The sequence below is a fragment of the Pleurodeles waltl genome, chromosome 1_2 (genome assembly GCF_031143425.1).
Source record: "Pleurodeles waltl isolate 20211129_DDA chromosome 1_2, aPleWal1.hap1.20221129, whole genome shotgun sequence".
NCBI classification, from domain to species: domain Eukaryota; kingdom Metazoa; phylum Chordata; class Amphibia; order Caudata; family Salamandridae; genus Pleurodeles; species Pleurodeles waltl.
The window spans coordinates 1,261,396,744-1,261,540,922 of NC_090437.1; positions in this window are offsets into that span (position 1 = coordinate 1,261,396,744).

Genomic DNA, 144,179 nt, shown 5'->3' on the forward strand with positions numbered 1-144,179 from the left:
AGCAGGTTCCACACATATTTCCAGTGTGATCATATTCCTGCTGTGCAGCATTCTCCATGGAGACTTCCACACAGGAGGAATCAGATCCTCTCTGCAAATAGAAATTTTTTGCTTTTTTCCTGCATGGCGAATATATTTTGTTCTTTGCCTACACTCTCACCAATCCCCATGTGTCTCTGCCAAATGTACAGAGAGAGAGAGAGAGACAGAGACAGAGAGACAGAGAGAGACAGAGAAAGGGGGAGAAACAGAGGGCCTTATTTACAACTATTGAAACATTGCTGTGTTGCGGCAGAAATGTGTCAAAATCACTTACTCTGCATAAAGTCAGCTTGCAATGCCATGGATGAACTGTATTTACAATACGGTGCACCATAGCTTAGGGTGCCAAGGATGCGTCAGAAATACTGATGCATCCCAGGGAAGGATGCTACAATGCATCCTTCCAAAAAGTGATGCATTACTGAAGTTGGTCTTAGAACTAGTGCAACTTCAGCAGTGCATCAAAAACACATCGGTGATGCATCAGTTCTGGCTGTCACAAGTAGCCTTGTGTGTGGGGACTAATGGTATAGAGCATGAAATGGTAGAAAACTCACATGTTACTCTTCTACATTAGCTCTGGATTTACAGTATATGTGACAGATTGAGTCACACTGTCATGTGAGTGGATGCAAGTATGTAGTGTAATGTAAAGTGGCAAATAATGTGTTACCTACCTTATGTGTGTACTTATCTGTTGTGCTTTGTAGTACGCTTGGCTGGATTTGGGGACCAATTCCTACATGGAGATATGACAATCCTGGCCTGTCCCATTGCATTGCCGCAGTGGATGTTGATATCTCAGGTGCTATGGTCCTAGGTCGGTCAAGGGGGTTCTAGTACATGATTGTTACATGTGTAGGTCTACTACTGGTTGAGGGGACGTGATTTTGTAAGTAATTTCTGTGTTTAAAGTGTCTTCAGCTGGACAGATGCCTATTGAAAAGCCACTCTGTCATTTCCTATGCCTGTGATACAGAAGTGTAGGAATTTGTAAGCATTCCAGGCTAGAAGTGATGCATCTCAAAGATGTGTCACACATTGGAAAACTTGCAGACATCACTGCATCAGTCTCAAGTGAGTTTTTACGAAGGGACACCTACACTGCATACATTATACATTGTGTTGTGCATCCAGTTCCAGCGCAGGTATTTTTTGATGCAGGCCATCAAAAATTGACATGTTGGGCCCCATGGGGCGTTTTGTAAATATGGGGCGACATGAACCAGATAGTGCACCACCGATGATGCAACAGCGGAGCAGCATTAATTAATGCTGAAATATTTAACTTCAGTGGGAGTCATCTATATGATTTGCGAGAGCAAACAGCTCTGAGATCCTTAAAGGACAGCTTATACTTTTGAGAAGCCAGTGTATTCTCTAACTGCAGCTTTGATAGAAAGATTACTCATGATATAATGTTTATAAAAACCTTTGAAAAATATATCATTCTTACTATAAAAATACTACAATCCTTTCAAAATATGAAAATGAAAGCAGTCTATCAAACCTCATTATAATAATGAAGCACATTGTTATATCGAAAATACTTGTAGCTTAGATATACAAACAACACATGTATGCTTCAGAGGCCCTTCCCCACAATACCATGGGCATTAGCTCAAAACATTCTTGACATAAGTGCATTAGTTCCTACTTCTTGGGTAATCTAGAATCATGACAACGGATGTAGGAAACACCATAAACAGGTTGTGTGAGCCAAAAATATACAAATTGGCCTTGTTGATTTTCATTATCTCTTTATCATTGTCAAGTAGCTTGATGGACTGGGCGACAGATGTAAATTAAATGGGTGAATTTGTGATCTCTGAGTGTGCCATGACCGGGGAAGAATGCAGAGGCAGATGGATTCCCAGGAAGATAGACCAGATGTGCTGAAATGTGGGGTTTTTTTTCTGAGTCTTCTGATCTAGTGTTGTAGTAAGTATTTGTAATAATTATTTTTAATAACATTATTTAAAGATAGCAAACCATATAGACATATATTTGCAGAGCAAATCAAAACATACTTCTAAAAAGTAATGAATGTGCATGCAGGATATATTACCATATATTAAATCATTAAAAAAGTTGCAATAGTTTGAATAATAATGTAATTCTTAATTTTTTTTAAAGCACTCATAACATCTTCATATCCAGGGCAATGCAATATTCTACCGGAATGTGGCAATTGTTGTACTACTAATTTTACTGAAAGATTTACAATCCAAATATACACCAAAGATTCCAGGCCTGTGCCACTCAATTAGCAGTTGACAAATAAATCAGCATTATGCTGTAAGGTTTTGTTGTTACATTTTCTCTCTGAATAGAGGCAGATCTGCAGGAGAACAATAAGGAAGCCAGGGAACAGCTAGCTACCAATAAGCAACAAGTAGATAATGAAAGTTTGCTGGAGAGGAGAACTAAATCTGCAGGAAAGGGAGAAGAGGGCATTAGAGAAGCTGAGTGGAAACTTGCTGAGCCTTGATGTGTTAAATTTACTTTTGGACATTATTGCAACAGTCATTGTGGAGATGGCGCTGTCACTTCTCAGATAGCGCTGATCGATTTTGGAGCAAATGCATTATTACCGCTTCAAATCTGAATAAATTTGTATGCTTCTCTTATAAGATTAGTCCTTTGATAGCTTGCTGCTGTTGTATCCACATGTACATCAGGTTTTACTCTCACTTAGGGTCCGATTCACAAAGGTAAAGTTAGATCAAAAGTCTACCTTTAAACTTGAAGTGTAAGTTTGATCCTAAAGTTTAACTTTACACCTTAAGTCTAACTTTAGACCTAACTTCTAAGTTTTGACCTAAAGTCTAACTTTAGACCTGAAGTCTAAGTTTACCCTTCAGGTCTAAATTTAGACTTCAGGTCTAAGTTCAGGCTTCAGGTCTAAACTTAGTGCCTGATTCACAAAAGTAAAGTTAGACCAAAAGTCTAACTTTGCCAAAAAGTCTAACTTTACTACTTTTCGGTATTCACAAAGGAAAAATACTACTAATACATTTATTACTACTACATTTACTCATAGTAAAGATACTAGCAGTAAGGTACTAATAATACATTTACTAGTAGTAAAATTACTCATCGCAACTCACTTTTGTGAATACCAAAAATTGGTAAAGTTAGACTTTTGGTCTAAGTGAGACTTTTGATCTAACTTTACCTTTGTAAATCGGGCCCTCATTTTCTGTTCTTCATAGCAATGCCATCTGGAAAATGTTCAGAGTAATGCTGTCACCTTTCCCGCTTCTACCATTTCTTCAATTTCATTTTCAAACATTGGAAAATATAATTACCTTTTCAGTAAAGGAGTATTATACATCAAATGTAGTTTGATACTTTAGATATTGTTTAGACATTTTGTTTTGTTGTATCAATACCATCACTATCACTACATATCACTACATATATATATCTATATTTATATATATATCTATATATAGATAGATAGATAGATAGATAGATAGATAGATAGATAGATAGATAGATAGATAGATAGATAGATAGATAGATAGATAGATAGATAGATAGATAGATACGGGCATGTTTAAGATGATGCCCCTAGCATCACCTTGACAGTGGCATTTTCCTGGCACCATATTTACAAAGCGGGGCAATGCATGCATTGCGCCAATTTGCAAACCCTTGGAAGGAGGCTTTCTACCATTAGGGGGGCCGAAAAAATGGTGCAAGGAAATCTAAGAGATTTCCTTGCACCATTTTTCAGTCACTTTTAACACCTGCTCAGAGCAGGTGTTAAAAGGAGACACACTATTATTTAAAATGGTCCCCTATGTACTCTGCAGGAGTAGCACCAACATTTCGGTGCTACTCCTGCAGAGTAAATCAATACCATTAAAAAAACGTAATAAAAATTATGCTATTGCCCCCTACCCTGTGCCAAATACGGCACACACATAGTGGCGGTAGGCGGGGGCGCTAAGGTTCGCAAGGGAAGAGGAGCTACACCGGGTGCAGCGCCACTTTCCTTAAATGTGTCCCATTGTCTTTAAATCATCTGATATTATACAATAATAGATATATAAAACAGATTTATAAACAACATTGATATACCTAGAAGCCACTAAGTCGCAATACGAGGGACAGTAGCATAAAAAAACTCGATCTAGATCCTTCTTTAGTAACTAATGAGGAACCTGCACGTGCAGTAACAACTCCAAAGGTAAAAACTTGCGGAATTACGATTCCCGATGTAGCATTTATGGCATGCAATGCAAAAACTGCGTTTCAGTAGTGGAATGGCAGTTTTATACTGGATTACATATTTAACATTTGATACAACTAGATGTTTGTAATTATTTCTACATAAACAGTTAATTCACAATGTGTAGGTTTTTCTGGGGTTTAGAAGTATTTCAGTTGTCAACCCAAATAGACCAACTACAGGGTCTTAAATAAAATGGGGCAGACTCGTGTCACAGTCCTTCATGGGAACTTTGCTACTTCCTAAATACAAAAGACTGCACAGATAATGCTATCTCTGGTCAGAATCTTTGAAACAATTTTCATCTTTACATGGGCTATTATTGTTTTCCCAACTTCCTGGCCAGAGATGTAGCTAAATCAAATGCCATATTGCAGCAGACCCAGGGTCTCGCAGCAGGTGATGCGGAATCAATTTGTTCATCAAAATTGAACCCGTCTTGTCTGGCAACTTCTAATATTTACAGAAAATGTAATGCTAGTTTTTTCAATATAGTTTGTCATACTTCCGACAACCATGTTTCTTGCTACGATAACAGGTCAGAATCTCCTTTCAGAAAACCACAGGAGTTAACAAACGGGACCTGCGGAGAGGATTGCACGCGCAGTACAGCCGGTGGCAGCCAGGTTTATCTTATAATTGTGAAATAGAAAGTGTTTGGTCTCGATAAGAGACGCACAGATCCCGTCCGTATTACCAGCTCACTTTATTAGCCCAAAGGGATTGGAATCATCCAGTGCCTTTTGCCCCTAATTCATAAAGAGACTTTTATTATAAGGTGTTCTATTTCTAGCTTGGATCACCCGCCATAACACCTGCAGGATGAATTTATGTTAGTGAGAATGGATATTGGGCATAGCGCTGTAGGTTCAGAGCTGCATCCTGACAATTATTTCGTCACAAAAGTAGTCACCCCTAGTAAAAGGTTGTACTCATGCAACTTAAGTGCATCAACTTGTTTCAGCAGCCTAATTGATCTCTGTGCACAAATCTGTGCAGCAGAAAACTCATCCTCCTTCCTTTTATGTGGCATTACATGGCAACAATCCACTAGCATTTCTTGCTCTTCCCCATTATATGTCATCTAGGCCCAGATTTATGGTGGGCTAGTGCCATTCCAATGCCAATTTGCCTCATTTATTTTTACTCTAAAGTGGCGTTGGAAGCGTAAAAACACCACTTTGTAACCCCAGGCATAATATATGGTCGGTGGGGTGTTCCAGCACTAGGGGGGGCGTAAAAATGAATCTATGAGATTGCAGGCGTTAAAAAGAGGCTCCCATTGTGTTCAATGGGCCTCTGGGTGCGTTGCAGGATTAGTGTTAAAATATTTGACGCTAGTCCTGAAAAGTGCCGAGCTAGTGAAACAAATTATGATGCTAGTCATCCTGACTATGGTCATGGTGCACCGTATTTTAAATACAGCGCACACATGGTGGCGTTAGAGGGAGCGCTAAGGGGCGCTAGGTGCAGCGCCACTTTTCATAAATCTGGGCCCACATGTCTTTGGTGATATCTTTGCACTGGGACACTGCTGGCCAGGCCACAGTGTATGTTCTCTGACCCCTAAAACATGTAAAAATGGCCAAAAACATAATTGGCTCATTTACCTTTCCTGTGAGGCCATAGAATATGGTGCCTAACGTATAGTCATAGTACAGAAAGTTATATGCCACCATCGACAACAGCATTGCTATGCCATTCACCAATGTCAAGCATGACTCCAATCCAATCTACCACTGTAGCCTGCTTGCAGCAGTTTTTAACTGCAACCCAAACTGCCTAAATAAACCAGTATGACAGGAGACCACTTCCTTTTTAAATACGAATTAGTCACCCTTGTAGGAAAAGCCTATTTTTGCTTGTTCACCTCAATTTTTTGTTTGGGTGATGCTGCAAGTTTTTTGACTATGTGCACTGTGACTCTGCTAACCAGGTCCCAGCTAGGGGCAGCTGGATCTTGCAGAATTGTACTCAGTGGAATTCCATGGAGTTACATCAAAATTCTGTGTGATTCTATGGAGTTGCACAAATGGGGGGAAATACGCCCTTCGCAATGCTCATGCTGTTGTGAGCTAGTACCAGGGCTGGCCTCGTGTTGAACAATAATAGAGAACGGCACCACCTGGTGGTTGATTTTGCTGCTTCTCAAGTAGATTTTCTACTCGAGGGTCCAGCATTCTGACAACGAACCGTCACCACTACCAACCCGCCCGTGTTAGAAACATTGTGCCTGATGTCCTCCTAATGACTGGAAATCTTGCCAAATCTTGCTCGTGATTGCCACCTTACCATTCTGGAGCTACAGGCAAGAAATATTTCTGACACACAGTAATTGGTGACATTTGGGTAGAATAGAACAAGAGTAATGCGTATTTGTGTAAAGATTATTTCGCCCACCCATAGCCCCAGTACACTAGATGTAACCTCAGAAACGTGCCAAAATTAGATATATTCCTAATAGGCAAATTTAAATTACCTGTAAGTCCCTAGTGTATGATACAAAGGGCACTTAGGGCCTGTGAGTTAAATGTCAATAGAAGACTGCAGCCCCCAGTGTGCCACCTACTACAGTGGCAGTGCAAACATGACTGCATTGTACCATTGTACCTAGCTTTTCAGTTTTACAACTGAAAATTTGACCTGTCCAAATAGTCCCTTTTGACACACTTAAACCTTCCTTTCAAATATTAATGTCTCTCCTAAGTAGGCATTACTGCTGATAACATATGGTGCATGGTATTTAAAAGTAGTATATATTATGTTATTGGTAAACGTTTTTCAGATTTTCTCTTAGTTAGGATTGTTTGCTACCAGGGGTTGAGTTCAGGTTTAAATTACTGAAAGCTTACAAAATCGGGACCTAAAAAGATAGTACCTTTATTACTTGTGGTAAACCTTAATCCACATAATCTAATAAATCACTTTTGCATACTGTCCTTCAGCGAATTGAAATCTAAAGCCAGGTGGTTCTTCAGAGAAAAACACCTAGAAACAGTCGCAAAATACCAGTATATTGGAGTAGTTTTTGGCTGCAAATTTACATGGTGGTTACTATTACAACTCAAAAAACATCTTTTAACAATATGGCCCTCATTACAACCCTGGCGGTTGATGATAAAGCGGCGGTAATACCGCCAACAGGGCAGCGGTAATAAATATGAAATTATGACGTCGGAAACCGCTCAGACAGCCACTTTAACACACTGACCGCCAGGGCAAAATCAGCAGGCACCACGGCGTTAACCGCCTACAGCCAGGCAGAAGACAATGTTCTGCCCACTGTATTATGAGACACTAATCCACCACCTTTCCTGGGGCGGTACCAACGACATCAAAAGCCTGGCAGAAACACTGCACAGAAGGGAAACAACACCTCTGGAGACTCGAGGAAGAACCACGCCACCATAAAGCCCGAGTTGCATGTGTTTCCCATGATCTGCTGACGACCACGGTGAGTACTGCTGCCTAGCACACAGGGGAGGGGGAGAAAAAAGCGAGTGACACACACACACGCAACAACCCCGCCCCCAACACCATACACACAAGCAGATGCACAAACATTACATATTCATCTCGTACCACTCAGGAATAATACAAGGACAAAATTAATTGATTAAAGTGAGTGCAATAAGATAAATATAGTGGCAATATGTGCATCCAAATCAACAAGTATATACATATTTACAAATGTAGGGACACTGCCCAGTCATCAATGCCCGTGGGCCACAGGGCCACATCACATAGTCCAACACGGAGGGATCACTGCAGGGGCATCAGGTCGAAAATAGCCAGGCACCTCAGGGGGATGGGGAATGGGGGGGCACCTCAGCTGGAAGACGGTACCACGCCACTGGTCCTGGAGGGGGCAACATGGCCATCACCCTGTCCTGGGGAGTGCAAGGCTATAGTGTCTCAAGTAGGTGACTTGCTCACTGTCTCTGGAGGGGTCAACATGCCCTGTGCTTGGTCCTGGGGAGTGCAAGGCCACAGTCTCTCAAGTGGGTGACTTTCCCACTGGCTCTGGAGGGGGCAACATGCCCATTGCTCTTTGACCTGAGGCGTTCAAGGCCACAATCTCTCAAGTGGGTGACTTGCCCACTGACTCTGCAGGGGGCAACATGCCCTGTGCTTGGTCCTGGGGAGTGCAAGGCAGCAGTCTTTCAAGTGGGTGACTTGCCCACTGGTTCTGGAGGGGGCATTGTACCCAGTGAGCTTCAGCCTGTGGAGGATGAAGTGAGTGGATGGCTTCTCCACTGGTTCTGGAGGGGGCATTGTGCCCAGTGAGCTTTATCCTGGGGAGGATGGGGTGAGTGGATGGCTTCTCCACTGGTTCTGGAGGGTGCATTGTGCCCAGTGATCTTCATCCTGGGGAGGATGGGGTGAGTGGATGGCTTTTCCACTGGTTCTGGAGGGGGCATTGTGCCCAGTGAGCTTCATGCTGTGGAGGATGGGATGAGTGGGGGTGAGTGGATGGCTTCTTCCACTGGTTCTGGAGGGGGCACTGTGCCCAGTGATGCAGATCTTGGGGAGTGCAAGGTAACAGTCTCTCAGCTGGGTGTCAGACTCACAGGATTTGCTGGGGCCAGGACACACAACAGCCCATGGACGCAAGACTACACACTGTCCACCGGTTTTGACAGCTGCCCAGTGGTGGTAGTGGTGGTGCTACGGGTGGAGCTGTCAGTGATAGTGGGAGGCTACAGCCCTTCCCTGCAGCCTAGGATGGCTGCCCACTGGGGCTGCTGCTGTTGGCACTGGTGCTGGTGGCTGTGCTGGTGCCAATGCAGGTGGCAGTGCTGGCAGGTGTGGGGGGAGGCTCCGACCTTCCCCTGCAGCCTTGTATGGCTGCCCATTGGGGCTGCTGCTGGCAGTGGTGCTGGTGGCAGTGCTGGCAGTGGTGGGGGGAGGCTCCAGCCCTTCCCCTGCAGCCTTGGACGGCTGCACCACCATGGTTGGTGGTGGGGGCTCCGACTGGGACCCTGCACCAGGCCCCTTGTCCTTCCTGCCTTCTGTTGCAGGCCCCTTGCCCCTCCTTCCTGTAGCTGGGGCAGCCTCCTTGCCCTTCCTTCCTGCAGCTGGTGCTGCCTCCTTGCCCTTCCATCCTGCAGCTGGTGCTGCCTCCGTGCCCTTCTGTCCTGCAGCTGGGGCTGACTCCTTGTCCTTCCACGATGTACTTGGGGCTGGCACCCTGTCCGTCTGCCTGGCTAGTGGATGGGATCCCATGGTCACATTAGTTGGGGACACTACTGTGCCCGTGGACTGGGTGTCTGAGGTGCTTGCCTGGGTTTTGACAGCCCTGGCCTGATGTGAGGGACGGGGTGGAGGGTTAGGGAAGAGATCAATGGTGGTGAGGAAAAGCTTCTTAGGGACATTGGGGTGGGAAGAGGAAGATGGTTTGGAGGTGGAGGAAGAGGGAGTGGTGGTAGGAGGTGTCTGTCTGCTGTGTTTGAAAGCAAGTGCATGGGCTGGATGCTGTTGTGAGGTGGATGGCTGTTGAGTGTCTGAGTGCTTGCGTTTGTGTACTTCGGTATGAGGGGGCACAGACACAGTGGGAAAGGACACAGGGGATGTGTGCGTGGAAGTGGGGGTGGTAACTGCCAGTGAGGGGAGTGTGCTGTTTGGTGTGCTGGCGATGGGGGTAGTGGATGAGGATGTAGTGCATGCAGGTGTGAGTGGAGATGAAACTGGGAGGTAGGTGGACGACCAGGAGGAGGGGACCACAGTGGAGGCAGTGGATGTTGGAACGTCTGCATCTGGATGGTGTTTGTGTGAGTGCCTGTGGGATGAAGTGTGGTGCTTGTGTTTGCCATGTCCACTCTTGTGTGTTGTCCTGGGTGCATGCTGGTCTGCCTGTGTGCTTGGGATAGGTTGGGATTGAGGGGAATGGGAGTGGGTAGAGGAAGTTGGAGGGGGGAGCCTTGAAGCAGGGACAATGGCTACCATCAGAGAGGAGGCCAGAGCCTGGATTGATCTATGTTGGGCAGCCATGCTAATGTGAATGCCCTCCAGTAATGCATTTGTCTGTTGCATTTGGGCTGCTGGTCCCTGGATGGCATTCACAATGGTTGACTGTCCAACAGAGATCGATCCCAGGAGGTCAATATCCTCCTCACTCAGGGCAGCAGTGCTAACTGGGGCAGGGCCTGAGGTGCCTGGGACGAAGGAGATGCCCACCCTACTGGGTGAGCGGGCACGGGAAACTCGCTGAGGGGCTGCTGGGAGGGTGGTTCTGGTACGGGGGTGGCGGCTGTACCTGTAGCTGGGGTTGGCACAGAAGTGTCCGCCACCAGCAGGGAGCTCCCATCCCCCCCTCTTGTGCAAGTGCTATCAGTGCTCCATTTTCTGGCATCTGGCTACTTCCAAGTGACAGTTGGCTTGGCAGCAGGCATGTCTCAGCCAATGTCCTCAATAGTGCTGATCAGAGTGTTGTTTGCCCTGATTAAACATGTGTGCAGCTACATCCTTTTCCCCCAGGTGGAGGATTTGGCCACAGTGAAAGCTGATTTCTATGCAATGGGACATATCCCCAACATTATTGGGGCTATTGATGGAACATACATTGCATTTGTACCCCCCCCCCGGCGAAATGAACAGGTGTTCAGAAATCAAAAGTGCTTTCAATCCATGAATGTGCAGATGTTGTGCCTGGCAGACCAGTACATCTCCCACGTCAATGCAAAGTATCCTGGGTCTGTGCATGATGCCTTTATCCTGAGGGATAGCAGCATTGCAAACGTGATAGCCCAACTCCAGAGGCACAGGGTGTGGCTAATAGGCAAGCTCTGGTTCCCACCCAGTATATGTTGGTGTATGGGTATGGTGTGGGCCCTAAGGGTTAGTGTGTGGCTAACAGTTGTCCCGCGATATTTGCAGGTGACTCTGGTTACCCCAACCTCTCATGGCTACTGACCCCTGTGAGGAATCCCAGGACAAGGGCTGAGGAACATTACAATGAGTACATGGGTGAACAAGAAGAATTAGAGAGAGGATCTTTGCCCACCTGAAGGCCAGGTTTCGTTGCCTCCATCTAACAGGTGGATCACTGTGCTACTCACCCAAGAAGGTCTGCCAGATCATGGTGGCATGCTGTATGTTGCACAACCTTGCCTTGCGTCACCAGGTGCCTTTTCTGCAGGAGGAGGAGGCTGGAGATGGCCGTGTTGCAGCAGTGGACCCTGTGGACAGTGAAGATGAAGAGGCAGAGGATGAGGATGAGAACAACAGAAGTGCAATAATTCGTCAGTACTTCCAATGACACACAGGTAAGACAGTGTAACATCACATTTAATTGACAGTTTTGTGTTTGACATTGTCACTGGCAGGCTGTATTTCCCACTTCCATGGCCACTCACTGTACCCTTTGGCATCTCTATTTGCAGATATTTGTGCCCCACTATCGCTCCTGGTGTGTTGACTGCAGCCAACTACAGGTCTTTCCTATGTATACATTACTGTACAGTTGAATTTACAATGTTTAAACCTGGATAAATGAATACATACTTAAATCATTTGACATACTCCATATTTTTTCAAAGGGTGTTCATTTAAGTGCTTAGACATAGAGATGGTAGTGGAATGGACTGGGTTGATGATGGATGAAAGTCCAGGATAGAGTCCAGTCTATTTGTATCACATGTGCTTTGTCTAAGGGGGCATAGGAAGGAGAGCAATGGCAGTTCAAGGTGGACAGGGTGACAGAGTGGGACACAAGGGTGACAATCAGGAGAGTCTTATTTCCTGGTGGGAGTCTTGGCAATAGTCTCTGGCTTGTGCCTACATCACAGGGAACGTTTGTGGGGTGGTTCTCCTTCTGCAGGGAGAGGGGTGCTGGTGGACTGTTGGTCCTGTGGCTGTGCCTCCTATCCACTAGTGACAGCAGAGGTGGAGGGCTGTTTATCTGTTTGGCTAGTGTCAGGGGCCTGGTGGTGTGCCACTGCCTCCCTCATAGTGTTGACCATGTCTGCCAGCACCCCTGCAATGGAGACCAGGGTGGTGTTGATGTTCTTCAAGTCCTCCCTGATCCCCAGGTACTGTCCCTCCTGCAGCCGCATGTTCTCCTGCAACTTGTCCAGTATCTGGCCCAGCTTATCCTGGGAATGTTGGTATGCTCCCAGGATCGGGGTGAGTACCTCCTGGAGAGTCAATTCCCTGGGCCCTGTCCTCCCCCTGTCGCACAGCAGTCCTCCCAGCTTCCCTGTTGTCCTGTGCCTCTCTCCCCTGAACCGTGTGCCCACTGCCCCACGTCCCTGATCGTCCTGTGTTTGTGGGGTGGCCTGGGGTCCCTGTAGTGGTGGACACACTGCTGATTGACGTGTCCTGGGGACAGATGTATGGGCTCACTGGGTGGGTGCTGTGGTGCTGTTTCCTGAGAGGGGAGGCTCTGTGGTGGTGTGTGACTGTGCCTAGATAACCCACTGTCTGGAGATCCCTGATGGGTCAGGTTGGTCATCCAGGTCCAGGTGACCAGAGCTGCTGTCATCACTGTGGGCCTCTTCTGGGGAGAAGGGGGCTAGATGTTGCTGGAACCTATTCTCCGGGCTAGGGTACCTGTGGGGATGTGAATGCAGTGTTATTGTTTCTGAGTGTGACATATTCTGCATGGGTGTGTTGCCCTCCATGGTTGTTGTTGCCCTGGCATATTTGCCTTTTTGAGAGTTGCTATTTGGGCTAAGTGATTCTCTCCAGTGTGCACGCAGTGGTGATAGGTGTCCATGCAGGTCTTTGAGGGGTGTCCATGCATTGGTGTTGCATGCAGGGCTTGGTATTGGGATGAGTGGGTTTTGATGGTGGGTTATGTGGGAGGTGGTGAAGTGATGGGATTGAGGGTAAGGGTATGGGTTTGTGATGGCATACAGGTAGGGGGGGGGTGATAGTAATAGAGATTTGACTTACCAGAGTCCAGTCCTCCTCCTACTCCTGCCAGGCCCTCAGGATGCATGATTGCCAAGACTTGCTCCTCCCATGTTGTTAGTTGTGGGGGAGGAGGTGGGGGTCCACCGCCATTCCTCCGTACAGCTAGTTGGTGTCTTGCTGCCATGGAATGCACCTTCCCCCATAGGTCGTTCCACCTCTTCCTGATGTCATCCCTTGTTCTGGGGTGCTGTCCACGGCGTTGACCCTGTCCACGATCCTCCACTATAGCTCCATCTTCCTAGCAATGGATGTCTGCTGCACCTGTGATCCGAATAGCTGTGGCTCTACCTGGCTGATTTCCTCCACCATGACTCTTAGCTCCTCCTGTGAGAACCTGGGGTGTCGTTGTGGTACCATGGGTGTAGTGGGAGTGATGTGGGTGAGGGTGTGTTGCGGTGTGTGATGTAAGGTGCGTGGATGGTGTATAGGTGATGGTGTTATGTGGCCTGGTTGTGTGGGTGCTCTTGCTATATCTCTCTCTTGTGGCAATTATTTCTAGTCGTAAAGGGATGTGGGTAGTGTGGGTGGGTGTTTTATAGTGGTGTGGGTGTGGTGTGTGTATGGGTTTCAGGTGTGTGTAATTTGAATTGTCCAATGTGGCATAGTTTTGTTTGGGTGTCTGTATTTTGAGCGCGGTGGTATGTACCGCCAATGGTTTACCGCCCTTGAATGTCCGCCGCGGTGATTCATTGGTTATAATGTGATGGGCGTTGTTCTGTTGGCATAATAGTGTTGGTTTGGATACCACCAGTTTATCACTGACCTTTGGGCTGGCGGACTTGTGTGTGTGGCTGTATAGTGACAGATTGGTATGTGTGTGTCATAATATGGTTGACGGTTATCCACCGCGGCGGCATTATGTTGGTGACAGTCGGGATGGCGGTAAGTGGGATTTACCGCCAATGTCATAATGTGGGCCTATATCTAGTACTTTTTCAAAGATGCCACTGTCATTTCGGTAATACCTTACTTAAGGCCACTGAGTGAAAGTGACCTTCTCTCTAATTTCTGGCAGTCCAGTTTGATCCTCATAATCAATTGCCCCATCAATCGGATTTAAGAACCTATGTGTTGTAAGTTTCCAGGCATTAGCAATTTATTGCAGATGAATGTTCTTCTACCTGAGGCTCCTCTTATGCACTGCTGCTAAAGACAATTTTAAGCTGGGATTTTCACTTGCCTTTGCCACTCCAGCTGGTAATTCTGCCTTGATAGTTCCCGGTCAGATGAAGTCGTCTTATTTTAAATATCACATGGTTTACTCTCCTCCTGGAGTAATTGTATAGGAGTACTTGTTTGACATTATAAAATGATATGCTTATACTCATCCTATTCAGTCACCTATTTACTTTGGATATAATTAGTGAATTTGGGAACTAGTTCACGTGATTAGTTGGCTAACTTCTTCGAAAAGAAAAGCAACACAATCTATAAGAGCTTCCCTACTAATCATGAGCTGCTAGAGGAGGGAGTCCATTTCAACTTGCTGACTCTGCCTTCTCCTTCTTAGAGAGGTTTGAACCATGCACTCTTGAGCAAACACAGGGGTTCCAGCCTCACACCAAATCAGGCTCTTCGTTAGATATATGCCCTACTATTACTACTGCCTGCCCATCCAGCTCTATTACATCTTCCTTGATGGCCCTTTTCAACCTCTTCTTGGACTCAGCAAAAATTCTGGCAGCCTGGAAATCCACACAGGCTTCTCCAATTTTAAAGACACCAAACGCTGGCCCAGAAAACCTCTGCAATTACAGTCCATCGCTCTGCTTCCTCTTTAAGAAACAGCCTAAAAGCCTTATAAACAGCTACCTGCTTTTTTGAAAGAGCATGAGATTCTGGATCCTTCACAATCAGGATTCAGAGCATTACACACTACCAAGACTGCACTGGTTATAGTCACTGAGTCTTGTCCACAGCTTTTGACACCATCTTTCATGCTATACTTACTTGCAGGTTGTATGATGTGGGCATCGATGGCAAAGCGATATATTGGCTCCTGGATTTTCTGGAAAAGTTGTTAGACTCATTTAACATACATAAAATGACTGTCAATAAAGGGGTCGTGCAGGGCTCTTCTTTGACTCTCATCTTGTTCAATATTTTGTGCCCCCCTTGCGCACATTGTCAAATAATGCTGGTTCAAGATTAAATCCTACGCTGATGACGCCCAATTTGTCTTTTTTTGGGGGCATGACCCTGATTATCTTGATTTGTGGACTGCATGAGGAAATTGTGAACTGGATGAAAAGCAATTGTCAGACAAGACTGAGATACTCATATTTGGAAAGGCTCTGGAGCTCTTTTCCGCTGACTGGTGGCCTGCTGAACTAGTTTCACCCCCATCTCCTAGGGAGGAAGAAAAAAACCTTGGCATAAAATTGGACCAAACACTATCAATGAAGGAGCACGTCATTGCTACTTGTGGCTCATTGTTTGCTACTATGCACATGCTAAGGAAAGTTTTCTCTTGGCTTTCATCCAAGTCTTGATTATGAGTCAGCTGGACTACAGAAACATGCTGTTGGTTGCGGCTAATGACATGTTGATGTCCAAGCAACAGCTTGTAATGTACACAGCTAACTGAATGATCTACAATCTTCTCTCAGGCTCTCCTTCTGCACCTGTATTGAGTGCCTTGCATTGGTTATCAGTCAGGAAGAGTTATCTTCATGTTATTCTGTCTTCTTCACAAGGCGCTAACTAGCAAAGCCCCAATTGATCTACATAGTAGGCTCTCCTGTTATTGACACCTCAGACTGCTTAGCTCCAAAAACAGAGGTTTGTTACTAATTCCTCAATTTAACACCTCAAGACTTGGAGGCAGTTCTTTCTCTTACCTTGCCCCATTCTATTGGAACAAACTTTCCCTGCTAATTCACTTAGGAATGGAGCTGGGCAAGTTTAAAAGACCTTTGAAGACATGGATGTTTTAATGTATTTAGGTAGGCTTGAGTAAGTGAAACGCTGAGATACACCTCCGGGTGTAAGTCACTGCATTATAATAAGTGGTAATAACATAACATAAACATAACATAAAGATTGCTTCTGTCAATGTTAAAGATCAAATATTAGTTTACATTTTATTAGATTCCAATGAACGTACAGCTATATGTATTTCACATCTGACTACTGTTATTAATAGGCTGTCCATTCTTTAAGAACTAATGTTAGGAGCTATTTTTAATACTCTCTGGCCTGGATTTACTAGTTCTTTTTTCCCACTTTCCAGCCAGCATTGTACAGCACACATACAAAACAGGACAAGTACTAAATGGTAGTTTTTGCACTGAAATGGTGGCCTTCCAGTACAAAACAACTCCTTACAGAGCGCACACAGCCTTGCAGTATGGTACAATGGTGTGAGTGTGTTGGCATCAGTGGAGGAAGAGAGGAAAACAGCACCATATCTCAGAAGATATGGTGGTTTTCTGTTGTCTCCCTTTCACACAACACAGCGCAGCAACTTTATTTCCTGTTTACTTGAATTTTTCACAAGTCTGGGCCTCCATGTGTGATTATTTGAATTCCACATTTTTAGGAAGCATGATAAGCTTTGCAATTCTGGTTGATTATATTCTTGATTATTGATAGATACTCACTGTATTATTTATTATGGCTCTTGTATATAATCCAAATAAAAAAATGAATGTATTTCTGAATTCAATGACTACCTCTGCCATGATTTTGATTTCTTTACAGTGAAGGTACCTCCTGCCAAAAGGTGTAGCAGTCTATCCTGCAAAGTTGTTGCTGTGAGAAACACAATTTGCTTTTTCTCTCTTGTCTATGTGTTATGCTTTGCTTGGTAACTATGCAGTTTTGAATTTCCCAACACCTAAAATGGTACCATAGTGAAGGGTGTCCATGCTGCAGTCAGGATTGAGTTGTGCAGGAAAGGATGCCTTCTTTCACAAAACAATCCTTAGAGGTGTATCCCTCCTTCAGCAAACATGGAAAAAGGAAATAACGAGGACAAATAAAGATATTTCTCCTTGTTAAGCCTCTAACTGTAGATACACCATTTTGGCGTAAACACAAGTTTACCACTATTTGTAAATCTAAGTTTATGTCAAAATACATGGGTGCAAAGGAATGCCCATGCGCCATCAATGTAATGCCTACCTGAAAATGTAATGCAAGGATATGTTATGATCTGCATTGTGTTACTTTTTATTTACTAAACTATGAAAAGCCATGCAGTATGACTTTGCATGGCTTAGGAAATGCCAAAAATGATTTTGTGTCAGGGTTTCACCACAAAAGTGGCACAACCATGAAACGAAATCATTGTAAATCTTGGCCTAAGTCTTTTTTCCTCCTTTTGTGAATCAACACCATTAAATTAAAACTGCTATTTCTCCTACAAAATGTTGTGAATCTGTCCAAATTTTCTTAGGTAGAACAATGAGCACAACTGGACCGATTTACAAAAACATTTATGAGTTCTCTAAAGAGTGCTACAGAAGTATTATTTTACATAGTCTTAAGTGCTTTTGTGAATAGACCTCTAAGGTGCCTATTTACAAAGGTACTTTGAAACATTAAGGAGTGCTCCTGTAGTACTACTGTAATTCTCTTTAACCCCTTCGCTGCCAGGCCTTTTCCCCCTCATGTGCCGAGCCTTTTTTTGGCTATTTGAGGCAGTTCGCGCTTAGGCCCTCATAACTTTTTGTTCACATAAGCTACCCACGCCAAATTTGCGTCCTTTTTTTCCAACATCCTAGGGATTCTAGAGGTACCCAGACTTTCAAAAAAATGGGAAAAAGGGGCTGCAGAAGAAGGCTTGTGGTTTTTTCCCTGAAAATGGCATCAACAAAGGGTTTGCAGTGCTAAAATCACCAGCTTCCCAGCTTTCAGGAACAGGCCGACTTGAATCAGAAAACACAATTTTTCAACACAATTTTGGCATTTTACTGGGCATACCCCATTTTTACGATTTTTTGTGCTTTCAGCCTCCTTCCAGTAAGTGACAGAAATGGGCATTAAACCAATGCTGGATCTCAGAAACCGCAAAATTTCTGAAAAGTAGACCAAATTCTAAATTCAGCAAGGGGTAATTTTTGTAGATCCTACAAGGGTTTCCTACAGAAAATAACAACTGAAAAAGAAAAATATTGAAATTGAGGTGAAAAAAACATACATTTTACTCTATGTTTTACTCTGTAACTTTTTCCTGCAATGTCAGATGATTGAAAGCAATATACTGTTACGTCTGCTGGACTCCTCTGGTTGCAGGGATATATAGGGCTTGTAGGTTCATCAAGAACCCTAGGTACCCAGAGCCAATAAATGAGCTGCACCCTGCAGTGCGTTTTCATTCTATACCGGGTATACAGCAATTCATTTGCTGAAATATAAAGAGTGAAAAATAGCTATCAAGAAAACCTTTGTATTTCCGAAAAGGGCACAAGATAAGGTGTTGAGGAGCAGTGGTTATTTGCACATCTCTGAATTCCGGGGTGACCATACTAGCATGTGAATTACAGGGCATTTCTCAAATAGATGTCTTTTTTACACACTCTCATATATTTGGAAGGAAAATATGTAGAGAAAGACAAGGGGCAATAACACTTGTTTTGCTAATCTATGTTCCCCTAAGTCTCCTGATAAAAATGATACCTCACTTGTGTGGGTAGGCCTAGTGCCCACAATAGGAAACCGCCCCAAAACACAACGTGGACACATCACATTTTTTTAAAGAAAACAGAGGTGTTTTTTGCAAAGTGCCTACCTGTAGATTTTGGCCTCTAGCTCAGCCGGCACCTAGGGAAACCTACCAAACCTGTGCATTTTTTAAAACTGGAGACCTAGTGGAATCCAAGATGAGATGACTTGTGGGGCTCTGACCAGGTTCTGTTACCCAGAATCCTTTGCAAACCTCAAAATTTGGCTAAAAAAACACGTTTTCCTCACATTTCGGTGACAGAAAGTTCTGGAATCTGAGAGGAGCCACAAATTTCCTTCCACCCAGCGTTCCCCCAAGTCTCCCGATAAAAATGATACCTCACTTGTGTGGGTAGGCCTAGCGCCCATGACAGGAAACTCCCCAAAACACAACGTGGACACATCACATTTTTTGAAAGAAAACAGAGGTGTTTTTTCCAAAGTGCCTACCTGTTGATTTTGGACTCTAGCTCAGCCGGCACCTAGGGAAACCTACCAAACCTGTGCATTTTTGAAAACTAGAGACCTAAGGGAATCCAAGATGGGGTGACTTGTGGGGCTCTGACCAGGTTCTGTTACCCAGAATCCTTTGCAAACCTCAAAATTTGGCTAAAAAAGCACGTTTTCCTCACATTTCGGTGACAGAAAGTTCTGGAATCTGAGAGGAGCCACAAATTTCCTTCCATCCAGCGTTCCCCCAAGTCTCCCGATAAAAATGATACCTCACTTGTGTGGGTAGGCCTAGCGCCCATGACAGGAAACGCCCCAAAACACAACGTGGACACATCACATTTTTTTAAAGAAAACAGAGGTGTTTTTTGCAAAGTGCCTACCTGTAGATTTTGGACTCTAGCTCAGCCGGCACCTAGGGAAACCTACCAAACCTGTGCATTTTTAAAAACTAGAGACGTAAGGGAATCCAAGATGGGGTGACTTGTGGGGCTCTGACCAGGTTCTGTTACCCAGAATCCTTTGCAACTCTCAAAATTTGGCTAAAAAAACACATTTTCCTCACATTTTGGTGACAGAAAGTTCTGGAATCTGAGAGGAGCCACAAATTTCCTTCCACCCAGTGTTCCCCCAAGTCTCCCGATAAAAATGATACCTCACTTGTGTGGGTAGGCCTAGCGCCCGTGACAGGAAACGCCCCAAAACACAACGTGGACACACCACATTTTTTTAAAGAAAACAGAGGTGTTTTTTGCAAAGTGCCTACCTGTAGATTTTGGCCTCTAGCTCAGCCGGCAGCTAGGAAAACCTACCAAACCTGTGCATTTTTGAAAACTAGAGACCTAGGGGAATCCAAGATGGGGTGACTTGTGGGGCTCTGACCAGGTTCTGTTACCCAGAATCCTTTGCAAACCTCAAAATTTGGCTAAAAAACACGTTTTCCTCACATTTCGGTGACAGAAAGTTCTGGAATCTGAGAGGAGCTGCAGATTTCCTTCCACCCAGCGTTCCCCCAAGTCTCCCGATAAAAATGATACCTCACTTGTGTGGGTAGGCCTAGCGCCCGTGACAGGAAACGCCCCAAAACACAACGTGGACACATCACATTTTTTTAAAGAAAACAGAGGTGTTTTTTGCAAAGTGCCTACCTGTAGATTTTGGCCTCTAGCTCAGCCGGCACCTAGGGAAACCTACCAAACCTGTGCATTTTTTAAAACTAGAGACCTAGGGGAATCCAAGATGGGGTGACTTGTGGGGCTCTGACCAGGTTCTTTTACCCAGAATCCTTTGCAAACCTCAAAATTTGGCTAAAAAAACACGCTTTCCTCACATTTCGGTGACAGAAAGTTCTGGAATCTGAGAGGAGCCATAAATTTCCTTCCACCCAGCGTTCCCCCAAGTCTCCCGATAAAAATGATACCTCACTTGTGTGGGTAGGCCTAGCGCCCATGACAGGAAACGCCCCAAAACACAACGTGGACACATCAAATTATTTTAAAGAAAACAGAGGTGTTTTTTGCAAAGTGCCTACCTGTAGATTTTGGACTCTAGCTCAGCCGGCACCTAGGGAAACCTACCAAACCTGTGCATTTTTGAAAACTAGAGACCTAAGGGAATCCAAGATGGGGTGACTTGTGGGGCTCTGACCAGGTTCTGTTACCCAGAATCCTTTGCAAACCTCAAAATTTGGCTAAAAAAACACGCTTTCCTCACATTTCAGTGACAGAAAGTTCTGGAATCTGAGAGGAGCCATAAATTTCCTTCCACCCAGCGTTCCCCCAAGTCTCCCGATAAAAATGATACCTCACTTGTGTGGGTAGGCCTAGCGCCCATGACAGGAAACGCCCCAAAACACAACGTGGACACATCAAATTTTTTGAAAGAAAACAGAGGTGTTTTTTGCAAAGTGCCTACCTGTAGATTTTGGCCTCTAGCTCAGCCGGCACCTAGGGAAACCTACCAAACCTGTGCATTTTGAAAACTAGAGACCTAAGGGAATCCAAGATGGGGTGACTTGTGGGGCTCTGACCAGGTTCTGTTACCCAGAATCCTTTGCAACTCTCAAAATTTGGCTAAAAAAACACATTTTCCTCACATTTCGGTGACAGAAAGTTCTGGAATCTGAGAGGAGCCACAAATTTCCTTCCACCCAGCGTTCCCCCAAGTCTCCCGATAAAAATGATACCTCACTTGTGTGGGTAGGCCTAGCGCCCGTGACAGGAAACGCCCCAAAACACAACGTGGACACACCACATTTTTTTAAAGAAAACAGAGGTGTTTTTTGCAAAGTGCCTACCTGTAGATTTTGGCCTCTAGCTCAGCCGGCACCTAGGGAAACCTACCAAACCTGTGCATTTTTGAAAACTAGAGACCTGGGGGAATCAAGATGGGGTGACTTGTGGGGCTCTGACCAGGTTCTGTTACCCAGAATCCTTTGCAAACCTCAAAATTTGGCTAAAAAAACACGCTTTCCTCACATTTCAGTGACAGAAAGTTCTGGAATCTGAGAGGAGCCATAAATTTCCTTCCACCCAGCGTTCCCCCAAGTCTCCCGATAAAAATGATACCTCACTTGTGTGGGTAGGCCTAGCGCCCATGACAGGAAACGCCCCAAAACACAACGTGGACACATCAAATTTTTTGAAAGAAAACAGAGGTGTTTTTTGCAAAGTGCCTACCTGTAGATTTTGGCCTCTAGCTCAGCCGGCACCTAGGGAAACCTACCAAACCTGTGCATTTTGAAAACTAGAGACCTAAGGGAATCCAAGATGGGGTGACTTGTGGGGCTCTGACCAGGTTCTGTTACCCAGAATCCTTTGCAACTCTCAAAATTTGGCTAAAAAAACACATTTTCCTCACATTTCGGTGACAGAAAGTTCTGGAATCTGAGAGGAGCCACAAATTTCCTTCCACCCAGCGTTCCCCCAAGTCTCCCGATAAAAATGATACCTCACTTGTGTGGGTAGGCCTAGCGCCCGTGACAGGAAACGCCCCAAAACACAACGTGGACACACCACATTTTTTTAAAGAAAACAGAGGTGTTTTTTGCAAAGTGCCTACCTGTAGATTTTGGCCTCTAGCTCAGCCGGCACCTAGGGAAACCTACCAAACCTGTGCATTTTTGAAAACTAGAGACCTGGGGGAATCAAGATGGGGTGACTTGTGGGGCTCTGACCAGGTTCTGTTACCCAGAATCCTTTGCAAACCTCAAAATTTGGCCAAAAAAACACGTTTTCCTCACATTTCGGTGACAGAAAGATCTGGAATCTGAGAGGAGCCACAAATTTCCTTCCACCCAGCGTTTCCCCAAGTCTCCCGATAAAAATGATACCTCACTTGTGTGGGTAGGCCTAGGGCCCATGACAGGAAACGCCCCAAAACACAACGTGGACACATCACATTTTTTGAAAGAAAACAGAGGTGTTTTTTGCAAAGTGCCTACCTGTAGATTTTGGACTCTAGCTCAGCCGGCACCTATGGAAACCTACCAAACCTGTGCATTTTTGAAAACTAGAGACCTAAGGGAATCCAAGATGGGGTGACTTGTGGGGCTCTGACCAGGTTCTGTTAGCCAGAATCCTTTGCAAACCTCAAAATTTGGCTAAAAAAACACGTTTTCCTCACATTTCGGTGACAGAAAGTTCTGGAATCTGAGAGGAGCCACAAATTTCCTTCCACCCAGCGTTCCCCCAAGTCTCCCGATAAAAATGATACCTCACTTGTGTGGGTAGGCCTAGCGCCCGTGACAGGAAATGCCCCAAAACACAATGTGTACACATCACATTTTTTTAAAGAAAAGAGAGGTGTTTTTTGCAAAGTGCCTACCTGTAGATTTTGGCCTGTAGCTCAGCCGGCACCTGGGGAAACCTACCAAACCTGTGCATTTTTGAAAACTAGAGACCTAGGGGAATCCAAGATGGGGTGACTTGTGGGGCTCTGACCAGGTTCTGTTAGCCAGAATCCTTTGCAAACCTCAAAATTTGGCTAAAAAAACACGTTTTCCTCACATTTCGGTGACAGAAAGTTCTGGAATCTGAGAGGAGCCACAAATGTCCTTCCACCCAGCGTTCCCCCAAGTCTCCCGATAAAAATGATACCTCACTTGTGTGGGTAGGCCTAGCGCCCGTGACAGAAAATGCCCCAAAACACAATGTGGACACATCACATTTTTTTAAAGAAAAGAGAGGTGTTTTTTGCAAAGTGCCTACCTGTAGATTTTGGCCTGTAGCTCAGCCGTCACCTGGGGAAACCTAGCAAACCAGCGCATTTTTGAAAACTAGAAACCCAGGGTAATCCAAGATGGGGTGACTTGTGGGGCTCTGACCAGGTTCTGTTACCCAGAATCCTTTGCAAACCTCAAAATTTGGCTAAAAAAACACGTTTTCCTCACATTTCGGTGACAGAAAGTTCTGGAATCTGAGAGGAGCCACAAATTTCCTTCCACTCAGCGTTCCCCCGATAAAAACGATACCTCACTTGTGTGGGTAGGCCTAGCGCCCGCGACAGGAAATGGCCCAAAACACAACATATTTCGGACACATCATATTTTTTCATAGAAAACAGTGCCTACCTGTGGATTTTGGCCTCTAGCTCAGCCGGCCCCAGGGGGGGCAGAAATGGCCTAAAATAAATTTATCCCCCACCCCCCCAACCTCCCCTCCCCGTGAGAGACCCTTGCCCACGGGATCGCTCCCCCTGCGTGACATTGGCGCCAAAAAAAAAATCCCCGGTGCCTAGTGGTTTCTGCCCCCTTGGGAGCAGATTGACCTAACATCGGCCAATCTGCTCCGAAGGGGGGCAGAAATGGTCTAAATACAATTCGCCCCCCAGGGGAGCGACCCTTGCCTAATGGGTCGCTCCCCATCTCTAACAAAACAAACAAACACAAAAAAAACACAAAAAAACAATTTGCCCTGGCACCTAGAGGTTTCTGCCCCCCCCCTGGGGGCAATTCGGCCTAATAACAATAGGCCGATCTGCCCCTGGGGGGCAGAAATGGCCTAAAATAAATTTGCCCCCCAACCCCCCCTTGGAGCGACCCTTGCCTACGGGGTCGCTCCCCCTGCGTGACATTGGCGCCCCCAAAAAAATCCCCGGTGCCTAGTGGTTTCTGCCCCCTTTGGGGGCAGATTGACCTAAAATCGGCCAATCTGCCCCCAAGGAGGGCAGAAATGGTCTAAATACAATTTGCCCCCCAGGGGAAGCGACCCTTGCCTAATGGGTCTCTCCCCATCTCTAAAAAAAAATAACAAAAAAAAATAAAAAAAACACAAAAAAACAATTTGCCCTGGCGCCTAGAGGTTTCTGCCCCCGGGGGGCAGAAATGGCCTAAAATAAATTTTCCCCCCTCCCCCCAATCCCCCTGGGAGCGACCCTTGCCTACGGGGTCGCTCCCCCTGAGTGACATTGGCACCAAAAAAAAATCCCGGTGCCTAGTGGGTTTTTTTTTAGTCCAAGTTTGAGGTTTGCACGGGATTGTTGGTGAAACAAGCATATGGGAGCCACACTAGTCACGCAGCCCTCACTTTCCCTATGTCTCTATTTTCAAAATATTTATACGTTTGCTAGGTACCCACTTTGCAAAAAACTGGCCAGTTGTGCGTGGAAAAGTTTGGTGTATCTATGTTGCGCTTTGGGCGATTTCCTGTCGTACACACTAAGCCTACCCATGAAAAGTGAGGTACCATTTTCATCAGAAGATGTAGGAGAATGCTAGGTGGAAGGAAGTGTGTGGCTCTATGCAGATCCTAGATCTTTCCATCACAGAAATATGTAGCAAATGTTTTTTTTGGGTCAAAGTTTGAGGTTTGCAAGGGATTCTGGGTAGAAAAATGTGGTAAGAGCCATACAAGTCACCCCATCCTAGTTGCCCCTAGGTGCCTAGTTTTCAAAAATGTACAAGTTTGCTAGTTTTCCCTTGGTGCAGGCTTAGCTTGAGCCCAAAATCGACAGCTAAGCAGAATGCAATAAAGGGTCAGTTTCCAATGGAAAAATCTGATGTGTCAATGTTGCGTTTTGGGCTGCTTCCTGTTGCGGGCACTAGGCCTACACACAAGTGAGATGCTATTTTTATCAGGAGACTAAGGGGAACACAGAATATCAGAACACCATTTACCAATTGTCTTTCTCTGAATTTACACTTTCCAAATGTAATACAGTGTGTAAGAAGTAATTTTGAGAAATTCACATGCTAGTATGGGTACCCACAAATTCAGAGATGTGCAAAATGACCACTGCTTCTAAGCTCCTTATCTTGGGCCCATTTCAACACATAGGTGTCCTTGATACCTATTTTTCACTCTTTATATTTCACCAAATGAATTGCTGCATAGCTTATACACAATGAAAACCCATTGCAAGGTGCAGTTCATTTATTGGTTCTGGGTACCTTGAATTCTTGGTAAACCTACAAGCCCTATAAACCCCCACAACCAGAAGGGTGAAGCAAACATAACAGAATATTTCTTTTACAAATCTGACATAGCTGTCAAAAGTTACAGATGAAAATTTAGACCATAATGGCTGGGTTTTTTTCAACTCAATTTCAACATTTCAACTGTTACTTACTTTAGGAAATCCTTGAAGGATCTACACAAATCACTATTTGTTAAATTCAGAATTTTGTCTACTTTTTAGAAATATATAGCTTTCAGGGATTGGTTTCATACCCATTTCTGTCACTAACTGTAAAGAGGTTGAAAGCACAAAAAATAGGAAAAATTTGGTATGTCCCAGTAAAATGCCAAAACTGTACTGAAAAAATTGGTTTTCTGATTCAAGTCTGCCTGTTCCTGAAATCTGGGAAGATGGTGATTTTTTTTAGGGGGAATCTTTCTTAAACCATAGAGAAACAGGGTTCTCACTGTCATGTGTGTTGCACATTAACCATTCAAACATAAATTCCTTGGCATCATATACTTTACTGACGAATAACACCAGTGGCGCTTTTACGGCCATTTTGTTATTGAAAAGAAAACTCAGCCCAACCCTCAATCTCATCTCTCTTAGCTCCATCCTAGCTCCACCTCCATGTCCTAGTTTCTGACAGACGCTCATGTCCCCCACACTTTCTCCCATTTTTTGTGGCATCCTATCCCTGTGGCTCTTTGGCACCAATCCAGGTCAACCTGCCAATCCCCCAACCTGGGGGGGATTAGACTTCCCCAGGCTCCCGCTATATTGCGCTTTGCCACTCCCACCACCAGTCTCAACCAAATCTCCCTGGGCCCACTGACAGCTTACTCCCATTCATCGCCCCCCAGGGCTCCTGGGTCCTCCTCGAAGATGGTGATTTTAGTAATACAAACCCTTCATTGATGCCATTTGCAGGGAAAAAAACAGTTGCTTCCTTCTGCAGCACTATTTTCCCCCATTTTTCTCAAAAGAAACCAAAACCAAAAAACACACAATTTAGCTGTATTTCCGCTAAATAATCAAGGGGAATTCACAAACCTTAAGGACCTTTAGAATTCCCAAGATGTTGGAAAAAAGGGACACAAAGTAGGCATGGATAGCTTACGTGGACAAAAAGTCATGGGGGCCTAAGCACAAACTACCCCAAAGAGCCAAAAAAGGCTTTCCACAGGAGAGAAAAAAGGCTTAGCGGCAAAAGGGATGAATAGTTTCAATAAAGAATAATTAGAGTAAAGGGATAATTAGAGAGAATACAACACAGAACATAGGGGCATATTTATTAAACAGTTGAGTAGCCCTTGCACCACACAATAGGGCTTAAGTGCAATGCAAATACTAAGTTAGGTTTATCAATCCATGCAAGTCCACCTTGCACGGCCTTGCACAGCTTGATAAATCTGGAGTACCACAGTGCAAATCAATGTGTTGTGCTACTAATTCCATGAAGTTATTCAATAGGTGAAGCATGGTCGTTCTATGCTTCCACCCATGAATCTTGCTGTATTCCCAGATTTAACATTACTGGTAGATCTGGGAATGTGTCAAAATAGTACACCTCCCCAGGTGAGGTATTATGAGATGAACTATCTTTATTTCTCCTTGTTACTTCCTCTTTCTATGTGTGTTCCATTCTGCAGCATAAACAGAATGTGCAAAATGCCTCAGAGGACTGTTTTTTATGCAGGAAGGTGTGCCTAAACAATCCTGCTTGCAATGGGATGGTGCTAGGCAGCACACTGTGCACTGCACCAGCCCAGAGACATGACACAAATGTGCTCTTTCTCTAACGCACAGCACAGCAAGGTGACTTGGTGCGCTGCATGATTTTTTCATAAGTATGACACAGACTTTTTTACACATTTATTTCTAATAAGCAAGTATAAGTATAATCTAATCCAATATGACTATGTACAAGATAAACTATCAGCAAAATAATAGTAAAAGACAAGACATATTCAAACACATGATTGTTTTCTAGTGGCTAGGACATCTGCACCGAAAACCGGTGTCAGTGCAGCCTTTAAGTCAGATGGTGAGGCTCTGTGATACATGGGTGCCTGCTCACAATGAATATTATCAAATGCAAAACGATGAAGCCTTACAAAAATGAAAAACTGACAGCCATCCCCTTGAGAACCTTCTTGACCCGTTCCACACTTTCTCAAACCAATCTTGGAGGTGTTTTCCATAACTGTGAATACTTCAACTTTAATGAAATATGTTCATTTTGTATTTATGAATCCAGAGTACTTGTCAGCTTCTTTGGAACATCTTATCTAAGTTCACTAATAGGTCATAGCACTTACTAGGTTTCTATAATGTAATTATGCCTTAACTTGGGAATCCTGCACAGAGCTTAATTATACTTATGTGCCCCACAGCCATGAATTCTATTGAGATGGCTCGGGGAACTAGCTCTCCTATCCACTAGTGGCCCTTTTAGAAAAACCTCCATGAATTGCTCATGCACAATTAATGGCATGTTTATGAAACAAATCACACAGCGCACTGAGTGATAGGTTAAGGGCAGGACTGCACCGTATTTAACAAAATATGGTGCTTTCCTAAAAAATAAAGAGATTTCTTCTCATGACGGCTTACCTGGAGAGGGGAGGAGCAGCGTTTTGAATCATTCCCAGGCTTACCAGAAATAGGAAATCTGGGAATGCACCAAAATCCATAGGTAGATGTGTGGAAACACCCACAGTCCACTCATGGAACACCTTCCCAGTGCAGAGTAACACAACTCAGTGATTCACATTGCAGTGCTGTACTCTAGATTTATGAAGCCACGCGAGGCCATACAAGATGGCCTTTCATGGCTTGATAAATCTAACTTAAGAGCTGTATCGCCCTTGCAACCAATTGTGTGGCACAAGGGCAACACAACTCTTGAACAAATATGCCCCTTAATTCCTAGTTTTGGAATAGTGACCTCTGAAGCAGGGTCCAGACTTACCATACAATGTCTCAAATATGTCTATCCCACACCCAGGTCATGAAAGCTATGATTGGCCCTGCCAGACACATACACAGTAGCTTGCTTAAATGTCCTAGATTAAATTGCCTAGACTGCTTTATAGATATCCACTGATGATGGTAGGCCTTATGCCTCCCTGATGGCAATATAGACATCATGATCTATCAAGACCTTGAACCTGTAATCCAGTCATTTCTTTTCTTGACAGTGAGATGTTTCTCTGCTAGCTTTAGGGAACTAAGAGAGCTACATGGTGTGACAGTAAATATGAGACAAACAACCTTGAACTGTGACGAACTTTGGTGCCATCTGGAACTTCTGTTTTTTTTAATAAAGGTTGTTTATGACAAACTGTTCAAGACGCCTGCAGGCTTGCGGTTATCAGCTCCTCATCAAGATGGTAGAAAAAAGGCTGTTTCCGATCCGTTAGTTGACCACCCTGCCAACGTGAACTCTCAGCTCACAGAAGCAGGTGTGCTCCCAGTTAACTGTGTTAACGCGTCCTTCTATGTTAATTTATACATTTAGGACTCGTTTTAGGCCGATGAATCTTTGGACCCAGTGGTGAGACACCGTAAGACGAGGTAACTAATCTATATATCAAGCAATATATCAATAATATTGTCAATATATATCACCACAATATATTTCACTTTAGTCATTTGTTAAACCTTCGGCGCAACCATGACCTTTCAGTCATGAATAACCACACCTTATTAAGTTTTGTGAATTTTATTCCCTATTGATTACAATCTATTAATCTCAAACCAAGAAACAAAGAGCATAGTCACAATGCGGCAACTATGATAAGGTTTCAACAATGCAAAGATCACAAACATAAGATAGTAATATGAAGGTAAACAAATCAAAATGCATAGAACCTCATATATGTCTTAGTTCAGCATAGCACCACGTCAGTCACGTCAGTTACGTCAGTCAAGGTGAATGCCTCATCTAGCCACTAATCAGCATCAGCATGTTGGGCTTCATGCAAAACAATTTAGAACATCAATTTGGAAAACATCTAACTAAGGTCTCTAATCAAAAATATACAGCAGTTGGTACCTAGAAAGAAAAGGCAAATAAATGAATTTCAATAACATCCACATAATTACCCTCCTCGGAATAGGTCAGCATACAGGATCAGTCTTCGTATTCAGGACATCAGTTGAATCGCCGTCAGTCTATCTAGTCTAAGGGCAGGGGACACTTCCCTCATAAGGAAGAAAATGTATTGGGGCGACTAAGGGTGAGGATGGTTTTATTAATTCTCAAGTCACCGAACAAAGTGACAGAGTTTCTGGATGCAATCAATATCATTCCCTACCTAATGATCTCGAGTCTCCTGTGTCATGGGTTTTTATCCCTTTTTCATAATACATTCCCCCAAAATTCTATTGGATAGTCACTACACCCCACTATCTGTAACCTATCAAATTATGCATTAAGTAATGCACTTGTCATTTTATGATAGCTTATAACATTTTGATTGGTCTTCATAATTGACGTTTTTCGTAGGTGGCACATCCGGGGTTACTTCATTTTCTGGCACATTCTTCGGGTCAAGAGTTCTCTTTTCCGTGGTTCAATGTCCTTGAAAGTGTCCATATTATGTTGCAAAGCGTATAACTTTTATACTAAAGCAGCTAGCATGCGGATGAGAAAAACTAGCATTGTTGCAAATAAACGAAGAAAAGAACAATTGCTGGGTCATGGCCTTTTGCGAGTCAGCACACTGAAGAAACAGAAAAATATGCTTTAATATGAGAGCTACACAGCCAGTTCTCGACTCACGCTAACTTAAGACTTATGGATGCTAATAAATGCAATCTTCGTACGTGCTAACATATTCAATTAATCAAAATACAAATAATCATTTCTTCTTATTAATTTTAGTATATGCGTACACTAAGTCTCCATGTTTAAAATAAGTTTCAATTAAAAATATTATTAATGCAGCATTGTTAAATATAAGCATTTCACATCTAAAATAGGTAATGTTTAAACTACGCTCTCTCAACTGTTTTGCCTAGAATCCTTGACTAAGGTTGTAATACTGTATTGTTCTTAAAAATCTCTTTTTCTCTCTCTCTCACTTTCACTTTCCTTGCATTGGCATGGTTTTTAAAAACTTAGGGCCATATTTATACTTTTCGACGCACAACTGTGCCAACGCAGTTGTGCGTCAAAAAATCTAACGCCGGCTAACGCCATTCTGAAGCGCCATGCGGGCGCCGTATGTATTCAATGACGTTATCCGGCGTTAGCCGGCGTAGCTGCCTGGTGTGCGTGAAAAAAAATGACGTACACCAGGCAGCGCCGGCGTAGGGGAATATGGCGCTTGGGCGCCAAAAAATGGGGCAAGTCAGGCTGAGGCAAAATTTTCGCCTCAACCCAATTTGCGCCATTTCTTTTAACTCCCAACCCCCATTGAAATGACTCCTGTCTTAGCAAAGACAGGAGTCATGCCCCCTTGCCCAATGGCCATGCCCAGGGGACTTCTGTCCCCTGGGCATGGTCATTGGGCATAGTGGCATGTAGGGGGGCACAAATCAGGCCCCCCTATGCCACAAAAAAAAAAAAAAATACTTACCTGAACTTACCTTATGTTCCCTGGGATGGGTCCCTCCATCCTTAGGCGTCCTCCTGGGGTGGGCAAGGGTGACAGGGGGGGTCCCTGGGGGCATGGGAGGGCACCTCTGGGCTCCTTCCGAGCCCACAGGTCCCTTAACGCCTGCCCTGACCAGGCGCTAAAAAACTACGCGAAAGCGGCAGGACGTCATTTTTTTTGACCCGCCCACTCCCGGGCGTGATTTTTGCCCGGGAGTGTAAATACGGCGCACATGCCTCGGAGTCAATTTTTTAGACGGGAACTCCTACCTTGCATATCATTAACGCAAAGTAGGTGTCCACGCTAAAAAGTGACGCAAACTCCATGGACTTTGGCGCTAGACGCGTCTAACGCCAGAGTATAAATATGGAGTTAGTTTTGCGTCGAATTTGCGTAAAAAAAAACGACGCAAATCCGGCGCAAACGGAGTATAAATATGCCCCTTAGTATACTGGAAGTTTTTCTCTTAATCTCAAAGATGTTGTTTGAAACTTGTTGCTTATTAGATTGCTAAGCATTAAGGATTAATAAGAAATGTGTCTTTTATGACATCTATTGTTTGAATTATTTCTTTAATAAATTGTGTAATTCCGACTCAGTTCATGCATCTCTCACATGTATTCTTTTATTTTAGATAGCACATTTGTGCTGCAAATTATGTGGTAAATAATCACCCTCCAACATCTGGCAACCACGAAGGGATGTGCATAGGACTTTTCAGACTACAAGAAGAGGAAATCGTCCCCTGTGGCCATGCCTGCCGATTGCCTACGTTGCCTCTTTTCTGACTGAAGTACCGGATGCACACAGGTGAGCCAGAGAGTGTTTTTTGGTTTTCTCTCTTTGCTTTGCCCAGGTGTGTCGGTCAGTGGTCGGTTGAGAGCATCGAGGGGTAGCGCCGCCTAAAACCACGGCTCCTTGTACTTTGGTGTCTTGCCATAACAAACACCTTTTTTTAATTAAAACACATGAGCAGACACTGTGCCAGGATTTATTGTTTAATTTGTAGTTGTGGTTTGGTATTTTGGGTTCCCGTACATGGTCTTTTAAATAGTGTTTCCTTCATATCGCTTGTCTTATATAAGATAAGGATTGCTTGTTTCATTGGTCTGTCAGTGGGAATAAGGCATGTGAGGAGAAAGGGCTGAAACAGCAAATCCCTCATGCGTCTATAGACATGCCAGTATATCTTCTTAGATAACTGATGCGAAAACACCATGCACCTGTTTAATTAGTATAAATAGGCAAGGGGATTAGCAATAGTAAGATTTTCGACACCCAGCTATTTGCGGGTTCTGAAAGAGTCAGAACTCAGATTCCTTACAGGAGTTCGTCAAGTTTCGTCTTGTGACTGACAAGGAGGGCTAAGAAAACATTAGCCACTCAGCCTTAGCGTTAGGTCGTGGTTTCCTGTTTTCCCCAGGTGAAATACAAAAAAACGTTTCTATCTTTTTAACACTTTTTTCATAAATACATGCTTTCTCTTTTCTAGTTTCTTTTAAATTAGATATCTGAAGCACTTACTCAATGCTCTATTCTTGGGATACAATTTTTCCTCTATATTTTTTGTGAAAAATAATCCAGGTGTATAACTCTGTGTGGAGAATATATGTTGTATGTTTGCTGAGATATTGCATTCTGTTAAAATTAATGCATATTCTGTTAGTTTCTTGTTAGGCTGAGCTCACACCGCTCCCCAGTATTCACGGTGTCTTGATAGAATATAGATGCTTGAAAAAACAGTATATTGTTATATTTAACTCACAAAGTTGGTTTAATACTTCCTGTTAATACGTGGCAATAGAAGAATAACTTCAGGGGTGGGAGGAAATCGTTAACAGAGAATTCTAAGAACACACGTAATGAGTAATAATGTTAACGAAATAATAGAAGTGACCCTCCATTCACTCTACAATAGGCTGGTTGCTGTAGTTAACAATCAAAGAAATATAATAAGTCCTATAACTGAATATCAAAATGACCTACTGTCAATAGCTTGGAATATACTGGGGGTAAATTTAACTAAAGAAGTAAGGGTGTCTATACCAGCTTTGACAGAGCTATTACAACTGAATAGTGCTGATACACCATCCAGGTGCAGTCCTGTGGTACCAGATACGACACATTGTGATCTGGTTTGGCCAAACTACTCACAAGGGTCTGCTATGGAGGACGGCTTGGAGCACCTCACGCCTTCTATGTACTCCTCTATATCCCTGGTGTTAATTCACTTCCAGGGGGATTACTGCACTGGGTCTGATTAGTCTGTGGGGCCAATAGAGAGAGCTTACCAGGTGGATACCACCCCCTTGGCTTCACCAACATCTTGCACACATAACTCTGAGGCAGTGGTGGAACAAACCACTCATCAGGAATCACACTTAACAGGCTCAAGGGGCCAGCAACAATAAGTGGAGCATGCACCTGTTCCAAAAGTAAATTACACCTCTCTAGAATACGCTAGGGAATGCGCGCAGCACTAGCTGACTTCATAGGACCACAGACTGTCATATACCTTGTTGACGACCACGTTGTTGGGTTCTCCCAGGGGCACCCTTCCTCAGTTATCCTGGTAACGCCCTTGACTAGCTCTGTTCTCTTGACCGTATTCCACGTTTTAGGCATTGATATCACACACGAGCAACAGGTGCAACTGACAGTAGTCCCTACCTACGTTACACAGTTATATCCAAACACAGCTCTGTAGTAAAAACATCAGTATGGGCACTCCTCTGCAACAGGTACTCAAGAACTTCACGGGGCAAGAGCAGTGCATAATCAAACATTGCAGGGAGTTACACAAGCATACAAAGAACTTGACACACCCCTGGCCTCCTGAAGGCACCTTTCATTGTGCTACATTGGAACATGCCACCACATTCCTAGAGGCCAATTACTCAGACAGCAAGCTCCAAAAAAGCAAAGACACTTTAGCATTGTGGCGCATCTTTTAAAGAAGGCACCGACCATACATTGATGCCTACGGCCCCACCAGCATATCATGCAAGCGGTATGTACCCAAATATTACTGCACCCCTAGATTTGGCCCAGACCTCAAATGACAAGGCAGCTGCTGGCTTCATCAACATACCAGATGACCCTTCTCCTCCCCAGACTTACAACGACACAAGGGACACGATGCAAGTACAGCAGTCTTTTAGTGACTCCGGCCCAGGGACAGAAGCGATAGCTTCAGGCCTACCAGGGCAAATAGATGCACAATTCACTCTGAAACTCACACCAACACTGATTAATGTTACATCACAGCATGATGAGGATGAGGAGCGCGATAGCACCTCTGACATATCACAGGCAGGTTCTCACACCACGCTCCGCTCTGGTACCAATGTCTCCTTTGGAGGCAATCAGCCGCCCCTCTTAGACCTTCCCCACAACCTCCATGGGCAGGTGGAATCGACCAGTACCCCTCCCCTGTGTGAGGAAGGAGCGCATGTTTTGGCCTTCCTGCGACTGTGGAACTATGATGAGGAGTTCCCAGACCCCCTAAACCCTTAGATTCAAGCAAATGGGGATGCATGGCCGAGCTGAGGAGTGGTGTGGAGAATTTGACATGTGACGACATCAACATTAGTGAGTTTAAGATACAGACACCCAGTCCCGGGGATGATGGTGTGGCAGCCCTCAGACGAATGTCACAAACACCAGAGAATTTGAAAGACTCACGTAATGAAATGATTGGTGGAGCAGGCTCTCTCTGAAATAAAAAAGAGGCCATGCAAGACACCCCTCCACAAGCGCAAAGGACCCCGTACCATATTGAGATAAGAGACAGCGAGGTCATTCAACAAAACTATGAGCCCGCTCCCTGAGAGGCACATTGCACAGCCATCACGGGTAGTCACAATGGCATTTCGGCCCAAGAGCAGTCAACTGTGGCTCAAACAGTATTACCACTGAGGGGACACACTACAGGCTCCTTGCCTGATTCCACCTGTGATCCCATTTACACCAAACCTGACAGGGTTCACCCACACCAGGATGAACAGAAAATTATGAAGCAAGGAAAGACTGAAAGAGAACGACTGGCAGTATTGGGAACACATGGGTGACCTGATGACATGTTTTATGACGTCTCTGGAGTGGCCCTAATGCGTTCCACCAGGCAAAAAAATACTAGAACGTGATGCTCAGTAAACAGGCCGCATCACAAGACAATGGCCTAACACCAAATGAAACAGTCACTGTTAGAAATGGGGTCTTTGGTTGACAGTCAGGTTACCCCCTGTTCAAGCAAGGACCCTCACTCTAGTCAGGGTAAAAGAGAATCACCCTCAGCTAACCCCTGCTTACCCCCTTGGTAGCTTGGCAGAGCAGTAGGCTTAACTTCAGAGTGCTAGGTGTAAATTATTTGTACCAACACTCACAGCGACTTAATGAAAACACTATAAAATGACACAACACCAGTTTAGAACAATAGGAAATATTTATCTAAACAAAACAAGACCAGAGCGACAAAACTCAGACATACACAAGTCAAGTTATGAATTTTTAAAGATTAAACTCAAAAATAGCGCTTAGAAACACAAAATTCTTCGATGAGGTGTTAACACGGCGTCGTGACGGAGTCGTTCCCAACAAGCCGACACCAGCGGCACAGGACACGGAGTCATGTAGACCCCCAAGTATACAGTACCTTTGTTGAAGAGTGAAAACAAGTCGATGTGCGGAGTCGGGGATCCCGGTGTCTGTGTGAAACGTTGAATCCGCGCACTTCAAGCAGCATCGGTCACAATGTGGTGCGGCGACTTCCCCGGAGCCGCAGACTTTAGCGGGGCTGCAGCGGCGTCAGACCTGCGAAGGTCATTGCGTTCCATCGAGTCGGTTGCAGGCGGCGTCACCGGATTTAGCAGCGGCGGTGGTCCGAAGTCGATTTCCTTGGATTTCCACCAGCTTTCCTTTCAAGGGCCCAGGGACTGGATAGGGCACCACTTGTCAGAGCAGGTGTCTCTCCAGAGATTCCAGGTGGTGGCAGGGAAAAGTCTTTGCTGTCCCTGAGACTTTAAACAACAGGAGTCAAGCTCTAAAGCAAGCCCTTGGAGATTTCTTCACAAGATGGAAGGCACACAAAATCCAGTCTTTGCCCTCTTACTCTGGCAGAAGCAGCAACTGCAGGATAGCTCCACAAAGCACAGTCACAGGCAGGGCAGCACTTCTTCTCAGCTCTTCAGCCCTTCCCAAGGCAGAGGTTCCTCTTGTTTCCAGAAGTGTTCTAAAGTCTGTAGTTTTGGGTGCCCTTCTTATATGCAATTTCTCCTTTGAAGTAGGCCTACTTCAAAGTAATGTCTCTTTTGAATGTGAAATCCTGCCTTGCCCAGGCCAGGCCCCAGACACTCACCAGGGGATAAGAGACTGCATTGTGTGAGGACAGGCACCACTCCTCCCCTTCCTCCTAGCACAGATGGCTCATCAGGGAATGCAGACTACACCCCAACTCCCTTTGTGTCACTGTCTAGTGTGAGGTGCAACCAGCCCAACTGTCAAACTGACCCAGACAGGGAATCCACAAACAGGCAGCGTCACAGAAATGGTAAAAGCAAGAAAATGCTCACTTTCTAAAAGTGGCATTTTCAAACACACAATCTTAAAATCAACCTTACTAAAAGATGTATTTTTTAATTGTGAGCTCAGAGACCTCAAACTCCACATGTCCATCCGCTCCCAAAGGGAATCTACACTTTAATCATATTTAAAGGTAGCCCCCATGTTAACCTATGAGAGGGACAGGCCTAGCAACAGTGAAAAACTAATTTAGCAATATTTCACTGTCAGGACATATATAACACATTACTATATGTCCTACCTTAACCATACACTGCACCTAGGGCTACCTAGGGCCTACCTTAGGGGTGTCTGACATGTAAGAAAAGGGAAGGTTGAGGCCTGGCAAGTGGGTACACTTGCCAAGTTGAATTTACAGTTAAAACTGCAATCGCAGGTCTGAGACATGATTACAAAGCTACTTATGTGGGTGGCACAACCAGTGCTGCAGGTCCACTAGTAGTATTTGATTTACAGGCCCTGGCACCTCTAGTGCACCTTACTAGTAAATCAAATATGCCAATCATGGATAAACCAATCAACCATAGAATTTACACAGAGAGCATGTGCACTTTAGCACTGGTTAGCAGTGGTAAAGTGCTCCGAGTTCAAAAGCCAACACCAACAGGTCAGAAAAGATAGGAGGTAGGAGGCAAAAAGATTGGGGATGACCCTGCATAAGCAAAAAAGTCCAACAGTCACCCTCTGGAAAGGCAGTGACTTTTATGTCATTCCCTTCACCGACGATTTGGCAGGTTGGATGGAAGGTCTTGCACCACAAATGACCCAGTGGACATGAGATGGTTCCTTTGGCCCACAAGATATGGCCATAGCTGAAGACTGTATCTTACACAGGGTAGGCGACGAATAATAGGATTATCGTTAGATGAGGGCAGGTTTAAAGGTCTGGCAGAAATATGCTTGTAAATTTGACCACACACGACCAATAGTAGCAAGTACTGCGGTAACACACCAAGGGCCAGATGTAGCAAAGTTTTGCGAGTCGCAAATGGCCCGATTCGCAATTTGCGACCCCGCAAAATCGGAAATGGGATGCAAAAATCCCATTTCCGACTCGCAAAATGCGATGCAAGCCGTTACCGACTCGCAAAATTTGCTACCCGCAAATAGGAAAGTCGCAATTTGCGAGTCGCAAACAATATGCAATAGCAACTCGCAAATTGCGACTAGTCGCAAAAAGCCCATTTTGCACTTCCAATTTACCACTAACTCAGAGCAGGTGGTAACCATTACCAAAGTATAAAAGGAGACCCAGAAGGCATCTGGGTTACTCAAGATGACGGAGATATACCTGATAGCAGTGAGGAGGAGAGCCCACGCCGCCCAGCAGAGGAGGAGGAGGAGCCAGAGACAGGAGAAGATATACAGAACAAGGCAGACACTCTTCCAGCAAACTGAGGAGGAAATTTATGATAAATATAGACTTAGCAGCGCAGCTATACTAGATTTAATAGAATTACTCAAACCACAGCTAGAACGCCAGACTGTGCGCGGCTGCGCCATCCCTACGCATGTGCAACTGGTATGTTCACTGCACCTCTTGGCCTCGGGTAGCTATCAGGGGGTCATTGCTGTGGCAGGTGGGGTATCCCAAAGTGCACTGTCACGGTTCTTTAGGGCATTCCTAGACGCCTTACTCACACACATGTCCCGATACATATACCTACCCAGGAATGAGGCAGAAATCAACAGCACCAAGTTGGAATTTTACAGGATTGCCAACTTCCCCCATGTCATAGGGTGTGTAGACGGGACACATATACAAATATGCCCTCCTGCAAACCTGGAATATCTGTTCCGCAATAGGAAGTGTACCCACTCACTCAATATTCAGGTGGTATGTGACGCCCATTATATCATCACTGACATGGATGCCAAATTTCCAGGCAGTACTCATGACTCCTACATTTTTAGGCACAGTGGGATACACCAACGCCTGGAACGTGGGGAGTTTGGAGACGGATACCTCCTAGGTAGAGCTGAATACACCTTGAAGACATGCACACAGGTCAATGTGCAAACCACCCATGCCTTGCTAACATTGTACGTTTTGTGCCAAACAGGTGACAGTGCATATGCACTACGTCCACACCGTACTTAACACCCAGCAATGATTGCGAGAGGCGATACAACAGTGCACATAAGAGGACCAGGAACATGATAGAACGTACCTTCGGACTGCTGAAAGCAAGGTTCAGATGCCTCCACCGAAGTGGAGGTGCCCTCCAGTATACCCCAATTACAGCTTTCAACATAGTTGTTGCATGTGCTATACTGCACAACATTGCCACCCGACGTGGGCTACCTCTCACCCCTGAAGACCCAGATTCTGAGGATGAAGAGCAAGAGCAACCACATCGCCATCATGGGTATAGGAGCATCGCAAATCAAGGCAGACTGAGACGGGAACACATTGCAAACCAATACTTTTATCATACTCACCAATGTAACACACCAAGAGTCCATGTGTTAAGTGGAAAGAACAAGTGATTTAATAAGTGAAAATAACCAAACTATGTACAATAGGAACATTTCAGGGGCTTCAATAGTCCACCTGGCATGGGACACATTGACATCATGTGCCCCAAACCCAAGGGCAGTGTGGAGCTCACACCCTACGGCGGGCTTGGCCAGCCTGGCTGGTACTAGGGGGGTCAGCAGTGCTCTGCCTTGTGCTTCCACTACGTAGCACCCGGGTGTCACCGGCAGAGACATTGCTGACAGTGGAGCCCTCCTCACTGCCCTGTGGCGTGTCGCCTGTGCCCCTGGTCACCTGCCGTGCCTCCATGAGGTCCATTGCATGGCTGAGACGGCCCAGTCACCGTGCCACATCACCTGCAAAGTGGCCCATGTCCACCTGGAGGCTGACTGTGCGCCTAGACAGCCCTGTTGTGTTGACAGCCAGCCTAACTATAGAGGAGGCCATCCTGTCCAGGCGTTGCAGCAGCTGGCGGTCCCTGCGCCGTGCACTGTCACTCTGCGTTAGCAGTCCTGCCACTAGTTGGCGCATAGACAGTGCAAGGTCACCCGTGTTGTTACCGATCACCTGCAACTCCGAATGTACCTGCTGCATACTGATGTCATGATTGTGTTCAAAGCGCCGCAATACCCCACTAATCCTCCTTAATTGTTGGTTTTGCAGGCGCTGACCCCGTAGCAGTTGGGCCTCGGTTGGTGATGTGGAGGCATGCCCTGACTCTGCCTGCTGATATTCTACGTCGCCTGCGAAGCGGTGGAGGCCCTGTATTGTCTGCCGTGGCAGCCTGGCTCGTACCTGGTGCAGGCTCACACACCACTGTTGCAACAGGTGTTTCCTGAGAGGGCATGGTGTCGGTGGTGCAGGTAGCAGTGATGGCTGGTCCTGTTGTCTCCTGTGTGTGCTGGCTGACCATTGGCCCCTGGCTGCTTGGGCTGGTGGGGGTGTCTTGTGGGAGACCTGTGGGACATAGGGAACACACTGTCAGTGTCTCCTATCTGTTATCAACTTCCTAATAAACTATTTCCTATGAACTGACTACTTGACTACATTGCCCATAATGCATCATTCTGGTGTTTGCTACTCTGAAATGGAGCTATCTTGGTTGTGCATGCCCCTGTGTACAAGGTGGGTGGGGGTATGGCATTGATGTGGGTACATGCATGTCACATGGTACTCACCGGTTGATGGTCCTGGCTCAGAGGTGTCCAGATCTCCTATCCCACTTACAGCCTCAGGCTCTAGGGTCTCTTCTACCCTTTCCTCAAGGGGTGTGGGTGGTGGTACCGTCGATGGTCCCCCTCCTGTGCCTCTCATCTCCCAGAGCCGCTCTGCCACCCTCTCCTTGGTCCGGGAGCGCAGGTCATACCACCTTTTCTTCAGTTCTTCCACACTCTGGTGGCTGACCCCAGGGAGTTGACCTTGTCCTGGATCTCCTGCCAAATTATTTTCTTCTCTGTGACTGACACGGTGAGGGCTGCCCTGCCAAACAGCTCGTCATGGTGCTGACAGCACTCATCAGTCAGCACCTCCAACTCCTTTTCAGCAAACTTTAGCTTCCTTTTCCTAGGATTGTCAGACATGGTTGCAGGAGCTCTGTTTGTTAGCTGTGCTGAAGTTGAAATGGGTGTGGTCCTCCCTCCTCCCAGATGTATTTGTAAACTTCCTGGCTGTGATGTCATCATCATGTGCCAGGAAGTGTTTTCCTGAGTGTTCTGTAGTGTTTTCCAGAGTGTTCTGCAGCACCTGCATTCAATTTCCAGCACACTCGCTATTTGCGACACCCACTCGCAAATTGTTAGTCCGTTTTTTGCACGGTCGCAAAAAGCAACCTCGCAAACAGCGGACTCGCTATCTGTGGTGCGACTCCGTGTGCGAGTCGCAAATTGTCCTCGCACTTTCTACCTGCATTGCTGTTAGCGACTCGCAAATTGCGAGTCGCAATTACTCGCAATTTGCGAGTCGCTATTTTTTACCTACCTACATCTGGCCCCGATGACCCCCCAGTGCATGTCCCATGGCCACAAATGGACAAGGACAATTTGAAGAAACAACTCCTGCCACTAACAGAAGGTGCGGGCAAGTGGATTGCAACCTTAGAAAAACACACCGCTGGTGTGAACCTTGAGGTTGGTGACATCAAGAGCCTTCTTATCTCCCTGATCGTAGAGGAAGCAGAAGAAATATTAACAAAAATAAACAATAAGCTTGCGCTTGCTGATTCGCAATGCAATGGTGCTCCATTCAATAAAATACGATCCAGCAGTGTACAACAGTACATCTCTAAGCTCAGACAGAAATGGCATCGTGAGTTGGGGGAAAAGTGGCATGCAACAGGAGGGAACTGTAGGTTTTTCTATCACACAGTGAAGAAGGGATTGCCCACTGATGTGCAGGAGAAAGTAGATGGGATAGTAGCAGTAGAAAGTAAACCATGGCCCGAAATACAAGATCTCATCATTAATTTCTGTAAGAAAAAGTATGAACAGGACAGAAACAGACAGTTAACAATTAAAAATGCACCTGCCAAGCTAGTCCAGCAGAAATTAAATAAGAAAAAAGACGCACCAGATACAGTCATGCTAGCAACACCAGTTAATCATTTGACTGCACTTTGTGGGTTCCCTCAGAATGCCTGAAATGCACTGGCGGGCAACGCACAGGGAGTCATACCATACATGCAGCCACAGCCCACTTATAACAATGAGTCACAGCAGACACACTATGGTGGCCAGCAAAATAGGGCAGGATACCCAGGAGCGCAAGGCAGAGGAAGAGGGCAAGGTAAGCAAAGAAATAGAGAACAACCAGGACTCCCAGTATGCTATTATTGTCAGAAGGTTGGCACTTCCAAAGAAATTGTTGTACCAAAATGCAAAATGAAGAGAGAGCGGCGGGTACGGGGCATCTACGGACCCCTGCCCAGTCCACTCAGACGCAGCCAATCCATCCCCAAATAATATATTCCTACCTCCAACCAGTTCAGCAACAACCTATGCAACAACAACCACACCATCAGACACCTGCAGTGGCCAAACAGGTGCAAGTACAGTAGATGCAAGCACCAGTGCAGCAACAACAGAAACATATTCCAGATGATGCCCTAAGCACTGCCACCACAAACGACGACGCACCTACTTGCGCCTCAAGGGGGCACGGTGGTGCCTTCAAATAATCTGTTTGCCCAGGTCATCATTCAGGAATACTAGACAGGAGGATATAATTGTTAAGACAGCCCACAGACAACTCTTGTGTGCTAAGCTTTGTTATGTACAACAAATCTTGAGGAGTACCCCATTGTCTTTGTCACGATAAACAACAAAACGTACAGCTTCCTCATTGACACACACACACTACTTACTCCTGTATCACAGGAGGAACACTGCCCATTTCAGATCAGATGGCAGACACACAGGGGTTTTCTGGGGCAATAGCTAGGGTCCCTCTCACTAAGCCAGCACCAATTGAGATAGGTGTTTGCTTTCTGGAGCAACCTTTACTCTACTCACCACAATCACCTGTAAACTTTCTGGGACGTGATCTTATGGCAAAACTCAACATGACTGTCCACTTCGATGAGGACGGTACCACGACCTGCTCCCATCCTGGCATGCCTTGGGCCAGAATAATGGCGTTTACAGTGGACTCCTCCTTGACAGATCAGATAAGGGCCCACCCGGTGGATGAACAAGCGTTCTCTGCTGCGGGACACATTATTGTTGTAACCACACCAGAACTCAAAGGCCATACTGAACAACTGCCAAAAGAGTTCCTCTTTGGGCAACAGTCACTGATTCCCCAAATACAAGAGAAACAGATGGTTTTAGACATACACTGCCTAAAAAAACACCTACATACGGAGCCTTTTATGCATTTGACGACAGCACCGGTACGTGGGCCTGCATTATGTTCATTCAACCAGGGGGGTTAGTGAGGGACATTCTAGGTGACCAACTGTTTGAACCTCCGGAACGTTATTCCAAAAGTGAGATTGTTTATCAAAATTAAGTATCCCTCTCAGTGACAGTGGAAATAAGAACACCCACTCCTGCCACACAATTTGATTCCGTATGTGACGCTGACTTAGCTCAAGTACCTAGCAATCTTTGGACCACTGGTCCGACTGATGTCAGCCTCATTCACTCTGCTACCCCATTCAGAATAATACTCAAGCCAGGTGCCTTTCTTCCCAGAGTACGCCAGTATCCCTTGTCCAAAGAAGCAGTGGAAGGTATTGTCCCCACCATACAAGCATTACTGAATCAGGGACTCATCTATCCCTGCACCTCTCCATGCAACACCTGTCTGTTCCCCGTGCGCAAAGCAAAGACTAACCAATAGTGTTTGGTTCATGCTCTCCGCCCCCTTAATAATATAGTGGTACCAGTATTTCCAATGGTTCCAGACCCTTTTGTGATTCTTACGAATATTTCCCCGGATACAGAATACTTCTCTGTCATCGACCTAAAAAATGCTCTCTTCAGTGTTCCATTGCATTTTGAGAGTCAGTATTTGACATCCTACACATTTTGAAATACCAAAATGAGCTGCACACGTCTACCACAAGGGTATTGTGAATCCCCCAGCGTCTTTAACTGAGTTGTGAAAGATGAATTATCCAATTTCCAATGTGAAAGCACCTTTTTGCAGAATGTCGACGACATTCTGCTATGTAGCCCTATGGAGAAAGAATGTAGGAAAGACACCGTCGCCCTACTAACAACGCTAGCTCAGAGAGGTTACAAGATAGACAAAGACAAACTTAAGTACTGTCAGAAAGAAGTACAGTACCTTGGCCAATTGCTCTCAGCATCAGGAAGAACAGTAACCCCAGACAGAGTTGAGACCATAAAAGGAACTACTGAACCACAGACAGTCAAAGAGATGCAAAAATTCCTCAGGTTGGTCAATTATGTTCGTCAGTGGGTCATTGATTTTTCCACCATCACTGCCCCACTACTGAAAGCTATGAAATTAGCCATTGACAAACACGACAAAATAGACTGGATACCAGGCATGAGGACCGATAAAGACTGAAATAACAAATGCACCGTGTTAGGGTCCCTGAACTACTCAAAAGAATTCTACCTGTTCACTCATTGCGACGGTCAGGTCATTATAGCAGTCCCTACACATAAATACCCCATGGGGCACCAGTCCATTGCTTATTACAGTGGCATGCTAGACTCCGTGATGAAAGGACACTACCCTTGTGAACAAGCCCTGGCAACAGCAGCATTCGCTGTTGAGAAAAGCGCCCCCATAGTCATGGGTTCCTCACTGACACTGTATACTGAGCATGCTGTGTTTGCAATAATACAGAAAGCTAAGACAACTCTTACCACACAAAGAGTCTCAGGTTACGAAGTCATACTATGATTGCCATCCCTGAAGGTTGTCGAATGTCACGCAGTGAATCCAACAACTTTTTTTGCCCAGCCAATTGGCACAGCAGAAGATGACACTCATGATTGTGCTACATACTCACCAGATGAGTCAGGAGCAGCAAAAGAAGACCCATTGCCAGACAGTACTACATACTTTGTTGATGGGTCTTCTACCATTGATCAATAGACAGGGATCAGATATACAGGAGCAGCAGTAGTTTGAGTACGACAGAATGACTCCTCTGATTCCCTGGACATTGTACAGCACATTACATTGCCTTCACATTCTTCAGCACAAGCAGCAGAGCTGGTGGCGTTAATTTCCGCCTCAAACAGTGGGGCTGAGGATCGCATCACTATTCATTCAGACTTTGCATATGTCACAAAAACAACACATTCCACCATTTTACGCTGGAAAAGGAGGGGCTTCCTGAAATCGGACTGCACACCAGTTACTTGAGGAATTGACTTTCAACAGAGGTAGCTGTAGTTAAATGCACAGCCCACACGAATGGCCAAGACTTTGGCCCTCATTATGACACTTGCGATAAACTCCACTTACCGCCACACTGACAGCCACCAACTTGCCACCGCCATGGCAGATATCCATTCACCATATTATGACACACACACCAGTCAGACAGAATACAGCCCCATACACAAATCCCCCAGACCAAAGGTCAGTGCAAAAGTGGCCGTCCCAAAACCCACAGTGTTACGCCAACAGAACAACGCCCATCACATTATGACCCACGAATCACCAGAGCGGACATTCAACGGAGGTAAACTATTGGCGGTACATGACTCTGCACTCACATTGGACACCTAAAGACAAAACAATACCACATTGGACAAATCAAACAACACATACCTGACACCCATACACACATCACACCCACACACCCACACCAATATAAAACACACACCCACATTACCCACAACCCCTTATGAATACAAATCATTGGCACAAGACTAACACCAAGACAACTGTGACAACTAGAGCCACATACCACTCACACCCATACACCCCTCAACCACTCCACATTACACACCCCATTCACATTACCCAATACACCCTCACCAACACACATCACACAACACCCATGACACCACAAAGGCACCCCTGTTTCACTGAGGAGGATTTAAGGGTCATGGTGGAGGAAATCGTCACCATCGTCACAGCTATTTGGAGCACAAGTGCAGCAAATATCAATAGCTAGGAAGATGTAGCTATGGTAAAGAATCATGGACAGGGTCAACGCCATGGGACAGCACCCAAGAACAAAGGACAACATCAGGAAGAGGTGGAACAACCTACGGGGGATGGTACGTTCCATACCATCAAGACACCAGCTCGCTGTATAGAGGACTGTCAGTGGACCCCCACCTCCTCCCCCACAACTCACAGAGTGGGAGGAGCAAGTCTTGGCAATACTGCATCCTGAGGGCCTGGCCGGAGTCGGAGGAGGACTGGACTCTGGTAAGTCAACTTTCAACAATTATCACCCCCATACCTGCATGCCATCACATACCCTCACCCTCACTCCCATCACTCCACTCTATCCCACACACCCCACCATCACATCGCACTAATCCCAATACCAAGCCCTACATGCTGTACCAATGCATGGACACCCCTCACAGCCCTTGGGCACTCATTACTAAAGCATGCACAGCATAGGGAAACTAACAATCCCACCATGCACCAACATACACAAATAAAAGCTGGCAGGGCAACATCAACTATAAAGGGGAAGCCAGGGATGTACAATATGTCATACACATGAAGCATAATACATAATTTACATCCCCACAGGTACCCCTGCCAATTTCACTGGAGAGGAGGTGCCATCACTATCCAGCCCCCCAACAGAAGAGGCCCACAGTGATGACAGTAACTCTGGTCTTCAGGATCTGGACGATCTACCTGGCCCATCAGGGACCACTGGACAGACGGTCGCCCAAGCCCAGTCACAGACCACCACAGAGCCTCCCCCATCAGGAACCAACATCACAGCACCCACCCAGCATACCAAAACCTCTGTCCCCAAGACATGTCAATCAGCAGTGTGCCCACCTGTACAGGGACCCCAGGTTCCACCTGACACACAAGACAATCAGAGACCTGGGGTCAGTAGCAATGGTCACACGGTTCAGGGGACAGAGGTACAGGCCACCAGAGATACTGGGAGGACTGCTGTGTGCCAGGGGGAGGACAGGACCAGGGAACTAACTCTTCAGGAGGCGCTCTCCGAGATCCTGAGAGCCTATCAACATTCCCAGGACACGATGGGCCAGATCCTGTATATCGTGCAGGAGAACAGGTGGCTGCAGGAGGGACAGTATCTGGGCATCAGGGAGGGGGAGGCCATCAACAACACCCTGATCTCCATAGCAGGGGTGCTGGCAGGCATGGCCAATATTCTGAGGGAGGAAGTGTCACACCAGTGGGCCCTTGTCACTAGCCAGTCATCTGAACAGCCAACTACTTCTGCTGCCGCTAGTGGCCAGGGGGACCCGCCACAGGACCAACAGGCCACCAGCAACCCTCCCCCTGCAGAAGGTGAACCACCCCGCAAACGTTACCTGTGATACAGACAGAAGCCAGAGACACTTGCCAAGTCCACCACGAAGAAATGAGACTCTCCTGATTGTCCCCCTTGGGTGCCACTCAGGCACATTGTCCACCTCGAACTGCGATAGCTCCTCTTCCTATGTCCCCTTGGGCAATGCACCTGTGCTATGAACAGACAGGAACAATACCCTGGACTTTCCTCCATCATCACACCATCCCATTGCACTTTCCCCTCTATATATTAGCACTACAATAAACACCCTTGGGTAAGAATCGACTTTGAGTATGTCATGTATTTCAAATATATATTGATTGAAACAGCTACAACCATTGCAAATGAATTGTACATAGAATGAGCATAGAATTAATGACCTGCAGCTCGCTGTTGTGATCACACCAGGAGTATTTGTCAAATCACCAACATCTGGAAAATGCATATCCAGAGGTAATAGTAAGTGGGCAAAGAAGTGGGAAATACCAGCATGCCAATGTCACACACAATACAACCAAAGTAATTGAAATATAAAGTTGCACTGTCTCACCTGTGTGTCATTGGAAGTACTGGCGGATCACAGATGTTCTGTTGTCCACATCCTCATCCTCTGCCTCCTCATTCTCACTGTCCACGGGGTCCACTTCTACCACAGGGGCATGTTCAGTCTCCTCCTCCTGCAGAAAAGGTACCTGGCGTCTGAGGGTCACGTTGTGCAACATGCAGCATGCCACTACTACCTGCCAGACCTTCTTGGATGAGCAGCACAGGGATCCACCTGTCAGATGGAGGCACCGGAACCTGGCCTTCAGGAGGCCAAAGGTCCTTTCAATGATCCTTCTGGTTCACCTATGTGCCTCATTATAACGTTCTTCTGTCCTTGTCCTAGCATTCCTCACAGAGGTCAGCAGCCATGATTGGTTTGGGTAACCAAAGTCACCTGCAAATATTGCAGGACAACATTTAGCCATGCACTATCCTATATGGCCAACACCATAGGCATACACCAACATATACTGGGTGGGAACCAGGGCTCACCTGTTAGCCACACCCTGTGCCTCTGTAGTTGGGCCATCTCATTTGGGATGTTGCTATTCCTCAGGACAAAGGCATCATGCACCAACCCAGGATACTTAGCATTGATGTGGGAGATGTACTGGTCCGCCAAGCCCACCATCTGCAAATTCATAGAGTGGGAACTCTTACGATTCCTGAACACCTGTTCATTCTGGCGGGGGGGCAAATGCAATATGTGTTCAGTCAATCGCACCAATTATATTGGGGATATGTCCCATTGCATAGAATCCGGCCTTCATAGTGGCCAAATCCTCAACCTGGGGGAATGCAATGTAGCTTCACATGTGTTTTATCAGGGCAGACAACTCTCTTGTCAGCAATATTGAGAACGTTGGCTGTGACATTCCTGCTGCCAAGCCCACTGTCACTTGGAAAGAACCAGTTGCCAGGAAATGGAGAAATGATAGCACTTGCACAAGAGGGGGGATCCCAGTGGGGTGACGGTAGCAGATATCAGGCCAGGATCCAATTGGGCACACAGCTCTGTAATTGTGGCCCTGTCCAGTCTATAGGTGAGGATAATTTGCCTGTCCTCCAGTGCAGCCAACTCCACCAGTGGTCTGTACCGGGTGTATGTCTCCATCTCCTGGTCATCCGCAGTGGTAGGGACAAAAGAGTGAGGAGGCTGTCACAAACTGAACAATTGAGCCACAACAGCAGTCTGCAATCTGCAAACATCTTATGGGACAGTGTAATGTGTCAAGTATGTGTCTATTTATCCAGTGACGCAGCATTAATCCATAGGCCTGTTCCCCCTCCTGAAATGGCATCTGTCTGTCCTGTGTGGAGGGACAGGTGGAAGTGAGGTAGTGCCGCTAACGTTGTGTGCCGTGGCGGTAGGCGGTCGCGAACTGCCATTCAACTCCTCATTGGTTACAATTGGGCCCTATGGGATACAGCGGCCAATGGTGATCTACGCCGGCAGTGACAGTATGCACCGCCGGGATGTGACCGCCATTTTATATCATATTCATCACTTGTATCCTGACCTTCCATAGGAGAGGACCTATACTGCATGTGCTGCTGTGACCTGTGTCTGGAACCTACCATGGCCCATTTGATCAGGAAAAGGGCCCCAGCCTTCACTTCTGAGGAGTTGGAGTGACTGGTGGATGGGGTCCTACCCCAGTACGGACTGTTGTGTGGGCCTCCAGACCAACAGGTGAGTACCCTGTGGGCACGATGCATGTGGCATGAATGCATGGAGTTGTGTGTGAAGCCATAGTGTAAGAAGGGTGGGTGGATGTCCTCTTGGCGGGGTGCACATTGTGTGCTGGGCTATGTGTGTGCCAATGGTGACAGAAACAGGTATGGTGGGCCATTTGTGTTACTGGCTGGACTGTTTGTCTAATGGTGTTCTCTTGTCTGTATTGCCTCTGCAGGCCAACACCCATCAAAAGAAGGATATATGGTGTGCCATCGCCAAGGAGGTGCGGACCCGGGGGTTGAATGGCAGATGGAGCAGCCACTGTCCCAAACGGTGGGAGGACGTGAGACGCTGGGCACAGAAGACCATGGAAGTCCAGCTGGGGATGGCCTCCCAACAGGAGGGGTACCGGTCAGGTCCTGACCCCCCCTGATGGCCCGCATACTGGCGGGGCCTACCCTGAGCTGGATGGGCACTTGAAGGCATCACAGCAGCCACAAGGGGGTGAGTACAGATTCTGAACCAAGACTTTGCATGCTTTAGGAACTAGCTGGGTGGGGGATATAGGCTGTGAGTGCGCCTAGGCCAGGGCGATCATGGCAGGGTAGGTCCCTTGTGTGCAGGCTCTGAAGCACTCCTACCCCAATGGTACTGTGGGTGTCAGGTGTGCAGATGCTGGCGTTAAGCATTGAACCCCATGGGCTGGTGACTACCGTAGTGACTGTTTTGGCACGGCCTAGTGCATAGGGCAGCTCAGTGTGTGTTGTGTACGCCAACAGTAATGGTGTTGCTGCCATTGACCAAGTGTATCCTCTGTCTCTCCCCACCTTTTTGTTTTGTCACCCTGTCCTTCTGTGCATTAGAATCATCTGGCAGAGGAGCAGAGGCACCGGTGACAGAGGGAGCTGCATCCCACATGGCCCATGAGGGCGAATCTACTGAGGGTGAAGGCACCAGTGGGACGGAGGGCGAGGGGAGCTCCATGACGGGGACAGGAGGGGATACCAGTGACAGCAATTCCTCCTCCGATGGAAGCTCCCTGTTGTTGGGGGACACCTCTGTGCCCACCCCAACAACAGGTACAGCCTCCACCCTCCGTAGGAAGGTAGCCTCTTTCTAGCATTGTTACCCCCACTTTTGGCCTGTTTGTGAGTATATGTCAGGGTGATTTTACTGTCTCACTGGGATCCTGCTATCCAGGACCCCAGTGCTCATAATGAAAACCCTATTTGTCAGTGTGTTTTATATGTCTCACTGGGGCCCTGCTAGCCAGGACCCCAGTGCTCATAGTTGGAGCCTGAATGTGTTCCCTGTGTGGTGCCTAACTGTTTCACTGAGGCTCTGCTAATCAGAACCTCAGTGCTTATGCTCTGTCTGCCTTTAAAATTGTCACTGCAGGCTAGTGACCCTTCGTACCAATTCTTATTGGCACACTGGAATACCCTTATAATTCCCTAGTATATGGTACCTAGGTACCCAGGGTGTTAGGGTTCCAGGAGATCCCTGTGGGCTGCAGCATTTCTTTTTCCACCCCTAGTGAGCTCAGACAATTCTTACACAGGACTGCCACTGCAGCGTAAGTGAAATAACATCCACGTTATTTCACAGCCATTTTACTCTGCACTTAAGTAACTTCTAAGTCACCTATATGTCTAACCCTCACCTAGTGAAGGTTAGGTGCAAAGTTGCTAAGTGTGAGGGCACCCTGGCACTAGCCAAGGTTCCCCCACATAGTTCAGGGCAATTTCCCCAGACTTTGTGAATGCAGGGACACCATTACACACGTGCACTACATACAGGTCAATACCTATATGTAGCTTCACAATGGTAACTCCGAATATGGCCATGTAACATGCCTAAGATCATGGAATTGTCCCTCCCTGCCAAATCTGATATTGGGGTGCCAATCCCATGCATCCCTGGGGCTCCAACATAGACCCCGGGTACTGCCAAACCAGCTCTCTGGGGTTTTCACTGCAGCTACCGCTGCTGCCAACCCACTGACAGGCTTCTGCCCTCCTGGGGTCTGGGCAGCCCAGTCCCAGGAAGGCAGAACAAAGGATTTCCTCTGAGAGAGGGTGTTACACCCTCTCCCTTTTGGAAATAGGTGTTAAGGGCTGGGGAGGAGTAGCCTCCCCCAGCCTCTGGAAATGCTTTGAATGGCACATATGGTGCCCTCCTTGCATAAGCCAGTCTACACCGGTTCAGGGATCCCCCAGCCCCTGCTCTGGCGAGAAACTGGACAAAGGAAAGGGGAGTGACCACTCCCCTGTCCATCACCACCCTAGGGGTGGTGCCCAGAGCTCCTCCAGTGTGTCCCAGACCTCTGCCATCTTGAATACAGAGGTGTGAGGGACAATGGAGGCATCTGAGTGTCCAGTGCCAGCAGGTGACGTCAGAGACCCCTCCTGATAGGTGCATACCTGACTATGGGGGTTATTCCAACTTTGGAGGAGGTGGTAATCCGTCCCAAATGTGACGGATTTACCACCAGCCGTATTACGAGTTCCATAGGATATAATGGAGTCGTAATACGGCTGGTGGTATATCCGTCACTTTACCGTCACTTTTGGGACGGATTACCACTTCCTCCAAAGTTGGAATAACCCCCTATGTGGCTAATCCTCCTCTGAGGGCTATTTAGGGTCTCTCCTGTGGGCTTTTCTTCAGATAACGAATGCAAGAGCTCACCAGAGTTCCTCTGCATCTCCCTCTTCAACTTGTGCCAAGGATCGACCGCTGACTGCTCCAGGACGCCTGCAAAACCGCAATAAAGTAGCAAGAAGACTACCAGCAACATTACAGCGCCTAATCCTGCTGACTTTCTCGACTGTTTCCTGGTGGTGCATGCTCTGAGGTCTGTCTGCCTTCACTCTGCACTGGAAGCCAAGAAGAACTCTCCCATGGGTCGACGGAATCTTCCCCCTGCTAACGCAGGCACCAAACTTCTGCTTCACTGGTCCTCTGGGTCCCCTCTCATTGTGACAAGCATGGTCCCTAGAACACAGGAGCTGGATCCAAGTGACCCTGACAGTCCAGTGGTCCATCTGTCTAAATTTGGTGGAGGTAAGTCCTTGCCCCCCCCTGCCAGACAGTAATCCTGTGTACTGCTTGAACTGCAGCTGCTCTGGCTTCTGTGCACTTTTTCAAGGAATCCTTTGTGCACAGCATAGCCCAGGTCCTCAGCACTCCGTCCTGCATTGCTCAACTCGCTGAGCTTACCACCGGCTTTGTGGGACCCTCCTTTGTAGTGTTGAGATGACCACCATGCTCAGTTCTCTTGAACCTGTGTTCAAGTGCTTCTGTGGGTGCTGCCTGCTTCTGCATGGGCTCTCTGTTTTGCCGAGTGCCCCCTCTGTCTCCTCCTCCAAGGGGCGACCTCCTGGTCCATCCTGGGCCCAGGCAGCACCCATTTTCTTTAACCTCGACCTTTGCAGCTAGCAAGGCTTGTTTGTGGTCTTTCAGCTCTGTATCCTCCACCACGTCATGGGACATCTTCTGTGCAAAGGAGAAGTTCCTGGCATCCTCCGTTGTTGTAGAATCTTCAGCTTTTTCCACCCAGAGGCAGCCATTTTGTACCTTCATCCGGGGTTTAGTGGGCTCCTGCCCCCCCTGGACACTTTTGTGACTCTTGGACTTGTCCCCTTCCTTTACAGGTCCTCAGGTCCAGGAATCCATCATCAGTGCTTTGCAGTCAGTTGTTTTCAGAATGCAGAATCTCCTATCACGACTTTAGTGTGTTTCTGGGGAAGTAAGGTAACTTTACGCCTACTTTTCAGGGTCTTGGGGTGGGGTATCTTGGACACCCTTAGTGTTTTCTTACACTCCCAGTGACCCTCTACACACTACACTAGGCCTGGGGTCCCTAAGTGGTTCGCATTCCCCTTTATTTGTATATGGTTTGTGTTGCCCGTAGGCCTATTGCATCCTATTGTATTCTACAGTGTTTGCACTACTTTTCCAACTGTTTACTTACCTGAGTTTGGCTTGTGTGTATATTTTGTGTATTTACTTACCTCCTAAGGGAGTATATCCTCTGAGATGTTTTTGGCACACTGTCACTAAAATAAAGTACCTTTATTTTTAGTAACACTGAGTATTTTGAGTCTTATGATATAGTGCTATATGATATAAGTGGTATAGAGGGAGCTTTGCATGTCTCCTAGTTCAGACCAAGCTTCTCTGCTATAGCTATCTCTATCAGCCTAAGCTGCTAGAACAATACTAATCTACTAATAAGGGATAACTGGACCTGGCACAATGTAAGTACCATCAGGTACCCACTATAAGCCAGGCCAGCCTCCTACACCCCCTACCAGTACCGCCATCCCAGCAGCCCCTCAGCGTGTTTCCCGGGCCCGCTCACCAAGGAGGATGGGCATCTCCTTTGCCCCAGGCACCTCAGACCCTGCCCCAGTCAGCCCTGCTGCCCTCAGTGAGGAGGCTATTGACCTCCTGAGATCCCTCACTGTTGGGCAGTCAACCATTCTGAGGGACTGGTGACAACCATTTGTCCTGACAGGCCAGCAACCTGTACCACAGTAAGTACCACAGAAACCACTGCCACCTGCACTGCCACCTGCACTGCCATATGCACTGCCCCCTGCACTGCTGCTGCCACAACGACAGTCACCAGCATCATTCCCAGTGGGCAGCCATCCGAGGCTGTTGGAGAAGGCCACGTGTCTCCCTCCACTACTACCAGCACCAGCACCAGGGGCAGCACCGGCAGCATCTCCGCCGCAGACACTGCCTCAGGCACAGCCACCTGCACCGTCACATGCCCAGCTGGTGCCACTACATAGGACATCAGCAGCATCTCCAGTGGGCAGCCGTCCGAGGCTGCAGGAAACGTTTGGACCCTGCACCCACCCCTTGAGGCACCACCAACAGCACTGGCACTACCAGCAGTTTGCAGCCTAAGTCACCGCAGGATGGAGTGTGGCTCTGCCTCCATGGAGTATCATGCTACCTGTTCCCTGCACATCTCATGCCTCAGACACCCAGGTAAGGGAATGTGTACTGCCACACCCCAGGTGCAGTATCACTTGCCACACAGCCCCCTGCAGAACCAGTGGAGAGATGCATCCACTCACCCTATCCTTGGCAGGATGAAGCAGACTGGGCACAAGGCCCCCTCCAGAACCAGTGAAGACATTCATCCACTCACCCTATCCTAGGTAAGATGAAGCAGACTGGGCACAAGGCCCCCTCCAGAACCAGTGGAGATATGCATCCACTCACCCTATCCTTGGCAGGATGAAGCAGACTGGGCACAAGGCCCCATCCAGAACCAGTGGAGAGATTCATCCACTCACCCTATCCTAGGTAAGATGAAGCAGACTGGGCACAAGGCCCCATCCAGAACCAGTGGAGGGATGCATCCACTCACCCTATCCTTGGCAGGATAAAGCAGACTGGGCACAAGGCCCCTTCCAGAACCAGTGAAACATGTCACCCACTTGTGAGACTGTGGTTTTGTACACCCCAGAACCAAGCAGTGGGCAAACCACCCACTTGAGAGACTTGAGAGACTGTGGCTTTGCACTCCCCAGGACCAAGCAGTGGGCAAAACACCCACTTTAGAGACATGAGAGACTGTGGCTTTGCACTCCCCAGGACCCAGCAGTGAGCAAACCACCCACTTGAGAGACTTGAGAGTCTGTGGCTTTGCACTCCCTAGGACATCGCTGTGGGCATGTAGCCCCCTCCAGGAGCAGTGGCTTAGTACAATCTTCCAGCTGAGGTGCCCCACCCTTCCCTTCCCCCTGAGGTGCCTGTGTTTTTTCGACCTCATGCCCCTGCAGTGTTCTCTCCGTTTTGAGGCAGGAGTCAAGTGTTGGCTTCACCACTGGCCCTCTGTACATATTGTAATTATTTGTTAAATGTTGTTTACAATCGTTAACTTTATATGCATTTTCTAAATAACACAGATTTGACTCAATTCCTTTTGTGCTTGTGTTCTTCCAGGGGGTTATGGGGTGTATCTGTAATGTTGTTGGATCTGTTGGTGTGTATGGTGTTGTGGGCGAGGGTGGGGGCGGGGGCGGGGGCGTTGCGTGTTGCATGTGCGTGTCACTCTCTTTTTCCTCCCCTCCCCCTTGTGTGCTACATGCTGTACTCACCGTGGTCGTCGCACCGCCTTCTTTGAAATTCCTGGTGTATTAGCAGATACACCAGCATGGGGAGGACCTGCAGTTCGGGCTCCATGGCGTCCTGGTTCTTCGTTGAGTGTTGAAAGATGAGTGGTTCCCCTTCAGTGTACTGTTTCTGCCGTGCTTTTGATGTTGTTGGTACTGCCCCGGAAAAGCTGGCGGATTGGTACCTTGTAATACGTTGGGTGGTACATTGTCTTCCGCCTGTCTGTTGGCGGTGACCACTGCGGTGTTTGTTGCTACCGCCCTGGCGGTCGGAGTGTTAAAGTGGCCCTCTATGTTGGTGGTTTCCGCCTTGGTCGTGATCTCATTTTTTGGACCGTCAGCCTGTTGGCGGTATTACCGCCGCTTTATCACCCACCGCCAGGGTTGTAATGAGGGTCTGTCCCGCACCCAGAGCATGAAAGCTATGATTCGCCCTGCCAGATACATACAAAGTAGCTTGCTTAAATTGCCTAGATTAAATTGCCTAGACTGTTTTAAAGATATCCACTGACGATGGTAGGCCTTATGCCTCCCTGATAGCATTATAGAAATCATGATCTCTTAAGACCATGAACCTGTAATCCGGTCATTTCTTTTCTTGTCAGCGAGATGTTTCTCTGCTAGCTTCACGGAACTAAGACAGTTACATGGCATGACAGTAAAAATTAGACAAACTTCTGCTTTTTTTATAAAAGTTGTTTACGACAAAATGTTCAAGATACCTGCAGGCTTGCGGTTAGCAGCTCCTCATCGAGATGGTATAAAAAAGGCTGTTTCGGATCTATTAGTTGACCACCCTGCAGACGTGAACTCTCAGCTCACAGAATTGGGCATGCTACCAGTTAACTGTTTTGCCTAGAGCTTTTGCATTGCTGTGGTTTTTAAGAACTTAGGGGGTTATTCTAACTTTGGAGGAGGTGTTAATCCGTCCCAAAAGTGACGGAAAAGTGACGGATTTACCACCAGACGTATTACGAGTCCATTATATCCTATGAAACTCGTAATACGGCTGGTGGTATATCCGTCACTTTACCGTCACTTTTGGGACGGATTAACACTCCTCCAAAGTTAGAATAACCCCCTTAGTATATTGGAGGTTTTTCTCTTCATCTCAAAGGTGTCATTTGACACTTGTTGCTTATTAAATTGCTAAGCGTGAAGGATTAACGAGAAATGTGTCTTTTATGACATTAAATTATTTCTTGAATAAATTGTGACATTCTGACTCAGTTCCTGCATCTCTCATGTGTCTTCTTTTATTTTAGATAGCACATTTGTGCAGCAAATTATGTGGTAAAAAATCACCCTCCAACACCTCCAGTATCTTGAACTGCAATTGATTAGTATTCCATCAGCTTTTCTGAAACTTACTGCTACTGCGGACATCCATTATTTTGCTTTGTGATTGTTCAATACTTATTTAATTTTCTTTCTATTCTAACAATGGGAATTTAAAGCACATACTCAGAAGTGAAAATCACAGTAGAGCACTAAATTGCACATCTTAGCTATTTAGAAAAAAAAATCCCTTTTCCCCCCTTTTGCTTGGTCACCCCTACTTTTTGTTAGATTTTATTGCTAGGTTTCAGATTCTGCACACACAGACACTGGTCTGCAGTTTTCAGTGTATGGAAAACGACCCCTAAAAACATGCTGAATTTGCATACACTCAATTGGCATATTTAATTTAGCTATAAGTCCCTTGTTAATGGTTTGAAGTGTATGCCCTGCTTGCAACTTAAATGTCACTAGTGGACAGCAACATGTATTGTGCCACCAGTAAAGTGACAAAAAAACATGCCTGTAGGTGTTAGACCTGTCAGATTTGGGATGGTCTTCCTCCCAACTTTTTTCCTTCCTCCTTCATTTTTTAGTCTCGCTTTTGCTGGTATAGGACTCTGCTCACTTTACCACTGCTAACCACTGCCAAAGTGGTTGTGCTCTCTACTCTAAACATGGTAATGTTGGCTTATCCCCAATTGGCATATTCATTTTACCTTTGAGTCCCTCGTTAAGTGCACTACATGTGCACAGGGACCCATAAATGAAACGTCTGCAATGCTGATTTCTTGAACTCAGAACCTAGAGTAACTACAAGGGCTAGGTTGCTAACTTTCTGATCTGAAGCCTCAGGAACATAACAGGCTTCCAACAATATCGCATTTGCGCCCATACTCTGCCACCTGAGTTTATCCCGCTAAGTGGTGCCATCCCACTTTTGGGACTTGGAAGTAGGTTTGAAGGTCCTTTTGCCAAGCCCAGCTGTAGTCATTTTAAGAGCCATTGTAAAGCCCTGCAAAACCTTGCCGCACAATCTAACGGGGAGGCTTATGCAGGAACGCTGTGTTCTATATTTTTTTACAAAGATGTCACAATGAATTTCATACTTTGAGTTGATTTTACTGGTTTTGGGATATACTTAATCCAAAGGTGACTTACAGTATGTGTGCATTCTCAGAAGTGAGAGAATCAAGAGGACATTATTCGTATTTGAACCTTGCATTTGGCTTTGCTCTGAAGAAGCAGATATTCCATGAAACACGTATTGGCCACTTCAGTGCTAGGATCACAGACTATTACGGTGCTAGGTTGGCGACTGTAATTGGAAGCTGATGGAATTCTATTTGTAGAGATATTTCATCAGTCTAGCATGTATGAACTGCAACACTGTGTTAATCATGAAGGAAACTGGGTTCTAGAATTTGAAACATTTTCTACGATCTGATGTACTCTGAATTGTATCAGTTATGTAAATTTATATCACCAGAATTATACAGAAACTAGATATTCTCTCTTTAGGGAATTCTGTTCTATATATTTTATCTATTTATTGATCTTTACTCCCCACAACCTCTTTTTGAAACAGATTACATTTTTGTCAGCAGGATAAACATACTTCTGTGGGTGAGAGGGCAGAGACATTTCTCAGTGTATCCATATCTTATGTATTGAGCCAGACAAAGCCTTCCCTTACAGCTGCTGGCTCGGCATGGAACCGATGTAAAGAGGCGTGAGCTTCACCTCACAGCTCACCAAACTGATGTAAAGTGACACCAAATCCCACAAACCCTTGCTGTACAGCTTCCTAGGAACTGATGCCCCACGATACTAGGTCTTGCAAAACAACACCGCGCAAACCTAAAACCAGACTTTGTCCCAATCCAGTGCGACCAAATATCCACAGTTGCCACTTTACACCTTTTTCCTGCTACTTTTTTTAAATCTTTAAAATTCAATATCTCTGGTTCTACTGATTAGATCTTTGTTGTGTTGGGCTTTTTGTATTCATTAACAATTCCTCCAGTTGTCTTATTCTTTTGTGGGCTCCTTTTGTGGTATATTTTCCCTGTGTTACTGTTTGAAATGTTGCACAAATACTTTACATATTGCCCCTGTGTTGAGCCTCACTGCTCTGTGCTAAGCTACCCGAGGGTTGAGTAGAGGTTAATTTGGGGTTTACTTGTGCCTTCACCCTGATAAAAATTGTGGTTGCTACTTGAGGAGCGTTTCACCACACTTAATCAGTAACCAAATTTCCTAAACTGGTGCTCAGGTGTGAGGATTTGGACTTATGCTTGTAAAGTGCTTTACGCTAATTTTGTGTTACACTACTACCCCACATAAATAGTCTGAGACCAATATGACTTTAAACTTCTCCTGATTGGACTCTTCTTAATTTTCTATATTTCTCTCTGACAATTGTGCCTGAATCCACATCTCCAAGTATGGAGTTTGAGCTGGCAAAAATGGAGTCCTCCACTGTGGCCCAGTTCAAGGAGTTCTGTAAGGAGAGGGGATTTCCAGCAAAGAGCACCACCAGGAAGATGGAACTTCAGAAGGTTTGAGGGCCTAGGCAGAAGTCCATATGTCACTGGTTACAGCAGATGTAGGGGGATGATGAGATGATCAGGCAAGGAGAGGGTTTAAATAACAAATCTGAGGGGCAGCAGCCCACTGAGAGGGTGACTTGACCCCTGAGTTTAACCCTCCTACCACATCCTGCCCCAGAGGAGCTCATGGAAAGGAGGGAGGAGAGAGAGTTCAGTCTGTAGATGGCCAAGCTTAAAATGGAGAAGAAACTGACCATGGAGGAGAAGAAGCTAGCTTTGGAGTGCCTGGCTCATTAGAGGAGCCTTAAGGAGCTCAAACTGAAAGCGAAGCAAGCAGATTTCAGCAGCATTGTTGGCAGCATAATTACAGTGTCTGAAGGAGACAAAAAGGTCCATATTGCCAAGAATCTGGTGCCCAGTTATGTGGTGGGAGAGGATATTTACAAATCATGTTTGGCTTACGAGGTAGCCCTGATGCTTCACAAATTTCCAGAAGTGCACTGAGGAGGGTGAAGGGGCTGTGTTTTGTTGAACTAAATGCCTACAGTGGGTCGGACACACTTCTTACTTTAGAGGTTGGGGGCCACACCAGGTAGTCCCCCATGGAAGCCATCTTGCTCACTAAGTGTAGGCTGACCCCTGAAAAGTACCACTAGAGTTTTGGAGACAGCCAGAAGCTCTCCAGCCAGTTCTGGGTGGATTCCATGGACTCCTCTAGAAAGGCACTGAAAAGTTAATGACTACAGTGGGTTGTACCATTTATTTTTGAGAGAGCACATGCTCAGTATTTGTTTTGCAGAGCTGTGCCAACACCTAGTACAAAATAAGCTAACTTATCCCAAAAGGCTCCTGAAGTGGCAGACCACAGGACCAGCACCAGAGTGTCCAAAACGTTACCTGGGGACATTTCCACAAGGGAAGAAAGAAGGGGGTGAACAACTTAAAAGTAAGGAGTTATCAATAGACCCAAGAGGCACAGCGCCACACTGGTGGACTGGCACCTTTGTTCGCAAGAGTAACACACGGGAAGAAGATGGTCCCAGTTAGATTTGGAGAACAAACAGTGGTGCCCATGGATTCCCAAGGGGGTAAGGATATAGTGCTAAAAGCCCATATTCTTGGAAGACTTCTAAGTAAAGGCAGGATGTCACAATCAATGGACAATGGGCAAAGGCTTTGTGAGACACAGGATCCAGGATGACTGCTGTAGATTATCTTTTCGGCAATGACGTGGAGCACACTATCTAGAAGGAAAGTAGAGTTCAGGTCACACTTGGAGTTGCTGGGATTGCTTGAAAGGATCTGTATGACCATGAGGTCCATGGCTAACCTGGAAAGTAGTCAAGGGAACCTGGAGCCTGAAACAATTGCACAGGCAGCTGTCAAGTAGCATCGGAGCGAGGGGCATGGGGAACCAGGCCCTGAGTTCCCACAGTCCATGTTGATGCCCCTGAGCACACCGATAAAGACATTGCCACCCTGGGTGACCTACTGAGATTGCTTGTTGGCAAGTTGAGGGTCGGCCCACATGGAGGAATTCTGCACATTGCAGAAATAATGTCATACTATAGGGGGCTTCAGACGACAAGCTGAGGCCCAGGCAGCAGGTGAAACACCTGATGATCATCTGATCTGTTGGGAGAATGACCTCCTAAATACTGAACCTGAGGCTTATGCTCATGGACCTGGAGCAGCCCATGTTCTAGTGCCCCTCAGTGATACAGGGCATTCCTTCTGGGGTTGGCTCATAACATATCTCTGGCAGAACATTTGGGACAAGACAAGACTTTCTCCAGCCTTGTTGTCCACTTCTATTGTGCCCGGATGAAGATGGCCTCAGATGCGTTCTGTATGTCTTGTCCCACCTAGCAGGCCAGTGAGAAGTCTTGGTAAAAGATTGAGACTCCCCTGACACCATTACTTGTCATTGACACTCCCTTTGACAGGGTAGACATCAACATTGTTGGACCCCTAGACCCCAAGATAGCTTTAGGCAACAGGTTCATCCTGGTCTTGGTGAACCATGCCATTTGCTACCCAGAAGCCATCCCTTTGAGATCAGTGAGTGCACCTGTAGTGGCTACGGCTCTGATGAGGTTCTTTACCCATGTGGGGTTCCCCATAAAGGAGTGTCTGATAGAGGCAGTAACTTCATTTCAGCATACACAAAGTGTATGTGGGATGAATGTGGAGCAATTAATAAGTCCTTTACACCCTATCACCTCCAAACCAACTGTCTTGTGAAGATAATCAACAAGACTCTGAAAGGAATGATGACGGGCTGTATTGTCATCCCTTTCAAGGGACCTGAGCCCATGGGCTGCAAATGGGACTTCCTTCTGCCATGCCTTCCCTTTGCCTACAGGTAGGTGCCATAGAAGGGAGTTGGATATAGCCCCTGTGAACTCCCATATAGCCACCCTGTTAGGGGATCTCTTAGCTTTGTGAGGGAAGGCTAGAAGCAAGCCTTCAGGAAAATCCCTCAGGATGTGGTCAGCTACATGTCAACCTTCGGCAACCCGATGCATCACTTCTGTGAGAAGTCAAAAAGCAATCTTGAAGAGAGTCAAGAAGTTATGAAACTCTGGTACAACAAGAAGGCCACTCTGGTAGAGTTTCAACCTGGCCAGAAAGTACGAGTTATGGAGTATGTGAAACCAAGAGCTCTCCATGAGTTCTGGACAAGCGCATATGAGGTGAAGGATTGGGAGGAGAGTCCATCTGCTTGTTGAATCTCACAACCACTAAGAACTCCTTAAGGGTGCTCCACTTGAATCTCAAACCACACTTCAAGAGGTCCAGACGAAGCATGCTCCTGGTGACAGATGAGAGGGTGGAAGATGAGAGCGAACGTCTCCCTGACTTCCTATCTGCCAAAGAGCATGATGGGCCAGTGCAGGGTGCTTTCCTCTCCCCTAGAGTGACTCCAGAACAGTAGAGTGACTGTAGCTTGCTACTGGGGCAGTTCACAACTCTTCTTCCTCACCCCTGGATTCACATGCATGTGCATCCAGGGCATTGACACTGGAGACAATCCACATGTTAAAAATAGGATTAACAGGTTGCCAGATAAGGTGAGGGCCAGTATCAATAAGGAGGTTTCGAAGATGCTGGCTTTAGGGGCGATTGAGCTCTTTACAAGTCCCTGGTCCAGCCCCATGGTGCTGCTACCCAAGGATGCCTCACTGGGCACCGTTCCAGAACTTAGATTCAATGAGGACTACAGGGGCCTCAATTCCTTTATGAGGATTGACGTGAACCCCATCCCAAGAGCTGATGAGCTTATAGAGAGGGTGGGAGCTCTCAAGTTTCTCAGCCCTTTTGATCTGACACCATGGTACTGGCAGATTGCTCTGACGGAGGTGGCAAAAGATAGGTCTGCATTCTCAACCCCGGAGGCCACTTTCACTTTAGGGTGACCTGTGAGTGGGTGTCGCTCTGTGGGTATGTGAGTAGATGTGTGAGTGGGTGTGTAAGTGTCACAACTCCCTCCTGTGCTCTTGGTGCTGTGGTCTTTACACAACGGGCTCATGTAACCCTTCCCTTGTGGCACCTCTTTGTCTCACGCAATCCATGGTCCCCCTCCCTGAGCTCTTGAACCATTGAACCTCTTGTACTGTTGATAGTTTAGTCTTGACCCTGCAGTAAGAACCATGTGCTTCCTGGGCAAATAATGGTATCCGCCCTGACCTGTTGACTGTTATTAAAATGCTCTTGGGTTTGGTTAATCATCATTATGGGGGTCATTGTGTCCCCGGTTGTCGGCGTTAATATGGAGGAAAGTACTGCAACAGGCTTGATGTACTTTCCTCCATATTATGACATTGGCAGTTTGGCTGAAACCAAACCGCCAATGTACCACTCCGATGGCGGTAACAACCACCGGGCTGGTGACTTCAATCTCCACCCCGGCGGCTGTCACTTGCCCGCCTGTGGGATTATCACCCCACCTACCGCCATGGTTTTCGTGGGATCCTTACCGCCACGAAAAGCATGGCAGTAGTCACTATGAGTGACAGGGAATCCCTTCCCTGTCACTGATAGGGGTCTACCCTGCCCCCCTCCCCAGGCTTCCCCCACTCCCCCTTCCTTTCCAAACCCCACCTTCATACACGCCCCTCCCTTCACACACGCACACATGCATACACACACCCAACATTCATCCACGGATGCATACATTCATTCACACACACATCCACACACTTACATACACACTGACACTCATTCACACAACTCAACATACACGCACTCACACCCCCAAACATGCACACACATACAAAACGCAACACCCCCCCTCATACATGCACTCACAAACATTGACACACACACCCCCCACACACACAACACCACCTACCTCCCTACCCTGAAAGAGCACTCACTCACCTGGATCCAGGGGGTCCTCCGTCAGGAGACGGGACATAACACCACCAGGCCATATTAATTCTCATTATATGGCTGGAGGCCATCCTTATAGCAGAAATCCAGCTGTGGTCATGATACGGCAGATGGCTGGTAGCTTCTGGCGACGGTCTTTTGGCGGCCATCGCCGCAGAGGTAGGTGGTATATACCACCACGTCCTAATGAGGGCCAATATGTTTCCAACTTCAGCTTCCATCTGTCACCTGCAAGGGGTCATTTCTGTTTTATGCAACACATAATTTCACATGTTTCCCAGACTTCCTTGGAACTTTCCACTTTTCCACATGAGACACGTGGCTTTCAGGAACAGTCTCTCCCGTGCAACATAATAGCTCCATCTGAACCTGAATCCGCACCTGGCCTCATTCCAGTCCTGCAGAAGCACCTTCCCTGTGCTCACCTCCTGAATTGCCCAAAACTTTCAGCACTCTAGTCTCCCAAGCCTTCCTGCTGATCCTGCCTCCTGCAATGTTCCCAGTGTCTTCATTCATGGGCTATAATTCTGCCTCTGCTTGGGTTTCTTGCACCACAGCCTCCTGTCTTCCTTCAGATTCTAGTTAAAGAACTAATTCACAGCTAAGTACTTGATCCTCAGGTTAGTGTGCACTAATCCTTAGTTAAGTTCTTGAAGGGTTAATTTCCTCCATGGAATTCTGACCTTCAATGATTCCTTAGGGCCCAGAGTGGCAAAGCGCTTTAGACTCTTTTCTTGGATGCACTCCAAACTTTACTGTTCCTGAACGGAAGGTATTTTCTAATGTATTCCTTGACTAGCTGTATCAAGTATTTGGAGAAGCTTCAAGCTCACAAACTTGCATTTGAGTTTTGATCTGAACTTTATATGTTTTGACTTTCTAAGGAGCGTCAGAAAACTCCAGTTGATTTCTTAAATTGTTCTTGGTCTCTCATGCAATACTCATTGCTAATATTGAAAAAGTCAATGTTGATGTGTACAGTGATACATCTACATATAATAGTGTAATCGCATCTCTGTGAGCAAATTCAACTGTCATGTACACTCCATCAACCTTGACACCAAAGTACATGGTCAGGTAGGCTCTAAGACCTCAGCCTGAGGTCACTGACTGACAAGTCACAAGTGCAGCACCACATGGCCAAAAAACAATGGTGCAAATAGGAAACTCAATAGCCGTCCTCCAGATAGGCAGCAACACCTCAATGGTCTCAGGAATTTCACCCCAATAAAGCAAACATGGCCATTGGGGTGCATGCATTCCCAAGTCAGATGCCACATGTAAACACTCAGCAAATCAGAGTACAGCACACACAGTAACACACTGCGATCATGCACCTCTCAGGCTGGACACCTCAACACATTATCCATGGTCCTCACTGTGTCCACACACAAGGAAGGCCAAGTCCAACCTTCATTTACTATCAGGACCTTATTTATGACTCCAAGACAACTGTTCACATTCTTCCCCCTAAAAGGAATGCCATAATTGTTTTATGGTACTCAGAGAAATGTATAGAACATCACTTAGGACAACTGTACCTTAAGACAGTCCTCATACATGGCTCTGTAACTATTCTCCCAGCCGTAATGTTTAATTAAACAAGAAAACATCTTGTCTTTTGTTTTTGCAAGGTAAAATCACATTCGAGCAGCATTAAAATGAACCTGTTTGTATACAATTTGCTAAAACATTATGAGCTGAAATCTGATGGTAATGTTTCTAGTGCTCCACACCTGCAGCAACACTAAAGAGGTCCAGGGAGTTCAGACCCTACTAGCTGTATTGCAAGGCTGCAGAGCAGACACCAGTGGTGTAAGTTCACCTTTTCTTGTTTTATCCCAGCCCCCTTCCCCTCAGGGGCAGTTTGTGAAATTGGATTGTTGCTTTTTTCACATTGCTGCCTCAGCTGGGATTAGAGGTCCTGCATTTTGTTCTGGGGCTGGAGCCAGGTGAGTGCGTGACAGTGAGTGGTTTTGTGGGTCTGTGAGTCAGTGTGTGAGTGGATGTAGGGCTCTGTGAGTGTGTGTGTGAGTGGTTGTGTGGGTGTGTGGGTGTGTGGGTGTGGGAGTAGGTATGGGAGTGGCTGTATGGGTCTGTGAGTGGATGTGTGAGTAGTTTTGTAAGCCTGCGAGTGGGTGTGTGAGTGTCTGTATGGGTGTGTGATTGGGTGTCTGTGGTTCTGCATGTATGTAAGTGTGTTGATGTATTAATGGGTGAGTGAGTGAATATGTGAGTGGCTGTGTGGGTCTGTGAGTTGGTGTGTGAGTGGTTTTGTGGGTCTGTGAGTGGGTGTGTAAGTGGCTGTATAGGTGTGTGAGTGTGTGTGGGTCTGTGACTGGGTATAGTAAAGTGGGTCTGTGAGTGGATACATGATTTTTAATTCGGTTTAGATTGCGCATCCATTGTAGGGTCACACTTGTGCCACAACACCAATGCAACCCTGACTGAATATCGATTCAGGGTAAAGGGTCCAAGGCAATGCAGTAAATCATCATTTTAATTGTCACAGAGACAGAGTTAACGGGCTTGTGAAGGTGTTATTTTGAACAACGTGCCTGAACGCTTTACTGAAATGTTTGAACACACGTTCTGTTAAGAAAGTAACTCTATGTGAATGTCGTCTCTATTAATCAAAGTATGAATATAAGAGCACTGAGCATAAATGATACAGAGACTTTTACAACCTCTCATAGTGTGTGTGTTTTTGATATTAGCAGAACTCAAAAGCCACAGTGAAATAAGGAATCTGGGAGCAGCACTTTGAACTACAACTCCCAGGATGCACCTGTGACTATATAAGGCAGGCAAATGAGAATCATGTGTGCCTTCGAACGGAAACCACCTGAGGAAGACATGATGTTGAAACGCGTTGTGGTGTTTAATGAGTTACTCTGTGAGTAAATGGAATTTGCTATTTTGTACCTCTGGGAGTGCAGCATGCTTTTGTGGAAAATCTTATGAGGGTCGTGGTCTTAACCTAATACTGGCACCGGCAGTCAGCATGCGCCACTTTTTCAGACGATTTGTGTTGCAATCAAAATATAAGTGGAGGCACACTGTTTTGTGGAATGGAAACATCTTGGAAGGACACAGGTGGCTAGGAAATACCAATTTCCTGCGTGTGTACTACACACTTGGAGACAGATAAATATGATACTTCAAATGCGCCTTGCGCCATCCTGTAACTAGTGGGACATCCTTATCAAGAGGTTTGGTGAGTTGACGTCCTGCAAGTTTCATGCCACAACACCGATGCAGTCCTGACTGAATATCGATTCAGGGTAAAGGGCCCGGGGCAATGCACTAAATCTGAATTTCAATTGTCACAGAGACAGAGTTAAGGGGCTTGTGAAGGTGATATTTTGAACAACGTGCCTGAACGCTTTACTGAAATGTTTGAACACATGTTCTGTTAAGAAAGTAACTCTATGTGAATGTCATCTCTATTAATCAAAGTATGAATATAAGAGCACTGAGCATAAATGATACAGAGACTTTTATGACCTCTCATAGTGTGTGTGTTTTTGATATTAGCAGAATGCAAAAGCCACAGTGAAATAAGGACTCTGAGAGCGGCACTTTGGAATACAACTCCCAGAATGCCCCTGTGACTATATAAGGCAGGCAAATGAGAATCATGTGTGCCTTCAAATGGAAACCACTTGAGGAAGACATGATGTTGAAACGCGTTGTGGTGTTTGATAAGTTACTCTGTGAATAAATGGAATCTGCTATTTCGTACCTCTGGGAGTGAAGCAATCTTTTGTGGAAAATATATATATATACATATAGCAGAACAATTCGTCGGAAACGTGGCACGCTCTGACGGCAGGTGCCAGCATAGTGTTGATACCAGGACCCTCGAAAAATAAGCCAACAAGAATTGCTGCACTCCCAGAGGTAAGATTAGCAGATTCCATTTATTCACAGAGCAGCACTTCAAACGACACTACGCATTTCAACATTTCATCTTCCTCAGGTGGTATTAGATTGTAGGCACACTTGGTTCTCATTTACCTGCCTTATATGGACACAGGGGCATTCTGAGAGTTATAGTTCAAAGTGCCATTTTCAGAGTCCTTCTTAAAAGGTAGCTAATTAATATTTGCGTTCTGCTTATTTCACAAGTAAACAAACTACGAGAAGTCATAACAGTCTCTGTGTAGTTTATGCTCAGTGCTTTTATACTTGTACTTCCATTAATAAAGACAACATTCACATAGAGTTAATTCATTAGCAGAACCTGTGTTTAAACATTTCAGTAAAGCATTCTCTGCAGGCATACTGTTCAAAATAAGTATTTCCAGAATAATTCTTTGCCAGCCTCTTTGACCTCTGTATGTGTAATAATTAAAATTGTGATTTACTGCATTGCCTCAGGCCCTTTTCCCCATAATACTTATTCAGTTAGGGCTGCATCTGTGTTGTGGCACGATAATTGTAGGACTTAAACTCACCAAACATCTTGTGAAAAATGTTGCTGAGATGTTTGTATCCTCCATGATTATCATGGCAAAAAAAAATGCTTTTTGGTCTGACGGGCTTCCTTGGAGGACCCCACCACCAGGCTTAGGGGATCAGGGTTCTCCCACTCATCTCTTTTCCTTTTTTCATCTGAGTTTGAGTCCCAAAATGCTTGCCAACACTTCCTGGTTGAAGTGTTGTCAGCCAATTAAATCTCAACATGAGATCTGGTGGGCCCACAAAGGATCTGTATCCCTACATATCTATAATTCTTTTTCCTTAACTTAAATATTTCAAAACCTACTGATATAATGTGCACCAAATTACAAAAAGAGACTTTTCAGGTCCATGTTCTACCAAAGTTTGTGTAATTCCATTCAGTGGTTCAGAATGTGGTAGTGCCTAAAATCTCTGTGGGAAATAACATTTGAAATGCACTTTTTTGACTCCTCCCCCTTTCACTCAGTCCCTGCTTGATGTATCACCCCAAAACGTTCCACGCACAACTAGTCACAGGAGGGCACTTTTTTTGGAAAATGTCATTAAGATTTGTCAAATGGAGCCAAAGGTTTAAGCAAACCAAATAAACAATCGGACAATGGATGGCAAGGAGGAATGTCTTAGAGGGTCTGTGAGTGCTTGCATGAATGCCTGAGTGGTCTGTGAGGACATGCATGAGTGTTTAAGTGGGTCTGTGAGTGGTTGCATGAGTGTCTGAGTCTGTCTGTGAGTGAGCCCATAAGTCTCAAAGTGGGTCTGCAAGCTGGTGCATGAGTGTCTGAGTGAGTGTCAGAATTTGTCTTTGAATGGGTGTGTGAGTGTCTGAGTGGGTCTGTGAGTGAATGCATGAATGTCTAAGTGGGTCTGTGAGTGGGTGCATGAGTGTCTGAGTGGGTCTGTGAGTGAGTACATGAGCCACATGCGCCCACTCCTTTTTAGAAAAAATGCCTCCGCGCCCTGGCCCACCCAGGAGCTCTATTCACAACAGGCGCGGAAGCCCACGCTTGTTTTTTTTTTTTTTTTGTGGCAGATTTGTGGATCCGAAGCAAATTTTGGCAAAATAATTTTAAATATATATATATATTTTGCCCTGGGATCCTCCTGGGAGCCCAACACCACAGTTAAGGGGTCAGTGTTTCCCTACCTTGCCTCTGTCATGTTGCCCATTCATGGCGTCACTATAGCTATGCCTCATTTTTTAGCATTCTTGTAAATATGATGTTTCTGCCCTGCACTGTCATACACTGCACATTTTTCTTTTGTGTCATTGTATTGAAACATATTTTAATGTCACTTGTTGTGCTGCCACTTTCCTGGGATTGTGTCTGTACATTATCCAAATGCTCAGCCGGCACAACAAGTACCAGGTGCTGTTTTCTGTCCGCTCAGCAATCACTCCCAGGCTACAATATACATAACACAGTAGCTTTTCACTCCATCATGCTAATGTCATAAATTAGGTACCGTTATGTTTAGCTTTAGAGAGTAGGATTCTAGCAGAGCTGACCCGTGTGTGGAACAGATGCCCTCCGGGACATGCAGCATGTGTAAACTGGGTTTACACTTTCCTATGAGGACCAATTGACTACGCAGCCAGAGGTGTGGGGTTCACTGCTCCCAGAGATCAATAATAATAATAGTACTTCTGTGCATTCCATAATTAATGCCAGTATTTTAATCACATGTAATTTGCTTCGTAGTAGACTACATTAGTTGCAATAAATATATTGTGGACTTTCCTTATGTGCTTTTTGCTTGCCACTCTGTGAGGTTAGGATTGCAAGTAAGGCACTGTGAGTTAGCTAGGTATTTTGGTATGACAGTACTGATTTGGCACAAGTAGCACAGCCCTCGTATTCTGACATTCTTTTGTCCCATGGCACAGTCCTGCAATGAAGAATCCCTGTGATACCCCTTCTTTTTTTTCAATTTTTCTGGTCCCAAGATGGCTGCCAACACTTCCTGGTTGAAGTGTTGCCAGCCAATCAGATCTCAGCACAAGATCGGGAGGGTTTGTGGAGCCTTCGCCTCCCTTTATATGCAAATTTGATTTTTTCTTTAATATCTCCCAAACTACTGAATCGAATTAAACCAAATAACAAAAAGGATTCTTTCTGGACCAAGCTCTACCTTTATGCCATAGACATTTAATTGTTATAGTTAGGGTTATCTCAAATAACCATGGGACAGATTTCTACCTTTTGACGCAAAACTGCGCTAACGCAGTTTTGCGTCATGTTAGAAATGGCTAGCGCCATTTCTCAACGCCACCCGTGCATCAAATCTATACTTTGACGCTGGGTGGCACTTAGAACCGGTTAGAGTCACTTTTCCTGACGCTAACCATTGCACCTTGTCATAAGGCAAAATTACATTAACGCAGGAAAAATGACTCTAATCCAGTTTGCGACATGGAAAAACATCGCAAAATGGATATGCGCCATTTTTCACCGCAATAGCGTCAAAAAGAGACGCAAACGCAGCTAACAGTGCTAAGGAGCCCCAAAATGGATCCCAGAAGCCAGGAGAGACCCCAGGGAGATCCCACACAACCAGGAACCAGCCAGGAGGACACAGCCAAGACCCAGGGGAGAGATAGGAAGAAGAGGAAGTGTCGCTTCAGCACAGAGGAGCATGAAATTCTGGTCAGAGAGGTGACAGAGCACCAGCATCAACTATTCATCACCTCCAAACTGCCAACTGGGAGGAGAGAGGCAATTTGGCAACAGATTGTGGACAAGATTAGCAATGTGGCAGAGGTCAGGAGAACTGTCAAGGAGTGCAAGAAACGCTGGCATGACTGCAAGCGCATGACAAATGAGGAAATGGCAAGGAACAGGAAAGCAGCACTGCATACCAGAGGTGGGAGTCCAGCACCGCAAGAGGACCTGGACGAGATGAAGCAGATGGTTGCAGCCGTCATCTTGGAGGAAATCATCACAGGAATCACAGGACAGGACAGAACAGACTACCAGGAAACAACACATATGCAGGGTAAGTTGCATGGGGGCCAAAAATGCCTAAATTTCAAGTGCAAGAAGGGGGGGGGGCACATACATACTACACAATGCATGTCAGCCCTGAAAACCAGGCAGTGGAAAGGGCAAAGGAGCATGGCACATGACTTCCTGCACTGCCCATGCCAGGTGCATGGGCTGTGCAGGGGCATCCAGGGGCACAACACAAACAACACCAACAACCTTTGCATGGGGATACATCGCCATGTCAAGGGTGCTGGAAATGCTGAAGCAGACCAAGAGGGTAGGGTAGAACTTAAAACTGGTCTGCTGTCACAAGATAGCTGGTATTGTCAGAACGTAAACTAGAGGACAATGCTCAGTCTCAGGCCATTGGCTCAAGTGGCATTTACCATTGACAACTCTTGCCACTACTACCTGTGCAGTGTGTGCTGGTCAATTAGGAAATGGCCATGGTACAAACACACTCAAAATGAGGTTCAGTATGACTACGTGATCAATCCCTATCCAAGTGCAACTCATGCCAAATGCTCATGTCCATAGACTCAATAACCATCAGGCACTCTCACATTATGATGTACACAGCAGTAATCTCATACCTATGCTGCCCATTCCAGGGTTTATCCCTGTGCCTGTGTCACAATAGCTGCAATGCCACCATGCAACATCTCAGGTGTCATAGTGCTAAGACAACAACATTGAGGGGGGGAGGACATATGTGTGTAGGCAGGAAAGCACACCCGCATAGTCATGAGAGGAAATGGAACTCAGCCAGGCCCATCAGTGCAATGTAATGTAGCTCACATACGCAAACATGAACATGAGAAACTACCAATGGTGACACGTGTATCGTTTCATGGAAATGCAAGACATGATATGGTTCTAGGTCTCAGCACCGCATTGGTGTATGTGAAAAATGATAGACTAGGACAGGGTCATATTGTTATGTGTGGTGCATGTGGCATTAGCACACCAACAATCATTGCAAGTCCTCACCATGCTAATGGAAGCAGAGGGAGGGTCGATGAGGACAAGAAGGTGGCAAGACACAATTTGGACTGAACCCACACCTAGAAGATGTGACGCAGACATTTCCCCAAACTGCCCACACTACATGTGTCATTTATGTGTGGCATAGGGCTGAGAGACTACAAACATTAATGACAGTAACAATGCATGGGGACCAAGATAACAGTGTACCACCAATAGGAAGTCAGTGATGTCACATTACAACTGGCACAACACAGACACACTAATTGTACAATATCTCATTGCAGAGGACGATGGCTCTCCAGTGGATGTGTCTGTCCTGGACTACCCTGATGACCTGGATGACCAGCTGACAACCATCAGCCAGGAAACCCTCCAAACACCAGCTCCAGTCACAAGGAAGAACACACATGTACCAGCCATCCCATACGACCCACCCACCACCCCAACAGTACGACCTGCCAGATCAAACACTGTTGAGGACTCTGATGGCACTGGGACCACCTTGGAGAGGTCAGTAGTGGGAGAACAGCGGGAGCTGGCCAAGGAGGTGCAGGTGGGGTTGCAAACTATGGCAGCCAGCCTTGAGGGGATGCGCATGTGCATGATGATGTCCACACAACAGTCAGCAGACATACAAGTCACACAATCCCTAGTGCAAGGAGTCCAACAGTGTGTGAGGGACCTCACCACTGCTGTGAGCGAGTTGCCACAACACCTGCCCTCCCAATCTTGCAGCTGCATGCATGACAACAAGCTGAACTCCATGCACTGGGAACTGGTCTCCCTCAGGGCAGACATGGCTGCCTACCACAGGGATGTTGCTGTCATACTCAATAATCAGCAGCTCCTCCTTTCTGCAGGTATGCCATATATAGTTTCACAGATGGCAGCTGCTGGGAATTTGGTGTCCACTTCTCCAACCACTGAAGTGTGTGTTGCCCGCTCAAACCCACCAGCACCACCATCAAGGGCAGAGGAGACCACACACACATCAGAAGATGAAGATGCGGAACAGATCATCTTCACACCTAGGAGTACCTAGTAGCATCAGCCAATGCCACATGGACACTGATTTTCCTTTGTACTGTGCTTGACAACATGCCCATGTTGCTACAGTTGGTGATATGCACTCCTCACCGACACACTGTTAACCTTAACACGATGGACTGCAATTGTCTCTCACTACTCAATTGGCAAATCATGTTCCTCTGCACTGAACAACACTTCATCTCAGCATGTCAAATGACATGTCCCTCAACCTTGCACTTGTGTTGCATCACAATAGAATGCTTCACACTAATGGGGTCACAGACCTGGACTATGTAAATATTGCACTACAGCACTTTAAAATAAACAGCACGTACACACCCACTTTGTCTCTGTGTAATGTGACACATCTACTTTGTTGGTGATTTTTGATGCATGTCACATGTCTATGGTCACAGAGTGTCAATACCAGAGTGCAGAAATAATGTGGGCAGATATCTATGCACAAAGGTCCTTATTTTTACTTACAAATTATCATTGTATATTGTAAGTTTGTGCAGGATCTGCGTCAAAAAATGAGGCAAATGCAGTGCAATAATAGTAGAATTCAGGGCCAAGGAGTCTACAAACTGAAAGTCAATGCTGGTCACATCCCCAAAAAGCAAGTCATTGTGTATGTGACATTTGCCTTAAAATATACATGCCTCACCCACAACATACAGCAGGAATGGCTGTGTAAGGGTGTTTGGGCAATAACGTCAGCTGTGACTACAAGTAAAACACATAGGTGTGAAATGTGTATACTTGACCTCATCTGAAATTGACACTGCTCAGTTTAGTAGTGTTGACATGAACTTCAGGCAGCAGGCAGACATCCCACAGTGCCCAACACTCCGACACAAGGCCCAAACAATGACAGCTTTAAAACCACACCTACCTGCCCAATACATGGGAAGCATAATCACGTTGAGTGGGGGGTACAATGGATTGCAGATGCATTGAGATTTAGATTTGTTGTACCTGCCAATGTGACAGCTCAGTTGGAATTGGGAATTACCATGTCAAGAGAGGGATGTGCTTTCAGGACCGAATGCACAGGTCAACAGACAATTGGCACTGTACTCTCATGCAAATACCCAAGCCCCAAGCATATGACACATGCAGTAAGGGAGTACCTAGATATTTAATAACTATGTGAAAACCAGAATTTAAAACTATGTAACACACCTCTACTAACCTAATCTATCCTAACTATACATTACCCACAACTGGCCCTACCTACCCTAAGCTAAGCTTACTTACCACATTTAACAGCACATTCTAAACATTTGCCCCCAACCCCCTTTACATGACGCGACATATGTAGGACAACATATACTAACCTAAACATATACTAACTAATACTAAACAATGATATATTTTTTTGTATTTATTTAAAAATTTTAATGTTTTATTATTTATTTATTTTTTATTAAAATACACAAAAGCCCCAACATTAACCCCCGCCCACACACTCACAAGCCAACATGTAAAAATGTGAACCCCCATCTACTTATCCTAGCTAAACTACTACCCTACTCTAACCTATCACTAAACCCCCTAAACGCACTAAAAAAATGGATAAGGAATGAGGAGGGAGGGGACGGAATTAGGGGTGAGAGGAGGCAGAAGTTCAGAGGTTTGCTCTCCTTAGAGTCTTCTTTATAGATTTGAGCCTCCTGGTATTTTTGTCCACGTCCCGCTGTAGAGTGTCAAGCTTTTTCAAAACTTTTTGCATGTCACTCTGGAGATGGGAAATGGCGGCCATGTCCAATGCAGCAGATGTGGTGCTCCTGCAGGTGTGGTGGTCGGTGGTGCTGAAGTGGAAGGTGCAGCAGGTATGATGGTTGTTGGTCCGGAGGTAGACGGTGCAGCAGTTGGGGCTGATGTGATGGTGGCCGCTGTTCTACTGGGTGCAGTAGTGGTGGTGGCTCCAACCATTGTGGACAATTCCAGTCCCTTTGGCTGAAAGCCAGCCATTCTCCTGTGGCTCTCTCTCTCTGATAGCGTCTTGCCATCCTCCGGTACCCAGTCTCGACATCCAAGATGTGTCTGTACCTCACTGCCCACTTCTGGAAATCCCTGACCTCCGCTACATTCATGTTGGCAGCTGTAAAAATTAGACAGGCAACCGTCAGTGTCATCATTGTGTGATGCATGTACAGATGATAATTTAACACTCTCCCTCAATTTGCACATGCAGTCCAAATCACAGTACAGATGATCTAATTTCCTTGACGAATGAAATGGCAACGCTACCTACCCATCAAGTATTTAACAGCACAGCAAAGGACAACAAGAGGTGTACCAAATAAAGTGATCTGTGCATTGATGTAGTGCAATGTGTCACAATGCAAATGCAGCAAGTACTTCACATGGGCCAAGCCGACTAATATTTATCATCTGAGCCAACTTCAAGGCACCCGAGACCAGTGATTTGTAGATGTAATTGGCAGGATGGTATGCAGTTGCTAATCATAAGGGGTCAGTGTTGTTTGGGACACATTCATGCTTGAATGAGATGACTGTCATCTACACTGTGACCATCACATCTACCCACATATATGTTCTTCCCCTGCTCCTGTGCCTCAGGGGGGATGGGCATGCAATACATCATCGCAACTGTCAAGGACAAGCACAAAGCCATGTCCACTTGTACATGGATTTAGTGAGTGAACACATGTGAGGAAGGCTGCCACCTAGGAATGAGGTATCCATAGGTCAATCACATCTACATTCATGTGTCCAGTTGTGGACAACCATCAACACCTGATCTGCCAACACAATTCCAAAATCACCCACAATAATGCCAGCACACATCTTGCCTTGACCAGCATGCATGCCTATTACATACCACATGAGTGTCACGTAAATGGAGTACAACTTATGGAGATAGATGCTGGGGGACAGTTACCCATACAGTCCTACATGTACATTACAATTCAGGGATGCACAATTTTGTGCGGAAAACTGATGCATAAGTATCTTGTGAAAATGAGGGTATGACTCGGTGACAATATTCTGACACTGGAGCACTTCCAAGTCACATGTGGGCCTACATGTGGCTACTAACACCTTGTTCACATGCTGCTGCCTATTGCACAGCCAAGACTCCCAAGATATGACTCTCTGACTGTGAATGTCAAAACCTTGCATGGAACACTATGTCAACATCCAGTCAAGTAATATATCAGATCAGGTGCCAGATCATCATATCTTGCAATGAGTGCAACACACAAGAGCCACTCACAGAACAGCTGCAGTCACTACCCAGGACAGACATTATCACACTTACTGGATGCATCTGGGTCCTGAAATCGAACCACTTCCCCGATAGTATAGGGGGCCGGTCCACCTGTAAGACAGGGAAAGGAAATATATGCTCAATGTCACAACACTGTACAAACGTGTGGACAATGTATCACAGTGTGTAACATTTTATATAAGTGAGCTGCTGGTCCTGCATGTAGACCCTCCAACAGACATACTACTGCAAACGCACACTGACACTGACACACCAGTGAGTGATGGACACACATCTGCACACATGCACTGAGCCTAACAATCATGTGGTGCTAAACCTGACTTCAAACATTTGAGGCTAATCCATTTCAGATGGTACTCCATGTCATGATTTGTAATTGGGTGACAATTTCAATGGCACTTCCCGGGTGCACTGCAATACAAGTGACTCAGGTGTTGTGGCTTGTGCATCAAGGGCCACTGTGTTACTGTGTGATGGACATGGGGCTCAATTTTCAGTCAGCAGTTATCATGCATTCAGTGGCCCATAACAGATTTGGCACAGTTATATGTAGGTAACAAATGCCCCATTGGCAGTGTCCCCTAAGCCGTATATGCCCCCTTTGCCAACATGATGGCAAGGATCATGTGTGTGTGTGTAAGGATGACAATGTAGCACTAAACATGGATTGCCCACTTTGCTGTCACAATACAGTGAAATGTGCTATGCTGACAGTGCCTTACCTGATCATCATTGACAGAATGCATGGGCACAGCTGTTGTCATTGCACCTGAAATGTGTTACTCAGGGCCACATGTACCAAGATCAGGTTTTGTGAGTCACACATTGCAAGACTTTGCAACTTGCAATTTGCAAGTAGGATGATCTGAGGAACAACACTGTCAATGGCAATGTTTGCAAATCACAAAGGGGGTAGCAAATGACCTACTCCATGAATTTTGATGAGGTAGGTCTCATTTTGCAAACTCCTTGGGAATGGCGGCACTCACAGGGATGCTGGCCTGCTGGGCTCAGCAGACCACCACGTCTGTGACTGCTTTCGAATAGAGATGTATATTTTCGTTTAAATGCTGCCTTATTTCATCAAGGGTGGTCAGAAAGCATTTAAAAAAACAATATTATGACTCAAATAATTTTTATGAAGCAGTCAGTGGTCCGTTGGACAACTTCCTGCTCAGAAACGATTTTTGAGCATGCATTCACAAAGGGGAAGGGATCTGAGAAAATGTATATAAACTTAATCATACACCATAGCTGCTAGGCATCTGTTTATCTTTATTATGTTGTCATGTGCTCGACAAACCTCCTGAACTTTGATGATTGACCTTGTGTTCACAGCCTTGGGCTGCAATCTGCTTATCGCTGTAATGTACTTGTTCTAACCGTAGCTCCAAGAATGTTTGTGCTTAATCAGTAACTGCCATAACAGGTTCGTACAGGTCGTTGCCACCTCCTGCCAGATGCATCTGTACCTTCTCCCACCACACGTGTATCCCTGAAGTATTCTGAAGGCTGCAGAGGACCTTGAATACGCTAGGGGTGGAGTTGTCCTCTGACTCAGCAGTTTTGTGTGTATATAAGGTTGGGTGCCACAGAGTGAAGGGGCAGCCGCCGTAGGATAGTCACTTGACTGTCCTGTGACTCTGTATTAGCTCGAGCTATAATCCATGTAATAAACTTCTCTTTATTCCTCCAGTTGGTGACTCCGCTTGATTTGTGTACTCTCTGCTAAACGGACCCTGAGGACTAGGGTGTCCCTCCACCGCTGGGAAGGAGACCCCGGGTGGGGATTCTATCTTTCCTGGTTCCTCAGATCCCATGGGGACCCCACCCCTTATGCAAATTGGTTAGCACCAACTTGAAACGGCTGGTAACTGCAATTGTTTAGTGCCAGCATTTGCAGTCAACAAAGAATCAATCAGCGGACTGCGACTCGCTAATAGGAAAGGAACGCCCCTTCCTATATGCCACTAGCAAACCCTGTTTTGTGATTGGACAATATGATAGCAGAATGGCAGAATTGGGGGGTGCATTTGAATGAACATTTTTCCTGACCTAAGCACACTAAGGCCCTCATTACAACCCTGGTGGTCGGTGTAAAAGCAGCGGTAATACCGCCAACAGGCCGGCGGTAAAAAAAATGGAATCACGACTACGGCAAAAACCGCCAACACATACAGCCACTTTAACACTCCGACCGCCACGGCAGTAGCAACAAACACCGCAGCAGTAACCGCCAACAGCCAGACGGAAGACAATGTACCGCCCACTCCATTACAACCCGCCCATCCGCCAGCTTTTCCGGGGCGGTACCAACGCCATCAAAAGCACAGCAGAAACAGTACACAGAAGGGAAACTACTCACCTCTCGACACCCAAGGAAGAACCAGGACGCCATGGAGCCTGAACTACAGGTGTTACCCATGTTGGTGTGTCTTCTCATCTACCAGGAGTACGAATGGCGTCAGCGACGACCACGGTAAGTACTGCACCTAGCACACAGGGGAGGGAGGGAGGAAAAGAGAGTGACACACACACGCAACACGCAACACCCCCACCCTGACTCCCAACACCACACACACAAACACATGCATCAACATCACATATACACCCCATAACCCTCTGGAAGAACGCAAGGACAAAAGGACTGGAGTCAAATGAGTGTCATATTAGAAATGGTCAGATATACGTTACAAATTCAAAAACGGTATTTACAATATATACAATATGTACATAAGGTGATACATTGTCCACTCAAAACAACCGTGGCCCACTGGGCCAAAATGCATAGACCAAGCCCACACTTGACTCCTGCCTCAATATGGAGAGAACACTGCAGGGGCATTAGGTCGAAAACACACAGGCACCTCAGGGGGACGGCGAAAGGGGGGGCACACAAGCCGGAAGATGGGACAACACCACTGCTTGGTCCTGGGTAGTGCAAAGCCACAGTCTCTCAAGTCTCTCAAGTGGGTGGTTTTTCCCACTGCTTGGTCCTGGGGAGTGCAAAGCCACAGTCTCTCAAGTCTCTCAAGTGGGTGGTTTGTCCACTGCTTGGTCCTGGGGAGTGCAAATCCACAGTCTCTCAAGTGGATGCCTTTCTCCACTGGTTCTGGAGGTGGCTTTGTGCCCAGTGTGCTTCATCCTGCCAAGGATAGGGTGAGTGGATGCCTTTCTCCACTGGTTCTGGAGGGGGCTTTGTGCCCAGTCTGCTTCATACTGCCAAGGATAGGGTGACTGGATGCATTTCTCCACTGGCTCTGGAGGGGGCTCTCTGCCCAGAGATGCAACACTTGGTGGGAGGCAGTTCACAGTCCCTCACCTGGGTGTCTGAGCCACGAGATCTGCAGTGACCAGGATGCATGATAGTCCATGGAGGCAGGGCTAGAGTCCATCTGGCGGCGGCTGTGGCTGCACAGTGGTGGTAGTGCCGGTGCTGGTGTGGGTGGCGGTGCTGCCAGTGGTGGAGGGAGGCACCAGCCCATCTCCTACAGCCTCGGACGGCTGCCCACTCGGGCTGCCGCTGCTGGCAGTGGTGCTACTGTCAGCGGTGCTTGAGGCCACGCTGGCCGCGGTGCAGGTGTCGGTGCTGCCAGTGGTGGGGGGAGGCTCCAGCCCTTCACCTGCAGCCTCGGACGGCTGCCCACTGGGGCTGCTGCTGCTGACAGTAGTGTTGCTTGCAGCGGTTCATGTGGCGGTGCAGGTGGCAGTGCTTGCGCTGGTGCTATCGACGGGGCTGCTGGCGGTGCTGGCCACAGTGCAGGTGGCGGTGCTGGTGGTTGTGCTGGTAGCCACCAGGCCTTCACCTGCAGCCTCAGACAGCTGAAGTGCCTTGTCTGGTGTTTTGTGCCCCTTTCTGACCTTGGCAGATGGTGGTGTCACCTTGGGTCTGCCAGCTGAAGTCTTTGAGGTGGCCTTGCTGGATGGTTGTGGCTCCTTCCCCTTGCTGGATGCTGTCCCCATCTTCACCTTGCCAGGTGGTGGAATGTTTTTGCTTGGCAGGGGTTGGTGGCACACTGGCTGGGCTGACGGGTGCCCCCTTTGAGCCTCTGACAGCTGCAGGAACCACAGTAGACGTGGACTTGGTGGCTGAGGTGCTTGGCTGGGTTTTGGCCACCCTGGGCCGAGCGGAAGGACGGGGAGGAGGGTAGAGAAGAGGTCAATGGTTGCCAGGAAAAGCTTCTTAGGGACACTAGGTCAGGAAGAGGGAGAAGGTTTGGAAGTGGAGGAAGACGGAGTGGTTGTAGGAGGTGTCTCTCTGCTGAGTTTGGGTGCAGGTGCATGGGCTGGATGCTGTTGTGAGGTCGATGGCTGTTAGGTGGGTGGGTGCTTGCATTTGTGTACTTTTGGAGGAGGGGTCACAGACATACTGGGACAGGACACAGAGGATGTATGCATGGATGTGGGGGTGGTGACTGCCAGTGAGGGGTGTGTAGTGATGGGTGTGCTGGTGATGGAGGATGAGGATGTAGTGCATGTAGGTGTGAGTCGAGATGAGTCAATCAATCAATCAATCAGAACATTTATAGAGCGCGCTACTCACCCAAGAGGGTCTCAAGATGCTGGAGAGGGGGGGTGTTACTGCTGCTCGAAAAGCCATGTTTTGAGGAGTTTCCTGAAGTCGAAATGGTCCAGGGTAGTTCTTAGGTGTGCAGGGAGGGAGTTCCATGCTTTAGCTGCCAGGTAGGTGAAAGATCTTCTTCCGGCGGTGGTCCTGCGGATCCGTGGGACGGTGGCGAGGGCGAGGCTGGCTGAGCGGAGCTGACGGGTGGGCGTGTAGAACGAGAGGCGGCCTTTGAGGTATTCGGGGCCCATGTTGTGGAGTGCTTTGTGTGCGTGGGTGAGGAGCCTGAAGGTGATCCTCTTGTTGATGGGGAGCCAGTGCAGGTGTTTCAGGTGGGCGGATATGTGGCTGTGGCAAGGGATGTCGTGGATGAGGCGTACAGAGGCATTCTATATGCGTTGTAGACGTTTCTGAAGCTTTGCGGTGGTACCTACGTATAGGGTGTTTCCGTAGTCCAGACGGCTTGTGACAAGGGCATGGGTAACTGTCTTTCTGGTTTCGGCGGGGATCCATCTGAAGATTTTTCGGAGCATGCGTAGGGTGTTGAAGCATGATGACGAGACGGCGTTGACTTGCTTGGTCATTGTGAGGAGGGGGTCCAGGATGAAACCGAGGTTACGTACGTGATCCGAGGGGGTTGGTGCGGTGCCCAGCGCCGTGGGCCACCAGGAGTCGTCCCAGGCGGATGGGGATTGTCCGAGGATGAGGACCTCCATCTTGTCTGAGTTCAGTTTAAGGCGGCTGAGCTTCATCCATTCCGCGACGCCTTTCATTCCTTCCTGTAGGTTGGTTTTGGGAGTGATGAGGAGGAGGGGGACACAGTGGAGGCAGTGGATGTTGGTGTGTCTGCATGGGGATGGTGCTTGTGTGAGTGCCTGTGAGATGAAGTGTGGTGCTTGTGTTTGCCTGAGCCACTTTTGTGTTGATTCGGGTGAATGCTGGTCTGAAGGTGTGCATGGGATAGGCTAGGGTTGAGGGGATTGGGACTGGGTAGAGGAAGTTGGATGGGGGAGGCTAGAGACAGGGACAATCGCTGCCATCAGTGCGGAGGCCAGAGCCTGAAATGCTCTCTGTTGGGCCGCCACGCCAGAGTAAATGCCCTCCAGGTATGCATTTGTTTGTTGCAAATGCCTCTTGACACCCTGGATGGCATTCACAATGGTTGACTGCCCAACAGTGAGGGATCTCGGAGGTCAATAGTCTCCTCACTGAGGGCAGCAGGGCTGACTGGGGCAGGGCCTGAGGTGCCTGGGGCGAAGGAGATGCCCACCCTCCTGGGTGAGCAGGCACGGGAAACACTCTGAGGGGCTGCTGGGAGGGCGGTGCTGGTAGGGGAGGTGGCAGCTGTATTTGTTGTTGGGGTGGGCACAGAGGTGTCTGCCACTGCCTAGGAGCTTCCGTCGAAGTAGGAGTCACTGTCTGTGGTGTCCCCTCCTGTCCCTGTCGTGGTGCACCCCTTGCCCTCTGTCTGTGGATTCGGCCTCAAGGCTCACGTGGATGCAGCTCCCTCCGTCGCCGGTGCCTCTGCTCCTCTGCAAGATGATGCTAATGCACACAAGGACAGGGTGACAAAACAAAAAGGGGGGGAGAGATAGAGGATACACTTGGTCAATGCCAGCAACACCACTACCGTTGGCGTACACAACTCACAGGGAACAGCCCTATGCACTATTCCATGCACTACCAGTTACAATGCTTGTCATCAGCCCATGGGGTACAATGCCTAATGCCATCAGCTGCACTCCTGAAACAAACCAGTATTAGATACCCACTAACACTATAGGGGTTGGAGTGCTTCAGACCCTGCCCAACAAGGGACCTATCCTGCCATGTTCGCACTGGCCTAGGGGCACCAACAGTCCGCATCCCCACCCAGGTAAAACCTTAACGCGCGCAAAGTAATGAATCTGAATTTGCATTCTTGTGGCTGCTGTGATGCCCTCAAGCGCCCATCCAACTCTGGATAGGCCACCACCAGGATGCGGAAGATCAGGGGGATCAGAGTATGATGGGCACCCCTTCCTCGTTGGGAGGCCAGCCCCAGCTGGGCCTCTGCCGTCTTCCTTGCCCAGCGGCACAGGTCCTCCCACTGTTTCTGGCAATGGGATGCTTCGCCTGTCAAAGACCCCCAGGGTCCACATCTCTTTGGCGATGGCACGCCAAATACCCTCTTTCTGATGGGCGCTGACCCGCAGGAAAAAGACAGCAGAAAAGGGAATTAGTTAACCGTCAGGACCGTCACACTCATGGCCCACCACATCCCTCCCATCCCCTGACACACATACATTAGCCACCATACATGCAGCACTCTGGCCAGAACGTCTCAGCCCCCCCACATGTGGCTTACAGACACAGCAATCCATACATTCATGGCCCTCGCATCATGCTCACAGTGTACTCACCTGTTTGTCTGGAGGACCATAGAGTAAAGTGTACTGGGGTAGGACCCCATCCACCAGTCTCTCCAACTCCTCCGCAGTGAAGGCAGGGGCCCTTTCCCCAGACACATGAGCCACTGTCGCTTCCAGACACAGGTCACAGCAACACTTGCAGTGTAGGTCCTCTCCTGTTGAAGGTCAGGTAACAAGTGAGTATGCAGATAGAAAATGGCGGTCACGTCCGTGGCAGTGCGTACCGTCACCACCGGCGTACATCGCCATTGGCTCCTGGAACCCATGGGGCCCAATGATAATGAATGCGAAGTTGCGAGGCGGTCATCGACCATCTACTGCAATGGTGCACAACGCCAGAGTAATTACCTCACTTCCACTTGTCCCTCCTCAAAGGTAAGGCAGCCGTCATTTCAGGGGGGCACAGGCCATGGCACCTAACCGCGTCACAGCAGACATTGGCACAGCAACTGACTCTCAGATTCACATACTGGTTCTGTAAATGTAGAAATGCCTCATTATTGAAATAGATGTGTGATTATGACCCTCTGCTCACCGTTTTCCTCCATAGGCTTCAACCGCTGAGGATGAATATGAGATGGAGACATCCTCCAGTGTACAGACCCCTGGTGGACCTTGCGACAATGGAAGACAGACACATTATACTAACATACAGACTTGATCTGGCCACAATCCAAGAACTGTGTGCCCAATTAGAGCTAGACCTGATGTCAGCTATCCGCCAGCCCACAGGTATCTCCCCCTCTAGTGCAGGTCCTGTCAGTGCTCCATTTCCTGGCAAGTGGTTCCTTCCAAACAACAGTGGCCATGGCATCAGGGATGTCTCAGCCAATGTTCTCTAACGTGTTGACCAGAGTGTTGTCAGCCCTGCTGAAACATATGCGCAGCTACATTGTATTTCCCCAGGTGGAGGATTTGGCCACAGTGAAGGCTGACTTTTATGCCGTGGTCCTTTCTACAATGGTGCGTGTCCTCTGATGTGCCTCATTATAGGCACACTCAGATGCTGTGCTTGGGTTGGGGAATTGGGACATGATCCATGGCTGGATCCTGTAATCCTGATCAGCTGAAAAAGAAAATAGGAGTGAGTATTTTGTTAGTGCTTGCAACAGGAATGTCATGTAGCATGGCAGTTGATATCTTGTGTCGTCTGTGACTCATTTGTGTTTGTGGTATCGTGTGAGATCCTGGGCTTCTGTGAGGTTTTTCCTGCAGTGGGTTGTTTGACTTGACTATTTGTGTTTGGCTCATTGACCTGGGATCTGTGAATTTGTTTCCGAACTGCCGGTCAGTAAGTATGTACCATGCATGGTGTAGTGGGCAACATGAGTTAGTGTGCTTTCACTGGAGGGGACATGATACTTCCACACACACAATAGATTCCGATGTGGTGGTAACATGTTTGCTCTACATGGCCTGGACAACCCATCCAATTAGACATATGTCATTGCAGATGAAATGCAACAGTGAGGCCCTTGGATTTGGCTTGGTGACAATGCACAACACATCTCCATAGGTTTGCAGCACTGAGGTGTTCAGTATTGACAAAGCACAAATGTCCCATGTGTGTCTTCATTCTAGGCAAACCTTTGTAGTTCCCTCTGCCAGTGGCTCATGTGCAACCGTGCACCTAAACTACCAAACCTGCTCTAGGCAACCTGGTGTAGGAGGCTGGCCTGGCTTATAGTGGGTACCTGACGGTACTTACACCTTGTGCCAGGTCCAGTTATCCCGTATTAGTAGATTAGTAGTGTTCTAGCAGCTTAGGCTGATGGATGTAGCTATAGCAGAGCAGCTTAGGCTAAACTAGGAGACATGCAAAGCTCCTACTATACCACTTATATCATATAGCACTATATCATAAGAATCACAATACTCAGAGTTACTAAACACAAAAGGTACTTTATTTTAGTGACAATGTGCCAAAAATATCTCAGAGGATATACTCCCTTAGGAGGTAAGTAAAATACACAAAATATACATACAAACCAAAATCAGGTAAGTAAACAGTTAGAAAAGTAGTGCAAACACTAGAATACAATAGGATGCAAACCATATACTAAGAAAGTGGAATGCAAACCACTTAGGGACCCCAGGCATAGTGTAGTGTGTAGAGGGTCACTGGGAGTGTAAGAAAACACTGAGGGGCATATTTATACTCCGTCTGCGCCGACTGTGCGTCAAACATTTTGACGCACAATCAGCGCAAACGTTGCCCCGTATTTAAACTTTGACGCCCGAGCCCGCGGACGTCAAAATTCCACTGTGTGCGTCATTTTTTGGATGCGGCAACCCGCCTTGCGTTAATTATATGCAAGGTAGGCGTTCCCGTCCAAAAAATGGCTTAAACGGACGTATGTCGTATTTATGCTTTCGGGCAAAAATGACGCACGGCCGGGAGGCGGAGCCAGAAAATGACGCACAGTCCGATTTGCGTCAAAATTTTACGCCTGGGTTAGGGCAGGCGTTAAAATGGGGCAAACACACCTGTATTTAATCAGAACACACAGAACAAACAGCAGAGCAGCAGAGCAGCAACAGGGAGCCATGGAGGTGATTCTAATCCAGCGTGCACGCAGACGCAGAGCCCAGCAACAACAACAGCAGCTACAACAACACCAGCAGGGACCCCAAAGGCAGTGCAGAAGGCAGGAGAAGATATTCCGCCCAAGAACAACCCTTCAGGGCCTCAGGGAACACAACATCATACAGAGGTACCGGTTGAACTGGCAGGCCATTCAGCAGCTGCTGCGAAACATTGAACAGCAGTTGGCCCCCACTTTGGTGACACCCCGCACCATCCCAACAGAAACAAAGCTGCTTGCCGTGCTTCATATGCTGGCAAGTGGCTCTTTTCAAACAACTGGTGCACTGGTAGGCCGAATATCACAACCATCATTCTCCGCCTTTTTGCCCAAAGTTCTGGACGCCATCATTCGACTGACACCCCATCACATCTGCTTCCCTAACACACAGCAGAAGCAGCAGGAAACTAAACAGGGGTTCTACGCAATCAGTGGCTTCCCACACATCCTTGGTGCAATCGACTGCACACATGTACGCCTTGTGCCACCTGCTGCAACTGAACACCTCTACCGCAACAGGAAGCACACACATTCCATCAACGGGCAGGCCATTGTCGATCACCAAGGAATGTTCACCAACATCGTGGCTAAATATCCTGGGAGTGTACATGACTCCTTCATCTTTCGTCACTGCACCATCAATCAACACTTCCAGGATGGACGGTATGGCAATGGACTACTTGTTGGTAAGTACAAAAACCTACATATATATACACTGCACAGCAACCCTCTAGGACACACAACACATATACCACAACAGCAACATGTCAACAGGAACACACTGAGGTCCTGACATCACTAGCCATGTTTTTTAAATCACTATTGAACCTGTCACACATCGGATTTTACTGTACAGCCTAATGTTAAGACATTAATGAGTGTGGTTGCCTAAATGTCACCTTGCAAATTGTAAGTGTCCCAAAGACCTTTACATTAATACATTGCAGAAGTCTAAAGGTATGGGATGTCCAGGGTACTTTGATATGAACGTGTTAACAACACTTTCAATTTTAACTCTGCATGGAACTATCATCTCACCCCCAGTGAAGACACACGGACACCTGTATCACAAGTCACAATGCTAGGGAGGGCACACTGTACTGAAAATCCCAAAACATACTGCTGACAAACGGTTAGCAGACAAACACTTGCTCAGCCAAGGAAACAACACAATGCAGATGGTATAGCCTACAAGCATAGGATGTCACATTAGTACACAAAGGAGACACAGACAACACAAGGCAACTACTGCCATCAAAGGTCTTTTCAATAGTGCCATCTACATCAACATGATCCCATTCATTTTCTCTTGCAGCTGATCAGGGGTATGGCATCCAGCCATGGATTATGACACCATTTGGCAACCCGAGTACAGCTGCAGAGCGTGCATACAACGAGGCCCATAGGAGGACTCGCAGCATTGTCGAGCGGACCTTCGGCATCCTCAAGTCAAGGTTCCGCTGCCTCGACATCACTGGTGGTAGCCTCCTATATTCCCCTGAGATGGTATGTAAGATCATACTAACATGTTCCATCCTGCACAACATTTGCGTAAGAAGGAACATTCCCCTCCTGGAACCAGACCCATACATGCCTGAAGACGAGGAAGAGGAGGATGCTGCCCTGCAACATGAGGGGGAACAACCAAACACGGCTGCTGGAGTGCGTAGGCGCCAACACATTGTGAACAATTTCTTTTAAATATAATCACCATCACCACTTTATGAACTATTGTAAAACTGTAAATAAACACGGATAAGAAACACCACATCATGGTCTGGCTAATAATTTCTGCACACCTTTAGCTCTAACTATCAGAAGAAGAGTGTCGCCTCATGGAGCATTGATGATATAACAATCAGGACACAGAAAATCCCACTACAAATGTGATGCCTATCATACAACGGTCACATACACACACAACGTAAATGACCGACATCCTGTACAGTTCACCTTTGAAGGGCAATAGCTGAGGACCACACCTATTACACACATATATGTTGGAAACATGGTTCATCGCAGCATATGGCACACAACTAAAACACCATCACTCAAGTAGGGGAAAACAGGCCTCATACATCAGGCAGTTCACATGCTTTTACTTCAGGAACAGGAATGTATGATCAGACCCTTGACAACAGTAAGTCCAACTACATACAATCTTTGCAAAGACTATCTGTCACTAGAGTTACACATAAGCAGAACATACACACCACAAGTGCCACACATATGTCAAGCATCCAGCACATTACATCCCATCTACATGTCAGCCCTTTTCTAAAATCCTGACACACCCATGCGCCTGGTCACACCCCACCTGTCTGAAGAGGTGCCTGGAATCCAAATATGTGTACCCTGATATTCCCTCATCTACACACACACACTAACAAGAGTCATCCAGTGTGCCACACCCTTTCCTATGGTATACCATTGTCATAGTACTATCTGACTGCATGGACGTCAGCTCAAATAATACACTGCCTTGGAGTTTATAAGGCCTGGTATCACCTGTAGATTGCTTCCTGTGTGAAAGGTACTGTAGGCCATTTGAAAGCAAATCTCATCCGACAGGACTTGTGAGACACTGATGGAGGCCACACCAGTGATCACGTCCATGCACACCACCCAAATTTACATGCACCGTCCCTGCTGATGCCTCCAACAGCATAGATGTTGACATTTTGGCAAATACACTGTTAAGCATTGCTACGAATGTAGCCGTGTAACACTGTATCTGGGTTCATGTGTCACCTTCAAAACAACACAGGACATACACAGTTTGACATGTCAACTGTCTACTGCTCCCTCCAACCAGTCTTAGTCAGACCACTGATCATGTCAATTGTGAAAGAGCTGGATCCTGATTGACCCTGCATCCTGTCAGCCTGACTGGCACCTGTCCGTGGGTCACCCTAAAGATTCCCGGTGGCCACATATGGACCACACTTGCTGTTCAAAACCTCTCATTCCTCAGAGGCTAATTTGTCATTTGCCTCATCAATGTATACTCAAATACATTGTATTGCATCATCTGACTTTTATTTGTACCATATTTGTTACAGTGCCCTTGAATAGCTAAATCATGCCCCATCCCTTGTCTGGGCCTCATTAATGCCTAAACTACAAAGTGTGACAGTGTACCTCGCCCATAGCCTGGGAAGGTGTACGTGGCCTCCAGCAGAACCAGGAACCTCAGATAATGTCCATGAAAAGCCTACACATTTTAGGACCCTGACAGTTCACACGCTGAGTAACATTGTCCAAATAATAGAGATGGCCCGTGTGTGGTGAATAGCAGCCATATTATTCTGCACAGAGGCTATGATGTTCCCAGATGCAGTTGCATCCACAGAGGCCAACCTGAGTACAAATGTTGCAATGACACATGCCGGATCCTGACACCTGAGACATTCTCTCACTCAGCACACCAAGGTTGCCCAGTTGAAAGTCTCATTACACGTCTTCAGTGACAGGGTGGGACCATCCACGTGTAGGTTACCATGTCATCAATGACTTTACTCACATTTATCTCCCAAGGATACTCATTAGATACACGATTAGCTGCCACTAACTCATGATGAGACCTGGACATAACAGTGACAACATACACCTTAACAGTTGATACAGGATCAACATTGGACCACACACATGAACATGACACCTCTGTGCAATTGATCACAGGAAATATGTGGACACGGGCTTCCTCGGATGCTGATACACCACATCCACTGGAGAGGTGTGGCTCAGTTATATGTCATCAACTGTGACCTCATAATACATATATGCTCCACCTTTGGCTCTCTGGCACAATTACAAGGTACCCACTTCGTCAAGGCTTTTTCCTGACTCACTGACAGAGTCACCAACAAGTGCCCTAGAAGCAGTTTACAAATATCCAGGACAATAGGAAGGTCCGACTGTGGCCAATTCTCATTACCAAATGTCAGCCATCCATCTGGTGCATGTTTTTCCATTTGTGGTGTCTACCTTACCCAAAACCTTGGTAGGCCACACAATGGATGTTGCCACATGTATGACTCACACATGTCCTAACGCATTTCCACATTGACTTGCATCTATGGTATGGACACATTGACTACACATACTACAAGCAAATTTGCTATATTGCATCTTGTGATGCACACACACTGGGCCTACAACTACATTAGTGGCCACTGCACACACAGTGTGCCATAGGCATTGAGGTATCGTACCCATGTACGTTACACTGCTATCTTCTCCTGATGGCAAACATGGCCAAATTCTGCAAGACATATATGTAGCCCAGACATTTGGTCAACTAGTGTGTCAGCCAACCGTCAAACTCCAGCTAAGGAAGTAGTGGTGCATTGTCAGCTGCAGTATGATGTCTCACATATGGACATACACCACCAATCACCAAAGTGGTTGCAAGCAGCCTATCACAGTAGTGTCCCAATTGTAACCTAGCATGAAGATTGAAACATGCCACTAAAGCAGGCAATGCATTAAGGGCCACATGCATCAAAAACCTAATTGCTATTATAATATATGGAACTTTAAGAATTTGCTATTAAATCAATGCTAAATGGTATGTCAGATTTTTCTAAAGCAGTAATATGGAAAAGTTCAAATGGGCAAATGGTATTACTGATTTGCAAAAAGAGAATCATATTCAATTTGCATCTATGGGCCTGCTGCCAATGGTTTAGCAGTACAGAAATTGCGAAAACCGTTGATTAATTAGCAAGTCAGGAACAGCAAATCCCAGGGTGCTGGGGGCATAAGTCCCCCTCTGCTGCAGCCCAATTAAAAACTTTTTACGGGCACGTTAGGCACACACATGCTTAAGGGGCATGTGTGCGCTACATGTCTATAGTAAAACATTTTTTTTTCTAAATAATCTGGTAATTAGCACATGGTTACCACCAAAAATTGTTTAGGTGTCAATTGCTTTACCTAAATGGCCATTTTGCAATTAGGAAAAGCTTGATACATGTGCTCACAAATTAGCTAATAAGGACACCCTGTTGGCTCTTTCATATTTGGAGAGTCGCAATTTGCAATTATCTACATGCGTGTGCAATTATAAGTAATCTCCATTTTGGCCAATCCTTACTATTGCACTGTGAATGCCTTCCATACATCCTGAAAGGCACATTTGCTTTCGCTAAGCTCAGTATTTTGCATTTAGCACCGTTAGGTAAAGCAAATTTGCATTAATCATCTGGACATAAAAAATACATATTTAGCATTATGCGTCATATTTACACGCATACAGCTTGTGCGTCATATTTTTTGACGCACAGGAGTGAACATAATGCTGCATCCAAATATTATTAATAATTGGTAAATAATATTTGGATGCAGCATATTTTTCACCTCTGGAAGTGAAAATTATGCTGCATCCAAAATATATTTACCATTTATTAATAATATTTGGAGGCGGCATTAATTTCACTCCTGTGCGTCAAAAAATATGACGCACAAGCTGTATGCATGAAAATATGACGCATAATTGAAAAAAACGGCGGCCATGTTATGCAGAATGTGATGTAATAGGATATCCTGTTTACAGAATCTGTACAGTGGGTGTACTTTCACTTTCACTTTGCAGTCTGTGATTCTTCTAGACTGTGTGGCTGTGTGCAGAGTGTTGTCCTGTGATTTTGTGCTTTTGTGTCCTGAGTGCTATCTTACTTGTTGTTTTGTCATTTAAATATTGTTGTATAATACTGTCTGAGTGTGTGTTGTTTACATTTGTCCAGTCCAGTGGTGTATTTATTGTCTATGGGAGTCTGTTGTGGGTACTGTTATATAGGGGATAGTTGAGCTCTTCTAATTGTTAAGTTTACTTTGTATTTCCTTACTCCTACCTTCCCCCTTTTCACCTGTCTTCTTTTTTTCCACTACATTTTCCCCTTTTCTGTGCTGAGATGTCGGGTAGGCCACGTCTTGCCAGGATGGGTGAGGAGGAATTGGGGGGGGTTCATATAGCTGGTGTGCCATTTCCTCCCACTGATGCTCGAGGCTGGGGGTAGGGTGATACAGGGGTATCACACTGAGGCCCGAAAAGTCCGGTGGGGGAAGGTGCGGCATCATTTGGTGCGTGTGTATGGGAGCCTACGCAATGACCACCAGCTGAAGCACCGCTGGGCTGACCTGATCTCCAGGAAGCAAGATCTACTGGACCACCTGGGAATCATGATTGGTGGCCCTGTTGGTGAGTACAGATCGTGTAAATGTGCACAATTAAAAGCTGGGTAGTGACATGAGATGATTGGTACACAATCTGCCAGATAAGTTGCTGACTGTGTGTAATGCTGAGGAAACATACAGGGTAATTGTTGCACTATGTGAAGGATGACAAATGCTAGCAGTCAGGCAGCTCATGCTCTGCAAATTTCTAGGATGCTTGTTGCTTAATGTAAATTAGTGCTGCCTTTGTGTCAGACAAGCTAAACATTAATGCAGCAATCATGACTCTACAGGTCACAATTGCCAGTGAAGTAGACTGACATTGGAAACCCTACATGATGCTGAAAATGAGTGCTGCCTTCACGTCAATTGATGAAAGCAATGTGGCCCAGACATATGTCTCATGTGTGTCTGGTGAGTGTGTAAGGAAAGTGTTCACGGAAGTGCTATGCCTGTTAGGGATTAATGTGCTCCTTCATATTTTATTGATACATGCCAGATCTGGACATGAACCATTTTTGGAAAGGAGTCAGGTGCCCTCAGCTAACATCTTAGACAGGTATTTGTTGTTTCTTGTGCCAAAATCCGATTAGGGATGGCAGTCCAAAGGTATGGACTAGGGTACAAATATCTATGTTTGGTGCCAATCATCATTGTTGGGACACATCAATTTATGAAAATGTAACTACATGAGGTATTGCCAAAGTCCCTGCCCCTCTGTACAATGTACCTATCTGTCACAAATGTGTCATGACCACATAGGCTGTTTGACAGGTCATGCAGTCCTCAAGTAACCAGCCTTTGGATGTCTCTCTTGGATGCACATGATGAGACGAATACACACCAATATTGTTGCTGCTCACTAATGGAGGTGCATGTTTGCTACCACATGACAGTCAGGGCCACTGCATGTGTGTAGAAGTGTGTATAACTGTAGCAGGAGACCCATCCTATGTAAATGTTGGCCGTGAGATATTCCATGCAGTATGAGCATGTCTGAAAGGGTTTCATTACTTATGTCAGCTTACACATTGTTTTTGTTATTGAAATTGTTTGTCAGTGCACTGATTCTGAGCACATTCTTCCTTCCATGCTTTACAGGTGGACCTGCACCGTACACAGTTGGAGAGGTGGCTTGGTTTGAGGACCCCGACACCTACAGTGAGTGTTGACATGTGTGTTATGTTTTGTGTTTTCTGGTGATGTGTGATGGACTCCTGTGTGTTGAACACATTGCAAGGTGTGATGAGCTGCCCAATCATAAGTCTTGTTCCATTAGTGGGATTTCAGTTCTTATAAAATTTTGAGTTGACCAATGCTTATCCAATTGTCTGATCTAGGGTTTGTAGACCATTCCTGTAGGCCCCGCTATGAGAACTGGGGTGAGTCATGTGGAATACACTAGTTACAATAAGAGTTGCACTGGGACTCGTCTCAGACTGAGTCTGCCTGTCAAACTCACATTCTCCCAGATAGCTTCTGCAAATTGCTTTTCTGAAGACTTCTGCTTCCCTATTCACCGATGTACTGAGTACACTGTAGGTTGAACCTTCTGGGAGCATGTACTTCCACATGTTGTACTACAAGTGTGTGGAACTAGAGTGCAAAGGCCTAGGTGTGCATGCTAATCATGATCATGGGTGTTCTTGCTACTCTGTGTCTGTTGAAAATAATGCCTCACTGGAAGTATGTGATGTTGACCTAGGTCAGTACATTCTGACACGTATGGGCCTTGGATGGGTCAAGGTTTAGCTGACTCCGATTTGTTAATAGCCCTTACTGGTGGTGTGTGTGTAGAGCCAAACACATGTTGAGCTTTCTATACACTCCTGGGTGTGCATGTAGTTTGGAATTGTTTGTTGTTCTCCCACCCCCTCCCCCCTCAAACACAGGCATGGGTTTGTGACAAGGGTACCTAGGACAGAAGCAACTAGTATGTTACACATACTTGTGACTATTTCAAAGTTTGTTTTGAACCTAGTGTACACACTCAGGTATGGCACATGAGTACTGTACTAGCAAATCCTACTACAAATAGCAGACCTTGTGGTTTGTGTTTGTCATCACATACACTGACATATGTAGTCCAAGCAATAGGCGGAGGATGTGCTGCATGATTGTTAGCTGACAACTGTCAGTACTTTGATGGCAAGTTATTGCCAGTTGTTACCCATCATGTGGGTTTTGGATGTGCTATGTGTGAGATGACCATGTACTTCCTCTGAGACTTTCAATGATCTGTATGGTGATATGAGCTGTTACAAGTACAGTAGATGTATTGTCAGATTGACCACTTGTGCTATTTCACACAATGCAGTTCCTATGGTAAATAGTTGCCCTTTGTCTTCAGAGCTGCAAACATGACACCCACCCAGAAGCATGAATTTGAGAGGCGGGCCATGAGGTACAGACACATCCTGCAGGTGCAGTCGGGGTTCCGAAGGATGGCCCGTACATACCAGTCAGATCGGGTCTCCGGAGCATGGTGGGCTTCACCTCAGGGTGGCCCAACTTTGCCCACCACAGCCACCACCACCACAACCACCGGTTCTCCCCAGGTGGCCCCACCCACAGCGGGGACAGTTGTCCCTACATCTGCAGCACACCCAGGCCCCAGCAGTGTGACAGCTGCAGGACAATTCAGTGGGCTAGGCTCCACACGGCCACAGAGCACCTCGGCCGGGACACAAACGACACCAGCACCAACAGTAGACCCAGCGGCATTCCTGGCTTTGGAACATAAGATGGACAGAGTTTTGAAGAGGGTGAACAATCTTACCCAGGATGTCAGCTACATTAAGAGGCGGGTCAAATCGATCAGGCGGACCCTCCGGAGGGCCAACCTCTAGAAATATCTTTTTGCAATGGACATGATTCCCTCCCATCCCTCCTCTTTCCTTGTTCTCATGATTAGTGGGCTTGGGGACTAGTGTTAGGTTAGTATAGGCTGTTAGTTTAGTTTGTGGTAGGGAGGGGGGTGTGGGGTCCTGATTCTTTCTACTTTTACTTATTAAGTGTGTGGGTGGGTGGGTGGGGGGCAATGTTGGGGTTCCTGTGTGTTTCATTAAAAAACAAAAAATTACAAAATATGAAAAAAACAAAAAACAAAAAATATATGATTGTTTAGGATAGTATAGTATGTGTGTAGGTTAGTATGTGTTGTCCTCCATGTGTTCTGTCTCATAATGGGGGTGGGGGGGTTGATGTTTAGAACGATTCGTTACATGTGATGAGTAAGTTTAGCTTAGGTTAGTTAGGGACAGTTGTGGGTAATGAGTAGTCAGGTTAGATTAGGGTAGGTATGACCTTTCCCTTAGTTTCCTCTTGTGTGATTATTTTTTTTATATAAATATATAGATAACCCTTTACATTATGTGTTAACTGCTATTTGATCATGGCCTTGGCATCAGTGTAGATGATTGTTGTTCTATGACATTTGTGTCCTATGCTACAAACAAATACAAACTGAGGTGTAAAATGGCAGCTACCCCAGAGCTACCTTGGTAAGAATCCACCATTTGTTTGAACCACCAATCAGAGTTGACATGGATCACAAAGGATTTTTGTTGATGAGTATGTTTTCTATGTCACAAAGTGTGCTTCCAGACTTGGTATTGGGGGGACAGTTTTAGGTCTGACTGCAGTGTGATGTTCAGGGACCCCTTCTAAGATGAGTTCTTGTAAACACTCTTGTCTTCTTGTCTTCATGACTCACATAGATCATTTGTGTCACTATTCAGCATGATTACCTATTTGGATGTTAACTCAGAAAGATTAATTCATGCAGTGTTTTGTAGTGTTTGCTTAGATTAGACTGCACAGTTCCATGTGTTAGTATTGCATGGTAACATCATTTATCAGCCACTATTAGTTGACTTTGATATCCCTTGAGGAAGCATTATTCTGTCCAACACAGCATGATGGTGTGTGGTTTTTCACTTCATCAGTTATTCACCTCAGGATGGGCAGGCTATGATGCAATCCTGGCCACTGTGCAGATGTATCTGACTAAAGGATGTCAGGACAGTTGTATTGACAAGCTACATGATTAGAACACAGGCACATTTGTGTTATCTCCTGCACAGTTGATATGTCAAAAATACACAGAGACATATTTGTTGTGCAAGTGCTATTTATTGAAAAGTGCTGTAGTGCAATATGTACATTGTACATGTTTGATGAGTCCGTTCTAGTGAAATCTTACATTGTGATCCTACAGAAGGGGTGTAGGTAATGCTACTGACATGCTGGGGTGATGTTACAGACAGTGCAGAGGGACAGGATTTGCCGATTAGTAGGAGAGAGACATTCACTGGGCATGCTGACAAGATATACAGTGGTTAGCAGAACAGTCATTGAGTAGAGTTGTTGTAAGACTGGCATTTGACAAAACGTAGGACCTTGGTAAAAGTTCACCATGGTGCAAGAACTAGTGCTTCCGGGTACCCTTCCATGTGAATGTGATCTGTTCCATGTCTTCTTCTTCTGATGTGTGTGTTGCCTGCTTTGTCCTTGTTGTTGTTGGTTGTGAAGGGGCAACACACACCTCAGTGTTAGAAGACGTGGAGTCAGACATCCCGGTCGATGCTCCCTGTGAAGGTCTCAAGGGCAGTACTGCAGCAAGGAGGATCTGCTGGTTCTTGAGAATAGCAGCCACATCACGATGGTAGGCAGCCAGGTCGGCCCTGAGGGATACCGGGGTGTGTGGAACCGGCATAGGTTAACCGGCATTGATCGTACCTTAAGAAAATCAGAGTTGATTTATGTAGCCTGTACTCCCCCGATGTGGCCCTACCATGAATTTTTGGAGGGTTTTTGACTTTCATATTTGTGGATATTTCCACCATTTAAAGGATTAGGTATGTTAATAGGTCCTGATGAATCGCATAAGGTAATTCTTCTGTAATAAGCGAGAAACATGTTGACCGACTACATAGAGTAACACAGGGGATCCTGTGTGCTCTGTCTCTTGTATACTATTTTCCTCCAAGAGACACAACGACTACTACTATACCTACCTACACTTCTATGGGGTTTGTGGACATTATCCCACTAACTCCCCGTGTTTTGTTTTTTAATCTTGCCAGAGGCATGAGCACGAGAATTAAAATTACTAGTTGTTACCTCTAGGCATTTTTAATTTTTCTATTTACCAATCCTTCACTTCATTGTTTTTGACCGGCTCTCTTGATTCTCAAAAAGATCTCCGGCAAAGAGCCCCCCTGCGGGGCCCGTCAGGCATTGCAGCGCCGGCCTGACGAGGAGCTGGCCCTATGATGAAGCACGTCACCGGATGGTGAGTGAGGGCTCTTGCTTCGAAAAGCTTCGGTTCTCAGCTAACGACCGAACTATTTACTTGATAGAAACCCACAGTACTAGGTGGAACCGTGTGTAACCTTTTTTGATTTACGGCCCTGAGGGAGTCATGATTGCATTCGTGCATGCAGTGGAATGTTTGGGGTGCGAGGTGTTGTGGCAACTCCCTTACTGCAGTGGTGAGTTCCTTGACAGTTTCTTGTAGTCCTTGCAGAATGGATGTTAGGGCTTGAATAGCTGCTGCCTGATCTGCAGATGACATAATGCACGAACGCACCCCCTCAAGGATGGCTGCCATATTTTGCATCCCCACCCGCACCTCCTTGGCCAGCTCCCGCTGTACTCCAACTACAGTTCTCTCAAAGCTGGTGCCAGTGTCGTCTGAGTCCTCAGCTGTATTGGAGCTGGCAGGTCTTACAATTGGGGTGGTGGGTGGATCCTCTGCAATGGCTGCTTGTTCTGTGCTCCTCCTTGTGACTGAAGGTGGGGTCCTGAGGGTTTCAAGGACCTTTTGGATGGTCTCCTGGGGAATGTTTATCTGCTCGTCATCCATGTCATCAGGGAAATCTGGGTCAGGCATATCGGCAGGAGATCCATCTTCCTCTGCAATGAAACAGGGTACAATTAGTGTGTCTGTGTTGTAACAATTTTGACGTAACGTGCCTGCCTTTTGATGAATTCACTTTGGGATCTTGTTTTGTATTATTATCTGCAGTCCTTCAGATGGGCATTGTTTCAGGCCTATGGCCCACCTGTGTGTTACATGTATGTTATTGAGTTATCAGACTTTGTCAGCCTCATTGCCTCTAGGTGTTGCTTTATGCCAAATAGAGAATAGCCACCTTTTTGTCCTACTCGACCCTCCGTGTATATCCATTCTCATGGTGAGACCTTTCACTGGCTGTGGGTGTTCTGATGGCCCTGGCAGCACACTTAACTATCATGACCTGCCCCAATCCCTGATCTTTCACATCAACTTAATTGTAATTGACATGTAGCATATCCTATGCATGGCAATGTTATGATGTGATATGGATGTTGACATTGTTGATGTGTCCTGCTGATGTTGGGTAATGTGTGTTACATTGGATTGCCCTGATAATCATATCAGTGTCCTATTTCCCCCTCTGACTGTGCAGGTGTATTTCAGTGACCAGTTACATGTGTCCCCTCCTCAATGCTGTTGTCTGAGCAGTATGACATTTGTGATGTTGCCTTGTTAGCCAGTCACAGGATGGACCCTGACATATGCAGCATGGGTGTGTCCTTAATGCTGTGTCACTCCTATTGTTGTTTACATTGGCTGATGTTTGTGGCAACTATGGGCATTGACATTGGAGTGTACTGGGGCCTTTGTCTTGTTTCTGGAGATTGTTGCAGTTGTCATCCTCGCCCCCTAATTTAGGTATGTATGTTCCATGGGGAGGTTACTGCCATTGGCTACTTGAGCTGCACACATATCAGAGGTGGTAGTGGCAACTGTTGTTGCAGTTACATTGCAGTTGTCGGTTTGGCTAGAGGATTGCTAATAGGGCCCTAGTTAATGTAGGAGGTATGTTGACTGACGAGTGCCAGGATGTAAGTTTGACATAGTGGCCTTCCCTCCTGTCGTGGCTTTCCCTTTGCTCCATCGTTGGCATGACAGCATGCCCCCATGGGACTGTTGTTGGTGTAGTAATGGTGTGCCCCAGCTTATGTTTGTGCAGGCCATGCCCCCCTGCTGTGCCCCTTTACCCATGCCACTCCATGTATATGATGACTTACATGCAATGTGTAGTAGGTATTCCCCCCCCTGCTCACAGTTGACATTCTTGCATTATAATTCCCCATGCGACTTACCCTGCATGTGCGTTGTCTCTTGGTAGTCTGCGCTGTCCTGTCCTTGAATCCCGGTGACGATCTCCTCAGGGATGACGGCTGCGACCATCTCCTCCATGTGGTACAGGGCCTCCTGCGGTGCTGGACTCCCACCTCCAGTCTGCAGTGCTGCGTTCCTGTTCCTGGCCATCTTTTCCTTGGTCCTGCGCTTGCAGTCATGCCAGCGTTTCTTGCACTCGATGACTGTTCTGCGTACTTCAGCCACACTGTTAATCTTGTCAACAATTTGTTGCCATATAGCCTCTCTCCTACTGATTGGCAACTTTGAGGTGACAAACAATTGGTGCTGGTGTTCCGTCATCTCTTTAACCAGGATTTCCTGCTCCTCTGCACTGAAGCAACACTTTCTTTTCTTTCTATAAGTGTCCTGGTTCTTGTATGGATCCTCCTGGCTGGTTCCTGGTCTGCTGTCATCTTCCTGGGGTCTGTAGTGGCATCTGGGATCCATTTTGGCTCTCCTCTGGTGAACTGGCAGTGTTCGTGTTTTTTTTTTACTCTATTGCGTAAAAAAAAACAGTGCATATACGGTTTGCGGTGTCGTAAATCGACCCACAGTCATTTCCGCCGCATTAACGTCGTTTTCCTTTACGACTTGACGACGCGGTGTGCGTCAAAAATAATGACTCCCACCTGTTGTTTGCGCCGCCGTGCGGCAAAGTATAAATATGACGCCCGCACGGCGCACCAAAATGGCGTTAGCCGGCGGTAATATTTTTGACGCAAAACTGCGCCGGTGCAGTTTTGCGTCAAAAAGTATAAATATGGGCCTAAGGGTGCCCAAGATACCCCACCCCAAGACCCTGAAAAGTAGGAGTAAAGTTACCCTACTTCCCCAGAAACACACTAAAGTTGTGATAGGAGATTCTGCAAAGACCACAACTGACTGCAAAGCGCTGAAGACATATTCCTGGACCTGAGGACCTGCAAAGGAAGGGGACCAAGTCAAAGAGTCATGAAAGTGTCCAGGGAGTGCAGAGCCCACTAAACCCTGGATGAAGGTGCAAAATGGCTGTCTCCGGGTAGAAGAAGCTGAAGATTCTGCAACAACGGAAGATGCCAGGAATTTCTCCTTTGCACAGAAGATGTCCCATGGAATGCTGGAGGATGCAGAGACGTTTCCATGCAGAAAGACCACAAACAAGCCTTGCTAGCTGCAGAGGTTGTGGTTGAGGAAAAAGGGTGCTGCCCGGGCCCAGGAAGTACCAGGAGGTCGCCACTTGGGTGAGGAGAAAGAGGGGACACTCATCAATACAAAAAGCCCAAGCAGAAGCAGGTAGAACCCGCTGAAGTACTTGAACATGGGTTCAAGAAAACTAAGCACAATGGTCATCTCAACAATACAAAAGAGGCTCCCACGAAGCCGGTGGTCAACTCAGCGAGTTGAACAATGCAGGACGGAGTGCTGGGGACCTGGGCTGTGCTTTGTATGAAGGATTCCTTGCAAAAGTGCACAGAAGCCCTAGCAGCTGCAGTGCATGCAGTGCACAGGATTACTGTCAGGCATGGGGAGGCAAGGACTTACCTCCACCAAATTTGGACAGATGGACCACTGGACTGTTGGGGTTACTTGAATCCAGCTGTTGTGTTCCAGGGACCACGCTCATCACGATGAGTGGGGACCCAGAGGACCGGTGAAGCAGAAGTTTGGTGCCTGAGTTGGCAGTGGGAATATTCAGTCAACCCATGGGAGATTTCTTCTTGGCTTCCAGTGCAGGGTGAAGGCAGACAGCCCTCAGAGCTTGCACCACCAGGAAACAGTCGAGAAAGCCGGCAGGATTAGGTGCTACAATGTCGCTGGTAGTCTTCTTGCTACTTTTTTGCAGTTTTGCAGGCGTCCTGGAGCAGTCAGCAGTCAATCCTTGGCAGAAGTCAAAGAGGGAGATGCAGAGGAACTCTGGTGAGCTCTTGCATTCGTTATCTGACGAGAAGCCCACTGGAGAGACCCTAAATAGCCCTCAGAGGAGGATTGGCCACCTTGTCAGGTAAGCACCTATCAGGAGGGGTCTCTGACGTCACCTGCTGGCACTGGCCACTCAGAGGCCTCCATTGTGCCCTCACACCTCTGCATTCAAGATGGCAGAAGTCTGGGACACACTGGAGGAGCTCTGGGCACCACCCCTAGGGTGGTGATGGACAGGGGAGTGGTCACTCCCCTTTCCTTTGTCCAGTTATGCGCCAGAGCAGGGGCTGGGGGATCACTGAACCAGTGTAGACTGGCTTATGCAAGGAGGGCACCATTTGTGCCCTTCAAAGCATTTCCAGAGGCTGGGGGAGGCAGCTCCTCCCCAGCCCTTAACACCTATTTCCAAAGGGAGGACATTCTTTTTTTTTCCTTCCTGGGACTGGGCTGCCCAGACCCCATGAGGGAAGAAGCCTGTCTGTGGGTTGGCAGCAGCGGTAGCTGCAGTGAAAACCCCAGAGAGCTGGTTTGGCTGTTCCTGGGGTCCATGCTGGAGCCCAGGGATGCATGGGATTGGCACCCCAATACCAGATTTGGCATGGGGGATAATTTCATGATCTTAGAAATGTTACATAGCCATATTCGGAGTTACCATTGTGAAGCTACATATAGGTATTGACCTAAATGTAGTGCACGTGTGTAATGGTGTCCCCCACTCACAAAGCCCGGGGAAATTGCCCTGAACTATGTGGGGGTACCTTGGCTAGTGCCAGGGTGTCCTCACACTTAGTAACTTTGCACCTAACCTTTACCAAGTGAGGGTTAGACACATAGGTGACTTATAAGTTACTTAAGTGCAGTGTAAAATGGCTTTGAAATAACGTGGACGTTATTTCACTCAGGCTGCAGTGGCAGTCCTGTGTAAGAATTGTCGGAGCTCCCTATGGGTGGCAAAGGAAATGCTGCAGCCCTTAGGGATCTCCTGGAACCCCAATATCCTGGGCACCTGGGTACCATATACTAGGGAATCATAAGGGTGTTCCAGTGTGCCAATCAGAATTGGTAAGAATGGTCACTAGCCTGCAGTGACAATTTTAAAAGCAGAGAGAGCATAAGCACTGAGGTTCTGATTAGCAGAGCCTCAGTGACACAGTTAGACACTACACAGGGAATACACATTCAGGTCACAACTATGAGCACTGGGGTCCTGGATAGCAGAATCCCAGTGAGACTGGCAAAAACAAACTGACCCACAAGTAAAAATGGGGGTAACATGCCAGGCAAGATAGCACTTACCTGGCTAACTGCCTTGTGGAGGTGGATGTATCTGTGCAGGAAGGACCATCTCCCTGTAGATCTGTTATTTTGATGGACCATTAGCTCTTTTAGTGTGTGCAGCAGTGTGCAGTTTCCATTAGTGGCACATCAATATGTGTTCATAGCACAGTCCACTTCCTTGTTGCTACCTGGCAAAGGCACCCCAGGAGTGATGTATGATATTGGAACTGTCAGTATTTCCGTGTCACCTACATGTGAGTCTGCATCATCATGCTATGTGTCTCATGATGTTAGACCTGCAGCAACACACATTGCACACCCCTTCCACGCTACATCTTGCTTGGGAGGGTGTCGGATTGACTATGTGGCCTAATGTAATAGTAAATGGTTCATCTTCCAAGTTGTACTTCCAGTGCAGGCCATGTCATTGTCACTGTGTGCTTTGCCAGTGGTCCCTTGTAGCTCTAAAATGGCAGCTGATGTTATTGTCAGCCGTCATTTGTCCATAGGTGCGTATCCCATTGTGTCAGGGTATACAGCATTACTATCTGTGTCACACCTCAATGTCTTCCTGCCCACGTGTCAATGTAGTGGTGTATGTATTGTGTGTCCTACAGGGTTGCTGTGCCGTGTGTATATTGCTAGGTTTATGGACTTACTGACAAGAAGGCCATTGCCAAATTGTCCGTCCTGAAAGTGCTGATTAATCGTGCTGTGGCAGAAGATGAAAGAATCATGTACACTCCCAGGATACTTGGCCAAGATGTTGGTAAACAATCCCAGGTGGTCCTGCACATTTATGGAGTGGGTGTGCTTTCTGTTCCGGAATAGATACTCTGTTGCTACAGGTGGTACGATCTGGACATGGGTGCAGTCAATTGCACCAAGCACATGCGGGAAGCCAAGTATTTGATAAAACCCCTGTTTTATCTCCTGCTGCTTCTGCTGGGTGTTGGGGAAGCTGATGTGGTGGGGTGTAAGGGAGATGATGGCATCTAGGACCTTGGGCAGGAAGGTGGAGAATGAGGGCTGTGATTCCCCAGCGACCAGGTCACCGGTTGTTTGGAAGGAGCCACTTGCCAACATATGCAGGACAGCTAGCAGCTTGGTCATCTGTGGTGTATTGTGTGGTGTCTGCAGGCTGGCTGTTAGCTGCTAGATGGCTTGCCAGTTGGGTGTTGTCCTGGCCCTGAAGACCCTATCCTTCCTTTTGTGTTTTCTTTGGGGGCCACGTTGGGGTGGTGGTGGTGGCTGCTGTTGGTCCTGTTCTTTGCGTCGTGCAGCATGCTGCATCAGTGTCCTGTTGAGCTATGATGTTGCTTGTGTGTTTTTTCCTTATGTAGTGGTGTGTTTGCCTCATTTTAATGCCTGCCCTGACCACGGTGTTAAAATTTGACCCAAATCGGGCTTAGAGTCATTTTTTGGGTCTGCGTCCCACCCATGAGTCATTTTTGCCCTGTTGGATGAATATGGCGCTAAGGTGTTTGAGTCATTTTGTGAAAGGGAACGCCTACCTTGCATCTCATTGATGCAAGGCGGTTTCACGCTTTTTTTAAATGACGCAAAGTCCATATTTTTGACGCTAGACTGGTCTAGTATCAAAATATAAATATGGTGATAAGCTTGCTCTGGGTTTGCGTCAAAGAAATTGATGAAAATCCGTAAGGTAACTATAACTCACACCCCCCACCATGCAGTTTTTTGTCAAAAATTTTACAGCAAATAATACATTGACATTAACAATGATGTTATAAAAAATGTCATGAGTGCAATAATTTGTGGGACAATTAGCAGTGCATTGGGAGAGTGCGCGTTATAGTTACCTCATGGCACTAGTTATAGTTACTTATTATAACTCTAAATTTAACAGGTTCCTTTCTGTGGTTTTGCATGTTCTATTTCCTATTTCAGTGAATTTCTATGTTTTGGGAAGTGGTTATTGGTAAGGGCAGGTAAGCACCTACACTTAGCAATAGGCCACTAACTCCCAGAAGGTCCAGTCAGGTCTCAATAAATTAATCCCAGCTCAACCTTTGGTAGCTTGGTAACGAGAAGTTAGGCTTAACTTCGGAGATAGGTGTGTAAAGCATTTAAAAATCACAAAACAGCAAATAAGTAAAACACAAAACAATAAAAATCCAACAGCAATTTATATTTTTGTCTTTAAAATGACTATAAAATGACAAAAATCCAATAAAGGGAACTGGAAATATAAATATTTCAAGATTAAGGCCTATACTTCTACTTTTTTAGCACCGCATTTGCGCCACTTTTTGACACAAAAGCGGCGCAAACTTACAAAATATAATTGTATTTTGAAAAAATCCGCCGCTTTTGCATAAAAAATGACGCAAATGTGGCACTAAAAAAGTAGAAATATGGGCCTAAATGTTTTTTAGCACATAGAACCCTGAAAGCGCCAATCTGGACATCTGGTCGCACTCGACTGGGGCTAAGTCAAAATTTGAGTCTGACTGTGAGAGAGCCCTACTCGGCTACAGTGCGTAGGAGGCCCCATCAAAGTTTTACCTTCGAACTTAGTCTTTTTCTTGAACATTTTCTTCAACTGGATGAAGTTGCAAGTCAGATCGGAACTCCCTTGAGCCCTATTCGGACATGCGTTGCAGGAAGCCTCGGTGAAGGATTCTGCTTGCGGAATTAGACATTTTTTTGTGATGAAAATCTTCATCTGGGACCAACATGAAACTGAAGGCGACCTCCTTGGGGCCCTCCTTAGATACACTGCGCGGGAATCCTGGGTCAACTCTTTAAATTCTGGCTTAGGAACGTTTTTGGAACTTTTTCCCTCTGATGTCGGATTACCCTCCACAGCAAGCCAATTTCAAGTCAACGTCATCTGATTGCCTTTCCATGAGCTCCAGGGGAAATCCTTGAAGTCTGAGGCCCCGGAGCTCTTCAGTAGGATGAGCCTGGAAATCAGGTCAGATCGTGGTCAACGTAAGCCGGTGTGACTCATGACCCCGGGTCGATCCACTTACAGAGCTTTTTTCAAAAGTTGCTCCAAACTTCTGGATCTTCTTCCAGAAGGTCTTTGAAGGTCCTTCTGGAGACCACAACTCACCCCAAGGTTCCAGAAGCTCTGAGTTGCACATTGAGGGGTTAGGACTCCAATTCCCAGAATGCACCTGGCTCAAATCTAAAAATGACCACTAGTCAGCTGGTTAGTTTCTTCAGGGCTTGATGCAGAGGACTCTGGTGAGGTACCTAAAGTAGTTGAAGACAGGCAAAGTCCTTTTAGTGGTGAAGCTGGTGCAGTCCTTTAGAGTGAGGTGTCCAGGTGTAGGTCAGAGGTCCAGCAGGGCAGTCCGTCTTCTTCTTTGTCTTGTTCCTTGTAGGGATCCGAGTTGAGGGTGCAGCTCTGCCAATGTTATCCTTGCTCCTGGGGTGGAAAGCAAGGGGAGCTCTTGAACAATCACATGCAGGCCACCACCCTCTTGAGTGACCACTTCCTGAGATGTGTGGCAAAAATCGATTCCAGGGAGTAACATTCTCACAAAATCCAAGATGGCAAAAATTCAATCTCAGGGGTAAGGTCTAGCTGAGCCCACCCACTGTTGTGGCTGAGTTTCCCTTAAAACACCCCTTTCCATCCCTCTCTTAATCTAATCAGGGGTCACCTGGCTGTCTGGTGTTGCAGGAAATGGGAGGGGCCAACTTGTTGGCCCAAATGTCCTTCCCTCCTTTAAAGTACAGTTTGGCTGCTCTCCCCATCCTGTTTCACCATCTGTTGAGGCAATTCTCTTCCCCAAAGCACTTTCATTGTGTTCAGCTCAGGATACTTCACACCTCATCAAGGCGGCCTGGACAGGCTGCTAGAGGCTGTCCAATCAGAGAAGGGCACTACAGAGATGAAACTGGCAACAGTGGCAAGTTGTTAGATTTATTATAACTTTTAATTTGGTAATTTGGCCATTTGGCATATTTCACTCCTTTCTATGGAAAATGTTTTAACATAATGTATCCCCATGTTAGCCTATGGAGCCCGTTCACTACAATGGGTGAAAATGAATTTAGCTATTTGGCCCACACCAGGGCTTATAAAACATCTTTTATAAAGTCCCTGCTTATAGTTATACTACAACCAACCCTGAGGACACTTAGGGGCATATTTATACTCTGTTTGCGCCGAATGTGCGTCAAAAAATTTGACGCACAATCGGCGCAAACCCTGCCCCATATTTATACTTTGACGTCCGACCCCGCGGGCGTCAAAATTCCACCATGTGCGTCATTTTTTGGAAGGGGGAACCAGCCTTGCGTTAATTATATGCAAGGTAGGCGTTCCCTTCCAAAAAATGACTTTAAGGCCTGTGCCCCATATTTATACTCTGACGTCATTTTGACGCACAGGAGGGGGTGGGCCTTAAAAAACGATGCACAGCCTGATGGGCGCCGTTTTTTAACGCCTGGGTCAGGGCAGGCGTTAAGGGACCTGTGGGCTCGGAAGGAGCCCAGAGGTGCCCTCCCCTGCCCCCAGGGACACCCCCTGCCACCCTTGCCCACCCCAGGAGGGCACCCAAGGATGGAGGGACCCATCCCAGGGAAGTAAAGGTAAGTTCGGGTAAGTATTTTTTTCAGATTTTGTTTGTGGAATAGGGGGGCCTGATATGGGCCCCCCTACATGCCACTATGCCCAATGACCATGCACAGGAGACATAAGTCCCCTGGGCATGGCCATTGGGCAAGGGGGCATGACTCCTTTTAAGACAGGAGTCATGTCAATGGAGGTTGGGCGTAAAAAAAAATGGCGCAAATCCGGTTTGAGGCCTGAATTATGCCTCAGACCTGACTTGCCCCATTTTTTTACGCACAACCCCCATTTTCCCATACGCCGGCGCTGCCTGGTGTGAGTCATTTTTTTTTACGCACACCAGTCCGCAGCGCCGGCTAACGTCATTCCATAAATAAGGCGCCCGCATGGCGCGTTGGAATGGCGTTAGCCGGCGGTAAAACTTTTGACGCACAATTGCGTTGGCGCAGATGTGCATCAAAAAGTATAAATATGGGCCTTAATGTAGATGTTTGGGGTGACTTATATGTAAAAATAAGGTAGTCTAGGACTTTGCAAGTATAGATTCCAAAGTAGAATTTGGGGTTAAGTTTAACTTAAATGAAAACAGCAAGGCAGGCCTGCCTTTAAAGTGACCCTGGGCACCACAGCAGTGCACCTATGGGTGAACTACCTATGCTGGGGTCCCTGGATCTACATGCCCTACCATATACAAGGGATATTTAGGTAGGCTGACACAGCCAATTATAATTAGCCTGATTTGCATAATCATTTAAATCAGAACACAGGCCGTGGGACTGGTTAGCAGTGCCCAGGACACCATCACAGTCAGAAAAACACCAGCATAAGTTACAAATTGGGGCAAAAAGTTAGGGGTCTTCTGCAATCAGCCCAGTTTTCCCACACTATGGCCCTCATTTCAACCTTGGCGGGTGGCAACCGCCGCCCGCCAAGTTGAAACCGCCGGGCGGCCGCACTCCTGCGGGGTCTATTTGGAGATGCCCGCTGGGCCGGCGGGTGGAAACCTTGACCGCAACACAGGAGCAGGCTCCAAATGGAGCCGGCGGTGTTGCGGCTGTGCGACGGGTATCTAGTAGATATGGCATATTGCTGGCCTTTTTTGGTGGTGCAGGGTGGCACAGCAAGACAATTCCTGCCCTAAACATAGCCACAGAGGCCTTATAAATTAGCCGCATACATGGCAATACATCTTAAGCTACAATGCCACACCTTGCATGATATCTACACATACACATTCATGCCAGCCTGGAAATATGGATAACAGCTCTGTATGCAAGGGAAGTGTATCATGTCAACAGGGGGGTGGGGAATGGGGTTCAAATGCAATACGCGGGACACAACGTCTCATGGCACACATCACATAATCTAAGTGAAAACTCAGACAACATGGCTCATTTGCAGGTCATAAATTACTGGACAAATGTACAATAATCTGCAACATCACACAAAACCTGCATGAGTGAACTGTCATGCCACACAAGTCACACAATCACCATGCACCTGAGGCTGTACCATTGACTGGAAGGTGCACCACCAAAAGGTGCACCACCAAACGCAACTTCAATCATGCATGCAAAGAGGAACCTACAGAATGCCTGATGCAAGTCTGAATCTCTCCTCCATAGACAAATACTGTGCAAGACCAGTTGGAAAGAAACAAAAGGGCAAGTTTAACAGTCTGTTCTCTTCTATTGTAGTGAACCAAGAATATGGCATCCTGCCATGGGTCATGACACTACATGGAAACCCAAAGAGCAACGCCGAGAAGGCATACAATCAGGCACATATCTAGACCCAGAATTTTGTTGAGAGTGCACTTGGCATTCTGGAGTCCCGTTGCAGATGCCTTGATTTATCAGGGGATACTCCTATATTCACCACCCCTTGTCTGCAATATTATCTTAGTGTGTGCCATTTTGCACAACATTTGTGTGCCGACTAATGTCCCCTGGGATGAACAGATGGAGGACCCCATGAAGGCGGATGAAGATAATGATGCTCCATCTAAGGATGAGGAAACACAAAATACTGCTGCTGGGGCATGCAGACGTGCACATATTATGAGCATTGTGCAGCAATTATTTGCATGAACATTGCAACAATTTGTAAAGAAATCTCTTATGCCCTCATTACAATATTGGCGGAAAATGCTGCCTACCGCCATGCTGAAGGCCGCCAACATACCGTGACCATGGTGGTATACTGCTACGGGTATTATGACCCACACAGAGAAATCCGCCACTATACAGACACCCACACAAGTCTGCCAGCCCAAAGGTCAGTGATAAACTGGCGGTACCAAAAACCCACACCGTTACACCAATAGAAATACGCCCACAGCATCATGACCCATGAATCACTGGGGTGGCCATTCAACCGCGGTAAACCATTGGAGGTACAGACACCACACTCATAATACACACACACTAACAAAACAACACCACATTGGACAATTCAAACTACACACACCAGACACACAGACACACCACACCCACAACACTATAAAACACACACTCTCATTACCCACAACCCTTTATGACCCAAAGAATTTGACAACTGAGAGAGAGACAAACCAGGAGCACACACAGAATCTGAGACACAGAACACCATCACCCATACACCATCCACACACCTCACAGCACACACCCCAACACATCACCCCACACACCCTCACACATACCACTTACACTACACCCATGGCACCCCAAAGACACCCCAGGTTCTCTGAGGAGGAGCTAAGGGTCATGGTGGAGGAAATTGTCTGGGTAGAGCCACAGCTATTCGGATCACAGGCGCAGCAGACGTCTATTGCTTGGAAGATGGAGCTATGGCAGAAAGTCGTGGACAGGGTCAACGCCGTGGGGCAGCACTACAGAACGTGAGATGACATCAGGAAGAGGTGGAATGACCTACGGGGGAAGGTGTGGTCTGTGGTTGCAAGACACCAGGTAGCTGTACAGAGGACTGGTGGTTGACCCCCACGTCCTCCCCTGCAACTAACAACATGGGAGGAGCAAGTCTTGGGGATCATGCATCCTGAGGGCCTCGCACGAGTAGCAGGAGGACTGGACTCTGGTAAGTCAAATCATTACTACTATATCCCCCACCCTACCTGCATGCCATCACAAACTCCAACCCCTACCCTCACCCCATCACTCCACCACCTCACATATACCCCACTATCACAACCCACCCATCTCAATACCAAGCCCTGCATGTAACACCAATGCATGGACACCCATCACAAATCTGCATGGACACCCATCACCACAGCATGCACACTAGTGACAATCACTTAGCCAAACTAAGCACAACTCACACAAGCCAAAGCTGCCTAGCTAATAACAACCATAGAGGGAAACATATCCATGCACAAGATGGCACACGCAGATACAATAACACTACATTTACATCCCCGCAGGACCCCCACTCACCGTCACCAGAGAGGAGGTACCACCAACATCCAGTCCCCCCCCCAGAAAAGGCCCACAGTGAAGACAGCAGCTCTGCACACCTGGATCACGATGACCAACCTGGCCCATCAGGGACCTCTGGACAGTCGCTTACCCTGCCACAGTCCCAACCCACCACAGAGCCTCCCCCTTCAGGAAACACCAGCACAGCACCCACCCAGTGGTCCCATACCTCTGTCCCCAGGACACGTCAATCAGCAGTGTGTTCACCACTACAGGGACCCCAGGCAACCCCACAAACCCAAGACAATCAGAGACCTGGGGTCAGTGGCAGTGGGCACAGGGTTCAGGGGACAAAGGCACAGGACAACAAAGAAGCTGGGGGGACTGCTGTGCGACAGGAATAGGACAAGCCCAGGGAACCCACTGTCTACGAGGAACTTGCAGGGATCCTGGGAGCATACCACCATTCCCAGGAGACTATGGGCCAGATACTGTACAAATTGCAGGAGACCCAGCAGCTGCAGGAGGGACAGTACCTGGGGATCAGGGAGGACCTGAAAGACATCCACACCACCCTGGTCACCAGAACAGCCCTCCACCTCCGCCGGTGCTAGTGGACAGGAGACCCCGCCACAGGACCAACAGGCCACCAGCACCCCACCCCCTGCAGAAGGAGAACCACCCCGCAAACGGTCCCTGTGATCCAGGCAGAAGCCAGAGAACATTGCCAAGACCCCCGTCAGGAAATAAGACTCTCCTGATTGTCACCCTTTTGTCCCACTCTGTCACCCTGTCCACCTTGAACTGCCATTTCTCCCCTTCCTATGCCCCCTTGGACAATGCACCTGTGATACAAATAGACTGGACTCTACCCTGGACTTTCCTCCATCAGCAACCCAGCCCATTGTAATACCCCCTCCACTTATTAGCACCTAAATCAACATCCTTGGAACAAATACAAGTATGTAGTCTGTCAATTGATTGAAATATGTATTCGTTTAACAAGCTGTAAACATTGCATTTCTAATCTACTGCAATATTAACATAGGTAGAACCTGTAGTGGGCAGCAGTAAACACACCACAGAGATCTGAAAATAGAGATGCCAAAGGGTACAGTAAGTGGCCATAGACATAGGGAAATCAGGCTGCCATGTTCAATGTCAAACACAAAACTGGAATGGAAGGTAAAGTTACAGTGTCTTACCTGTGTGTCACTGGAAGTACTGTTGAATGAGTGTACATCTGTTGTCCACATCTTCTTCCTCTGCCTCCTCTTCGTCACTGTCCACAGGCTCCACCGCTGGCAAAAGACCATCTCCAGGCTCATCTTCCTGCAGGAAAGGCTCCTGGCGTTTCAAGGCCAGGTTGTGCAACATGCAACATGCAGCAATGATCTGGCACACCTTCTTGGGTGAGTAGAACAGGGATTCACCTGTCAGATGGAGGCACTGTAATCTGGCCTTCAGGAGGCCAAAGGTTCTCTCAATTATCCTCCTTGTTCGCCCATGTGCCTCATTGTAATGTTCCTCTGCCCTTGTCCTGGCATTCCGCACTGGGGTCAGTAGCCATGAGAGGTTGGGTTAACCAGAGTCACCTGTAAATATTTAGGGATACCTGTTAGCCACACACTCACCCTTAGGGCCAAACCCACACCCATATACCTACATCACCTGGGTGGGGACCATGGGCTCACTAATTAGCCACACCCGTGCCTCTGGAGTTGAGAAATCACATATGGAATGCTGATATTCCTCAAAATAAAGGCATCATGCAGAGCATCATGCACAGAGCCAGGATACTTGGCATTCACACAAGAGATGTACTGGTCTGCCAAAGACACCATCTGCATATTCAGAGAGTGAAAGATTTTCTATTCCTGAACACTTGTTCATTTCTCCGGGGGAGAACAAATACAATATGTGTACCATCAATGGCACCAATAATGTTGGGGACATGTCCCAGGGCATAAAAGTCAGCCTTCACTGTGGCCAAATCATCCACCTGGGGGAATACGATGTAGCTGCACATGTGTTTCAGCAGGGCAGACAACACTCTGGTGAGCACATTGGAGAACATTGGCTGAGACATCCCTGATGCCATGGCCACTGTTGCTTGGAAGGAACCACTTGCAAGGAAAGGGAGCACTGACAGGACCTGCACTAGAGGGGGGATACCTGTGGGCTGGTGGATAGCTGAAATCAGGTCTGTCTCCAATTGGGCACACAGTTCTTGGATTGTGGCCCTATCAAATCAAGTCTGTAGGTCAGGATAATGTTCCTGGCCTCCATTGTCGACAGGTTCACCAGGGGTCTGTACATGGGGGGATTTCTCCACCTCCTATCCTCCGGCTCCGACCGCCAGGAACAGGATGGCGGTGAGGGGTGTCGTGGGGTCCCTGGGGGCCCCTGCAGTGCCCATGCCGATGGCATGGGCACTGCAGGGGCCCCGTAAGAGGGCCCCACAAAGTATTTCAGTGTCTGCTTTGCAGACACTGAAATACGCGACGGGTGCAACTGCACCCGTCGCACCTTCCCACTCCGCCGGCTCCATTCGGAGCCGGCTTCCTCGTGGGAAGGGGTTTCCCGCTGGGCTGGCGGGCGGCCTCCTGGCGGTCGCCCGCCGCCCAGCGGGAAAACCAGAATGGCCTCCGCGGTCGAAAGGCCATTGCCGCCCGCCAGCCTCAGAATGAGGCCCTATGTGTTTTCTGAAGCCATTGTGTCTGCCAAAAATGCCCGTGTAACACATCGGAATGGCCTAATGTTGCAGTCATGCGACATAAAAAATTGCGCACTGGCATGTAGTGTCAAAAAAATGTATGTAAGTGTGCCTCCATCCACTTCAACACTAGCACCATCCCGGGCACAACAGGCACCACACACATCAGAGGATGAAGATGTGGAAGGAACAATTTTTACCCACAAAAACACCTGGTAGCTTCAGTTTGTGGACAGTTTCTCTTTTACTTTGTGCTTAAGATCATGCCACTGTTGCAACAACTATCAACGTCCCTTCTTTACTCTCTCAAGGTTGACCAATCACACATGTGGACTGTCATTATGGCCAATCCTACCTAATGGCAATGTGATCACCTCCTCACTGATGCACTCCTCTCCTACAAATGTCTCATGACATGTCCATCCCCCTTGGACTCTGTCTGGACATTTAATAACTTGGGATCTCTTGTGGAGTCATTTTCCTGTTTACTGTACAGTACTATGTATACATTTATTGGACACGTAAATAAATTCACTCAATACATCATTTGTATTGAATCTGTGTCTGAGGCTGTAACTGTGTGAACTTTGCAGATGATCCTTTTAGGCACTACAGGTAAGTAGGCCACTCTCTCTGACCTGATTTGTGCCCCATGAAGTGTGGTCGCAGTGGTTCCCCTCATTGACTCCAACAATTAAAAAAGGTGTGGGTGCCGGAAGTGGGCACCAGGAAACCTACAAAATGTTAAATTTAATAATTATAAAGGACTAAAAGAAATAATAAATAAGTAGCAAAAATAAATGATTTATTATTGATTGATCCTTTCAAGGAACGCCCCATAGTATCCTGTGAGGGCTTTTAAATTATACTTTTTGGTTCTTAGTGGAGTCCCTAGAAGAGACAGGGGAACCATCAATCATTTTCTTAAGGTTATGGGGAGCTGCAGCGAGTGCAGCAGCCCCCAGCAAGCAATAAACAAATATAGTAAGCCACCTGTGTCATTATATCCATGAACCCATGATACATTACCATCTTTTTTAAAGCAGCCCAAGCCTGAGCTTTATGTTCATTAGCTGGAGCACAAAGTCCTTTTCTGGTGGTTTTCAGTAGCTGCCTTTTGTACCCTGACAACATTAAATGAATGACTCCAATCAGGCCTTTAAAAAAAATCACAATCACTTTTATTAAACATTGTGTATGAATTTATACAATGTACATTTAATTATAATTATTGGTATCTCTTTGACAAAAGATAATTGATCTGTTTTTATATATCAATATGTAGAGCCTTTCACAAAGCCAATATGATATTTTTTTTAATTTTTGGTATTCTCATAATTTGAGAAAGTCAGTAGGGTTGTCTTACTTAAAAAAATATATATTGTAAAATCACATAGGCCCTCATTCTGACCCTGGCGGTCGGTGATAAAGCGGCGGCCAAGCCGCCAACAGGCCGGCGGTCTAAAATATGCAATTCTGACCCTGGCGGGAACCGCCAACACAGCCCGCCGTATTAACACTCCGCCACGGCGGTACAAACAAACAGCGCGGCGGTTCCCGCCAACAGCCAGGCGGCAGACAATGTACCGCCCACCCTATTACGACCCACCAATCCGCCACCTTTTCCGGGGCGGGAGCACCGCCGATAAGAACACGGCGGAAACAGACTACGAACGGGAAAACGCTCACCTCTACGCACTCCACGCGAGATTCCGGCAGTATGGAACCAGAGTTGCAGGTCATCCCCGCACTCCTATACCTGCTCATATACCAGGAGCACGCCCGGCGGCGCGGAAGACATCGGTGAGTACTGCACCTACGACACAGGGGAGGGAAAAGATTACCGGCACACACCCACCCACCCACACCCACTACAACACACACATCAATGCATTCCCACAGATCACTGTCACAACCCACAAACCACCCCCCTCCGAAATAATGCAAAGACCAAAAGAAGAGATCATAAACGGGCAGATATATTGAAATATGTACACCAGTAATCCCAATAAATAAATAAACTATGTACAAAATATATACAGCTACTAAATGTAGTCCAACCACTGTCCGTGGATCACAGGGGTCCTGTGCAAAGGGGCAAGGCCCAGTCCCACGACAAGAACTCCACGGAGAGAACACTGCAGGGGCATCAGAAAGAAAATAGGACAGGCACCTCAGGGGGAAGGGAAGGGGGGGCACCTCAGCCACTTGAGTACACGACGCCAGATCCACGAGGGGACTCCATGACCACTGGCCCATCCTGGGGAGAGCAAAGCCACAGTCCAAACAGTCCATACAGTGGGTGGCCTGCCCACTGGGCCATCCTGGGGAGAGCAAAGCCACAGTCAAACAGTCCATACAGTGGGTGGCCTGCCCACTGGGCCATCCTGGGGAGAGCAAAGCCACAGTCCAAACAGTCCATACAGTGGGTGGCCTGCCCACTGGCCCATCCTGGGGAGAGCAAAGCCACAGTCCATACAGTCCATACAGTGGGTGGCCTGCCCACTGGGCCATCCTGGGGAGAGCAAAGCCACAGTCCAAACAGTCCATACAGTGGGTGGCCTGCCCACTGGCCCATCCTGGGGAGAGCAAAGCCACAGTCCAAACAGTCCATACAGTGGGTGGCCTGCCCACTGGGCCATCCTGGGGAGAGCAAAGCCACAGTCCATACAGTCAATACAGTGGGTGGCCTGCCCACTGGGCCATCCTGGGGAGAGCAAAGCCACAGTCCATACAGTCCATAACAGACCCCACTGCCACTTCAGGAGGCAAGTTGGCCAGAGGACATCCTGCAGCCCTGCCCGAGATAGATCCTGCCCTGCCACGTCTGCCAAAGGGCCAGCGGTTCTTGCCTTAAAGGGCCCAGTTCAGCGCTCCTTGCCTTGAAGGGCCCAGTTCAGCGGTTCTTGAGACGGCGGGGCCCAGCGGAGCGGTTCTTGAGACGGCGGGGCCCAGCGGAGCGGTTCTTGAGACGGCGGGGCCCAGTTCAGCGGTTCTTGAGACGGCGGGGCCCAGCGGAGCGGTTCTTGAGACGGCGGGGCCCAGTTCAGCGGTTCTTGAGACGGCGGGGCCCAGCGGAGCGGTTCTTGAGACGGCGGGGCCCAGTTCAGCGGTTCTGGAGACGGCGGGGCCCAGCGGAGCGGTTCTTGAGACGGCGGGGCCCAGTTCAGCGGTTCTTGAGACGGCGGGGCCCAGCGGAGCGATTCTTGAGACGGCGGGGCCCAGCGGAGCGGTTCTTGAGACGGCGGGGCCCAGTTCAGCGGTTCTTGAGACGGCGGGGCCCAGCGGAGCGGTTCTTGAGACGGCGGGGCCCAGTTCAGCGGTTCTTGAGACGGCGGGGCCCAGTTCAGCGGTTCTTGAGACGGCGTGGCCCAGCGGAGCGGTTCTTGAGACGGCGGGGCCCAGTTCAGCGGTTCTTGAGACGGCGGGGCCCAGTTCAGCGGTTCTGGAGACGGCGGGGCCCAGCGGAGCGGTTCTTGAGACGGCGGGGCCCAGTTCAGCGGTTCTTGAGACGGCGGCCGGTCTATGGCCAACTGCTAATTGCCTGGTGGTGCCCTCCTGGGCAGCGGGGATGGTGCTCCTTCAATGCCCACCTGGGCTGTGGGTGGTGGGGCCCTCCTGGCCAGCTGGGCTGGGTCCTCCCTGGGCAGCGGCTATGGGGGTGGTGGGCTCTCCCGGGGCAGCTGTGCCGGTTCCTCCCGGGGCAGCGGCTATGGGGGTTGTGGGCTCCTCCTGGGCAGCAGGCCTGCTGCCTGACCTCTCCGACTTGCTGCCCTTGCCCTCCTTAGTCGTGGGCCTGTGGCCCTTTCCTCCCTTTGGAGCTGTGGCTGGTGACTGTCTCTGGGTGGTGTCCGGGGGGGATGTAGAAGGCGGGCTCCTGCGGCGCCCCTTCTGCCTTCTGCTCCTCTTCCCAGGGGGTGGGCTGGCTGTCCCCTTGCTGCTGGGCGAAGATCCAGACATGCGGGCTGGCGGGCTCCAATACCCCTGCACCCTTGTCAAGGGGGCTGCAGGGCTGGTGGTGGCTGAGGTGCTCTTCTTACCCCGACGAGAAGGAGGGGGGGGCTCAGGGTCAGGAAAGAAGTTAGTAGTGGCGAGGAAGAGCTTCTTGGGACAATGGAGAGTGGTAGGTACAGTGGGAATGGGAGTGGAGGGAGAGGATGTGGTTGTAGGTGAGTCACGTTTGCTGTCTTTGGGTGCAGGTGCAGGAGGGATAGGCTGTCGTGAGGTGGATGGCTGTTGGGTGGGTGGGTGGCTGCGTTTGTGTGGTGTGGAAGAGGGGGTGACAGACACAGTGGGAGAGGACACAGGGGACATGTAAATGGCAGTGGGGGTGGTGACTGCACGTGTGCGGACTGGAGTGGAGGGTGTGCTGGTGATGGAAACACTGGCTGATGGTGAGGTGAATGGAGGTGTGAGTGTAGACGTCACAGGGAGGGAGGAGGGAGACGAGGAGGTGGGGGTCACAGAGGTGGTAGTGACTGTTGGCATGTCTGCATCGGAATGTTGCGTGTGTGAATGTCTGCGTGATCTGTGGTGCTTATGTTTGGATGAGCTTCTCTTGGGTGTTGAGGTGTGTGCAGGCTGGTCTGATGGTGTGGGTGGGACAGGCAGAGGAACAGGAGACTGGGAGGAGGGAGTTAGTAGAGGCAGGCAGGAGACAGGGACAATGGCTGCCGTCAGTGCTGAGGCCAGAGCCTGGAACGATCGCTGATGGGCAGCCTGACCCGAATGAATGCCCTCCAGGTACGCATTGCTGCGATGAACCTCCCTCTCCACCCCCTGGATGGCATTCAAAAGGGTAGTCTGCCCAACAATGAGCGTTCGGAGGAGGTCAATGACCTCCTCACTGAGGGCAGCGGGGGTAACAGGGGCAGGGCCTGAGGTGCCTGGGGCGAAGGAGATGCCCGGCTTCCTGGCAGAGCGGGCACGGGGTGAACGCTGAGGGGCTGCTGGGAGGGCGGAGATGGTGCGCTGGGTGGCGGCTGTACCTGTAATGGCGGGGGGCACGGATGGTGCCACCCCCGCAAGGGAGCCCCCTTCCGAGGACGTGTCCGTGTCGCTGCAGGGTCCAGTCGTCCCCGTCGTGGAGCTCCCCTCGCCCTCCGTCTCACTGGTCCAGTCTGACTCTGTGGCATGGCCCTCCTGGGCCATGTGAGATGCAGCTCCCTCCTGCCCCGATGCCACTTCTCCTCCGCCTGATGATGCTGATGCACACAAGCACAGAAAGACAAACAAAAAGGGGGGGGAGAGAGAAATAAAGGGATATTGAGTAGATGGATCTCCGGTACAGTTAGCGGACATGACAGACACAGATGCCCCCTGCACTAAGTTGCGCACTTGTGGTCCGCTACCCATTCCGTGGAACATGCCCTACACGCCTAGATTTGACAACTGCACCCATGGATGACACGGCCCAGGGATGGCTGTACTGACAAACTACTGAGGGTGGTGGCTGGGGACACAGGGGCTTACGGGGGTGCCCAGCCTACAGATATCGCCCTGGCCTAGGGGGACCCCCAGCCCTCCTCCCCCACCCAGACACCTCCACTGCGCGACAACAGAGTAGATAATGCTTGTACTCACCCCCTTGTGTCTGCTGTGCTGCCCTCACGCGCCCATCCAAATCAGGGTAGGCCACCGCCAGGATCCGGAACATCAGGGGGCTCAGTTGACGGCAGGCACCCCGCCTACGTTGGGAGGCCATCCCCAGCAGAGACTCGGCGGTCTTCTTGGTCCCGCGGCGGATGTCCTCCCACCTCTTGCGGCAGTGGGTGCCCCGTCGATGGTGGACCCCCAGGGTCCGGACTTCCTTGGCGATGGCACGCCAAATCCCGATCTTCTCATGGGCGCGGACCTATGTGACACGTACAGGGAGGGAGAAATACCACGTTCAAGTTTGTCAGCATTTTCCTTGCCAGTGGCCCAACGCCCCCCATCTCCGCCAGGCCCCCCGCCATGCCCCCCACCATGCCCAACATGCCCCCCATCCCCGCCATGCCCCCCGCCAGGCCCAACATGCCCCCCATGCCCGCCAGGCCCCCCGCCATGCCCCCCGCCAGGCCCAACATGCCCCCCATCCCCGCCAGGCCCCCCGCCATGCCCCCCGCCAGGCCCAACATGCCCCCCATCCCCGCCAGGCCCCCCGCCATGCCCCCCGCCAGGCCCAACATGCCCCCCATCCCCGCCATGCCCCCCGCCAGGCCCAACATGCCCCCCATCCCCGCCATGCCCCCCGCCATGCCCAACATGCCCCCCATCCCCGCCATGCCCCCCGCCAGGCCCAACATGCCCCCCATCCCCGCCATGCCCCCCGCCATGCCCCCGCCAGGCCCAACATGCCCCCCATCCCCGCCATGCCCCCCGCCATGCCCAACATGCCCCCCATCCCCGCCATGCCCCCGCCATGCCCCCCGCCAGGCCCAACATGCCCCCCATCCCCGCCAGGCCCCCGCCAGGCCCCCAAGCCAGCCAGTGGCCCCAAATCCAGATTGAATTAAACTCACTTGTTGGTCTGGAGGACCGTAGAGTAGCGCATACTGGGGGAGGACCCCATCCACAAGTTTCTCCAACTCCTCTCCAGTGAAGGCAGGGGCCCTTTCCCCAGGTGCAGCAGCCATTGTCCCTTCCAGACCGAGGTCACAGCAACACTTGCAGTATAGGTCCTCTCCTGTGAAAGTTCAAGTCGCAAGTGGATAAGTAGATAGAAAATGGCGGTCACGTCCGCGGCGGTGCGTACCGCGGCGGTGCGTCCCGCCACCGCCGGCGCCCTTCGCCATTGGCTCCTGAAACCCATAGGCTTCAATGTTAACCAATGCGGCTTGGCGCCGCGGTCTTCGCCCGCCGCCCGCCGCGGTGTGCCACGCCAGCGCATTGACCTCACATCCCATTGTCACACTTCACAGGTCAGGCAGCCGCCATTTCCAGGGCCCACATGGCTCAATTTCAACTGCGTCACACAGGCCTAGGCCTTGCATAGCCACTCAGACACGCCATTCACTGCATAGAGAATCGTTTACTGTGCTAGCTGTGAGTACGTACCTGTGGGTTGCTTGACTGTGTGCTCCATGTTGTCCTTCCTAGGCACCGTCCGCTGGGTTGGGCGAGGAGACGGATGAATCCTCCCGTGTACCGACCGCTGGTGGACCTGTCGACAATGGAAGAACGCCACATTATCCTGACCTACCGTCTTAACCGTGCCACTATCCATGAACTGTGTGCCCAGCTGGAGCCCGACCTGATGTCCCCCATCCGCCAACCCACAGGGATTCCCCCTCTGGTGCAGGTCATGTCAGTACTCCATTTCTTGGCAAGTGGGTCATTTCAGACAACCGTGGGAATTGCTTCTGGGATGTCTCAGCCCATGTTTTCGAAGGTGTTATCCAGAGTGTTGTCTGCCCTGATGAAATCCGTGAGGAGCTACATCATTTTCCCTGAGGTGGGCGAATTGGCTACAGTGAAGGGTGATTTCTACGCCCTTGGACATATTCCCAACGTAATTGGTGCCATTGATGGGACCCATGTGGCTTTGGTTCCCCCAAGAGACAGGGAGCAGGTGTACAGGAACAGAAAAAATTACCATTCAATGAACATCCAGGTGGTGTGTTTGGCTGACCAGTACATCTCGCATGTAAATGCCAAATTCCCAGGGTCAGTGCATGACGCCTACATCCTCAGGAATAGCAGCATCCCTTACGTGATGGAACAGCTACAGAGACACCGTGTATGGCTAGTGGGGGACTCTGGGTACCCCAACCTGTCGTGGCTACTGACCCCAGTAAGGAATCCCCGGACCAGGGCAGAGGAACGGTACAATGAGGCCCATGGGCGTACTAGGAGGGTGATCGAACGCACCTTTGGCCTCCTAAAGGCCAGGTTTAGGTGCCTGCATATGACAGGTGGATCCCTAATGTACTCACCTAAGAAGGTGTGTCACATCATCGTGGCCTGCTGCATGCTTCACAACCTGGCTTTGCGCCGCCAGGTGCCTTTCCTGCAGGAGGATGGTCGAGACGGTGGTGTTGTGGCAGCGGTGGAACCTGAGGAGAGTGACGAGGAGGAAGACGACGGGGCTGAAACAGACAACAGGGACAGAATCATTGAACAGTACTTCCAATAGGACACAGGTAACATTTCAAAGATAATTTAGTAAATGTTAACTACTCTCCTGCATCTCTGCTGCCTGTCTATTTGCCCCAGTGTATGATGACTGAGTTTTGGCTTTTCCCTCCCTATTTCAGATCTGGGGTCCCCACTACGAGTCCTGTGCTTCGTTTCCCCATGGACTACAGCTTTGTGGCAGCTGTTTTTGACTTCACCATGTACAAGGACATATTTGCACTGTCATGTCAATTACAATATATTGAAATCACAGCCAGACTCCAGATATTTTGGTGCAAAATAGGTGTTTATTTAAGTGCTCAAAATGGGATGGGTGGTTTCAAGTGGGTGGGGGCTATGGTGAAGGAATGTCCATGGCAGAGTCCAGAGTAACAGTCACACAGGTGCATTGTCCAGAGGCCTGTGGAGAGATGGAGCATGGGCAGTTCAAGGATGGACAGGGTGACAATGTGGGACAGTGGGATGACATCAGGTGGTATCCATTGCTGGCGGGGGTCTTGACATCCTACTCTGTCTTCTTGCGAGATCTCAGGGCCCTCTTGCGGGGTGGTTCTTCTCCTGCAGGAGGTGGGGGTCTGGTGGGCTGCTGCTGTGCGGGGGCCTCCTGTCCACTAGCGCCGGCGGAGGTGGTTGGCTGTTCTTGGTCCAGGCTAGTGGCAGGGGCCCTTGGGTGTTGTTGAGTGTCCGCCCTGGTGTTGACGAGGTCCTGCAGCAGCCCTACCATGGTAACCAGGGTGGTGTTGATGGCTCTGATGTCCTCCCTGTACCCCCGATAGTGTTCCTCCTGCAGTACCTGGATCTCCTGGAACCGGGCCAGTACTGTCGCCATCGTCTCCTGGGAGCGGTTGTATGCTCCCATGATGGTGGTGAGGACCTCGTGGAGAGTGGGTTCCCTGGGCCTCTCCTCCCCCCCCTGTCGCACAGCTGCCCTCCGAGTTGCCCTGTTTCCCTGGGCCTCTGCCCCCTGGCCGGTGTGCCCACTACCACTGCCCCCAGGTCCCTGTTGTTGTTGGGGTGGTGGGTTATCCTGGGTGCCCTGTAGTGGTAGACACACCGCAGATTGACGCGCCCTGGAGACAGAGGCATGGGCCCGCTGGGTGGGAGCTGTGCTGGTGTTCCCAGAGGGGTTTGGGTCTGTAGTGGCCTGGGCCTGTGTGAGGGGAACCGACTGTCCAGAGGTCCCCGATGGTCCGGGCTGGTCATCGGTGTCCAGGTCGACAGAGCTGCTGTCATCGCTGACGGCCTCTTGGGTGGGGGATGTGGAGAATTCTGGCCCCTCCGTCGCGGTGTGTTGACGGTCGGGTCCTGCAGGGGTATAGAGGTATGGTTATAGTTTCAATGTGTGGCATATGGGTGTATCTATGGGTTCTCGTGTCCCCAAGTGCTGGCATTCGTGTGTGGGGGCTTTGGTGAGGGTGGCTTGTGGGGGGGATGTGTATATGCATTGGGCATGCTTTGGTGATGGGTGTCCATGCTTAGTGGACGCATGCAGGCCTAGGTTTTGGGATGTGTGGGTTGTGATGGTGAGACATTGGCGGGGAATAGGTGTGCTGGGGGTGGGGGTGAGGATGGTGGTGGGGGTGAGGATGGTGGTGGGGGTGAGGGTGGGGGTGAGGATGGGGGTGGGGGTGAGGGTGGGGTTCGAGGATGGGGGTGAGGGTTGGGGTATGATTTGGCATGCAGGTGGGGGGGAAGCAGTATTGAAGCTTCAACTTACCAGTATCCATTCCACCGCTGACTCCTGCGAGGCCGTCAGGATGCAGGATGTTCAAGACTTCCTCCTCCCATGATGTGAATTGTGGGGGTTGAGGTGGGGGTCCTCCGCCAGTCTTCTGCACGGCGATGTTGTGCCTGGATACCATGGAACGCACCTTCCCCCGTAGGTCGTTCCATCGCTTCCTGATGTCTTCCCGATTTCTGGGGTGCTGTCCCACTGCATTGACCCTGTCGACAATCCTCTGCCATAGCTCCGTCCTCCGGGCAATGCTGGTGTATTGTATCTGTGTGCCGAACAGCTGGGGCTCTACCCGAACGATTTCCTCCACCATGACCCTGAGTTCTTCGTCTGTGAAGCGGGGTTGTCTTTGGGGTGCCATGGGGTGGTGTGTATGATGTGTGGGGTGGAGTATGTGTATTTAAGTGAGTTGAGTGTGGTGGTGTGTGTTGTTTTGTGTGTGGATAGTGTGTGGGTGATGGTGTTGAGTGGCTGTGGCTGTTAGTTTGTGGATGCTGGTGTCTCGCTCTGGCCTTCTTTCAGAATTTTTTAGCGTAGGGGTTTGTGGGTGATGTGGGTGGGTGTTTTATATTGTATTGTGTGTGTGGGAGTGGTGTGTGTATGTGTATCAGGTGTGTGGGATTCAAATCGTCCAATGTGGCTGAGTTTTGTTCGTTTGTGTGTATTCTGACCGCGGCGGTCTGTCCCGCCAATGGAATACCGCGTTTGAATGACCGCCGCGTGGATTCGTGGGTCGTAATGGCATGGGCGTATTTCTGTTGGCGTGACGGTGGAGGTTTTGTCACCTCCACTTTTCCGCCGACCGCTGGTCTGGCGGTCTGTTGTGGCGGTCGGATTTTCGGAGGTTTGCCTTCTGCGGGTCAGAATGACCGTGGCGGGTTTCCGCGACCGCGGCGGGATTATGGAGGATTTCTGACCGGCGGTAGGCGCCTTTTACCGCCGAGGTCAGAATGACCACCATACTCTGCTGTAACCCTACACCACACACAGCCGAAGGCCATGCAAGGCTTGGGGTTGTGGCCAGGCCCTGTGTCCAGCCCCACGCCACTCACATCCTTCTCATAGCCATGTACAGTGTGAGCTTGGATGACAAAGGGAGTGCGTGGTGGGGATTTGGATGTGCAACCTGACTATAGGCAAAGCCCTGCGCCCAACCCCAAGCCGTGCAAGGCCAAAGGTCATGCGCAGTGTGTGGTTGGTATTATGTATGTCAGTAAAATATTATTTTACATTTTTTTAAAACCCTATAAAATTCACTGAAAAAAACAAGGGTTAAAAGGAGGATGTAATAGTTAGGAATGGTAAGAATATCTAACTTTGCGTTAAAAAAACCTTAGCATTCACTGAAATGGACAGTATATTTAGGTAAAAATGCAATTAATAATACTGTTTTAAACAAACACAACCACTGAAAGTCTGAAGTAAACTATAACTTGTACCTTCGCCATGCGCTGTCTAAAATCTCACATATTATATCACTCGTGACATGTTCTGTGGCACTACTGAAAACATCAATGCAACATCTGAAATTACATCATTTTTGACAAAATTGGATATTGCAGGTGTGCTTCTGACAAAGACCAAACAACCCATATAGGCTTACTTTTTGGATGTAACATGTAAACCATTGGTGCTAAGTGAGGCAATAGCTCTGATCGTCCACCAAAGTATACATTTGTACTACTGCTTTTAATCCTATCAATGTCACCTAGAATAAACTCAGACTTTCAGGTTATATCCTAGGTAAATCTATATATTATGTTACTAAGGGCCAGATGTAGCAACTTGGCAATTTGCGACTTGCAAATTGCGAGTCCCTGCGACTCGCAATTTGCAAGTCGCAAATTGCTATGCAGTACGGTGTCTCAGACACCGACTGCGACTCGCAATGGGGTCGCAATGACCCACCTCATCAATATTCATGAGGTGGGTCGCAAATTGCGGCCCCATTGCGAGTATAGGCACTCGCTAACATGGAGGCCTGCTGACGTCAGCAGACCTCCATGTTCGTGACTGCTTTTTAAATAAAGCAGTTTTTTTTTTTTAAGTGTAGCCCGTTTTCCTTAAAGGAAAATGAGCTGCACTTAAAAAAAAAACGAAACCTTTAGTTTCAGTATTTTTTCAGGGCAGGGAGTGGTCCCTTGGACCACTCCCTGCCCTGAAAAAATGTTTTTGGGTCCATTCACAAAGTGGAAGGGGACCCATGGGGACCCCTTCCAATTTGCGAGTGGGTTACCATCCACTTGAAGTGGATGGTAACTGCGACTCCATTTGCGACCGCGTACGCGGTCGCAAATGGAATTGCATCCCACTGCGAGTCGCAAATAGGAAGGGAACACCCCTTCCTATTTGCGAGTCGGAAATGCATTTTGCGAGTCGGAGCCGACTCGCAAAATGCATTTCTGAATAGCAAAGTGGCTTTTGCGCCTCACAAATGGCGATTTTCGCCGTTTGCGAGGCGCAAACACTTTGCTACATCTGGCCCTAAATGATCTATGAGCTGCCAAAACCAGATCTAGCAGACTTTGATGTACCATTGTTCTGGGTGAGGGTCTCCGTGATAAAGCATCCCATAAACAAGTTGTTGCTGAGACTTCCTTTATAAACCTAAGCAGATTGCTTTTGAGCAAGGTCATTGAACTGGATGGGGCTAATTCTCAACATTACTGACAGACATGGTTATGTTATCCTATTCGTGAAGTATTATGTGGTCATTCAGTATCTCTGAATACAAGTGCTATTCCTTTCAGTCTAGCTACTTGAGTTTAGGTTCACAAGTAGGGTCTCAATATCCTGATCTGTGTATTTGGATCTCAGGTGAATGTTCCCAGTAGGACCAGTGATATCATTTTGATCCAACAAATAACAATATACACAAACATCAGAAAATGAATATTGAGAACTGTTTGAAATGGGGTCTCTAGTTAGCAGTCAGTTTGCACTCTGTCCAAGCAGGAAGCCTCACTCTAGTCAGGGTAAGGGGGCTACAATTCTCAGACAACCCCTGCCTACCCCCTTGATAGCTTGGCACAAGCAGTAAGGCGTATCTCAAAGGCAATGTGTAAAGTATTTGTACCAACACACACAGTAATACAGTGAAATCACTATAAAATGGACACCACACCAGTTCATCAAAATAGGCAATATTTATCTAAAATAAACAAGACAAAATTTACAAAAATACAACATACACAAGCCAAGGTATGAATTTTCAAAGTAAAAAGAGTCTTAGGGCCTGATTCTAACTTTGGAGGACGGTGTTAAACCGTCCCAAAAGTGGCGGATATACCACCTACCGTATTACGAGTTCCATAGGATATAATGGACTCGTAATACGGTAGGTGGTATATCCGCCACTTTTGGGACGGTTTAACACCGTCCTCCAAAGTTAGAATCAGGCCCTTAGTCCATAAAAAACAATGGAAACATTGATTTTACACAAAGTGCGTGGTTTGCGTCAAAAATAAAGCCGAACTGGTAAGCGTGCATCAGAAAAGTAAGTGATGCGTCAATTCCTTACTCGCAAGGGAGGCAGTGCGTTGCTTCTTCTCTGGTCGGGTAGGCGTTGCATTGTTTTTCTCTCATGCAAGAGAGCAATACGTTGATTTACGGACAGGGCACCTCGGTTCCGCACAGGGGTTCAATGACATTGACGCCTAGCGACGATGCTTGAGATATCTGGTCACACAGTGTTGGAAAAACGCACTGTGTGGGGTTTGCATCGTTATCAGCAGCCACAAGCAGGTGATGCATTATTTCTCTAGCCACGATGGTTCGATCTCCCTGTCGCGATGCAGGTGGAGCATCAATTTTAGCCACAAAGCAGGTTGCATGTCATCTTTCAGCCGTGTTGGATGTGGTGCATTGAAATTTTCCCCAGACGGTGTTCTGTGTGTGGATTTCAGTCCTTGTTCTACCAGCTTCACCTTTCAAGGGCCCAGGTACTGGATAGGGCACCACTTGGCAGGGTAGAAGTCTCAGCAGAGAGTTAAGGTGCTGACAGAGAAAGTCTTTGATGGCCCTGAGACTAAAAAACAGGAGGTAAGCTCAGTTCATGCCTTTAGAAATTCTTCATGAGCAGAAATTTACCACAAAGTCCAGTCCATGTCCCCTTTCACAGGCAGAAGCAGCAACTCCAGAATAGCCCAACAAAGCACAGTCACAGGCAGGGGCAGCGCTTATCCTTAACTCTCCAGCTCCTCTCATTGGCAGAGGTTCCTCTTAAATCCAGAGGTAATCTTGAAGAAATCTAAAGCCTGGGATCTTGGATCCACTACTAATACCCCTTTCTGCCTTTGAAGTAGGCAAACCTCAAAGAGAAGTCTTGATTAGACATAAGATTCTGTCTTGCCCAGGCCAGGCCCCAGACACACACTATGGGATCGGAGACTGCATTGTGAGAGGGCAGCCACAGCCCATTCAGGTGTAAGTGACTATTCCTCCCTTCACTCTAGCACAGTGGCTCATCAGGAAATGCAGGCTACACCTCAGTTCCCTTTGTCTCACTGTCTAGCGGGGATTCACAAACAGCCCAACTGTCAAACTGACCCAGACAGGCAATCCACAAACAGGCAGAGTCACAGAATGGTTTAAGCAAGAAAATGCATACTTTCTAAAAGAGGCATTTTCAAACTAACAATCTAAAAACCAACTTCACTAAAAGCTGTATTTTTAAATTGTGAGTTAAGAGACTCCAAATTCCATATTTCTATCTGCTCTCTAAGGGAATCTTCACCTTAACAATATTTAAAGGCAGCCCCCATGTTAACCTATGAAAGAGATAGGCCTTGCAACAGTGAAAACCGAATTTAGCAGTATTTCACTGTTAGGACATGTAAAATACATCAGTACACACACCACCTTTAACGTACCCTGCACCCTGCCTGTTGGGCTACCTATGGCCTACTTAAGTGGTGCCTTACATGTATAAAAAGGGAAGGTTTAGGTCTGGCAAGTGGGTACACTTGCCAAGTCGAATTGGCAGTGCATGACTGCACACACAGACACTGCAGCAGGGACCCCCAGGTGACTCCCACAACGTAGCCACCCTGAGACAACCTCCCTGCACCCTAACGGCGACGCCTACAGAGAGAATCCAGAGGCTCCCCCGACCGTGACTGCCCTGTAACAAAAAACCCGATACTTGGAAGAAGCACTGCACCTGCAGCCCCCAGGCCTGAGAGGAACCAACTACCAGTGCAGGAGTGACCAGCAGGCTGCCCTCATCTATGTCCAGTTGGTGGCTGGCCCGAGAAGCCCCCCGGTACCCTGTCTGCATTGCCAGAGTGACCCCAGGTCCTTCCATTGATTTCTATTCAAAACCGGACACCTACTTTGCTCACTGCACCTGGTCGCCCCTGTGCCACTGAGGGTGTATTTTGTGTGCCTGTTTGAGACCCCCCCAGTACTCTACAAAACCCCCCTTCTCTGCTCCCGGAGGACGCAGGTACTTACCTGCCAGCAGACTGGTACCAGAGCACCCCTAGTCTCCATAGGCGCCCTTCATTTATTTGGGCCCCTCTTTGACCTCCGCACCTGACCGGCCCTGTGTTGCTGGTACTGTGGGTTTGGGGTTGACTTGAACCCCCAACGGTGGGCTTCCTATGCCCTGGAGACTGAACTTGTAAGTGCTTTACTTACCTGCTAAACTAACTTGTACTTACCTCCCCCAGGAACTGTTGAATTTTGCATTGTCCACTTTTAAAATAGCTTATTGCGATGTTTGACAAAACTGTGTACATAGCTGTTTTCATTCAAAGTTCTATATTTACCTATGCCAAGAACCTTACAATGTATGTACTTACTTGAATTCTGAGTTAAGTCTTTTGAGTGTGTGTTCCCATTTATTGTCTGTGTGTGTACAACAAATCTAAACACTACCCTCTGATAAGCCTACTGCTTGACCACACTACCACAATTACAGCATTAGTATTATCTATTATTGCCACTATCAACCTCTTGGACTCTGTGCACACGATCTCTCACTTTGATATAGTATATACAGAGCCAACTTCCTACAGTGACACAGTAAAAACACCACAAAAATACACCACACAGGTTTAGAAAAATGATTAATAATTATCTGTTTAAATTAAGGTAACAATGATAAAGATCAAATAAGCACAAGTTGAGCTATCACAGGTTTAAAAATAGTCTTAAATCTTAGAAATCAACAGTTGTCTCTTGTTTACGCAAAGTACCTGGTTTGCCTCGAAAATAACATGCAGGGAGACCGGTGAGGAGGAAATGCGTGGAAAAACAGTGTGTGCGTCAAAGACGATGCGTCGTTTTTTTTTTTACATGCTGCAAGGGGCTTTGTGTATTGTTGGGCGCACAGTCTTTGTTCTTCACTGCGATGCGGGGATCTTTTTGGTGCCCAGGGATGACGCGGGGAAATCCTGGGCATGCACGAAGAAGTCACAGGCGTTGCGTCGATCCAGTATGGTGATACGTCAAATTGTCTGTTGCACAGCAGGTGTTGTGTTGATTTTCCACTCTGAGAGTTGGCTGCGTCATTCCAGTTCAGCAGTGTGTAGATCTGATAGGGCTGTGCATCGAGTTTCCGGTCACAAGGCAGGTGCTGCATCAAATCTTCACTCGGGAAGTCGTTATTCCAGCTCAGCTGTGCATCAATTTCTCAGTCGCAAAATAGCTGTGCATTGTTTTCTGCAGGTTGTGCGTTGATTTTCGGTCCAAAAGTAGTTTCCTGAAGAGATGAAGTCTTTTTGGCCTCGAGACTTCAGAAAACAGGAGGCAAGCTCAATCCAAGCCCTTGGAGAGCACTTCTCAGCAACGTCAGAGAGCAGCAGGGCAGCAGGGCATCAGCAGGACAGCAGTCCTTCTCAGCAAAGTAATCCAAATGAGTCCTTTGGGCAGGCAGACAGTTCCTCTTGACAGGTTGCAGGTTCAGGTCCAGAAGTGTTTGAGTTGGTGGGGTCAGGGACCCAGTTTATATACCCAAAAATGCTTTGAAGTAGGGGAGACTTCAAAGAGTGGTTTTAAAGTGCACAAGTTCCCCTTTTAGTAAAGGTCTGTCTGCCAGAGTCCCATTAGGGGGTTTGGCAGTCCATTGTGTGATGGCAATCCACCCTTCCAGCCTGGGAAGACCCATTCAGTATGCAGATGAGTGCAGGTGTGACTGAGTGTCCTGTATTTGTGGTTGTCCGGGTGAAATGCACAAGGAAGCTGTCAACCAGCCCAGCTCAGACGTTGGTTCGAGACAGGTTGTAAGGCACAGATGGATTGTAAGTGCAGATAAACGCTCACTTTCTAAAAGTGGCATTTCGAAATTAGTAACATAAAATCCAACCTCACCAATCAGCACGCTTTTCTATTACCATTCTGGCCATACTAAATATGACCTGGTTACCCCTTTCTGGTCAGAATCTACCACTCAAACAGTATGTGAGTGTAGTCCTAATGCTATCCTATGAAAGGAGCAGTCCTCACAGTAGTGGAAAACAAATTTAGGAGTTTTCCACTACCAGGACATATAAAACACACATGTACATGTCCTGCCTTTTACTTACGTATCACCCTGCCATATGGGTTACCTAGGGCCTTCCTCAGGGGTGATTCATATGTAAGTGCTGCCGGCCCACTAGTAGCATTCAATTTACAGGCCCTAGGCACATGTAGTGCACTTTACTAGGGACTTACAAGTAAATCAAATATGCCATTGGGAATGAACCAATGTTACCATGTTTAAGGGAGAGAGCATATGCACTTTAGCGCTGGTTAGCAGTGGTAAAGTGCGCAGAGTCCTAAAACCACCAAAAACTGTGTCAGAAAAGTGGAGGGAGGCAGGTAAAAAGTTGGGGATGACCACCCTAAGGCTGTCAGGTCTAACATGTGTACCCCCCCAGCTGAAAGTGGAGAGCTCTTACCCAAGCCCTTGGGAACTCTAACTAACGCTAAGGTGGAAGAATCTGGAGAGACCATCAGCATTGGCATTGTCAGTCCCTGGGTGATGCTCCACCGTAAAATCCATCCCCTGTAGGTCCACCTCAAGAGTTTAGGAGTTTCCAAACAGGAATGGCCTCAGCTTCTTCAGTGCCCATACCACAGAAAATGCTTCTCTTTCGATGGCATGTTCCCGTGGTAATAGCCTTCTGAAGGCTATTGGTTAGTCAATGCCATCCTCATTCAGCTGTGCTAGAACCACCCCTATTCCATGCTCTGAAGCATCTGTCTGCACAATGAACTCCTTGGAGAAGTCAGGGGCCATGAGCACAGGTGCCATGGACACGGCTTCCTTTAGAGAGACAAAGACTTTCTGACAACCCTCTGTCCAATTCACCAACCTAAGTTGCTTTTTGGATGTGAGTTCTGTTAAAGGGAGCCCTATGGTGCCACAACCCTTAACAAATGTGCGGTAGTATCCAGTGAGGCCTACAAAGGCTTTCACTTCTGTTTGGGTTGTAGGTGGTTGCCAGGCCATGTTTGTCTTAATCTTGGCCTGGAGGGGCTGCACCTTACCACCACCTACTAGGTGTCCCAAGTACACCACGGAACTCTGCCCAATCTGGCCGTTACTGGCCTTGATTGTCAGGTCTGCCTATTGCAGGGCCTGGAGCATGTCTTGGAGGTGGAGTAGGTGTTCGTCTTCCAGTTGGAACTGTTGACGGCAATGTCATCTAGGTAGGCAGCACAGAGCGCATCCTTGCCAGCTAGGTCCTCATTAACCAACTCTTGGAAGGTAGCAGGGTAATTTTTCAACCTAAAGAGAATTACTCTGAACAGGTAATGTCCCTCAGGAGTGGAAAAAGCGTATCTCCCTTTGGCCCCCTCAGCCAAGGCAATCTGCCAGTACCCTGATGTGAGATCAAACGCATTGAGGAATTTAGCAGTGCCTAGCCTGTCTACAAGCTCATCAGCTTGGGGGATGGGGTGAGCATCTGTCTTTGTGACAGAATTGAGACCCCGGTAGACCACGCAGAACCTAAGTTCTGGTTTAGCACCGGGTGTGGCAGCCTTGGGTACCAGCACCACAGGACTGGCGGACTTCTCAATCAACCCTAAAAGCCAGCATCTTGGCAACTTCCTTCTTGATGCTAGCCTTCACCCTGTCTGACAACCTGTACATTTGGGTTTTTTCAGGGGGACTGTCTCCTGTGTCAATATCATGGTCACACAAGTGTGTGAGTCCAGGAATGAGCGAAAACAGGGAGGGGTACTGCTCCAGTTACTGGTAGCAGCCCCTCGCTGGTCCAGTGTCAGGGAGTCAGAGAGATTGACGCCCTCCACTGACCCATCACCTTCTTTGGCAGTGAGGAAGTCGGGGAGAGGTTCACTCTCCTCCTCCACACCCTCATCTGTCACCAGAAGCATGTTGACCTCAGTCCTCTCAAAATGAGGCTTCAGTCGGTTTACATGGAGCAACCTTAGGGAGTTCCTAGGGGACTGGAGGTCCACTAAGTAAGTGGCCTCCCCTTTATGTTCCTTGCTCTCAAATGGGCCAGTCCAGTGGTCATGGAGAGCTCTAGGCTCTACTAGCTCCATTACCCAAACCTTGTTTCCAGGCTGAAACTCCACCAGGTTGGACTTCTGGTCATACCAGGGTTTCATCGTCTATTGACTGGCCTTGAGGTTGCTCTTTGCCTTTTTCCAGAAGCGTTGCATCTAGTTGAGGAGGTCCAGCATGTAGTTGACCACATCCTGAGGGTGTGCCTTGGGAGCTATCTCCCACCCCTCTTTCACAATGCTTAAGGGTCCCCTGCAAGGGACTGAACCCTCTCCTCTTTTGGGGCACCTTTCTGTAAGAGAGGCATGGCAAGAGGACGGCCTACTTACACCTCAGGGCCTAAGGGAGACCTGTAATCATGCCTTTCAAGGTTTTGTTGAATCTCTTCACAAGACCATTGGATTGAGGATGATAGGGTGAGGTGAACTAGTAGGTCACCCCACACTCATCCCACATGGACTTTAAGTATGCAGACATGAAGTTTGTGCCTCTGTCAGACACAATCTCCTCGGATAATCCCACATGGATAAATATCTCCATCAGAGTTGTGGTCACCATCAGTGCAGTCACCGTCCTCAGAGGGATTGCTTCTGGGTGGTGAGTGGCATGGTCCACCAAAACTAGGATAAACCTGTTGCCAAAGGCAGTTTTGGGGTCCAATGGACCAATGAAGTCGATGCCTACCATTTCAAAGGGGGTGCCAGCAATGGTGAGTGGGATCAGGGGGTCCTTGAGCCTTTTCCTTCTCTTCCCACTGTCCTGGCAGGTGGGACAGGACCTATAGAATGCATCTGAGGCTGTCAGCATTCGTGGCCAATAAAAGTGGGTGGCAAGCCTAGCAAAGACCTTGTGTTGCCCTAAATGCCCTGCCAGTGAAATGTTGTGAGCCAGCCCCAGTAGGAAGGCCCAGTAACACTGGGGGACTACCATCACACCTGCTACACCAGCCTCCAGTACCTTAGGCTCACTGTAAAGGAGATCATTCTCCCAATATACAAGGTGATCCCCAGAGGCTTCACCTGCTGCTTGAGCTGAGGCCTGTTGCCTCAAACCCTCAAGAGTGGGGCACTCTTTCTGTACCTTGTAGAATTCTTCCCTTGTGGGCCCACCCTCAACTTGCCAGCCCGCAAGCTTAGGCAGGTCACCTAGGGCAGTAATGTTCCCACCAGTTGGCTCAAAGGCCTCCTCCTCAGGGACCCCGTCAACCACCGTGGGAACTTTTGGGACCGGTTTCCCACGCCCTTTGCCCCTCTCCTTGGCAGCTGTCTTGGCCATTCTTCCAGGCTCCAGACACCCCTGACTCCCCTCCCGAGCAGCCATGGACCTTGTGGTCATGCAGACCCACTCAGGTAATCTCAACATTTCAAAGTGAGACCTTAGCTGTCCCTCCTTCAAGGTAGTGTGCTCAAGGTCATTGCCTAACTGCCAATCTACAGGCATGGCAGGACTCACTGCCACTTTTAGACTACCACAGAACTCCCCCACTCAAAGGGAACCAGAGCTACTGGTAGGTGGCTTTCACGATTGTCAGTGACTATGACGTGATGGAATGTGTTCGGGAGGACCTGCTCTGCTGACACCAGCTGACCGTTGCCCATTGATGGTGACCCACTACCTATACTTGGAAGTATTTGCAGGTGTGTGGGCTTTTGCCACCATCTCTGCATCCCCAAGGGACACTAGGGTTACCTCTATCTGTTCCCCAAAACTAACTGGAACTACCTCCTCCCCGAGAACTACACTAGCCAACCAAGGTGTCTGACCTCCAGTGGGAGGCTGCACCTTCTTGGGGCACTTGGAGTTGCCCTTGGAGTGTCCATACTTGGAGCACGCTGCACATTGGGGTACAAACCTCCCTGTCTCATGGTCAAGAAACCCTTTCCTCTTCGAATCAGACTGGGACTGGTTATCACTATTCCCTTGGGAATTATTTTGGGGGCCCTTTCAGAACTAATTATTTTTAGGCTTTTCTCAGTCAAGATACTAGATATTATGAATTGGGCAGGGTTCTGACCTCTGCTATGAAAGTTGATCGTCCAATGAGAGAACTAAGAAGAAACAAAAGTGGTTCCACTGCAAAAAAAAGAATGACATCAGAACCTGAAATGACTGATAAGGAGTAGTCAGGGGAAGAAGGTGGAAAAGAAGGGGAGACCCCAACCCAGGAAGAGTATTGTTTTTTTCAGAGAAACACACCTATGGGGTGGAAAAGCCAAACCCCCTACAAAATTTAGGAAAAGAAAAATGAGACGTGGAGGTACAGGGAAAAGAAACTGGCAACAAATGCAACAAAAGGCAGAAAGTGAGACAGAAAATTTGATCATTGAGAATCTGACCCCAAAGAATCAGAAAAAAAGTTGTTAAAATTGGGACTGTCCTTTTGTCCAACAAGCAGATTTGAACATACACAAACATGCATTGATATTTTTTAATTTGTGAGAAAACTAAAACTTCATAAGTTCTTTAAACTGAAGAAGGATCATTTGAAGAAGGTCTATACTCCTAAGAGCAAAATAATTTACATTTTAAATGGGAGTGATTTGTAAACTTTTACAATTCTTTGTACCCTAGCAAATGAGGTGGTGTCTGAAGAGGGAGAATGCTCTGGTGACAACTAGGAATATTTCAGCAGAGTGCTCAAAGTAATTTTCAGCTATCGTTGACATTCATTTGACAAATGCTTACTGATGTTATAGGTATCGTTCAGGATTTGATGAATAAAGATCTAATGAAATTACATGTGCATAGATCCAGACACACAACTATGAATATTACTAAACAGCAAAGGAAAGCCTTAAAGAAATTGCAAGATGAAAAACAGATGATTTGTAAACCATTGGACAAGGGAAGCAATATTGTCCTTTTAACAAAAGAATGCTATTTTAAAGATGTTTTACGGCAATTGTCAGACAGTAATTGTTACCTCAAAATACCGAAGGAAGAGCATTGTGCAATATCATGATCTTATTCAGAAAAGGCATGACAAAGGAATTTTATATATAGTGGAATATCAATTTTTACGATGTCAGAATACAGTGACACTGACATTTTATCATCTTCCAAAAATACCTAAAAATATGAGGAATCCACCAGGACATGTGTTTATTTCTTCCCTAAACAGCTTCACAGAACATATATTCATGTGTATGGATCATTTTCTGCTTCAATTTGAAAAAATGTACCCTCTTATATAAGAGACACTCAAGATTTTCTAAGACATATAGAGAATATTGATTGGGAACTAGAATTTTGTATGGCGGTCCTAGATATAACTAGCTTTTATACTGGTATAGCATGTGATGATGGTTTAAAAGCTAATTAATATTTTTTTTAAAGTAATTTCCTTAAATTTGTTGAATATAACAAAATGCTTATTGAAATGGTCAAATTTTGTTTAATGAATAACAACTTTCTTTTTCACGGACAACATTACGAACACATGGTACAGTGATGGACACCAGCTTCCACCCCAACTACGTGAATCTTTTCGTGGGCTGGTGGAAGAAGCAGGTGGCATGGGCTGAAATAATGACTATTGGGTTGAAAACCTGGGCCCGTATTTATACTCCGTTTGCGCCGAATTAGCGTCGTTTTTTTCGACGCAAATTCGACGCAAAACTAACGCCATATTTATACTTTGGCGTTAGACGCGTCTAGCGCCAAAGTATGAAGAAAGAGCGTCATTTTTTAGCGTGAACGCCTTCCTTGCGTTAATGAGATGCAAGGAAGGCGTTCCCGTCTAAAAAAATGACGGCGACGCAAATGCGTCGTATTTATACTCCCGGGCAAAAATCACGCCCGGGAGGTGGCGGGTCAAAAAACCCCGCATTTGCGCCTGAATTTAACGCCTGGGTCAGGGTAGGCGTTAAGGGACCTGTGGGCCCACAGGTGCCCTCCCCTGCCCCCAGGGACCCCCCCTGCCACCCCTGCCCACCCCAGGAGGACACCCAAGGATGGAGGGACCCATCCCAGTGAAGTACAGGTAAGTTCAGGTAAGTATAATTATTATTTATTTATTTTTTTTTGGTGGCATAGGGGGGCCTTATTTGTGCCCCCCTACATGCCACTATGCCCAATGACCATGCCCAGGGGACACAAGTCCCCTGGGCATGGCCATTGGGCAAGGGGGCATGACTCCTGTCTTTACTAAGACAGGAGTCATGAAATGGCGTCTGGGCGTCGAAAAAATGGCGCAAATCGGGTTAAGACGATTTTTTAGCGTCAACCTGACTTGCGCCATTTTAAGACGCCCTAACGTCATTTTTTCCCAACGCCGGAGCTGCCTGGTCTACGTGGTTTTTTTCCACGCACACCAGGCAGCGCCGGTCTGATTGCGCCGTCTAACGCCATTCCATAAATACGGCGCCCGCATGGCGCTTCAGAATGGCGTTAGACGGCGCAAAATTTTTTGACGCTAAACTGCGTTAGCGCAGTTTAGCGTCAAAAAGTATAAATATGGGCCCTGGTGTTTTTGTATTATTTGGAGAAGCAATGAGGAATCAGTCAGGTCATTCCTGTCCATTCTGAATAACAATACCATTAATCTACAATTCTCTGGGGAACTAACTACAGAAAGAATATTTCTTTTGTATCTTCTGACAACAGATTATGCATGACATTGTACAGAAAAACAGCAGATGGGAATTCCCTCCTCCATGCACAGGGTAGGCATCCCAAGAAGCTAAAGTGGAGTATTCCTCATGGTGACTAAGAATTAAAAGAAATTGTACTAAGGAAGATGATTTTCAGACAGAAGCAGTAGATACAAATATTTCAAGTACAAGGTTACCCTAGGGGAATACTTGATTCAGCTATGAGGAGGGTACAATAAAAATTGAGGCAACATCCTTTAAAGGATACTGAGAAGCATCAGGATATGGTAACAAAATGAACAGTCATTACAGGCTTCTCCAATGATTTGAAAGCTGAGAACAAGATCTTATGAAAACATTGGAATGTTATGAAATTGGACAACATCATAGACTGATTTACCTGGTTATCCTCTAGTACAGAGGTCTTCAAACTTTTTGATGCCGGGACCCCCTCTTAAAAAATTGTGGGTGTAAGGACCCCCTTCTGATAAAAATTTCTAGAACCTGGTACACCTCATCATCAACAACAATAATAAACATCCCCATTTCCCACAGCAAATCATTTTTGCTGTGAGGAAATAATATTAAACAGTGTTTAGCAAACCAAAGGTCAGTGAGTGTGGGGGTGTGGTCAAGGGTGTGGCTAAAAACAAAGGTACTCATTTATGAGGATTTGGCATAGGAGAGTGCCACAAATCTTCTTGCTACACTGCCCCACGCCGATACAAAAGGGCAGGAATGCACCGTATTTATGAAATACAGTGCATTCCTGTCCTTTCCCCCGCGCTGGAGCACAATTGTTGCCTAGCGCCAATATAGGCAGGATTGTATTTGTGCAGGAAGGGGCACCTTCCGGCGCAAAAACAATCCAGAGAGGCATTGTACCTCTTTCTATATGTGCGGCAGATAGCAACACACATGGAAAGAGGAAAAAACAATGAGAAATGAAAACATTTCTCCTCATCATGCCTCTCTGGGGAGGCGTAAGGTTTTGGCACTGCTCCAGTTTACGTGATTTTGTAAATCTGGGGCAGTGTCAAAATCCATGCGTGTTGCATGGGAACACCCACCACTACTCCCATGGAACGCCTCCTCGACGCAAAGTAAGGCAAAGCAGCAGCTTGCGCTGCTTTGCCTTTTTCCATATCTACAACGCCATTCAAAGCCACTCAGGAAGGCTTTGCATCACCTCATAGGTATGATTGAGAGGCCTGTGCCGCTGGAGCATCAAAAAAGGTGATGCTCCAGCAGCGCAAGCCTCTCATAAATAAACTCAAAATATTCTCTACATTTTTTTTAGGTCTTTCACTGTCAGATAGCTACATATAAAATAACAGCCAGCTTAAATGAAAAATAAATAAAAGAAAGTTGTTACTTATTGGTAAATGCACTGTAGTGCATTATGAAACCTCTATTAGTTAATGCACTGCAGAGGTCTGCGTGTAACCAGAGAGCGACAGAACGAAATCTTGGTTAGTGCAGTTGAGAATAGTGACTTGTGTATTTTTAGCGCCATGAGGTCACAGACTGACAGAAAGCACTGTGAATATGTGAGGCATTATTTTATACTTGCATCACACACAGTATAAGATAGGCCACTACAAAAAGGTTTAAGACAAAACTGTGGTTCCAAAAGGTAGATTTAAGTAATACCGGAGCATATGCAATACCTTTATTTTTTTTTTAATAGTTGTCCCTTCAACACCTCCAGGTGAAGTAAGCACTGTGGAAATACAATTACAATTAAAAGCAGGCACTTCACAGCCCAGTTGTTAACTCTTTGCACTACCCTCAAAAAGAATAAATATTTGTCGTCCCAAAGCTTTGAGTGATTCCATCATTTAAAGCTACTCCCAAGCACCCTTTACATTTGCAGATGAGCTCATAGACGAAATTTGCATTTCATTCAGGAAGCAGACGCCCTGGGAAGGCCTCAGCTGTCTGTGCAGCTTTCACTGCACAGGAGACTCAAAGTTCAGCTGAGGCATTTTGAGGATCGGCTGGGGGACTGCAGGACCCCCTTTCCAGGACTCCACGGCCCCCCTGGGGGTCCCGACCCCCAGATTGAAGTCCTCTGCTCTAGTAACATATATGAGGAGTAGATTCATTCCATATCCAATTGCATGACGTTTTAAAAATGTACCATAGAGTGACAAAAACATTTTGAAGTTCTTCTTTATTGATCATGTGCCTCAGGAAGAGAGAGGAGGAGCAGGGTAATGAGGTTGAGGAGATTTGAATCATGCTATAGATTTACAAACAAGGAACCCTTCCGTTTGAATAAGGATGATGAACTTGCAGTGCATTTATGAAATTTGACTAATGTGTTTTTTGGAGGTTATTTCCGCGTTTTCTTTTTCCTCTTATTTTTTGCATTGAGGTTTATGAAGGTGACATGTTCTTGAAGAAAGTTATAAATGGGGATTGCCCATCCAGGGCTTTGAAAAAGTGTGAAATTAAGCATATGTATAGATGGACATGAGTCACAAAAATGTACAACAGAGACACAGAGGTTTGCCCATCCAATGCTTTATTTTTCGTTTTATCTTTTAATGTTTATCTTTTATTTCTATAGTGATATTTTTGTACTTATAGTTTCTAATAATATTGAAGGATACAGTATGTATGTCGCTTTGCACTATGATTGTTGATAATTATGCTCAGTGGAAATGAGTATGTCCAAAGCCATTTCAAGATTGTTACCACACTACCAAGTGTTGTATACAGAATAGATTTGTTGTCTGCCTTCTGCTTTGATTATTACTTTCAACCAATGAACTGGGTTATTTAGGCATGCATTGTGTTAGCAGTAATCAGTACTCATGAAGGTGTCAGCCAAAATGTGTCTGTTTGTTTATTTGCAACTATGTTCAATACATTTTCAAATCATTCTTCCCCTACTTCTGTCATGTGGGTGGTTATAATTACATCAATCTACCTTAATGACTTTTAGACTTGGGATCCATGGTGTGGTCTCCCCTAACTTTTTGCCTCTGCTTCCCAGGTTGTTGCTGTGTGTTGGACTCTGTTTTGTTCTTTTTGTTACTCTGGGCACCTTACCAGTGCTGACCAATGCTATAGTGAAAGCGCTTCCTTTGTGAAATTGTATGTGTTATTGGCTTTTTCATAATTGGCATATTTGTTTTACTAGTAAGTCCCTAGTAAAGTGCATTAGAGGTGCCTAAGGCCTGTAAATCAAATGTTACTGGTGGGCCTGCAGCTCTGATTGTGCCATCCACCTAAGTAGCCCTGTAAACATGGCTCAGACCTGCCACTGCATTGTCTGTGTGTGTAGTTTTAAACTGCCAATTCGACCTGGCAAGTGTACCCACTTGCCAGGCCCAAACGTTCTATTTTTGTACATGTAAGACATCCCTAAGGTAGGTTCTAGGTAGCCCCATGGGCAGGATGCAGTGTATGTTAAAGGTAGGATATGTACTTGTGTGTTTTTACATGTCCTAACAGTAAAATACTGCCAAATTCAACTTTCTTTGTTGCAAGGCCTATCACTCTCATAGGTTAACATGGGTGCAGTCTTTAAATATCCTTAAAGTGCAGTTTCCCTTTGGAAGCAGATAGAAATATAGAGTTTGGGGGTCTTTGAACTCACAATTCAAAAATACATCTTAGTGAAGTTGGTTTTTAGATTGTTAGTTTGAAAATGCCACTTTTAGAAAGTAGGCATTTTCTTGCTTAAAGCATTCTGTGACTCTGCCTGTTTGTGGATTCCCTGTCTGGGTCAAACTGACAGATGGGCTGTTTGTGAACCTCCTCTAGACAGTGACACAAAGGGAGCTTGGGTGTGGCCTTTGTATCCTGATGAGCCATCTGTGCTGAGATGGAGGGGAGGAGTGGTCACTTATACCTAAATGGGTTGTGCCTGCCCTCACAAAATGCAGTCTCCAACCCCCTGGTGTGTGTCCGGGGCCTGGCCTGGGCAAGGCAGGATCCTGTAAACAGCAGAGTCTTCTCTTTGAAGTTGGGCAACTTCAAAGGAAGAAAGGAGTATTAGTATTGGACCCAAAACCCCAGACTTTAGATCACTTCTGGATTCAAGAGGAACCTCTAACAAGGAGAAGAGCTGAAGAGCTGAGGAGAAGTGCTGCAGCTGCCTGTGACTGTGCGTTGTTGGGCTATCCTGCAGTTGCTGCTTCTGCCTGTGAAAGGGGACAAAGACTGGACTTTGCTGTGGATTCCAGCTTGAGAGGTATTTCCAAAAGCTGAGTCTGAGCTTGCCTCCTGTTTTTGAAGCCTCAGGGACAGCAAATACTTCACCAACCAGTCTCTGAGTCTGAATGCTGTGGACTCTAGTTAGATTGTCAGAGGGTGTCCTTCCAGTTTCTGGGCCACTGAGAGTGAATTTCTGTGAAATTCTGCGAAACAACGCCAGATGACGCAGTACAACTTCATAAGGACGCCACTGCACGGAACTCGCAATGCCGCCTGCACCTGAAGCCCACCGACCTCACAGGCTCTGCGTCACTGAGGCCGCTGGCATCCCAAGAATTTGCAAGATCGGAGTGTCGTAGCACTGATGTTCATGACACTCGACTCCGTCGCAGTGCCTGTGACCCTGTGATGTCATCGCGACCCTGGGAGGTCAGTCCCCAACATCGTGACTTCGCCAGACTTCGTCTTTGCCAGAAGTGTCCCAGGACTGAATCCTCTCAACCAACGCCACCTCACCTCCTCCTCTCCGCAGAAAAGACCCGATGCCTCTTTGTGATGCCCCAGCTCCTTCGCCTCACTGCACTGGAACCGACGACGCCTCAGAACCAGCGACACCTCGCTCCCTGACTTCGAACACCGACCTGTTTTCACACTTCTTGTTAAAGTAATGTACCTGGGGGTCCAGGTTGCTCCATAAACGGCACCCACGGCATGGTATTGTGGGTAAACTTTGTCACAACAATGCTTTACGTCAAATTGGAGCATTGGTGCTTCTAAGCACTATTTTTGTGTTTTAATTGCTAAAATCATATTTTTAACTGTGTATTGTTGATGTTTATCGGATTTGGTCTTGTTTACTTAGATAAATATTTACTATTTTTCTAAACCTGTGTGGTGTCCATTTTGTAGTGTTTCTCTGTATTACTGTGTGTGCTGGTACAAATACTTTACACATTGCTTCTGGGTTATGCCTTTCTGCTCATGCCAAGCTACCAAGGGGGTGAGCGGGGGTTAACCAGGTGTGTTTCTCCTTTGCTCTGACTAGAGTGAGGGTCCTTGCTTGGACAGGGGCAGCATGACTGCCAACCAAAGACCTTGGCTTATAGATATATAAGTATATATATATATATATATATATATATATATATATATATATATATATATATATATATACATATACATCTATATATATTAACACTGAGGAAAGTGTTCTCCCAAAATGTATTGTTTGTTTTTCTTACTTGGGTAAATAAAATAATTCAGGCTAAACACCACAAGTGCTCATTTCTTTGTTCTCAAGGAGAAGACAATGGCTGGATAGCAGTATATAAATATATTTATTTTCACTTGAAAAACAAAGGTTACAGGGACATGATAGTTAGGTTTTGAAGATTATAAATTTACTCACAGAAACCCGGGTGCTGTGGAGGTGATACAATATGTGAGGTCATAAGCAGTGCATTGTGGGGGCATAAGTTATATTTAGCTCAGGTAACTGCTGAATTTCTCTGGTTATGTACGAGTGAAATGTGAACGTCCTGTAACCATTGTTTTTTCAGTGAATTTCTAAGGTTTTTTTTTAATTCTAGCTCCTGACTCTAATGTCCCTGTAACCTTTGTTGTTTTTCAGTAAAAATATATATGTAATTATATTGTGTCGATGTTTTTCCTCATCGTGGACAGCCACTCCAAAAGTGCCCCAAACACAACTTTCACTGGACAGTCTACAACACCACAACCACTGTGTTATAAACATGTAGTCCCTACTCTCCCTCACCATCCCACAGGCTGCACCTCCCACAATACCACAATGCTGCGTCCAATCTCACCTTCCTTAATGGGCACCCTCTTAGAATGGGACAAAGATAGCATCATTATACTTTCAAGGACATAAGTCAGCCAGCATTATCCACATTCTTTTTTCACTGTTTTAGATTACTATAATTAACAACTTTGTGTAGAACATCCTTAACTGATCTAAAATGTGGATTGATCTTATCTGTAATAATTGCATAACATTCTATTGTCCTAATATGTCAAAGTAGCTCAACTGCAATATCATAACAACTAGGAATCACCTAAGATAGCTATATGGCAATTAATAAAGTGCCTTGTACACACTGAATTAAATTTCAGGGATTATTCATTAAAACCATGATTTCACAAATTCATTAATATTTCACTGAACCGACAGCTCATCACCATATGTTTTCAATCATACCACCTTCTTTTTATAGGGGCATGGCAGTGGATACAGTGCTTTGTGCAAAATGAGAAGCATTTTAGGAGTGTGCAATCAAACATAAAATCAAAATACATCTAGATTGCACTAAATGATAAGCCCATCATTATATATTTTCTTTCATTTCCCCATCTCATATAATCACATAAGGTGTCATGCTGAAAACAGTTGTACTCATATTGAACTACATCTAAAAATGGATGCAATCCATCTATATTGAAATATTCAGCACATCAAAGGTCCATATGCACCACATTACTGTTTCATCCACATTCCAAACTTCATGTCAGGGTACCTGAAGTGACAGACATTATGCAAACCGTACTTAACAAAATATACAGTTTAATATTTCCTTAATTCAGCTTCACTTCGCTTTATCTAAAGTGACAAGTGCTGTGCAAACCATATTTCAGAATAC